Consider the following 142,363-nt stretch of genomic DNA (forward strand, 5'->3'; position numbering starts at 1 on the left):
TAAATATATATTTTTGCATGTATGTATGTGTGTGTTATTATATATTTATGTTATGTATAACGAAATTTTAAAAGCTATGCATGTATATGTGTGTGAGTGTGCACCCGTGTTTGTGCACGTGAGTGCAAGTGCCTTGTAAGGTCAGAGGAGGGCTTCCCTTGCAGCTAAAGTTACAGGCTCTTAATGAGCCTGTCAGTGGGTGTTGGAAACTGAACTCTGGTCCTCAGCAAGGGCAGTACACACTCATAACTGTTTAGCCATCTCTCCAGCCTCCTCAATTAAGATCTTGAGTAAAGTTGCAATTTTCTTTGTCTTTCTTTCTGTTTAAATTCTGAGTCAGGGTTTCAGTTTTTGTTTTGTTAGGCTGGTCTTGAACTCGTGGTCTTGCTGCCTCTGCTTTGTAATCACTGGGATTGTAGGAGTGCACTGGTACATCCAGTTTACTTTGGCCGTTTGGAACTATATTGCAATGATCTGTAGGCTGGAAAGGTCCATGAGCGCCATAAGAAACAACAGGGATTCTGTTCTCTCTGTGTTCCCAGTGATAGCCCTTTAATTTGTTTTTATGACTTATATTTAAAAATTGTGTCACAGTCAGTGGTGGTGGTGTACAACTTTAATCCCAGCACTTGGAGGCACAGGCAGGCAGATCTCTGAGTTGGAGGCCACCCTACAGATGGAATTTCAGGACAGCCAGGGATACACAGAGAACCCCTTTCTCAAAAGAAACAAAACCAACCAAGCAACTAAACAAAAAATTAAATAGCTGGACCTGGCGGTACATTCCCTGGTTCCATCACTGGGAGTCAAAGACAGCTGAATCTCTGCAAGTTTAAAGCCAGCCTGCTTGGCATAGAAAATTCTAGCCAAAGGCTACAGAGTGAAAACTTTGACTTGCCTGCCTGCCTGCCTGTCTATGTTCATTTATGAATATGTATGTGTGTATATGTATATATGTATTAGTTTCTGCTCTCTCTCCTCTTCCCTAGAATATTTAATGATTTGCTAAGCAGGGTCTATTGATGTTTACTGATGTATACAGACAGCACACCACACTTGCTTCCTGTTTACTTACAAAGCTACTTTGCTGTCCTCCTCCCTGGCAGACTGAGGCAGGAAAGAGTTAACAGAACAGCATTAATGCAGAGAAATTGTGCCCTGGGCAAGGCCCAACATGCTGAGGACTTTCACACCTCAGCATGAAATGTTCTGAACCAGTTCACAGACACTCCCAGGGTATTCCTATGCCTTCACTAAATGGAAAATTCCAGAAACAAAACAGTTTATAAGTCTTAAGAATCTTATGTTACAGCATATCACTATTATTATTAGTTACTGCTATGTGCCTGTGTAAGGTTATTTTTCTGGTAGGCACGTATGTACGGTATAGGGCTCAGCATCGCCCCAGCTTTGAGGCCTCCAAGAACACCTGGGATGTATCTGGATCCCAACATGGGATCCTGCTGTACTTCAAACTCATTCTCTCTCTCCCAGAGCCTAAAGTGACTCCCTTCTTGGGCCAAGAGTGACACCCATAAGCTTCCTGTGACCAGAAGGGCAGAACAGGACACAGTAACACACTCAAGACTCCTCCCTGTGGTGCATTGACACAGGGCCCTGAGGTGGGACCGGAGGCAAAGAGGGCTTGCAGACATAGGGCCAGGGACTGGGAGGCCACTTAGACACTCAAATGCTCTTTTTCTTCCTTGTGACTGTGAGACAAAAAGGGCAACAGGCATACAGGCAGAGGGATGCTGCTTTCTTATTCGACTTCTTCTTAAGCATACAGGTGCACAGTTGTGTGGCCCACACAACAGAAAGCATGTGTACTTTGTATTGGTAGGAGTGGTGGAGCGCCTCATGGAACCTGCTCCATCTGTTGAGGGATTTAGGTGGATTGTAATAGGGAAATCGAGGTTTTAAACTTATCATTGACTACCTAATGCTCTACAAAGCTCTCAAATGACCTGTGGATTGATGGGACAAAAGCATGAAGGGCTGTCCTAGGAGGAGCCCAGGCTAGGCAAGATGGTTGCTACCCAGGCTCCTGTCCCCAGGAACAGCAGCAGCAGCAGCAGCAGCAAAGTCCTCCTCTTCCTGACCTACATGGCCACTCTTGTGACTCTCTCTGGCTGCTCTTGTGAGCCCCCTCAGGAGAATTTAGTGTGCTTCCTTCTCTTGGAGAATGCCTAGTGTGGGGGTGGGTTTAGGAGGTGGACAATGGGGGATTAGTGTATGGTGTAGGCATGGCTAGCATGCTTCTTGAATATGAAATCAAGAGATTAAGTGTGTGTGTGTGTGTGTGTGTGTGTGTGTGTGGTCTCTTCTCTTGTAGTCCAAGTTAGCTTTCAACTTACTACATAGCCAAGAATGAGGATGATCTTGAACTTCCGATCCTCCTCTTTCCATCTACTGAAAGATGGGATTACAGGTGTGTGTCATGATCCTTCTTGGCTTTATTCAGTGCTGGGAACTGAATCCAAGGCTTCGTGGATACCAGGCAAGCAAAGCAACTGAGCTACATTGTCAGCCCCAACTTAAATCTCAAAATCAGTTTCTTAGGCGTAATAATGGAGGTCGCTGTGCCTTCCTGAAGGAGCCAGGAGGAATAACGAACTCCCCGAGGTGAACTTAGTGTCCCACATATGGCCAGTTGAACGTAAGTGTACCATATATCACAAGGCCTCAAGCAGTGGCAGCTGCTTTAAACCTAGGGGGGGGAAAGAGTTGAAAGTTAAAGGTAAGTGGATACTTTAAAAGACTCAACTACTATAAACCAGCTTAGCACTCAGACCGAGTTTGCAAACTGCTTGGTAGGCCTGCTGTAATGGCTTCCAGCTTAGTTCCACTTTTCCATTTGATACAGCTTGAGTCTGCAAAGGCCAAAACCATGTCACATGGTAGATAATATTTATAAAGTTATTGCCTATTTGTGGCCACTGGGTTAAAAATAACCAAAGCCTGTTTCCATTCCGTGTCAAAAAGGAACACAAACCATATCTAATAACAAGACATTATTCCTTTCTGTTTTATTAAAATACTAACATATTTCCTAAAATCATTGAACATAGAAATCCAATTTTCCTGGCTATTTCATCTTTTCTGGAGGTGGAGCAGCTTTTGCTTTTGCTTTTGAGACAAGATCTCACTGTGTGGCCTGTGTTGAGCTGTGACCCTCTTGCCCTCACTCAGAGCATGCTAGGATTACAGGTGTACACCACCCCATCTGACCATAACATCTCCCTTTTCAGAAATTGCCATAATATTTACAAATGTTTTTTTCCACTGAACAGTATGTGAACTTATTACTGGACTACATTAATATGAGAAGAAAGTCCAAGTCACATCCTTCTAGAAGCAGGAAAATGACTCCTTTTTAAAAAATTCTTTTGGATTAGCTTTTGTGTGTGTGTGCGCATCTGCACAGGCCAGCAGGAGGTATGGAATCCCCTGGAACTGGCGTTACAAGTGGTTGTAAGCTGCCGGTCATGTGTGCTAAGAACTGAGCTCAGGTCTTCTAGAAGAGCAGCAAGTGCTCTTAAGCCACTGAGTCATCTCTTCAGCTTCTCCATCTTAGTTCTAAAGTGATAAAAGGTCCTAAAATTTAGAGTCACATGACAATTATTTTAATGTGATATGTATACAGGTTTTGTGTGTATATAGACTATGTATATGTATATGCACATGTATGTGAAGGCTAGAACCCAACATTGAGTATCTTTGTCAGTCATTCTCTACTTTTTCTTTTGAAAAGATTATGTATTTTTGTATATAGATGGGTGCTTTGTCTGCATGCATTATCTGTACACCAGAAGAGGTCACTGGATCTCATTACAGATGGTTGTGAGATGCCACGGGGTGGCTGGGAAATTAACTCAGAACCCCTGGAAGAGTAGCCAGTGCTCTTATTGATGGAGCCATCTCTGCAGGCCCTCTACCTTACTTTCTCAGACAAGGTCTCTCCCCGAGCCAGTAGCTCACCAATTTGGCTAGACTGGCTGGCCAGTTAGTCCCAGGGATCCTCTCCCTATCCCTCCCTAACCCTGGGGTCAGAGACAAGCTGAGCCAGTTACAGCCTGGTTACAGCCAGTTTTTATCTGAACTTCAGTCCTCGTGCAGGGAGCACAGCTGTCTCCCCAGCCCCACATTATTTTAAACTACACTCAGATGGGGCTAAACTCTTCACCCAGATGAAAGCAGCAGAGGTTGATATCTGAGTCCTGGATGAAGGGGAGTATTAGCCAGTTATTTCATACTATATTAAGATACCGGAGGTAATGACTCAAGAAAGAAGATTGATCTGGGTTCTTGGTTTTGGAGACTCCAGACCATGGTCAGGGAGATAGATCCATTGCTTCAGCCACAGGTGGGGTGCCGGGTGAAAATGGCATGGAGCAAAAATGGTCATCTCATGACCACGAAGCCAAAAGGAAGGGAGAGAGAGGCCAGGGTTCCATAGTTCCCTATAAGAGCACACCCCCTGTGACTTAAGGACCTCCAGCCCAGTCTCAGATCCTAAAGATTTCAGTGCCTCCATGCAGTGCCACTCTGGGGAACAAGCCTTAAGCACATGGGACTTTGGGAGGACACCACACACACACACACACACACACACACACACACACACACACCTGTGGGTGGGCATGCATGTGATATGTGTCTGCATGCATGTACCCAAGCATGTTCAAAGAGTCACTGAATCCACAAGAGAGCTGTAGTAAAAGTGACTGTGAGCCAGCTGATTCGGTCACTGGGAACCACACCTGGGTCCCCTAGGAGTCCATGCTCTTTACCCTGAAGACATCTCTCCAGTCCCTGTCAGCACTGTTTTGAATGTCTTAATGTCAGGCTGTATTAGGTGGAATCCAGGGCAAGGCTTTCATATAAGACCAGTGAAGAATACTACACAGTTAATTTTAAAAACTGCACGTGTGCTACCATTGTCACTTCAGATGGTCCAATCACAGCGTGGGGTGGAGGCAGAGTCAGAATCATATTGTGTGTGGAACAGATGAAGCAAGACCTACCAAACCAGTAGGACACGCCTGGATGACATGCACTTCTGAGAAGTCATCTAACCTCTTTTCACGATCTGAGCATGTTTATCCCCTGCCAGGCCTTTCTTCCCTTCAGTCCTGGGTGACTTCAGAGGTCTCTGTCAGGGCTGTGTCTCAGCCCCCCTCACAAGCTATCCATTCTGGAGTCCAAAAGACGTGGTTTAACTCTTTCAGAGCTCCAGGTCATATCCATGCTCCACAGGGTTCTCACCTTGAGTATCCTCCATCAGTCTAGAAAGTCTCCCTTCTACCTCCAGCATACCTCTTGGAACCCAGGTCCGGCTCTCTTTTCTCTCTGCACATGTCCTCAGGCTTTTGTTTTCAACTTCTGCCTCTACTCCCATCCTCCATGAGCCCTTGAAGCCCCATGTTGTCTCAATTCATGTCCTAAACCAAAAGTCTCCCAGTGTTAGCACCCAAAGGAGAGGAGGTCTGGCATTTCCAGTGCCCAAATCACCCTTGTGTACATGCTTTACTTAGTTCTAATAGTATTCTTTTGCTAATAATACAATGACACATAACAGGTGTGTGTGTATGTATGTATATATATATATATATATATATATATATATATATATATATATGGTTTTGTTTTGGCTCAGAGTTTGGTCCAAGGGTGAGGGCCACATCAGAGGATGCTGACCTTCTGGAGTGTCCTAGAGTGGCACCAGTCATTGTTGGAAAGAGACAGACAACACATAATTCTGTCTCTGCTGGCCTCTCTCCTTCTATGAAGCCTTCAGGATTCAATCATGGGACTCTATCCTGATGACCTCTCAAAGGCTGCACTTTATATATTGAATGTCTGCAGAAGCGAAGGGGACACACATATTTTTGATCTCCAGGATTCTGTAATCTGTTAAGCAAGGGATGATAAACAGATGACATGGTGGCAAACAGTGATAAAGGATGAATTGGGACAAGGATGTCATTTCAGATGAGGTGGTCAGGCAAGGCCTGATCTAAGGAGGGGACATCTGAGCAGTAAGCCAGTGTGTGTGTGTGTGTGTGTGTGTGTGTGTGTGTGTGTGTACAGCTAGTGCAAAGGCCTCAAGACAAGAACAAGATGAGCCTCCAGGGTGGACCGCTGGAGGTCAACATGCTGAAATAGAGTCTGTAGCTGGAAGTGGTAACTACTGAGTTGTGCAAGATCAGAGTAAGGTCAAGATAGCTTAGGTAGGGTCATTCTGGTACCCTAAGGACTTGGGAATGTAAGTGTGACTGGAATCCGTTGTAGCTGTGGAGTTTGGTGGGACAGGGTATGACTCAGCTTTGAAAAGATCACCCGGCTCACCGTGGCTGCTGAGGAGAGAATATGGAGTGAAAGTAGACGGAGCAGCAAGGGCAGTGTCTTGCTACTGGTAACCCTGACTTGAATGCTGTCAGAGCAATCTCCTGAGGGAGATTAAAAAATGCCTACCCCTCCTCCTAAGGTCCCAGTGACAAACCAAGGTGGGGACCTATGAGTTTACTAGGCTTACTTACAGAGCAATAGGCAAGGGGTTACCAGAAGGAGCATGGGTGACATTAAAACAGCCACATTGGACAGACACCTTGCATTCAGCATGGATGATGACTCCACACATCTGTGTAGACCGAGGTCCCTCTTCTATTCTGTTACCACCTATATATTCTCTAATCTTTCCCAAAGACCCCAAGGCTGCATTCAATCAGGGTAGAATTGTATCCAATAGGGCAGGGAAGGCTATATACATAGGTAAGGGTTTTATGACTACCCCAATACCCATTCTTTCTATGAGGAAACATCAGCAGTCAACAAGCCCAGCTATGCTGATCTTTCTCTAGCAAGCACAGCCAAATTCCTGAAGGCAGCTAAAGTTCAGGAAAGCTGGGTGTTGGTAGTGCATGCCTTTAATCCCAGCACTTGGTAGGCAGAGGCAGGTGGATCTCTGTGAGTTTGAGGCCAGTCTGGTCTACAGAGCTAGTTCCAGGACAAGTCTCCAAAGCAATGCAGAGAAACCCTGTCTTGAAAATAACCAAGTTATGTACAATACTTTTAAATTATATTTATTTATTTATTACCATTATTATTATTATTGGTTTTTTGACACAAGGTTTCTCTGTATAGCCCTGGCTGTCCTAGAACAGGTCTGTAGACTAGCTTGGCCTCGAACTCACAGACATCTGCCTGCCTGCCTCTGCTTCCTGATTGCTGATAAGGTTTAAAGGCATGTACTACCAAGGTCTGGCTATACTTTTTTTAAAATCAATAATCTTATTAATCATTGTGTGTATATGCATGCGCACACACACACATCATAGCACACACATGGAGGTCAGTCCTCTCCTGCAATGGAAGTTAAGGGATTGAAGTTAAGTCATCAGACATCAGACTTAGTGGCTTGCATCCTTAGCCACTGGGCTATCTTGCCAGCCCTAGCCTTCTTTTGAAAAACATCAACAAAAGTCCCTCTTATCTCCTTTGTGGTTAGCAGGGACTGCTATGTTACAGGGGGCTGAGAAGGACTATGTGCACGCTCCTGTGATATGGGCTTGGGAGAAGGAGACTGGAGGATCAGAAGTTCAGTCAAGGTCATCCTCTCTTAGAGAGTGAGTTGGATGCCAGACTGGACTAGATGAGACCCTATCTCACAAAACCAAACCAGGGGCTGAGAAGATGGCTCAGCAAATAAAAGTGCTTGCTGTCCTTCCAGAGGACTTGTGTTCTGTTCCTGACACTCATATAGGATGGCTCATAACCACCTGTCACCAACAGGGGCTGCCATCTTCTGATCTCTGAGGGTGTAGATTCTCAAGGGGCATATACCCACACCCATACATATAAAAAAAATTAAAGAAAACCAAACCAACCAGAAAACACCTCCACCACCAACAAAACTATAACAGAATCCACACAGATTATATACACACGCTAATACCTTTAAATAGGACATAAGTAATAAATAGAAATGAATATCAAAGTAGAGGGCATCTATATCACATAGAGCATTTCTAGGAAGTATCTTTCTTAGGACTTTATGAATGTCTTCAGGTTACACAGTCCTTCGTAGTGTTAACTGCTGTCCCCTTTGCAGACAGGCATAGAGAAGGTATTTGTCCCTGGTCCCACAGGTAGTAAATGGCAGAGCCAAGAGTCAGCTCCCACCTCTGTCTTTCAAACCAAGATGCTCACACCAGACACTGAGCCAGCTTCCTGGCCTCTGACACAGGACACTGAACACACCTAACTGCTGCTGATGCCAGCACCTGCCCAGTAGGTGCTCCTGCCGTGGCTCTTGCTCTGTCAGGGCTGGCACCACACCCACTCTTTCTCGAACACTTCTTGGCCAGCCGTCAGCAGTTCTCATCTGTTCTTTGTCTGGACCCTGCTCAGGCTGTTGCCGGCCCTGGAGCACTTTGTCCTTTCTACTAATGTCCTGAGGTCAACTTTGCCTCCTCTCATTGACACACACACACACACACACACACACACACACACACACACACACACACACACAGAGGCCTTTTTTGGTGTAGGGCTCTCTCCACGAGCCGGGCCTCACTGCCATTTGTTACGAGTTGCTTTGAACGCTCTGGAGTGTCATATTTTCCACGCTTATGTTGAAGCAGGCCACGTGTCTCTTCAGCTGAGAGATGAAGGCCAGGGGTGAACATGACAGACAGCAGTAGCCTGATCTTTCCAGAAACATGGAGCCAGAGGGCAAGTGTCCCTGCCCCTTTGGCATTGACTCCTTCCTCCCAGTACTAAGTGGGTACGAAGTGACAGGTGGTGGATATCCATTCATTCAGTTAGTTGAGTGCCTACTATCTCCTAGTAGCCTGTGGTGAATGCTGCGGATATGGTGGAAAATCAAAGGCTCACTGGATCACCACCACCGTTAGGGCTTTCCATGCATCTAGGTCTGAGTGCCCTCAGCATCCAGCCGGCCCAGACACAGTGAAGACCTGGAGAAGCTCAGTGGCCAGGAACCGAAGCAGAGGACAGGAGGCAGGAGTGGCAGCCAGCCGCAGTACACACACCTCAGGAAAACCAGCCTCTACAGCCAGTTCGAGGACCCGGTTCTGGGTGAAGTCAACCATGCCACATGGGGCACAGGCATGGAGTGGAGCTTGCACAGCCAGACTTGACTTGGGATTGGACTAGGCACACTTACAGTCAGAACTCTAGGGATTCAGGACTGAGATCCCAGGACTGTTGTTTATGTGTGCTACTTTGAGCAAGTTCCCTAACCTTCCTGGAGCTCCCTTTCTTCATCAGTGAAATGGGTTTCTAACAACCCCAGAGACAAGTGCCTGGAAAGCTTCCCCAGCGCAGTTCCAGCATAGATAGAATAACACTCTGAAGAGGAGGCAGTGATCCACGCTGCTTACACTTCGTGGGGTCCACCAGCGTCCCCGGGGTCCCGGCGTCCGCCCATCGTTCCCAAGGGACCCGGTCCTAGTCCATTAAGGGTGCGCCCCGCTTTGATATATTTATTTGCTTGTTTGGGCGGGGCTTGGAGCACAACAAGGAGGAGGCGGCGGCGACGGAGGCGGAGGCGGAGAGCTCAGAGAAAGGGAAGCCACCCGGGGGCATCAGGCTAGCCAGGCGGGGCAGGGGAGGAGTCAAGCCGGGTTCCAGGGGCCGGGCGCAGCGCTGAACGAGAGCCTCGGGCGGCGGAGACAGGGGCGGGGGCGACGCTTGTTGGCCAATGGCGCGCGGCGCTACCGCAAGGGCGGTGCAGGAACCCCGGCCGCTGACAGTCAAAGTCTCCAACTCCGCCCTAGTACCCGCGGGATCCCTGAGCCCGAGCCCGAGCGGGGCCGAGGCCGCCCAAGGCGCGCTGCGAGAGAGCGAATATGGCAGCAGAATGAGGAGCCTGGCGCCGGGTGGTGGCCGCTGCTGCGGGGCTGCAGCTTGCGATTGGCGCCTGGCACACCGCGATCCACATTCTTAGTTGGCCTCCGGGTTATTTCACTCGGCACCAAGGACCGCGGGGAAAAGGAGATCCGCAGCCCAGAGAGGGTGGCGAAAAGGGAGCGCGGACCCGGGAGAGAGATTCTGCGGGGATGAGCCTGGCATGGGGCGGCCTCGGCGGGGCGCACGGAGCCGGCCGGCGCTGCAGCGGGAGCGCTGCATGAACCCGGGCTCCACCGGACTTCGGGGCCTCGTGCGTCCTGGAGGAGTCCCTGCCTCTGTGTCCGGGAAGGACACGATACCTGCGTGGCGGGCACTGCAGCGGTCACGGCGCTGAGACTCTCGGAGCCTACAGGGTCTGCGGTTCGGTGCGCTGTCACGCCGCCGCACGCGGGCGCCTTGCCCGGAGCTCGCAGCCGGGGACTGGCCGGGGAGAGGCGTGCGCCCGAGTGTTCGACTGGAGATCCCGGCAGAAGCCGATCCGGGCGGACTTGAGCAGCCATGCTTCCCGGGGTGGGCGTGTTCGGCACCAGCCTCACGGCCCGTGTCATCATCCCACTGCTGAAAGATGAGGGTTTCGCGGTGAAGGCGCTGTGGGGCCGCACGCAGGAAGAAGCCGAGGAGCTGGCTAAGGAGATGAGTGTCCCTTTCTATACTAGCCGCATCGACGAGGTGCTGCTGCACCAGGATGTAGACTTGGTGTGCATCAACCTGCCGCCGCCGCTCACCAGGCAGATCGCTGTCAAAACCCTGGGTGAGCGACCCCCTCCCCCAGCCCTCTCTTCTTTAGCTTGAATCTTCGCTTCGCGCGCCCTCTCCAATTGCAGAAGCGTACACCCCAGGGATTCCCAAACCATGCATGCTACTCCTGGCTTTCCCATTCCCAGTCCGTGGCCTTTCCCACCTCCACGCTTCGCTCCTTGCACCACCTGGAAGCTCATCCCCACGTGTGTGGTGCGGAGGCTGGGAAAGGCTTGGGTTCCAGGTGTAGGAACCAGGTGGGTCAGATGTAGGGATCTGAAGATGGGCTGCTGTTCGGGACAGGAAACTGTATGTGTTAGTGCTCCTATGTGGGTGCATGCGCGTCTGGGAGAGGCGAGCGCACGGCCAGGAACCCTTGAATAAAGGGCCGCACACGTGGCAAGGGTTTTCCCCCAGTGTACCTGTTGTCTGCAGCTGTGGCACCCTTTTTGGGTCGTTTATTTCCACTGTAAGTGAGGTTAGTGTGAGATTAGAGAAGAGACAGCTGTCTGGAAGCTAGCAAGGAATGACGGTGGAAGTGAGAGTGGGCGGGTCTATTAGAACATTCTCGGATGTGACAGAGGTTAGTAGAGATTGTAATTTAACCTTTGGGCATAGTCTCCCAGGAGTAGGCTTCTACTCCAGTTGGGAATATCATACCTTATATTCTTAGGAGATGAGCATTGTGGTTTCAGAGGCAAGGGTGCTTTGTGTGGAAAAAGGCCAGACGCTGCAATTTCCTTTGGAAACGTGCGATGGCACCTCAGTATTTTGCCTCCGGAATATTCCCAGACGCTGTGTTTACAAGCAGGCTGGGACTCTGCTGTGCTCAGTGGAATGAATGTCTTGAGCAAGTCTGTCCATCAACAGCTCTCTCCCATACCTAAAACAACCCTACCCTGCTACTCCCAGTGGTTAACTCCCTTGGTTGTCAGAGTCTTAATTGGTGAAGAAAGAGAAACAGCTGAACTGGGAGTGTTGCACTATGGTAGGGCACCTGCCTGGTGTGCACAAGGTGTTAGGTTTCATCTCTCAGCACTGGAGAAATGCATACAAGTTTTATTGACAAGACCGACATGAGTTACCTCTCCGGAATGAAGCATCAGAGGTGCTATTAACTGATATACTCTGCAACAGGGGGATAGCCAGGAATTCATGCTTTCTTGACGGCTGCAAGCTTTCTTCTTTTCCTTTCTAAGTGTGTTTGCCAGTGGTTTGGGGTAGTCTGTACTGATGGAAAATATACACATGGCTGCACAGGAGTTAGCTTCCCTGGAAGCCCTATGGGGGTCCTCTTGCTTGTACCTTTGAGGCTGCTCTTGACTGGCTTCACAGTCATGGTTTGTACATACACAACACAGGAAGTGGAAAACCCCACACAGTGCTCAGTCTGACCTTGGCTGTGCCGTTGGAGGGTTTGTACATATTTGTGTTTACCCGCACTTGAAATGAGCCACCCTCCATTGAGTCCTGGTGAATTGTCTTTCTTTTTCCACCCCAGCAAGAGTGATAGACCCGTGCCTCAGTCCATGACATGGCCTGATAAGGAGAGGGCACCAGACAAGTGAGATTAATGGGATCGTGCACATCCTCTTTTGAGTTCCAGAAACTTCTGTAAAGCTCTACCATTACCAGACTTCATGTCACACGTGGTGCTCCAGCAAGCCAGGTTCAACCCCATGTTCTCCATAAGTCAACTAAAACACCCAAATTAGTAATAGAAAAGGAGAGCTATTTAACATTGGGAAGAGGGACAAGAGAGACCCCTCCAAGTCAATTTACAAGGTCTTGAAGTGAGGTTGAGGTTTAGATAAAGGGACAGAATTACACATGGCTTAGCAGTTCCTGCCCAGTTGCAATCTACCCATCATTGTTTTGGCTCCACCCTCCCACCAGGTGGACTGACAAGTTGCAAATCTCTTCCCTTGAGAAAAGTTTTCTGGCTGATCCAGGCTTTATGCTTTCTCTTCTCCCAGCATGGGATTCCTAGGGGGAATTGCAGTTTCTTGGGGGTCCATTGTTTTAATAGTCTGATAGCCAAAATGAGAGCTGTCTCTTTAGAATATCTTGATTCTTTTCAGGCCAGTTACACTGCCTCAGTGGCATAGCTGCTGTAGAGGTATTTCTGCTACACACCACTTGTACATCACTTAGGGCTGCCTATAACTGAGAACCTCTTGTGGGCCAGCCCATGTGGTAAATTGTTGTGTATAAAGCATTTTACTGTGATGAAAACAAGTATGTAAGGTAGACACCTGGCTAATTTTTACAAATGAGGTTACCCAGATTCAGAGAGCTGAGTTTGAGCTACCCATGGCCATAGCTAGGGAGCTGTACCCAGCAGCCAGCCTCTCTAGTTCTTTCTTAAGCCTGCTTCATTACCACAATTCCTTCTGTCAGAAGGACCTTCTGGGGAGGTCCTGTGTTGTTTTCTACCCCAACGCTGGAATTGGTTCCCCACATAGTGTCAGTATCATCTCCTGAATCTTTCTGTCTTTGTTACCCTTTTTGCCCAGTTGCTTCCCACCACAGACACCAAGGTCCTCACCTAATTTCTGACCTTTTCAGCTGCTCCCTGCTGGTTCATCCTTCACAGTGCTTCAAGTAATAGCTCAGAAATGCAGATACTGCTCCGTTGTCCTTGCTTTTAGGAAAAGCCTTAGCTTGATGACATGACAAACAAGAACTGGCCTCTGATGAGCCTGGCCAGCCTTATGCCCTCCCTGCAAGCCATTCAAGAATCCTGTGAGCTTGGGCCATTGAGATGGCTCATTGGGTAGAGGTGTTTGCTATGCAAACCTAGAGACCTGAGTTTGATCCTTGGAAGCCATAAAGAGGTGGAGACAGCGGATTTCATGAGATTGCCCTCTGACTATCATATATGCACTGTAGCATGAGTCTACACACACACACCCACACCCACCCACACACACACCCACCACGTTTAGGGTTATTTGATCACACTGTGACACTCTGAGACTGTGTTAATGAAGTTTAATGTGGATCAGGGGGGCAGAGCCAGCAACCAGTTGACAAGAATTGACCATAGAGATTTTGGAAGATGCAGGATATGATAGAGAGGCACGGGAAGGAATAGGGAGGGGCTTGAAAAGTCCATTTTGATTTGGGAAGTATGGAGAGAAGATCAGCTGGTCGCTCCTCTGCTGCTGTTTGACCTATCACATTCTCAGCCTAATATCTGACCCTTGAGTCATAACGGTAATAGAACAACTTAGATAAACACAACACATAACACACAACACACACACACAAACTCCATGACCCACAGTTGAGCTACTAGTGGGGGTTTCTTGGAGAGACTCTTGGGTCATATGCTCAAGGTTCTGTCCTGTCAGATGCATTACTGTCCCTGCAGTTGGCTTAAGAATTGCAGCCATCAAAACTGATCATCATTGGCACCTTCTGAATTCCGGTTTCTGCTTCTCAACCTCTTCCCCTGGGTACCCATCTAGGCTCTCAGTACCATGAACCTTTGTACTTCCTGGAACCAATTTGAATGTGTTTGTTTAAGATTCAAATTGTATTCAGTTAGTTTAAATAGGTTATATGTTTACATGGTACAAATTTCAAATACTATAAATGTACACAACACAGAGTAAGTGTACCCCATTCTGAGGCAACCAACATCACTACTTTTTTTCAGTGTCTTCTATTCAGTTGGCCCTCCATGTTTGTTCTGCATTTGTGAATTCAACCAACCATGAGTCAAAAATACTCAAAAACCAAAAGAAAGTGTACCTGTCCTGAATAAATACATTAAAAAAAATCATTCACTCCCTAAACAACATAGCAAGACCACTACATGCTATATTTCTATTCTATTATCTACTCTAGGCAGTCTAGAGATGGTGAAAAGCAGGGAAGACTCATGTAGATTACACACAAATGCTAAGCTGTTCTAAGTAAGGGACTTGAACAGCTGTGAACCTTTGTGTACCCATGGGAATTCTGACCCACATACCTGCAGATAAGGGTAATTGAATGCATATGTATGTACATGTAATATATTTATGTTATACACAAATATATATAGTCCATGCACACACATACATATATTTAGAATATGAGTGTATCCTTAGCCATGTCTTGTTGATATAAATTTTCTAGTCTGGCAGGGCCTCACCACCCTGGAGCCCCAAACAAAACACACAGACACTATATTAGTTATAAAACTGTTGGTTGGTGTCTAGAGCTTATTGGCTAGCTCGGTCTTACTTATTAACCTATTTCTATTAATCTATGTATTTCCACATGATCTTGACTTACTGGAGAATGCCTAACATGCCCCCTCTTCCTGGGCTCACATAGAGACTCCACCTGCCTACATTTCCCAGAATTCTCATCTCCTAGTCCTGCCTATCTTCCTGCCTGGCCAATCAGTGTTTTATTTATCAACCAATGAGAGAAACATATATATAAAGGAACATCCCTATCAATGTATTGGGCTATATAGGATTTTATTGTATGGGTGAAATAAAAGTGCGTTTGACCCGTTCCCCATTATTCAATATTTAGGTCGTTTTCTATCTTACACAAACATGGAATGAGTCATCTTGAGGCACTGCCATTTTGTACACACTAATGTATTTGTAGCATAAGTGCACAAACTGAGAGCGGATCAGGGAGCATATTTTCATTTCCTTTGACATGGAGACTGCCAGATGAGCTGGCACCTGACACACTGCATTTTGTCAGTTTCCTTCCCAGCCCTCCTAGCAAGGCCCTGGACTACGGGCGGGCGCCTGCAGGTTTGGTTTCACACTCTTTAGTCCAGACAGGCTAGCAGGTCAGGCCAGTACCACTTCCTAGCTAGCCCTGGGTCATTCAGAACCTGCCAAATCATGATCCTCTTGCAGCAACCCTCTCTCCGTAGGTAGGTAATGTAGCAAGCTGTCTGGCTGCCTGCGTAGGCCCAGTGGATTTTCTGTACCGTGGGAGAGGTGAAGGTGTAGGAGTTTGTACATACATGACACCTGGAAGTGGCATCTCTCATGGTGGTTCTCATGGAAGCTGGACTAACACTCATGCTTAGGAGGTCCTTGGATTCAAGTTGTCCTGCCTTCACTCTGCGTCTTACTGTTTGAGCAATTGGCCTCAATCTTGGATGTCCCACCCGCCAGTACCAAGGCCTCTGTTATGTGTCTGGAATTCACCAGGCAATTATCTGACTCTTTGGGTCTTTGCATTGGTTTTGGGTGGTTTTCTAGATGGCTTCTCCCTTGCCTTTGGATGGATAGCTCTCCCCCCTTCTCTTTGAATGGTTAACACTGTCTATATTTTGAAGGAGTGACTTTTCTGGCCTCCCCTTTCCATCAAAAGTTTCTGAGTCCATTTCTGTTGTCCTTTTCTGTTCTTGGTGACACTCTCATAGCTGGTAAGCCTCATGGGTGGGTGTCATCTTAACTGCCCTTTGTCCCTCTGCTGGAAGGCAACTCTTTGAGGGCAGAGCTTTTGTCTGTCTTGCTCCTGCATAACTCTACTGCCTATATAGCACCAGACACGCAGTCGTCTAGCAGACAGGCTGTGAATACCTGTTGAATGACCAGTGAAGGAAGAGTACCTTTTTGCTGTTTGATTAGGAACAGGATGCATCCATCAACACAGCAATTTGTGTGTGTGTGTGTGTGTGTGTGTGTGTGTGTGTGTGCCCTGTATGCTATTCTGTCCCCTTATAACTTTACTGTTCAGTGGCATTATCTGGGAGCTCTTCACAATTCAGATTCCTGCGTGGTAGCTGAGATGAACAATTTCCATCTAGCTCATGGTTGCAATACTGGACCAACTAGACACTGGAGTTATTAAAGCACTCCACCTTTGGAAACACAGGGGAGCCTCCCTCCAAGAGTAATTGTCATCGGCGACTGTGCCAAAAATACCTGCTGCCTTGTGTGGAATGCAATGGGTGACACTTGCTGTCATGCTCCCTGTCCTCATGGTTGGAGATGGCTGTGAATGGAAGGCTTCCCTGGGGCGGTGAGTAAAGCTGGAGCTTTCCTTGAGCTCTGATCTTCCTGTGCCTGACTCTTGCCTCAACTCGTTTGGCATTTGGCATCATTAGCTAAGGACCTGGAGCAGTCCATTGTTTCCTGGCAGTGGTGGTTGCTTTAGTACTGAGGAAGGCTGCTGGGATAGTGGAGAACTGATGGTCTCAGGTCATTGCTGCCACACCATGATCATATGGGCTGCAGATAATGACAAGGTCAGACTTGGACATGAGGGCTTCCTTTCTGATATTCTAGTAGCCCCTGAATTTCCAGTTCTTCCCTGGAGTTTCTTTTGGCTTTCTTCCTATCTTAACACTGCAAAAAAGAAGTGATTGTATTCTCTGGGTTCCTGCCCCTGTGTGCACAGCAGGAAGTGATTTTTAGTCTAGCAGTTTGGTGGAGAGTTGAGGAAGCCCATGGCATAATGTAAATGAGGGAAATTACTCTGTTTATGTTTAGGAAAACCCAAACATAACCAAGCTCCTTGCCTCTGACTGATACTAGATGCATTGGAAAGATACTTGGCTGGGTGTGTCGGAGATGAACAATTCTGTAGTTTATCTTGGAGGGAGAAAGTAAAAGAAGTTGTTGCCAATTTTGATACCTGAACTGGGACAATGACATGAAAGAGGAAATGAGGAAGCAAGCTTAATATGCAGGCATATTATGACACATGTGCTAGCTGTAACCTAGGAAGGCGCCTGCTCATATAAAATGTTGTATGTGGTTAAAGTAACTAGTTGCAGGCCACTCCCGTGTGACTGTGGGGGAGGTATTCATTTTAAAAATTATTTTTAAATTATTACTAAAAATTCAAAAATATATTGTCTGAGGGCAACTTTGAGTTGGTCCCCCTTTCTATTTATTGAGTGGCTTCTGGGGGTTGAACTCAGGTTCCTAGGCTTATGCACTTACACTCACAGAGCCATCTCACCAGCCCTTTTGAAATTATCATTGTGTGTGGGTTTGCATGTGTTATGGCAATCTGTGTCAGTCAGAGGACAACTGTTGGGGGTTGGGTCTCTACTTCCCACCTTGAATTGTAAGGATCCAACTCATAAGTAATTTTATCTGCTGGGCCTTCTCACCAGCCCCGCCCAATACCCATTATTCTTGAACCTCAGTTAGTCTCACCAGTGTAATGGAGCAAATGATACTACCATGTGGAACATTTAAAATGAGAAGGATTATGTCAAGATCTGGCCTGTTGGCCCCCACTTTGTTCTATGTATGGGCTCAATAAACATTCCTTTCTGTTTGTCTCTTATATGCTCAATCCTCTAGCTGGCGTATATATATGATGCTTTTTCATGGGGAGGGGTAGGTGTTGAGACAGTGTCTCACTATATAGTCCAGGCTGGACTTGAACTTGGGGCAATCCCCCTGCTTCAGTCTCCTGGGTACTGGGATTACAGGTATTAGTCACCATCCATGCCTAGATTAAATGGTTCTTATCTTCAATTAAAAACATTTCCTTTTGAGACCTCATCTTGTACATCCCAGGTTGGATTTGAACTCGCTATGTAGCTGCGGATGAACTTCTGCTCTCTTATCTCTACTTCCTGTGTTAGGATTGCAGACATGTAGTACCATGCCTGGTTTTGTGTAGTGCAGGGGATGGAACACAGGTCTTTGTGCATGCCAGGCAAGTATTCCGCAAGCCTTTGAAATGGTTTTCATGTTTTCTGCTAGATCCAGAAAATAACATTTATGTTTTCCCCCTCCCTCTCTCCCTCCCTCCCTCCCTCCCTCCCATTCCTCCCTCCATCCCTCTCATTCCTCCCCCCTCTGTTCCTCCCTCCCTCTCCTTCCCTCCCTCCCTCCTTCCTTCCCTCCCTCCCTTCCTTCCTCTCTCCTTCCCTTCCTCCGTCCCTCTCTCCCTCCCTTCATTCCTTCCTTCCCCAAAGAGAAGGTATGTAAGCTAAGCTTTTCATCTTGTATTTGCTACAAACTCAGTACAGCCAGCATTCAAGGTCTATGGATTCTACATGCTCAGATCAATAAATTACAGGTGGAAATTATTCATAAAAAGAAGCTGCATCTATACCAAACACACACAAACCTTTTCTTGTCACTATCCCCCAGCCAATGCAGTTTATACAGTGCTTACATTTAGATGGGATTTAGTGCACAGGTAATACATGTCGTTCTGTGCAAACAATGTTCATTTTTACAAAAGGGGTTTGAGCACCCAAAGATTTTGGTATTTTCCAGGATAGTAAACCTGTGCTGAAGATACTGAGAGACCACCATAGTAGCTTCACAGGTGTGTGATGAGCAGAAGGCATGGAGGTTATCAAGTCCTTATATCGACCATCACTTGTGACAGGGATGTGGGGCGTCTCATAGAACCCAAGAGCTGATCTTGGGTACCTGGACTGTGTATTCCTAGAATTAATTTTGCTTCTCTGTGTGTGTCAACATTGTTATCCATCTCTCCTCACACCAGCCTCCTCTGCTTCCAATGTGGTAGACACAAGCTGTCTGTAGCTTCTAGCTACACACATTACAGGTTCAGCCATCTGGAAAGTACAGCCCCTCTCCACTTCCCAGTTCTCTTTGCTTATGTCTGGTGCTGTCTCCTGGCTGTCATTTCTATCTATAGTGTTTGGATAGAGTAGTGGCTCTCAACCTTTATTTACTTTATGAACTACATCGTTGCATCGTTTTGCTAATTGATTACAGCAAAACAATCAAAAGAAATAATGTATGTGAGGTCCAGTGAGACCAATTATTATTAATATAAGGTCATATATATGGTTTTATATATGCACACATATAACACAGACACATACAAATATCTTGTGCTAAGGATGAAACCCAGGGCTTTAAGCACACAAAGCAAGTTCTCTAGTGTAATTGTCCTGGGGGTAATAATCTAAAGGAAGACACTTACAATGACCCTCAAAGAATTAGAACTTCTCCAGGAATTCATGTTCAGAGAAGGAAAAGGCTGCTTGCTGTCTAGTGCCAGCCAGAGTGGGAACTCGGTTCCCAAGAAGAGATTTCACAGTTGTGGAAACCTGTCCGACCACCTTGCAAGAGAAGCTGGAGCCAGACAATGGTGTGTTAGTGATGGGCATGACCACACCTGGCCAGGACTGCTTAGTTATGCATGTCTCTTGCTTTGTAAACCTAAACCTCACATCAGAACCTTGAAGATGGACTTGCAGAGATTGGTGGCTGTCACTAGACTTCCTTTTGTCCCTCTTCCTAGTGTGGCTACATTAATAGATCTCTCTCTTGGTTTACTTTATTATATGTGTATGAGGATGTGCCTACATGTATGTGTGCATATTAAGTGTGTGCTTGGTACTCACAGAAGTCAAAAGAGGGAGTCGGAGCCCCTAAAACTGGAGATACCAGGTGGTTGTGAACCCCCATGTCAGTGGTGGGAATCGAACCCTTTGTATGGGCAGTTGGTACTCTTACCCACTGATCTCTCTCCAGCCCCTGGACCTCCTTTCTCTGCTTTCCACTACTGCCTATCTCTTGCATTGAAGTATAGAGTGTGGATGGCTGAGCCTAGCTTGTTAGGGCTTGGGGTGAGTTGGGGCTTCCACTGGACTAGGAAGGGAGAGCAGGACTTAAATAATTTAAAAGAAAGGTGTGAATTGGGCCCAGTGATGCCTGTTTGTCATTCTAGGATTTGGGAGGCTGAGGCAAGAGCGTCAAAGCCATCCTGGTCTACAACAGTTGTTTTCAACTACCCTGATGCTGTGACCCTTTAGTACAGCTCCTTGTGCTGGTGACTCCCAGTCATAAAATTATTTCATTGTTATGCCATATCTGTAATTTTGCTACTGTTATGAATTGTAATGTAAATATGTTTGTTTTGATGGTCTTAGATGACCCCTATGCAAGTGCCATTTGTCCTTCCCCCAAAGGGGTCACAATCTGTAGGTTGAGAACCATTTGTGTACATGCTGAGACCCCATCTCTAAATAAACTAATAAATATACATTTGAGAGGCTGCATAGATGGTTCCGCAGTTAAGAGTTCTAGCTTTTCTTTCAGAAGATCTAGTTCCAAGCACCTACCTGGCAGCTCCCATCTACCTGTACCTCCTCCTCCAGGATATCTGACGCTTTCCGGCCTTGCAGGCACTGTATACACATGTTACACATACATACAGATACATGCTCATATGCATTTAAAAAATTCAAAATGAAAAAATGATGAGAACACACAAATACATTTTAAGGAAAAAAGCCCTCTGAGTTGAGTAACTGTTCAATTCTACTGAGCTCTCTATGCAGGGTTCCCAGCACCCAGGACATAGTGGACTGAAAATGTCCAGCTTGGTCAAAATGATCAGAAGTGAAGAGGTTGAAGGTTCCCTACATGCAGAATAGATATGAGTTGAAGAATAGAAATACTGATTACCCTGATTTGATCATCACGTGTAGACCTGTGTTAAATTACTACTCCGTGTCTTGTTAGTATGCGTGCCATTTGCTAATCACAAAATTTTAAGGATGTCCAAAATAAAAAAAAAAAATAAAAAATAAATTTTTTTGAGCTACTGTTGATGCTACTTGCACCATTCTCTCTCCTCGGGTTCCAATTAGTGATGGTAGCAAGTGATAGGTCTCTGAGGTCAGCGAGGGAGACAGTTTGCAAGAGTGTTGGAAGGACCCCGGGTTCAGAGGAGCCAAATGACTGCCTTACTGAAAAGCCCTGTGGAAATGAATTCACCCTGAAGCACTTCCATGTGGACCGGGTAGGGGTGGAGAGTGGGGTCAATGAGATGCTGTGGAGGGGCTCAGTCTGGCCTGTGCTGCCAAGCCAAGCTTTGCTGCTGGAGTTCAGCGTCTTCTTGGGAACTCATGTTGAAATTTAATCTCCATAATAAGAATATAAGAAGAGGGAGCACATGGGACCCTTAAGAGACAACCGTGTCCCTGCCTTTATGCAAGATTAATCCATTCATGAGTGTTTTACTTCCTCCGAGGAATGGGGTGGTAGGGAGTGTACACACTGGGGTGTTGGTGTCTCAGAACTAATTAGTAGAGGCTTCACAAGGTCTAGGCTCAGCCCTCTCAGTTTATTAGCAAGGACTCTATTATTAATCAGAAGGAAATGTGTTATGGAGAATTTCCTAAATACGCTGAGACATTGGGAATGAATACAAAAATAGAATCCTCCACCCTCCCTGAGCTCCACAGGACTTTAGGTAGCGATGGCACCCAAGGAAGGCTGCCATGTTGGGAATCCTTAGCAAACTTGCAAGGCCTGGGGTTTCTAGTTATGGTAGAGAGAGAAGCAGAGAAACAAAGGGACTTCACACGCAGGAGGGCAGGTACCAGCCCCAGCCCACCTCCAGGGTGCCTGTGGAGGTCAGAGCTCAACTTTCATGCTCTTGTTCACCTTGAGTTTTTTGAGGCAGGGTCTCTCACTTGACCTGGTACTCTAAGCAGGTAGGGTGGCTCAGTGGCCAGTGGGCTCCAGAGATCTGCCTGTCTCTATCTCCCCAGTGATGGGATTACAAGTGCACCATGGTTTGTGGCTGTTTAAGTGGGTTCTGGGGATCAAACTTTGGTCCTCATGCTTGTGCAGCAAGTGCCTCCCTTAGTTATCTGCCCAGCTCATTGCCAGGCCTCTTTTAGTGGTGGTGCTGGTGAGTTTTGGTTTTTGTTTTTTTTTTTGGTGATGGGGTTTCTCTGTGTGTAGCCTTGGCTGCCCTGGACCTCACTCTGTAGACCAGAGATTGGCCTGCCTCTGTCTCCTGAGTGCTGGGAATACAGGTGTGTTCTACCACCACCCAGCTAGTGCTAGGCCTTTTGACCCTGACAGGACCTGGGCTGAGAGAAACTGGACTACACAGTAACCTCATTCCTACCTCCCGCCAGCACACTGGAAGACTCCAGCAAAAGCGTGGCTTCTGTCTTCATTCTTTCTCTCTCTTTCCATTACCCCTTCCCTTCATCTGAGGGGAGAGGTTTAACAGTCTAGGGCACAAAGCCTCAACTGGAGGGTCATCACGATTTTGCTGATCGTTATGACTTAATTTACCCCCTCTTTGAGTCCTGTTCATGGCTAGGACGGCACTATCCATCGGTGTGAACATTTCTTAGGGAACCTAGGCTGCTGCATCCCAGCTTGTCAGAGCTTGGAGGGGATGGGAGGGAAGAGCAGAGAGGCAGGAGCGAGCCCGTGGGGTGCAGGATTAGTGGGGGTAGTGGAGGAGAGAAATGTGCACCCGAGAGTGTGAACACACACGTGCTGGAGTCGGGTGTCTGCAGAGCGGCTGTCCACTGGAGCCAAGTTCACAGCAGTCAGCTTGGATTGCTGATTATTTGGAGGAATCCCAGGGAACTCTGCTCATCTACACGAATATGAGTAACTGGGTGGATGACAATGAGCTGTGCTCTTCTGCTCTGCTTCCTCTTTTTCCTTAGAGCTAGGGCATCAGGGAGAAAAGAGCAGTAGCCATACAAAATAGAGAAGGGAGGTTCTGGAGGTTTGTTTGCAAATGCTGTTGTTTCCTGCAGCTCCAGGGAGAGGGACAGTTGCTTACACCTCATAATGATCTTGCTCTCAGAGAGTCCCCAGAGACAAGTTTGGAGCCCGTGGGGATGCGCTTGTCTGATTTAATATGCAGGGCTATTCATGTCCAGAGTACAGAAAGCCTGGCTTTCTCCTCTAAGGGCCCTGGGTACCACAATGCTATGTTTGTCTTTGGAAGTGAGAGTTAGCCACTCCTTCCTGACCAAACGCAGCTGCCTCCATCTACAGCTCAGGGCATGGGGGATTCCAGAGTCCTGTGTATCTGGAGCCCGCTCTGGCCTCTGGTGGGATTAGACTGGATCCTTCAGGTCCTCAGGGGACCTGCATTAGATTTCCTAGTTCCTGGCTTCGGTGCTTGTTAGTTTTTGGACTTGTTGATTTTTTTATTTTTAATTGTGTGTGTGCATGTGTATGTGTTTATATAAGTGTGTGCAGGTCCATAGAGGCAAGAAGAGGGCGTTGGATCTCCTGGAGCTGGAGTTATAGACAGTTGTGAGCCGAGCGTGTGGGTGCTGGGAACTGAACTCAGTCCCCCTTTTAAAGAGGACCACAGTGGGACCCAGAGCTATGGGGCACTGGGCCATGAGAAGACACACAGGCACACGTTGAGTTCTGGGAAGTTCCCAAGTAAAGGCCTGGATGTGTTTGTTATTGCCACAGTGCCCTGTGGCTATCTCTTACAGACATGGAAATTTGTGAAACTCCAGAGCTGACCTGGGTTAAGGGATGCTGTAGGAGGAGGAGCAGCCGATTCCACCAAGGTTGGCTTGATTTGCAGGTCCATGTTACATTAGCATAGCCCTTCAGTGAGCTTTGACTTCAGTCATTTTCCCAGACAGCTGATATGAAAACCAAAGAAGGGAGATTGGATCTGAGATCTGGTGCCTCAGACAGGAGACCCTGAGGAATAGTGGAGAGAGAATCCTGCTAGCAGTCAGATAACCTCAGACAGGTCCTGGGGGTTGGGGAAGCGGTACTGTTATACCTGTCTCCTAACTAAAGCCTCAGGAATCCAAGTCTCAGAGGAGTTGAGTGGCTTGTCAGTGTTCTTAGACCTAATCACTAACAGTCACATCAGAACCAAACCCAAGTCCCCTGAGAGGAGTCTCATGTGCTGTGGGATTAGTTTGTCGGTTGGCACGTGTGTTTCTCTAACAAGGAGGAAAAGGAGGAGCTGACTTCTAGGAAGCTCTTCTAAGGAAATGAAGTAACAGTAACAAAAGACATCTCCCCACACAGCACTTCAGCGACATCTCTATAGTTAGTAAATCTCTAGAAACTTAGTGTTCCATGGTGGCGACACTAATTTAAACACAGGAAATGCACTGATTATATGCTACATGTAGCCACTGGAATTCTATATTGGGGAGATGGTAGGAAAAGTGAACAACTTTATAATTATGGAAAAAAGAAAAAGGATACAGAACTTTGTATGTGTTGATGATTGTGTAAACAACTGACTTGCTCACACCATGGTATTGTTAAGGGGAAGGTTTGTTTTGTTTTGTTTTTGTAGATGTGAAAGAGAGGAGAGCCAGAGGCATCTGAAAGAGACCAGCACAGAGAAAGTAGTAGTGGGCTGAATACGGCCGGCCAGCTGACTGGACCTGGCCAGGGGAGAAGTAGGAGCAGAGAGAAAGAAGTATATAGAGAAGGAGAGCATTGGAGAGCACAGAGGGGTGTTGAGAAATAGCAGGGTTATAAGGAGAACGAGTAGCTGGGGGTCGAGGGAAGCTCCAGAGCTGGGACCTCGGGTGTTTAGGTGAGTGATGTGTGTCTGGCCCTCACTCTGGGAGAAGCCTATGCTCCTGCTGAAGAGTGACTATTTATAACCCTAACTTTGTGAGGCCCAAACCCAAACACAGCTGGAGGCAGCTGCCCCGTTTTCATCCTTCCCTTTGCTGCTTGAACTTGAACTTGTATGAAAAGTGAAGGTTTTGCTAGCTCCTACCCTGAAAGGATATAGGCACGAGAGGGTGGCACGTGTACCCCTGTAGTCTCAACGCTGAGGAGGTGGAGACAACATCAGGAGATGAAGGCCATCCTCAGCTACGTTGCAAATTCAGTGTCAGCCTGGGCAATATGAGACATGGACAAGAGACAGCAGGTGGTTAATTGCCAGGACTGGGCTGTCACATTTCCACCATTGGTGGGGAATGGGCTCACCAGGCCCTATTTGTCCCAGGGGGACGATTAGCAGTTAGTGGCTGTGAAGGGAGGGATGCCATTTTCTTCAATGATGTAGCCACAGCCAAATGGCTCTTGATTCACTAAATCACCTGCTATCCACCCTTGGGCAAGTCCTCTTACTGGACTCGGTGGACCACACACAAAAGGAAGACATGAGAGTAGGAATCAAGAGGAAAAATTCCAGTGGGAGAAGCTGGGGAGTGAGAGAGGAGAACGAGGTGAAAATGACGCAAACTTAATCTATAAATGCACGAGACCATCAAACAATCGAAACAAAACAACAATAAAACAAACAAACAAGCAAGCAAACAAGCAAAACAACCCATGTAATGAGAACCTCGTGCCAAGACAATCCTGTGTAACAAGCCGGGGGGCCAAAAGGGTGTTGTCATGGGAGGCTGGACAGGTGGTTGGTGTCTCAGTCTCACAACTGATTAGCTGTAGACCTTGGGCTGGGGTCCTTCCTTCCACTAAGCATTTTTCTTGTAGCAGGCAGGTGCTCACTTAGATTTTAAAATCATTTCTCTAGTTCCCACTTTGAATATCAATTTGAATAACTTGCACCAATGGATCACATAATTTGGTTTTGTAGCTATTTTTAGGGTTAGTGTCATTGCCATTTCTGTCATGTAGTTGATGAGTTTAGCTTCTTCTTCTTCTTTTTTAATCCTTTATATAAACAGAACAGTTCTGCTCCGTACCAGGAAGAGACCTTCCCTCTCTCTGTGAAGGAGGAGATGAGTTCCTAGGGCAAGGTCACGGGTTGCTGAGTGTTAGTGGAAAGGCTGCTTGCTAATGTGTGTGTGAGTGCGTGCGTGCGTGCGTGTGTGTGTGTGTGTGTGTGTGTGTGTGTGTAAGTGTGTGTAATCTGTGTGTGCACATGTGCCTGTGTGTGCATATGCATACATGTGTACACACACGTGCACCAGCCCATGTGTGTTGTGCCCTTGATAGTTTTTTTTTTTAGAATTTCTTTAAGCACACTGCTGAGAACACATCAGTGTGGGTAGCTGCTCCCACCAACTGTCAAGCCAGCAGTTCAGTGGGGGTTGGTTCTGTATAGTTTCTGGGCACAGATTTACCATCCCGGTGGGTGTTGGGAATGTGTTAGTATCTTCTGTTAGATCCTTACTAAGCATGGGCTCTACTAGACTGAGGAACAATGTGCTCTTGACAAATCCTGGGCAGGTCAAGGGTTATTATTTACAGCAAAGGCCGGGTCAGACAGTCGATAGAAACTGCTGTCGGGGAGTTGTTGGAGAGCACCGCCCTGTTTCATGGTTGCAGCCAGCAGGTGCTGGTGCTGCATCTTTTGCTGCAACTGGCTCTCAGGGATGCCCTGGGTGTTCTAAAAGCCAGAGGACATTCTCTCACCTCTGGGGACGAGAAATCTGTGCTATTGATTCAGACACCTCCAGAGGAATCACTCAGTTAACCTGAAGGGGAAGAAATCAGGTCTATTTCTCTTGGTTTTTCTTTTTTCTTTTTCCTTCTGCCTTCTCCTTGCTGAGATGAAAACCCAGGCCATATGGCCACCCACAGAAGGCACAGTATTGCCTCGTAGCTTCCAAAAACGTTATATAACAGTGAGTCATGAGGCTCAGCAGAGAGCCAAAGAAGCAATGGAGGCTCATCCGCTGCCACACAGGTCACATTCGGGTCACCCTACATCAGGGGTGGCACACATCTTTCCCAGGACTCATTTTACACACTTGTTTCCATGTTTGATGGTTTTAATATATGACTAGACGTCCTACAATCCAACCTAAGTGAGTCATTCTTTTTTATGTTAGCGAACCCTGATGGTTCTTCTTGATCTATCAGATACTTGGTTTGTTGTTAGTATCCTATCCCACCTAGGTGTTGGGTGAAACTGGGGGTTCTGTGTTCGAGTGTGTGTGTGTGTGTGAGACCTCTTGGTATTTGAACTCAGGGCCATTTACACGTTCGACAGGCTTTCTAACCCTAACATTGAGTAATAGCCTAAGACCTCCCCCTCCCCCCATGCCGTTTTATTTTGAGATAGCCTCTTACTAAGTTTCTCAAGTTGGCCTTAGGCTCGTGGTTCTAGTTGTCATTTTAACTGGGTCTTTCTCTCATCCCTGAAAGCATTTTAGGAAGTTGGTAGGAATGGCTTTTCTTCTGATCCCTTGTGACCTCCTAGAGATCCTAACCTCTGACCTCCGTTCCTTTTATAAAACAAGTGGTTCTTTTATAATGGTTCTCAAGCTGGCTGCCCAGTAGGAATATCTGGGAAGGTTTCAGACATGCTGGCCCCCCAACCCCCGCTATTTCAGTTTTTCAGGGCTGCAAGTATGGATTTTTTTTTTTTAAATTTCTCAGAGAGAAGAACCACTCACTTGCAAGTGGTATGTGTCATACTTCTCAAAGTTTACAAAGTATAACATATAAAGGCGCCCCTGTAGATTCTAGCTCTGTAGGTTTGGGATGGCCGGAGAATCTGCATCTCTAGTCTGTATCACGGAGATGCAGGGCCTGGGTTCAACACCAGCCTCATACATGCACATATGTGCACCTACAAGCATACAGGTATGTCCATCATACATGCACATGAGCGGGCATGTACACATTAGCATGCAGGTATGGATTCACAGAACTAACGTAAGCAATCTACTACCAGAATAGCCCCAGGAGAAAGAACACTTATTTCTGGTCGAGGAAATCAGAGGTGGTCCCCAAGAGGAGGAGACATTTGAGAGAGCATTGAATGATGAAGAAGGAAGTCAAGGAAACCTGGGTTCTCCAGGGAAGTAAGGTCAAAGTGGGGAAGGGAGAGGAGAGAGAGAACTGGGGGAAAGATTACCAGTCAGTGGGCTCTGGAGTGGAATGGGCCACTCTAGCCCCAGGGAAGAATTGTTCCGCTGGTCCATAAGCTGTCTGCTGTCTAGTTCACAGCTCATCCTTTAAAATGTTTTCAGGTAAGGATTAGACCAGGCCCACCCATTGGGTTCAGAGAATTTGTTTTACTCAAGACTACTGATTTAAGCAAGAATCACACATTTAAAAAAAAAAAAATCAGCACAACACTTAGAAATAGATTTGACGATATGCTTGAGTTTGGTGGCCTGTCCACAAAGACACAGAATGAGCTATCATAACTGGCAGGGAAGATCTGTGGTCCAGGGAAGCAAGACTGGTTTCTGGGCACCTCCTGGCCTTTGCTGTGGATGCTATGGTCAGCCTTTGTTCTGCTCTTACAGAACCTGACTTCACATACCGCAGAATGGGCATGGGCTCAGCCGTGTGTGTGTGTGTGTGTGTGTGTGTGTGTCCACCTCCCATCTGTGGACACAGGAGCCCTGATGGGTATATGAAGCTGTCTAGTAGACCAGTCTATGACCAGAAGAAATGGATTCTAGGGGAAGTTCACATATGGAGAACTCATCTGTTCCCGATCAGTCATATGGAAAGGAGAAAGTGAGTAAGCATGAGATCAGCCAGACACCAGGGCACAGGCAGCCGGCTGCTGTGAGGGTGAGTTTGTTATACACACATGCATGTGATCTATAGGACACATATATCTAATAGATAAATAAGGAGGAATCTAGGTTTTGTGATGTGACACCCTTCTTCCACTGACATGTGATATCCTATGGAATGTTCTAGTTTTTCCATTTTGCTAGAAAAGAATAGTGACTGGCCATTGTTTGACCTGTTACACAATTTTCACAGTGCCAAGTGGATGGATACCTGCTGAGAAATAAGAGACCCCAGTCCTGAGATAGGGCCGTGGTAACCAGAACAGCAATGTCCAGTGGATGCTTCTGTGATGATGGACAGCTCTTCTCTCCAGAGAAGAAGCCCTGCCCCCTTGGTCCCCCAATTGTAGTTAGTGCAAATGATGGACCGGATTTAAGTTTTAGTTCATTTAAATGTGAAGTTTAGCTCATTTAAATTATATAAATTTAAATTTTTCTTTACTTAAACTAGTCTGTGGCTCCTGTGATGGAGAGGCAAGATCAGGGTACTTATTGCCTAGCAAAATGGCAATAGTGCCCAAGTCTATACAAATTCTCTAGGCAAAACTCTCTGCAGGGTCTTCCTTTCTGCATTCTGGGGTCTGGAAAGCCCTTGCTGGAGATGCCTCTGCTGGGATACAGTTAATGAAGCATTCTGGGCTGTGTTGCAGATAACCGTGCTTCGCATCTTTAAATGCTCCTAAACCTTTTCCTTCTTCCATTTGTGGTGGTTGATTGCTCGATTGTGATACTGTGCTTAAAAAGCCTGGTGCACTTCACCTAATGACATCTTGGCAGCTCCTGTGTGCTGGCTTGCTGAGCTCTGAGATGGCATTTGTAAGGATCAGGAGATGTCTTGCTCTGATTGGCTGCTCCTTTTATGGCTTCATACTCACTACGTAGCTGAGAATGGCTTTGAACTTCTGATTCTCCTGCTTTTGCTTCCTGAGTTCTGGGACTACAGGTGTGTGTCTGTGTGTGCGGTTTCACCTGGTTTATGTGTTTCCTGGCAAGCCTTAGCTTCCTCTCACTAGACAAGCACTCTACCCACAGAGCCACATCTCCAGCAGCCATCAGTTGCTTCTTGATCTAGAGGAGCAAACCCAGATCCATCCTAAAGGAAGATGAGGGTGGGAACTGGAGGCCTGTGCCAAGCTACCTGTTTGTTAGTATCCTGTGAAGTTTGTAAGCCAGTGGCTCAGTTTAAATTTGAGTTTGTTGCCAGGCATTGGTGGCGCACGCCTTTAATCCCAGCACTCAGAAGGCAGAGGCAAGCGGATCTCTGTGAGTTCGAGTCCAGCCTGGTCTACAGGGCTAGTTCCAGGACAGGCTCCAAAGCAATACAGAGAAACCCTGTCTCCAAAACAAAACAAACACAAATGGAACAAGCCTGATTTCCCATTGAGTCTGGAAGGACTCCTTCTGGGGAAATGAAGTGACTCAGGGGTGGGAGGGTCGTCCCCATTTTACAGAATGCTCTCGTGTACCATGGCTTGGGCTTGGCGGAGCTCGCAGTTTGGTTGACTTTTCAGAGCTTGTGCTCTGTTTCCATTCCTCATATTTGACCTGACTGGAGGTGAATTAGCAAGTGGTGTGAAGCCACAATATTCCGCAAGGCCCGAAGTGATGTGAGATGCTACACTAGGCTCTTACAGAGACTGTCACATCTCTCCTCTGCTCATGAGGAAGGGTGGTGTTTCTGAACCTCACTTCTTGTGCAATCGCCTGGGCGATGTCTCTGCACATGTTAACGAAGCCGTCTGTTCTTTCTCAGACTAGCTAATCTACCATTGTCACTTTGTTAAGCAGACTGGAACCTTGGGGGGGGGGTGAGAAGTTAATTGCTTTGGGGGGCAGGTGTGCTGGGGAGACACTGGCCTCTAGAGGTTTGCTTTCAGTGTTTAGGTTTTTGTTACCCATTTACAAACTAGAGTCACCTGGGAGGATAGAACCTCATTTGAAAAATCGTCTCTATCAAATTGGCCTGTAGGCATTCTTTTTTTCTTTTTTCTTTTTTTTTGTTATTTTGTTTTGTTCAGACAGGGGTTCTCTGTGTAGCTTTGGCTGTCCTGGTACTTGCTCTCTAGACCAGGCTGGCCTCAAACTCACAGAGACATAGCTGCCTCCTCCTCCCAAATCCTGGATTAAAGGTGTGCACCACCACCACCCAGTTCTTAGGCATTCTTGATCAGAGCACCCAGCTCACTGTGGGTGGTGCCGTTCCTAGGCACATGGTCATGGGAGAGTTAGAAACAGCCAAAAAGCATGGGGTTTCTGCTTGAGTTCCTTCCCTGACTTCCTCAGAGGTGGACCGTGGTATGGCGACATAACTAACCCTTTTCTTCCCTCCAAGCTGCTTTTGGTCAGTGTGTTACTTGTACACCTGGTGTTCTAGACACTGGGGCGGCTAGAATTCAAACCTGTTTGTTGAGGGTTTTGAAATGTCATCTTGACTCTTTGAGGCCTAGCCTAGAGCGCTATTGAAGACTCACTGATTCACTGTCCCTGTTACATACCCATGGGACAGTGTGACAGTCCCATTCATTCTGAGGGGTGGGATGCTGGCCTTGTGAGCTGTGGCTTGCTTGACAAAGGCTGAGCCTGGCTTGTGTGCTTTCTGGGGAGAGCTGAGCGTGGAGTGAGGCTGAGGGCTGAAAGAGTATCAGCCCACAGAGGATAGTTCTTGTGTGAGCTGCCCAACAGAATTTCAGCATGAGCCCTAGGATACTAAGTCAGAGTTTAAGGAAAGACTGTAATAGTTTGGTGTGGGAGTTAAGAGAAAGAAGTGCTCAGGGAGAGGATGAGAAGCATCCAGAGCTGAGCTTCACCGTCTTTCTAAGTAAATGATTGAGGACACTTAGAACCAAGCCAGTGGAAGCTCCCCAGGTCCAGCTCTCCCCAACTTGTGGAGAGCATCATCCATGGGGTTGTGCATGCACAGAGGGTCAGCTGCTTGCTCTGAGTGTGTTGGTTTGAGATGGCTGTGAAGCCCGTGCTCCATCGATAATCAGTCCTGTTTATGGCTACAAGAAGAGACACCAAGCATTATCCTGGCTAGGTCTCCCTCACAATCAGGCATGTCTCAAAGTGCACCCAGAGCCACCTCACGAGGCCTCAGGCTGAGGGGGCAGTGGTGACTCTCCATCCCTCCACCAGGATATCAAGGACCACTGGCCATTGAGCAGTCAAGCCTTCTCATTGGCTTGTTGTTCATGAAAAGGTCAATTTATCTTCTCCCACCAGTAGCTCCTAAGCACCTGCTATCTGCAGAATATAGTTCTGGGTGTTATGGGTCTTTCTGGCTGGCCTTCACCCTTCCATTTTAGGCCATGGAAAATTCCAGGTCATGGCTCAGATCCCTGGCAAGTGCCCATTTGCTCCTGGCAGAGTCTGAGTCAGGATGCACGGTGGGGAATGTGACTGGGAAGGTTGTGCCATCCTTGCCATCTTCTCTACTTCCTCAGCCACTCATGAGCTTGGGCTCTGCAGAGCTGTGGGCAGAGCAGCCCTGGCCATGTACTTCTTATTTCTGACAGAAAAGCTCCATCTTGCTTTTCCCATGCCTGCCAACCTACCTGTTAGTTAATGGCAGTGGGGAGGGGCTGCACTGTCCCCATATTTCACCAGGGTTGTCTGGATGGGCTCCCCACTTCCCTGCCCTTGGATCCCTGAGTGGGACAGGACATAGCTCAGCTTCCTGCAGGGTTAGCCTTGTGTTTTCTAAGTCTCCTGATTTTATCTGCAAACGGGGTTTTGTTTTTTGTTTTTTTCTCTCAATAGTCCCTGGGGGAACTGAATGGGACAGTTTTTACCTGGGAGTCTGTCCTGCCTGAGGCTTCTGAGGTCTCATCATGAGTCTGTGAGAGGGTTATCCCAGTCCACAAACCCCTGACTTTGAGGTTATTTATAAGTCAAGAGCCAACACCTGCTCAGCATTAACAATCTGTAATAAAAGAGCAATCAAATTCCACCTATATATGTATTTGCAATTCTTGCTTCAGTAAAGAGTTAACCTGTATCCACTGAGCAAAAAAAGAAAAGAAAAAAAAAAAAAAAGTAAAGAAAAGTGGAACAAGACTACCTCTGTATCCATGGCAATACTGATAAACAAAAATTTGATGGAAGAGTGGGTAGGGAGCAAGACAGGGCGTCTCTTTCTCTTTCTCCCTCCCCGCCTGTGTGTGTGTGTGTGTGTGTGTGTGTGTGTGTGTGTGTGTGTTTAAAGATTAGAGCATTGTATAAAAGCTCCATTTCCCTTTCTTCCTTTCTTCCTTCCTTCCTTCTTTCCTTCCTTCCTTCCTTTCTTCCTTCCTTCCTTCCTCCCTCCCTCCCTCCCTCTCTCTCTCTCTCTCTCTCTCTCTCTCTCTCTCTTTCTTTCTTTCTTTCTTTCTTTCTTTCTTTCTTTCTTTCTTTTTTAAACAGAACAGGTTGGTATCAAACTCAGAGACCCACCTGCCTTTGCCTCCTGAGTGCTGCTATTAAAGAAGTTCGCACGCCACCACTCCCAGCTAAAATCTCCACTTTCTTTTGCAGTACGAGGGTTAGAGCCTTGTGCATGCTAGTCAAGCGAACAACCACTGAACTACACTCTAGCCCAGAAACCTCACATCACTTTTACCCTGTGGGCTCTTACTGCAAGGGGGAGCCGCTGCTGTTTGTATTACCCCGTACCCCACATTTATATGGGGGCAGTCAGTGTTGAGCTGAGGGCTGCTTTGAGTTGAAGCTGGGCTGAATGTGCAGAGAGTTTCCAGGCCTGAGCCGTTGGGCCCCAATCGCATCGTGTCCAGGAATCCAAACAGCAGTCAAGCTAGAGGAGTCATTGAGCCAAGTACTGTCTTGTGTGGAAGTACTACTGAAGGAGGCCACCGTAGTGGAGATCATAGATACCTGATATCCCTTCCTTTTTCTGGCAGGCATCCTAAAATCCTTAGAAACTCAGTGCGGAGTAGCTTTTGAAGGCTAATGAATGGACTGAAGGCTGGCAGCCCCTGAACAGCTTCAGACTGAGGACCTTCATAGGAAAGACTGGCAGGGCTAGAGAGGTGAGGCTCTCAGCTCAAGCTGCTGCCTCCGGGAAGAGAGAAAGGATGCAGGTCAAGGTGATCATCTACGGCTTTTGCCACCAAGTGTTTGTAACGAAGTGCCCGTAGACCCCCATTCTTCTGGGGAGCACACGTTGAGGGAGTGGCAATTTCAGACAGGGATGGAGGAGCTCCAAGCACCCCCACCCCAGAGGGTTAGTGCCCTTGGTAATTTCTTTTTGTGTGCGTGATGGGAATTGAATTTAGGGCTTCATTCACATGCAGCAAGTGCTTGTCACACAGCCTTACAATCCTTTCTGATCAAACCAGGAGATGTATTTCCCAGGGTTCTGTGAACTGTACAAGCAAATTAATTGAACCAGAAGAAGGGTGACAGGAACCTTGATTTAATTAATTAACTCACCCTGATTTAAATAATTCATTTAATCTGGAGCCACACTTTCCCTATACAGCTCAGGCTGGCCTTAAACATACAATCCTGCTGTCTGTACCCCTCCCCCCAAATGCTTGGATTTATCCATGTGTACTGTCACACTTGGATATAGAATCAGGAATCATTCATTTGGTTTTGTTTGCTTTTTAAATGGTGCTGGGGAGGGGGGGAGGGGTTGAACTCAGAACTGTTTGTGTGCCCTACCATTAAGCTATTTCATAGCCTATTTATTTTATTGTGACTATTTTTAATAGAGCCCTAGTTTAAAGCAGGCAGGTCAGAGGCAGGCAGATTGGCCTGGGCTTGCAATTAACATCTAAAGCTTGTGTGTCTGTGTGTGCAGGCAGTCCTGGGGCTCGGCCCCAGGGACCTTTGGGACCTGCCACGAATTCCAGGCTCATCCTGTCAAAATGAAATTATGGTAGAGGACACCCAGCCGGCCTGTGCTGCCCGCAGCTGTGACTTGCTTATGGGTGGGGGAAACCCCACACAAGCCTGACAGGAGAAGTCTGTAGTTAGAGAGTGAGAAATTGAATCTCTTCCTGTGGCCTCCAAAGGGCTGACCATGCAGTGGTGACTGGCTGGGAATGTAGGAGGTGATGGTTGGAGTAGGTTCTAGTGTGTGGGTGTGGGGACAGGTGGTGTAGGCACGGGGCGTCATGATCTGACCTCTGAGCATCTCATATCTAGCCCTGTGTGTGGGTGTCTATGATTAATTTGCAGAGCTGTTTGTTTCTTCTCTGAATGGGTTTCCTGCACTCAGCAGCGAGGACATCAGGTGCTGGGATGACAGTTGACAGGCAGTGGCGGGGGACTTGGGGTTTGCAGTGGTTGTGGCTTAATGATAACCCTTCCTGTACCTCTGTCATGCCTGTCAAACTGTCACAGCACTGGTGGGCTAGGGCAGGGTTTCCTCTTTAAAATGACACATGCTCTGGTCCTCCATGCCGGCAAAGCTGTGACAAGGTTGCTTTCCTACTCACAGGGAGCTTCTGAGTTTCTCTGAGCCTGGGGTTGGCTTCCCCTCTCAGGTAACCAAACCCGAGAAGGGCAAAGGGCGGCGTCTGGAATTACTGAGGTGACTCAGTGATAGGGACTTCTGAGAGAAGCAATTGTAGGTGTGCCCTCAGATCAACTGGGTCAGAAACCTGACCATCTCCGCCCCCCCCCCACACCCCTCGACACTCATCCACTCACTGCCAAACTTCCAGAATTGTTCCGGAGGCACATGCTTCTGCTAGATGCTTGCCAGGACAAGAGCCGGGGACCATGAGCACCCGTGTTATACAAAGCTTGTGCAGAGGGATCTAGGTCTGAGGGCCTCAGGTGACTAAATCCCTAACTCCCGGGAGAGCCACAGAGACAGACAGCAGAAAAATCTTACCTAAACTGTGTATTTCAGAGTTTTTATATCAGCACAAGCAGAGCTTTTATGTCAGTGGCCGCTAGAGGTGAGGCCAAGGCCCCAGGGTCGGAAGAGCTTCCTTGGTTCCTTCCCTAGAGTCCCTAGTAGAGCTACTGTCCCTGTCCTCTGCTCCTTTGCAGCCTACAAAGGGCTGGGGAGTGTTGATATCCATTCCTGGCAGTCAGCTGTCCCCCTGGGTGGAGAACACGGTTATCGGACTTGTGGAGAGTGGGAAGTGTTTGCTCTGTAGGTGACATGTGAGTGTGGGGACTGTGTGATCACAGATGGGAAGGGCTGTACTCCTCATTCAGAGGAACTGGTGGGTAGTGTTAGCAGTTAATTTTTAAATGTTGTTTTTCTTCTCTTGCTTTCATTTATGAGGTACTGGGGATTGACTGAACCTAAGGCCCCATGCACGAGGCATGTGCTCTACCACAGAGCTCTCTGTTTTTACTGTTTTCATTTTAAGACAGGGTCTCTCACGAAGTCGTTCAAAGCTGGCCTTGAATGTGTAATCCTCCTGTCTCAGCTTCCTAAATTGGCTAAGATCTGTAGGTGCCTGCTCAGCAGTGGTGGGATTTTTGTTTGTTTGTTTTTGTCTAAAAGAGGTGTCACTGAAAGGCTGGGGAGTAGGATGAGGTGGGGACAGGGGTGGGCCTGTTAGTGTCCATCTTTTCTCTCTTTAGGGCTACAGAGTGCAAGTATTACCCTCTGCCTGTGTTGTCTGTGAGATTATGCATCACTCTTGGAGGTTTTAGCCATTTGATGGGCTGATGTAACAAACTATAGAGGGACTGGCTTGTGCTTGACTGGGGTTTATTCTAAGTTTGCAAGGCAGGAGCCAGGGAGTTCCAGGTGCTTTGGGGAAGGGAGTTGGTCCTTTCCAGGACTGAGAGGGTCTGTGGGGGATTTTGGTGCACAGCAGCATCCCCTTATTTTTTTTTTTTTATTTTGTTTATTGACTCTCTCTCTCTCTCTCTCTCTCTCTCTCCTTCCCTCCCTCCCTCCCTCCCTCCCTCCCTCCTCCTCCTTCATTTTTTGAGACAGGGCTTCACTGTGTAGCTCTGGCTGACCTGGAACTCACTAGGTAAGACCAGGTTGGTTCTAACTCATAGATATGCCTGCCTGCCTCTGCCTCTGAGTGTTGGGATTCTACCACCCGGCTCTATTTTAATTTTAAATGGTGGTTGCCTGTCTGTGTGAGTATTTCTGTCTCTAAATTTCCCCTTTTATGAGAACAGCAGTCATTTTGGCTGGGGCCCACCTTAAAGACTTAATTGGAGCTAATTTCACCTGTGACAACCCTTTGTTTTCCTTTTGATTATGTTCTTCAAGGAGCATACCAAGTAGCAGGTTTTATTATGGAGTTTTTACATACGCTTGGTTTTTATTTGTCTTCCTTGTCAACAGTCCTGTTCCCCTGCCCAGCCCCCACCCCCTCCCCCCTAACCCTACGTCTACTTCCGTGTCACAGGTATTCCATTCCCTCCTGCCCCTAGACTCCTGTTTCCAGGATCAGCTACTTCCTCCTGGGTTATAGTCTCCTTTTCAGTTTCATGACCTTTCCCATACGTATGCATGTGCACACATGCTCACACATTTAAGGAAAAAAAAAATCTAGGATCTGCATGTGTGAGAATACACGCAGTATTTACCCAAGTCTGGCTTAATTTACTTAACATATGATTTTTAGTACCATGCCATCCATTTTCCAGCAAATGCCATGACTTCATTTTTCCTTGTACATGTCTAAAACAAATTAGATGTCTGTTACATTTCTTTATGCATTTATCTGTTTGATCAGGGTGGTTTATTAATAAAGAAGACTTTGATCCATGTCCTGAGTATGGTGACTAGAACAGCCATAAACATGTGCACCCAAGTATCTCTCTGGTGGGTTGACTTAGAGTCCTCTGGGTGTATACCCAGGAGTGGTGAGGCTGGGCCATGCAGTGATTTTGGTTTGAATTTTTGAGGAATCCCTTTGCTGGTTTCCATAGTGACTGTATCAGTTTGCCCTCCCAACCACACTGAGTATGGCTTTCTCATTCTCCACAGCCTCACCGTCACATGCTGTCATTTATTATCCTGATGTCAGCCTTTCTGGCTGGGACAACTTCATTTTCAAACAAGGCAGCTTTCACAGGTGTCAGGGGCTAGGGTACCGGTAGCTTCTGTCCAGGCTATAGTGAGGACAGATGGAGTTTGAGGCTCTCCTTATGTGAGAAGGCCATGGGAATGTACGTTGTAGGTTCTGATGGTCAGGGATGGATGGTCATCACTGTCAGACTGTATGTCTCTGTGCAGTGTGCCTGCCATGTGTTCATATCAGCAAACTGGCAGATTAAAAAGAGACTGACAGCTTCAGATAATTGTGCATGTATGTGGGAGGGGTGGTCTCACTGTATCTGTATATAATTATTCTTTAACATTTGGCTGAGTGTAGCTCTTACTGCCTTATTTTTACTCTTTGGTATATGGGGTAGTGTGGTTCCCACCCTTCCTAATGCCGCAACTCTTTAACACAGTTCCTCATGCTGTGGTGACCTCCCCCAACCATACAGTTATTTTTGTTGCAACTTCATGACTGTAATTTTGCTATTGTTAGGAATAGTAATGTAAATGTCTGTGTTCTCCCATGGTCTTAGGCAACCCCTATAGAAAGGGTGCTTGCCCCCAAAAGGGGTGGAGACCCACAGGTTGATAACCATTGTTATAGGGTCTCGATGTGGCTCTTAGGCTGGCCTTCAAATTCATGATCCTCCTGCTGGAGATGGCATGTGCCACAGTACCTGGCTTCCTGTTGTGATTTCCATCCCTGCTAGTCCGATTGTTTGTCTGAAGTTATGAAAACACACTACTGTTGAGGAAACCTTAAGAAATGGTGATTTGGAAGAAGGTAGGGTGCTGCTGCCTGTGTGTCTAGAGCTAGACATCTTCAAATGATTCAATAATTGTCCCTGCAGGGAATCTGCAAGGGCCCATTGTATTTTGGATATTGAACAAAATTGCCTTTTGTTGCTTTCTCCATTCACCTAATAAATTTGTATTCAAGCTTTGCTGTGCACAGACCACTTTGGTCAATGCTGAGGTGACTACAAAACAGCAAAGATAATGTCTCTGGGTTTGGGATGCCTGTGGCTGAGTGACAGCAGACATAACACCAGGGGCAACGCTGTCTGCACCCTGTGGCTCTGGATAAATCCAGGCAGTCTTTGAAATGCCCTCATGGAGGGCAATACAGTCCCTTCTCCTCAACCTGCATTTTCAAAACGGAACAGAGAGTCACCCCGAAACGGGAATTCTCACAAGACTGTCGGTGAACGCTGGTGGGAGGCAGTGTGTTGTTTTATTGTTTCCCACATGACATGGAATGTGCGGGAAGTTCTCTGCAGTGAAATTGCACTGACATGCGCCCGTTTCTCTCATTTAAGAGGGTGGAATGGAGATTCTGGGTGTGGCCCAGTGGATAGAACATACAACATGGGCCTCTATGTCAGCATAGGAAGTATCCTTGCTCCAAGCATGAATGTAACCTGTGGACCTTAGCCTGTGTCCAGATCTTTGGAGTGAACATCCCTGCCCTTGGGTTTCACTGCTCAGTCTGATGCCTTTGGTTCGTTCCATTGTTGATCTTGCACCATCGTCCCGTGAAATGGCAGTTGTCTCAGTTAAGGTTTTATTGCTGTGAAGAGACACCATTATTATCATGGCAACTCTTATAAAGAAAACATTGAATTGGGGTAGTTTACTTACAATTTCAGAGGTATAATCCATAACCATCTTGGTGGGGAGCGTGGCTGCGTGCAGGCAGACATGGTCCTGGAGAGGTAGCAGAGAGTCCTACATCTTGCAGGCAGCAGGAAGTCGACTGAAACACTGGGCGGTACCCTGAGCATATGAAACCTCAGAACCCGCCCCCACAGTGACACACTTCCTCCAACAAGGCCATGCCCATGCCCACTCCAACAAAGCCACACTTCCTAATAGTGTCACTCCCTGTGAGATTATGGGAGCCAATTTCACTCACACTTCCACAGCAGTGAAGATGGTGCATCATATAGTCCTCCAGGCTGCTATGGTTAGCTAGTGACGAACTCCAGCCTCTGACCTCCAGACATGCTTTATTTGTACAAGTAAGATATTATCACACCTAGGTCCAAGGCAAGCAAGTTTGGCCTTTGGTTGTCTTCTTCCCTTAAGTGTCTGGTAGGTCTTCTCACGTCAAGTCCCAAGCCACCTCCTGGGGCTCTTAAGTTTGTCACGATGGACTGACCTTGACAGAACCTCTGTTCTTTCTGGCCTCTTGTTCCTTATGGCTAAACTCCCAGCCCTTCTCCCTCATCTCACCAGGCCCAGTTAGTTGCACAGCCAGGCTATCGCCTCAATCAGGCCTCTATACTATGTGTCCGTTCCCTTCCTCCTAGATGTTTGGATCATGTTAAGGGTTATAGTCTGGCCAGGATTGCCAGAGGTGGTCCCTAGATGAGCATCACAGCATTGAATCAGATTGGACCAGCTACAGGTGAGAGCCTTGCTAATGGCAAGATGATCAAAGGCCTGGGGTTCAGGCTCATCCACCGGGCTCATCATCTAGGCCTAAGACACTGTGCTTGGAAGGGCCTGCTTATAGGCATGAGACCTGGATACTGGTGCACAGTTCCCTTGGCTAGACAATAGGCACAGCTCCCTGTGCCTACCCCCTGTAAGCTTCTGCTGGACACTCACTTTTCCATCTGGGAGTCTGGAATCCAGGGATGGTACAAGCAGAACACACACACGATAACAACCCTTGGGACTGAGTCTGTGATAAGAGAATTGAGTTTGTGACAAGCAGGCCAGGTCGACAGTCCTCTACACTCCTGGTCACGTCCAGGTGCTGGGAGAGCTAAGCCATCCTGTGTGTGTGCCTGTTCTGATAGGAACTTCAGCCTTGTTAAAGAGTGTGTAATTGCGTGGCTGGAGATGCAGCTCGATTGGTAGAGCCCTTGCCAAGAATGCACGGAGCTCTGGGTTCAATCCCCAGCACTCCTCAAAACTGGGTGAGAAAACATGGGTAGGGAATCATGGCCCAGCTGGACACTCTAGACCATGGAGAGATGGAGGTGTCTGGGTCAGAAATGGGTGGGGTGTAGTGGTGGTAGGTGGTGTGTATGGTGTGTGTGCGCGCGCGTGTGTATGCCCTCTCGTCTGCCTTTTTTCTTCCTTCACTCTGGTGGTAGCTTTTGAGTCACCCCGGGATTATTTAGCAGCTCAGTGGCTGTACACACGCCAGAACTAGCCTTGTGTAAGTCAGGAAGTGTTATTGCTGGAAAATCAAGTGGGGGCAAGGGTGGGGTCTCCATTAATCATGCATGAGGCAGCGGCCATGACTTTTGACTAAATCACATACCTGTTCCTCGTGCTCTAGGTTCCTGTGAGAGTGCTGTGGGGGAAGGCTAAGGTTTGTGCCTAGAGTGACAAGAACTGTGGAGAACCAAACTCTTGTATTTGTCTGCTTTATCTTTGGACTACAAGAAACCAGGTCTCAGTACAGGCAGATGGCCTGACTTAATGGTTCCACTTAATGATTTTTTTTTTTTTTTGGACTTTACTATGGTGGGAAAGCAGTGCACATTTAGTAAGAATCGTACTTAGAATTCTGGTTTAGGGTCTTTCCCAGGCAGCAATAAGCACTTCAGGTCTCTGCCGTGATGCTGGGTGGTAGTAGCCAATAAGGCTCTTGGGTAGCCCCACAGTCACGATGCTGCCGGATCATCTTCTGAGGGTCTAAGCTAGAATGTTCCATAGGCTGGGTACATTAAATGGTGCATTTTTGGTTTACAATGATGTTATGGGGCAGGACATAAGCAAGCTATAAGCCGAGGAATGTCTGCTTGATTCTTCAGGCAATCCCTTTTTTTGCTTACAGTTGGTCCAAGTTGTCCCAGGTTGCCCTGATGTCTGACTCCAAGGTCAGAAGCAATCATTCCAGCAGCCTTTGTATTCCAGCATTTAAAATTAGCCCTGCTGTAGAGAACTTTTGGCTCAGTCTCCACAGGCGGGGTTAGCTGTCAGCTTTAACCACAGAGCCTATCAGAAGGACAGCCAGGCTCTCACCCCTAACCCCAGGTAGAGATGTTTCCCTCCAAGGTTGCAGTGGGAGTTTGTAGATTCCAGGATGGTCTAGTAGCAGAAGTGGCTGGCTTATAAATGTTCTGAGGAAGTGTTAAGTCACAAGAGCGACTATGAGCAACATACAGGAGGGCAGCAGAGACTGCCCCCCTTGGCATTTGTGAGGAGGGCTGCATGTTGCTATGGCATTTGAAAACTTCCATTTCCTTTTTAGAATTGTTCTCAATATCCTTATTTGGTGGAAGACCAGTGAGAGCAAAATCATCGAGGGGGTGGGGACTTGAGGCACCCCTTTCCTACAAGTGACTAACAGGTGCAGGTGGCAAAGGCGGCGTGGATATGCTGGACAAAGGTGTGACTCACATCCTGGGTGGGATGGTGTGAGATTTCATTGCAGCCCACAATTTAAAACTCACACAAAGTGTTTATTTCTGGAATTTTCCATATAATATCTTTGACTGTGGTTAGCCATGAATGCTGAAACTGCAGAAACCAAGTTCAGATAAGGTATACAGATACGTGTTTCTGTACCTATCTTCTCAAGGTGCAACTCACACATCCCCTGGCCTCAGGTCCTCTGTGCTTCTTCTGCTAGCTGGCCCTGGCCCCTCCCTCCCCACTGACCTTGTCAGCTGCCATCATGGGGCAGTATATATAGCTTGTGACATTGCCTCAAATGCATGCTGTTGCATGCCCCTGTCCCCCCCCCCCCCCACACACACACCTATTTCCTTTCTTTCTAGCGACTTTGCCTGGAAAACTCAGAAATACTGGCTAGAATGTATTCAGCCATAAAGAAGAATAGAGTTTTGTCCTGTGTGGTGACATGGACAGCAGGCATGACAGTAGGGCCAATGAAATAAGCCAGGCATAGAAAGACATGTACCACACGGTCTAATGTGTGAAAAGTAGGAAAGCTGATTTGGGCTGGGGGTGTGGCTTAGTGGTAAAGGGCTTGCCCAGCCTACACAAAGTCCTGGATTCCATTCCACAAGGAAAAAGGGGGGGGGGGGGAAGGGGAGAAAGTGAAAAACCTTCCAGAAGCTCGGGAGAGACGTGGGGCAGATTTCCTCTCAGATCTCTCAGGAGGAATCTGATGGGCCTACACTTCTAGCATCTCCAGGTTCTAGCACTGTGAGACTGTGGTATTTTGTTCCAGCAGCCCTTTTCAGCTAACATGCCTTCCACCTCGAATCTTCTGTCATCTTTTGTAATGGTGGAAAAACCAGTAAAGTGCTTACTTTAGCATCTAGGCTTAAAGTTTTATCACACAGGGTCCAAAAGTCTTTCTTTCAGATGAGCAAGTGTTGGCCACCGTCTTTGCCATCCAAGGCTGGATAGCTCCAGAATTCTGGGAGTTGCTTCAGATTTGGGCAGCTAGAATGTGGGCAGAGAAGTCTGGTGAGGATAGGGGATGTGGCAGTGGCCTGGCATGCACATGGTAGTTTCTGAAATCCTTTACCCGATTGGCAAGGCAGACAAGTGACAGCTTGTCAGACATCTCCTGTTTCTTAGGATCCCGTTTCCTTGATCTGGCTTGAGTTTGAAATGCCCCCAACAGGCTCATGTTTTGAGCGATTGTTCCCCCAGCTGGGGGCACTATTTTAGGAGGCTGTGATAGTTGGGGGTGGGTAGGATCTGGATAGCGGAAGCCGGTCACTGGGGGTATGCCTTTGAAGATCGTACCCTTGCACTTGGTGCTGTCATGATCCTTGCCTCCTGGTTAGTTATGATCTGAGCAGCTTCCATTACATACTGTGCCATGCTACATGATGCCACAGGCCCCAGCCTTTCTGCTGTGTTCTCCCTATCATGATGGATGGAAACCCCCAAAGCCATGAACCCAAATCAATCCTCCGGAGAGTTAATGCTGTATGTAAGGTGTTTGAGTTAGAACAAAAGGGACTTCACACGCTCACATAGGTGTGCATTTTCAGAGTAGATGGAATTTGATTGACCATGGCAGGGGTGTGTCTAACAGATAGCACTGCTTAAGTAGGTCACTGTGACAGGCTGGGGAGATGCCTCAGTTGTGAAGTGCTTGTCAAAGAATCATGAGGACCCATGTTTGAGCCCCAGGACCCAGGTAAAGCTAGGCATGGTGCCACACACACTTGTAAAGCCCAATGCCAGGGGAGGCTGGCTAGCCTAGCCCACTGAGTGAAATCCAGGCCAGTGAGAGTCCTAGTCTCAAAGGCAAGGATGAACACTGCCTGAAGACTGTCACCAAAGCTTGTCCCCTGGCCTCCATGTGCATGTACATATACACGCACATGCACCTTTATACATACATGTGTCCACATACATGCATGCTCACATGAAGGCCACTGTGAGACTCAGATGGGCACAGCCAGCCTGGTGTGACCCTTGGCTACTGTTCTCCCTGCTTCCTGGCCTGGTCTGGCTGTATCTGTATCTGTACCCCAGGCTCTTCCTGGGCTGGGTGGCTTTCTCAGAAGGCCCTCCTCCCTGTACTGCACCTGCTTCAGGTTTAAAGCCCAGGAACACTGTATGATCCAGTCAGCTTCCCACCTGGCCCCAAGCTAACACTTCACGTCTGTGTGTGCATTGTTCTGGTCCTGCATGGGCAGCCAGCATGTTAGGTCTAGGGCATAGTTTTAGAAGCCATAGAAAACAGACTCATGTTTGAGCTATTTATTATCTGAGGGACAAGGTGTGGCTATGTTGTTCTGGCTGGTCTTAAACTTTCTATGTAATTTAGACTGATCTGGAAGTCACAGAGATCCACTTGGCTTTTCCTCCTGAGTGCTGGAATTAACGGTGTGTGCCATCACTTGGCCTGTGTTTGAGCATTTTGAATATAATTTGAAATAGATTCCATCTAGTAATTCAGGTCTTTGACAGGCCTGTCCCTGCTAGACTGGAGTCAGGCTTGGGTACCATTAGTCTCTGGGGCCCCAGATGGGGCCAGGAACACAGCTGGGCTTGTCAGCAAAGTGGAAAATACTACAGGAGGCCAACTCCAGCATGGTGGCTTCGAGTCCCTCTTCCTTTGTCTGTCCTATGTCCTTACTCCCATAATTTTCTGCTTTGTGCAGTTGAACAGATACCCAGCCTTCCTTCTGCCACTTAGCCCTCCTTCCTTTCCTCCTCCTCTTCCAGAGAGGTCTCAAGTAACACATGCTGGCTTTGAACTCATTATATAGTTGAGGCTGACTTTGAACTCCTATTCCTCTTGCTTCTACCTCCTGGCTGGCACACATCTTCTCACCATGGCTTCTATACCCTGCCACTCTCAAGGGATGCTGTCTTGAGAGATCTGATTCACACAGTGGTGCCATGCTCCAGAGGTTCAGATGGTCTGCTGTGGGACATATGGACAAAACTTTGCCCCATGTGGCCTAACATTGCTGGTCCCTTTAAACTTAGACATGTGTCTGGGGTGTTGTCCAGAGGCATGAGGATTCTTTGTTGTAGACTGAACCTCTTGATTCTGCAAAAATAAGGATGATGCTGTTTATTTTGAAGCAGGCTTGCCAGCAGGAATCCAGACCCAGCTCACCCTCCTTCCCGCGGCTTGGCTGTAAGAGCCTTTTCTTTATTTCAGAGCCATTGCTTTGAGAAGACAGGAGCCAATATATTGCCAAAGGACAAGGAGATGCATGCTCTAGGCTCTGGGAAGTCTGCCACATCAGCAACCTTAGATTGCTTTAATTCTATGGCTATTTAGATATAGGGATGCGTCATGCAGGATCTTGGTCACTTTTGATGATGGGCACAGTACAAGGGCAGAATGTTTCTGCTACAACTGTGGGAAGATCATAGCCAGGGTGGCCTGGAGATCTCATTTAGATGCATATTTTATTTCCTCTTCGCCCAGCTATAGGTAGAAGTACTCAAGAGCATCAGGGAGTCTGGCCCCCAAGGAAGATGGGATCTGCTGAGTGTCTGTAAGTCAGGAATACTGCCAGCCAGGGACTCTGGAATGCTAACCGTTACCCTGTCTTACTCATCCATACCACCTGTGTGTGGCAACTACTAGCCTATTGCTTTGTGTTTCGTCTCAGCTTACGGATACAGGTGTCCCTGTGTCACCCTGTTACTGACATCTGTGTTGTCATAGCAGGATTGATATTTGTATTATAGCCAAGTTTCACATACATACATACATACATACATACATACATATATATTATACATCATAACACCTCTTCCTCCTGACAACATTATTTCTGAGATGATAACTCTTTTGCTGTTGTGGGCTACAATGCAATGTTTTGATCTTTGCATACAGAATAGAAAAAGTCCGTCAGTCTTTTCTTAAACAGTATCCTCCTCCAGCCTAGACAGAACTTTGCTTTCTTTGAGCATCCTCTCCCCTTTGCTTCACCCCTCCTCGTGTGATTCCCCACCCCCACTTCTGGAAACAGCTTTTCTACAAGACTGACTTGTTCAAACCCCACCTGTAAGTATGGTACCTGTCTTTGGGGGTTTGGCTTGTACAACTTTCTTCATGTTCCTAAGTTTGTCTACTCATATTGTCTTGAGTATCGAAAGGTCCTTAAAAAAAAGATTTATTTTAAAAAATTATATGTATATGTGTCTTGTAGGGTGTATGTGCATAATACGTGTGTGTGTGTGTGTGTGTGTGTGTGTGTGTGTGTGTGTGTGTGAATGCAGATGCCCGTGGAGGGCAATCCATTCTCTTGTAGCTAGTGTTACAGGTGGTTATGAACCTGTAGTGGATAGTGGGAACTAAACTTGGGTCCTCTACAAGAACATTAGGTACTCTTATCTGCTGAGCAATCTCTCCAGTCCCACCAAATTGTCCATTTAAAAGGCTATATGGCCAGATGTCATGGCATGTGCTTTTAATCCCAGCACATGGGAGGCAGAAGCAGGTGAATATCTGTGTGTCTGAGAATAGTCTGGTCTATACAGTAAGTTCCAGGACAGCCAGAGCTACATTGTGAGACTCTGTCTCAAAACAAAACAGCAGCAGCAACAACAAAATAAAATAAAAAGCCCTACAAAATATCCACCATCACGGCAACAACAAACTAACCTTCATCCCCAAAAGCAAGAAATCAAGCTATATGTCATTCTGTTCTCTCATTTTGTATATTCACTAACCCACAGTGATTCCGTCTTGACTTTGAAGAATGCTGACATGAAATGGAGAGTTCAGATGTCTCCAACCAGATGGCGGAGATTCTTTTGCATGTGACTAGAAATGGGGGTTGCTGGGCCACACTGTATTGCTTTGAAATATGCATCCATTGTGGAACACATGTACTCTACCTCACTGCTCTCTCCCACCCGTGTGTGTGTGTGTGTGTGTGTGTGTGTGTGTGTGTGTGTGAAGAACTCTTAGCACTTTTCACATTTTCATAAAATAGCATACTTTTTCTATATACAGCATGAAATCAGAAAGAACTCTAAACTCAGATATTTCCTTCATTTCTACAGGACAGATGTTTATCTGTCGGGCAGGTCAGTAATGTGTGCTTCATGTCACTGGGATGAGGTCTGTCATTTGCAAGAACATCAGATTTCTTGCTCCCATGGGACATTTTCACCCCAAATCTCACCAGCTCAGAAACAAGGAAGGCCCGGACCTCCAGGTCTGTAGAGATGGCATGGCTGCAGAGGATGGATTGCTAACATCATAATGGATCTTGTAGAGCTTCAGAGCTAATGGTGGGAATGTATTTGAGTCCATATGGAAATGAGGTTCCTACTGTGGTGGCCACTGGGCCAGCCTATGAATGGAGGTCTTCAGAAGAACTTAGCAGTAGATGTTAGTGATGCCATGAAATCAGCCCAAGCGGGTATGGACTGAAGATGGTTCCTGCCATTGAACTATGTTCAGCAGCTGAGCTGTCTCAGGTCCAGCTTTTCTTTTTCTTCCCTGTCCATCAATAATTGCCTGGGTTCCTGCCTGCCCATGGGGAGGATCAGGAGGCTGGAGAACATGTCAAGCACAGGACTGACGCATACCAGGGCAAATGGAGAGTTCAGATGTCTCCAACAGCAGAAGCATCTATTCTGAAGTGTTTCTGGGACTCTGCATGTCTTGAAATGAACCAGTGATGCTTGGATAGAAACCCAAGCACTGTTTACATTGAAAACTGTTCTCTGATTTAATAGGAAACATGTCTGGTTTTGACTTCTGAAAATGTGTTAGCAAAATTGCTTCCAGCAGACCAAGCTAGCCCTGGAGATAGTCTGAACTCATGGTCTTCTTGGAGATGAGGAGAGCTGGTCAGAGGGCTCTATGGGCATCCAAGTAGCACTGCTGTGATGATCCAGGACCATCCCAGATCTGTGAAGTGAAGTGATGGTTCAGGAGGAGGGTGCTCTAAAAGTAAAGGACTTATGGTAATTGTGGTATGGCTATGGCTTCAACTACACAAGAGTATCGGGTAACCTGGGGTGTTGGAGTTGGTCTTACCTTCCCTGGAACAATTTTTGTTGATTTCTAGAACCTAGAGTTTTCCAATTCAGCGTGGAGGGCAATGTCTGGCAAGCAGTGATGGTCTTGGATTGGGACTAGAGAGACCTGGGTACAGACAGTACTGCCTGCATAGGTTTGGTCCTGTGGAGTAGCTCTCTCAGCCTTTGTTTGCATTGAGATGTTGGGGATGGAATCCAGGGCCTTGCATATGCTAGGTGAGCAAGAGTTTATTCAGACTGAGGGATTCTCGTGGGTTGGTGGGGAAAATTCACCTTTAAGACCACAGTAGAAAGAAAATAAGCTTATTTGGTACAAATACTTCTGGAAAGCCTTAGGCATGTGACAGTGGGCAGGGCAGGGAGGCGTCCACTTTGGAAGAGTCCATGTTGATTTGGTTAGAAGAGCCACTTTGCATTAATTTTCCAGCAGCGATTCCCACTGTGTAAGCGAAGGCAGCCCTTTTCGGTTGCAGTTCGGTCCTTGGCAGTTGTTAGGGTAAGCACTGCGCATGTGTTTTCTCAGTGAGCAGTTCTTGCCTTGCAGATGAGGGCAGCTGTGTGGTGCATCAGAGTTGTGGCTTCTTTTCTTTGGCCTCCCCATTTTGTTGCTCTACTGTTTGGGTGGAACCCAGCCCTGTTTGGTGGGTTTTTTGTTTGTTTGTTTTGTTTTCTGTTTGGGGGATACTTTCTGAGCCAGTCTGGGAACCTTTTCTGGTTGCTTAGTCATAGCTCCTCTCCCCAAACATTGATTAACTTGAGTCACCCTGGGAACTCCTGCACTCATGACTGACTGCCCAGTTTGCATCCAGGACTATAGGAACCTCTGGAGGTGAGGCTGATGCCTTGAGAAGCCCTGGTTATGTTAGACAATAACATTTCAGAGCGCAGTGCTCACTGGAAAGAGGGAATCTGTTGTCTAATGAAGACTGGTGAGACAGTACATTTGTGGTGCTTCATCACCGCCAAGGTCATGGGAAATGCCAGGTAAAGCCCAATCTTCATCACTAGCTCAGAACCTAAGTTCAAATGCAAACAGGGTGTCTCTCATATCTACTAAAGGGAAGGCGTGCAGGTTTATTTGAGACAGACAAACAGACTCTATGCCTGCAGTACTGTTGCAGAGAAGTTGAGTGAGAGAGCTGGATTTTTGAGTATGTATGGACTTGGCCTCCCCAGGACAGCCTCCCGCTGCTGCCAGGCTCCCTCAGGCTCCCTCAGGCTCCCTCAGGCTCCCTCAGGCCTCCCAGGCTCCCCCAGGTCCCCCAGGCTCCCCAGGTTCCTTAGGCTCCTTCAGGCTCCCCCAGACTCCCTCAGGCCCCCCCAGGCTCTCCCAGGCCTCCCCAGACTCCCTCAGGCCTGCAGGCACACAGCCAGTCTATTTGAAATGGTAGATGATCTTTATTCACTCTGTTCGTTAGTTCATTCCTTTCTCCCTTCTTTTTTAATCTCTCTGTGTATGACTTGTGTACTTTTATGATTTGTGGTGTATGTGTGTGTGTGTGTGTGTGTGTGTGTGTGTGTGCGTGCACATGTGCATGCATACATGCATATTTCATGAAGCACACGCATAGGTCAGAGGACAGCTTCAAGTGTGCCTCCTTGCCTTCTGCCATGTTGAAGGTGGGGGTGGGTGGGAGTATGTGTGTCTCCTTGCTGTTCCCACTAAGGATTCCGTCCTTGCTGGCTCTCGAGCTTTCAGTCTGGCTTTTTAATGTAGGTTCTGGGATTTGAACTCAGGTCCTTATGCTTGCACAGCAAACCTTTTACCTACTTAGCCAGTCCTCTTCTCCTCCCACCCCCCCCCCCACCCCCGCAGTCTTTCTTTCACTTTCAATTTTTTGTTCTCGGATTCTCCGCCTGTTCTGCCAGGATATTGAGATAAGAATTAAAACATGACCCTATTCTGGTGGGGATGTGGCTCGGTGGTAGTGTGCTCGCTTAGCACGAGGAAGGCACTGGGTTTAATGCCTATCATCAATAAATAAATACAAACTTGAAAAGTAAAATAGATCCTGGCTCTGGAGCTAGTTCAGTTGATAAAATGTTTGTCTTACCAGCACGAGGACCTGAGTTTGGTTCCCAGCCCCACATAAATCACAAGGGGTGGTATGTGCCCATAAACCCAGTGGAGGCCGGGGTCAGCATTTGAAGAGTATCCTGGGGTCTGGGAACGAGATCAAGTCACCAAATAAAGGGTGCGGTTGCTAATTGAGTTCTACATTGAGATACCTTGACGTATATGGACTGAAAAGTCACCTACACTCTAGGAATCAGTAAAATTGCTCTGCCCAACAGGAACTGCTAGCCAAGATCACTATGTAAATTCCAAGTAGAATTTACTCTCGACCTCATTCCAAGTAGTGGCCCTCTTAGGATTCAGTGGTCACGTGGGCTGGAGGCTCCCATGTGGGGCATAAGGATAGATGGGTGTGTCCTGCATGCCAGTCTCCTGCATACATGTGTCAAGTAGAATCCAGTACAGGGGAGAGGAGAGAGCAGCAGAGATCTGGGACAAGCTTGGGACCTGGAGGTAGACTCTTGACCTACCCTCAGTACATGACCTTCACCTGACTTTGGGGTGGCCTCGTTCCTCTTCTCATCATCATCTCATGGCAACACTGGTTTTCACTGAAAGTGGCTGGAAGGGTTTACAAGCCCTACATGCCCTGAGCTCCTGAGACTGAGGGACCAGCAGTCTTCCCTTGGGCCTGCCGTCTGTGTGAGCTAACCCAGGCTCTTGAGTTGGGGTTTTGAACTAACACAATGTCTTTGACACAGTGTCCCAAAGGGATGTCTTCCTCCTATTTCTTAGGCTCACCAGACATTTATAGGGGTAACTGGAGAGCCGGTCAATACTTTCCCTCATTTACAAACGGAGAAAATAAAGCCACAGAATAATGAAGTAGGTGCCTGGCAAAGTGGGCAGTAGCTGTCAGAGCTGAAAATCACACCGCCCTTCACCACTGCAAATCCACTTCTGGGAATTTACTAAGCTGCCTGAGCACAGCTGTTTATTGCAACATTGGTTATGATATTGAATAATTGAAGTAGTTATCCCTCTGTGCCTATGTGTAGGAGAGCGGGTTAAATGAACTGTGTCTCAGTAGTATAATATTACAAAGGCCAGAAAACCATAATTGAGATTTGCATATCCTGGCCTGGAAAGCTGTCTGTGGTGGCTCATATGGTTGCGTGTTTGGTCCCCAGGTTGGTGGAACTGTTTGGGAAGGATTAGGCGGTGTGGCCTTGTTGGAGGAGGTGTGTCACTGGGGGTGGGCTGTGAGGGTTTAAAAGCCCACACTCTTCCCAATTCTCTCTGCCTTGCGCTTTGTGGATCAAGATGTGAGCTCTTAGCTCCCGTTTCAGTACCATGCCTGCCTCCACCATGATGATCATGGACTCCAACCCTCTGGAACCATGAGTCCCAAATTAACTCTTTCTATTATACGTTGCTTTGGCCATGGTGTTTTGGTCATGGCAACAGAAAAGTAGCCAAGACAACATCTAAGGCATATTAAAGTGAAAGCTTAAGATCCAAAATTTCAAATAGGTAGATGGTGCTAACCTTCCTTTCCTGGAATTGAACCTCATACATTCTAGATGACACTTTACTATTGGCCACTGAGCTATATGCCCAGTCCTATTTTACTTTTCTTTTTTGGTTTTAAAACAGGGTTTCTTTTATTTCTAGGACCGTCTTGGCTCTGAATTAGCTGTGTAGATGAGACTGGGACAGAGATCTGCCTGCCTCTGCCTCCTAAGTGCTGGAATTAAAGGCAGGCACTACCACCTTGCCCCCTATTTTTCTTTTTGAGACAAAATCTCACTAAATTGTACAGGATTATAAGGCCTTGATATCAGGCAGGCCTTAAAGTTGTGATCCTTGTAGCTGGGATGACAGACCTGTGCCACCAGGCTTGGGCATTCGAGTCATTTACTCATCAGTGTGTTTGTGGTGTACGTGTGTTCATGGGTGTGCAGCAGCGTATCCCTGCGTGTACCCATGAGGCCAGAGGTCAGCACTGGGCTCTTCCCCTATTATTCTGCATATTATTATTTTATTTGTTTGTTTGTTTGTTTTTATTTTAGATAGAGTCTCTTCACTGGACTCGGAGCTTGCTGTATCAGCTAGGCTGCTTGCTAGGCTGCTTGTGTAGCCAGCAAGCTTTGGGAGGATCTGCCTGTCTACCTTTCTGGCTAGGATTATTCCCCCATCAGAAGGTACTCTCCTCCTGCTGTGTGGCTCTTGGAATCAAGCTGTCAGGCTTAGCCAAGAGTAAGAATCACTGGCTGTCCTCTGACCTCCATGCGTGCCACAGCACACATGACCACACATGTATGTATGCACACAATATTAAAACAAAATGTTAGGATAAAAGAGAAAAGGCAGTTGTCGGAAGCTGCAGACTCAAATCACTTTTCTTATGAGGAGCTAAATGTGGGGAGGTCTTGAATGGGGCACAGCACGTGCTTAGAGGTACCCAATCAAAGAAGGCTCTTGGAAGAAGCAGCTCTGGCCCAGCAGTGGTGACACTTTTAATTCCAGCACTCAGGAGGCAGAGGCAGGTGGGTGATGGGAGATGCCATTATGTATATATGTTTCTCATACTGGTTAATAAATAAAGCACTGTTGGCCAGTAGGAAAGGAAGATAGGAGGGACTAGGAGACAAGGAGGAAATAGGAAGTAGTAAGGAGGAGCCAAGATGGAGAGTCGGGAGAAAGCAGTATGCCGGCCGGCTCCCTGGTAAGAGAAATACATAGATCAGCAGAAATGGGTTAATACTTAAGACAGAGCTAGCCAATAAGAAAATAGTAACTGGCCAACAGGATTATATCAAATACAGAGTCTCTGTGTGTTAATTGGGGCTGGTGCGGCGGCGGGGCAAAACCAGGCGGCGGGCAGAAAAACCATACGCCTTACAGGTGGGTCTCTGAGTTTGAGGCCATCCTGGTCTACAGATTGAATTCCAGGACAGTGGGAGCTGCACAGAGAAACACAGGGGTTTGAACCTGTGCCCTGTGGCTATGTGAGCCTGTGCAATAACCGGTGATCTGCTGCAACAGATGCTTTGTTGAGGTGAGCTGGGCACCAGCTGAGTGTGTGCCAATTCCATGAGTCAGGATTGTATTCTAGGGTTCCAAACTCACCAAGGAGCCCAGGATGACCTTGAACTCTTGATTCTCCTGCCTCTGCCCCTGCCTCCCAAGTGTTGGGGTGACAGGTGTGAACCCCACAGCAAGTTTATGTGGTGCTGGGAATTGAAGCTCTGCTTCACACATCCAGGCAAGCCCTCCACCAGCTGAGCCACCTCCCAGGCTTTCCCATCACATCCCGTCTTGACATTTGTTTGGCTGGTCTGTTGCCTCCTGGGTGCTTGTCCGGCTGCTTGGAGAACACTCTAAGCTTCCTTTAACCTATTTCATGGAATGCCCACCCTATTCCATTTCCTCCCTGCTTCCCGGTGGTCTTTTACGATCTGGTCGGACACCTGCTTTTCTTCCTGAGTCTTCCTCCTCTTCCTTTGTACCAAGAATCTGGAGCTTACCCTCAGTGGTTCCCATGATGCCTTGCGCTCAGCTTCTGTACTCCCATGCACTCTGCACTAGGCTGTGACGCTGTCTGTAACTATTGTTCTCCTTGGCTCTGGAGCTTTGCACGGAGGCACTTACTTCATCTTGGTATTCATGCAAGAAGAAAAGGGGTCGATTCTGCTGCCGTTTGATAAAGTTGATGACTCAGGAGACATGGTAACAGGAGGCGAAAGCTTAGAATAGCCTCAGCTTGTAAACCAGCCTCTGTGCTCCATAGTCAGGCTGTGCCAGATGTTGGGAAAGTGGGAGAGGGACTTCCTAATAAAGAGGGAAGGACATTCTCCAACCCTTCTTGCAAACAGGCAGAGTTCTCCCCAAATTCAAGTACTACCTTTTTACAATCTGTTTATCTGCATGGTGGTTGGCACGTATCATTAGCTCAATGGCTAGGTCTGAGACAAGCACGATGTGAAGACAGATTGTGGGCCTTTTCATCGTGTTCTACTCACCCTGTTGGACATCCACTGGTCTGCGGCCTCTAATCCCTGAGAAGCAACCCAGGCAAGGATCATCCTCCTGGCCACACAGCAGGGCTGCTATCTACTGCTAATGGGAGAACAGCGATGTCGAATCCATGTCGACAGGGCTTTGTGTGGAGTGTTTCTAGCCAAGGTGTACCTGAGTGTGACTGACGACAGTCTACATGGAGCATTTTATAACCAGACACAAGGAGAGGAAGTGGGTGGGGGCAGAGCTGCTGTTTTGTTTGTGCTGTCTGCCTTCTCACCCCAGGGGCCTCACTTTGGTGGAAGATGTGGTCAGAGTGTGTGAGAAGATGCTAGATGGCAGAGCAGGGGGGGGGGGGCAGGCTTTAGTCTCCTGTTGCTATCCCTCCAGCAACAGCCATTGGTGTGATGGGATGTGATGGGCTGGGGACTTAAGGGAGACCTCAGGATGGAAGGGATGCTGATGAGGGGAAGGTGGGGGGAGACCTCAGGATGGAAGGGATGCTGATGAGGGGAAGGTGGGGGGAGACCTCAGGATGGAAGGGATGCTGATGAGGGGAAGGAGGGGGGAGACCTCAGGATGGAAGGGTTGATTAAAGGTAGAAGATTACTCCTCTCTCTCTCTCTGTCTCTTTCTCTCTCTCCCCCTCTCCCTTCTCTGAAATATTACATTAGCAGAAGTGTCACCATCGGCTTACGTGGAAATGGGTCTTTTGTCCTGCCCTCTTTTCTGTTTTATTCCAAAGTCACTCACCTCTGTAGGACACCATGTAACCAGGGTTAAGATCAAGTGACAGATCAGGCAATGATGGCTGCTTTGTGTCTCTAGACAGATTAGTCGGTTCACCTGTGGCTCATTGTTTTGACTTTTGGCCATCCAGATGTGTGATGGTTCAGAAACCACCTTGCAGTGCCAGCCAGGCTAGGAATAAGTGACTTAGAAGACAGGAGCTCCTCCTGCACCTCCATGAAGAGAGAGTCAGGATGCTACCAGGGGAATGGCCTTGCTTAGTTGTTTTGAATGTTACAGTGGGGGAGTTGCTTTTTTAAATGGAATGTGTCCTTATGCTTCAGACACTGAGCAAGCAGCTATTTCTGTCTAGCTTTAGATTTGGAAGGGAAGTGGGAGAATTTGGAGGGAGGAGTTTAATCAGTGGTTCTCAGCTGGTGATGTTTCATACCGAGGACAGACCAGGAGCCAACTGCAAATGATCATTCAAGTTGTATTGAGGTGTGAGATTATTACTTTGGGGCTTTTCCCCCATAATTAATGAAACACATGATTCATAAAATGCAGTTTGCGGGGGCCAGGAGATTGTTCAGTTGAACCTGGGTTCCATACCAAAACTCATGTTTAAAAAAAAAAAAAAAAAAAAAAAAAAGCTGGGCACAGTGTCATGTGTTTGTAATTCCAGCTCTGGCTAGATAGAGGCAGCCAGGACTCGGGCTTGCTGGGCCCAGGCCACTGTGGGACCCCCATCTCTAGAAATAAAGTGGGTATCTGGGTGTATCGGTGTACACCTTAAATCCCAGCACCTGAGTGGGAGAGGCAGGAGATCTTTTTGAGTTCAAAGTTATCCTGATCTACATAGCAAGTTCCAGACCAGCCAGGGCTACACAGGGGACCCTTATGTATTTTAGGTAAGCTTCTAAAATAGTTTCCCTATAGATTTTTAAACATCCTTAGTGTTATTTATCTCTCCTCCCTCTCTCCCTCTCCATTTTCCCACTTAAAAGCCCATCCACGGTTTTCCCTTCCTTCTTCATAGCTGCAACGCTATTTTAGCTCCATTTCTAGAGCTTCCTCCACCTCAGCCCCCACTGTCCCATCCTTTCTACTTTCCTGGCTTTTGCAGTTACTTGGATTTTCTATACAAACCCAACAGTTTGGAGCTGGGGCCCACAAACAAGAGAGAATATGCAGCTTTGTTTATCTGGGCCTGTGATCATCTCTCTCAAAGCATCTTCCAGCTCCATCTGTTTATTTGCAAGTTTTACGATTTCAGTTTTGTTTAGGTAATTATTCCTGGCAGTACTGGTGTGTAAGTTGTACCACCAGCTAGGACTTAGGGCAGTGGTCCTCAATCTGTGGGTCGAGACCCCTCCCCTGGTGACCATGTGGTTCTAAGCAGGTTTTATCTGTTGGTGGCTCTTGATCATCTCCATCCTTTCTGCTCTGGAGGGAGGACCAACAGGAACCCTTGCTGATGACAGCAGGCTGTGAAATTCAGAGAGAGATGGGTGAATTGTGCTGCAGAAGTGTCGGTCATAGAATACATTATTTGAAGCGTAAGTGCTTAATGAACCCAAGATATAATGAATGCAGACTGGGGTGATGGCTCAGTTGTATGCTGTGCAGGCAGGAGGACCAGGGTTTGATCCCCCAGAGCCTACACAGGTATGTCAGGCACAGTGGCATGGGCTTATAATCCGGTACTGGGAGGTGGCTCCAGGTGCATCCCTGGGGCTTGCTGTGCAGTCAGCCTAGGCTACTTGATAAGTACCAGGCCAACGAGAGACTTGTCTCCAAAAACAAGGTTGTAGTCATCTGACAGCTGAGGTTGTTCACAAATACACGTGCACATATATGAACAGTCACACGAAGAGTGACAGGATAACCATAAGAAAAAACAAAGATGGTAAATGAGATACTGCATGTAAGTGGAAAAGAATTTTTTAAGAATGAGAACTCAGTACTCCACCACCACCCGTAGGCCAGGTGACCTCTGGGGATTCCTGAGAGAGTTGCTATGTGCTGGCTTCATGGTTTAAGACTTTAGCTTGATGCCCTCATTAGCAGTCTAGGTGTGAAAGATGCTGGAAATGAACAGCTAGCATGCACTCACACTGATGCCCGAGATCAGCTGTTAGGAAAATGTAAATGTCAAGTTTGTGTTTCCCCTGCTGGCCACAAGGGCCTTGGCTATGAATCTCCTCATTTCTTCCCCAGCTCCCCCTCCCCCTGTCTTCACTGGGCATTGTGCCTAGGACGAGAGCAGAGGACAGTCAGTATGAGCCCAAGAGGTACAGTTGGCTTCCTAATGACTACTTGAGACTAGAGTGGAGTGACCATCCTTTCTTTTCCTTTCTGATTCCAAGAAGTTGTTTTCAGAACTCAAACATGGCTAGTAGGAAAAAGTTGCTTTGGGGGCTGGGGATGCAGCTCTGAGGTAGTGTCTGCAAGGCATTAAAAAAAAATGCAAAAGGCCACATTTCCATCAGCATTGTGTATCACCAAGGTTTGCAGTCTGCCTGAGGTTTCTATTGCTCTGGTAAAATACCGTGATCAAAAGCCTCTTGGGGAGGAAAAGGTTTATTTCACTTACACATCCAGATAAGTCCGTCATTTAGTGAAGCCAGGGCAGAAACTTAAGGCAGGAACTGAAGTAGGGCCATGGAGGCATGTTGCTTACTGGATTGCTCAGCCTGCTTTCTTGTGCAATCCAGGACTGCCCACAGTGAGCTGGGTCCTCTCTTGTCAATCAATAACCAAGACAACAGCCCACAGACTTGCCTATAGGTCAGTACTATGGAGGCACTTCCATTGGGATTCCCTCTTCCAGCATGTCTAGGTTTGTGTCAAATTGACAAAACCAACCAGTACACAGCCCTACCAGACTTTAGATGTTGCTTGTGTGCAAAGAGCTCAGGGAGCTCTCAGGCCTCAGTTCTTAGCCAAGGTGTAACAGCCTTTGGACAGGGTGCAATGAATAGCTTCCTGTCAGGACTGATTGTTCTTCTGTTTTGGTCGAGTTGATCTCAAAGCAGAGTCCCCTGACCCACACTGAGTGGACACAGTGTGATGAGGTTCATCCTGGTGTCTTCCGGCCTGTTCAAGGGTCCTTGGAGTCTAGAGAGGTATCAGCTAGGGACACCTGGAGTCTGGATGCACAAGTCCAAGGAAGCCCCAGACCTGGCAGAGAGTGGAGTCAGGCTGTTATTAGCCCACAAGGTGTGACATTCATGAATGTAGCTCTAAAATGCAAATGGAGTTCAGAAAGACACAAGAGAAGCTTGCTACAGTGCTAGTTTCAGTTTGTTTGTTTTTTTTTTAATCATCATCCTTTAAACTCTTCTGGTTCTTTCCCATCATCTCACTTGCCCCTCCTACTTGTCAAATATTTACAAAGGTGTTAAGTTTTCTGAAAGCCAAGCCCTTCTGCCAGCATGTCCTCTCTCAGAGGCTTGGGGTAAACATGTTGTGGCTTCTGGGAAGTGTGTGGCCTTGAAAGTGTGACTTTGAGATGATTAAGCCAACTTCAAGGACTGGCTGATTATCGACCTCTGTCACCTCCGTTGTGTCCAGTGGGTCGTCAGGACACATCGTGGTGTTGTTGACTTCCTCCTGGTTTACGAAAAGATGTCATGCGTTTGCTTATCACAACTTTGAAATAGACAGTGCTTTCCAGAGGCAAAAGTGGGGGAACAGAGAAAGGACATGTCCGAGGACACGGATAATGAGTAAGAGCTTGTCTGCTGCCACTAGGGCAACACGCTCCTCCCAACGGACACAGCCAGCCTTTGCCAGAGCAAAAGAAATCTGAGGAAAATCTGAAGCATCTGGCACAGGGTTCTCTCTGTCTCCATTCTGTCTGTAAGTTCTGTGCCTAGCTCAAGGGTTTGCCTCCTCCAGTGACCCAGAGCTCTGTTTCTGGGTTCTCAGAGAGATTTCTTCTTTCTGCTGTAACCCCGTCCATCTTTGGGGGTCACCAGAGATACCACCCTATCAAGTTCCAACTTAGTCCACAACATAACAGCTGTGATCTACAGAGTTCTCCTTGAGAACCTTGCATTCACCCATCCACCCACCCACCCACCCATCCATCCACCCATCCATTCATCCTTCCATCCTCCAAGTCATAAAGTCATAAAGATGGGTAGAAACTGGGATCCTTCCAGGTTGCCCAAGGATGAAGGAGATGCCACCATCATTGGGAGAAACAGGCCAGTCCTGAGTCCTAGTCCTAGTCCTGTGGTAGTCTACATGACATAGGAAGAGCTTCACTAGGATCAATCAGGTGTTGAGTTGGGGACACCAATCCCCACTGATGGCTATGACTTCCTGGCATTTGCTTCCCTGAATGAAGGTCAAGCCTGTGATCTACCTGGCTGTGTATGTAGCCTTGGATAGTGGCTTTCTTTATCCAGAACTTTATCCTAGAGGCCTCACTAAACCAAAAAGAAGGGAAGAGAGCAGGAGAGACTGCCTCACCCTGCCTCACTGACTTCAGGAAGTTCTTTCCTGTGTCCTGCCGATTTGAGATGGGGCCAAATAATAGGGGCCCAAACCTCAGCAGTGGTCCTTGGGTTGTGCCTACTGTATGTGAGTCAGATGGCCCAAGTCCTTTTCCTCCTTCAGGGAACAACTGGTGAACACACTGTCACCTTAATTTTAATTTCTATGAGGGTCACATGGAGGTCACCTGCACTGGGTTTTCTGGTGAGATCAGTAGGGACTGGGGCAGAGGAAGTTTGGTAATATTGGACCAATAAAAGTGGTGTGGAATGGAGGTCTTGAAGCTTTCGGGTCTGAATGAGGGCTGCTGGCTTTGCTTTCTCTCTCAAGCAGCTCCAGAAAGAACTTGAACAAACTCCTAACTTCCAGATGGGGTCTGGATCCATTTCCTGCCCTTCTGACCTCCATCCGTTTTAGCTCAGCCCCAGGGAAAATAATCCCTAATCAGTAGCTGCAAACATGGCCTCTTTTGTCCAGACTGGCCAGGTTTGGGTCTTCCCTCTGGTCAGTTTTAGGGCCTTGGGGAAACGACCTTTTCTGCCTCCTGTGTTCTCCATCTCAGCTCAGTGATGGAGTGTTGACTCTCTGAGCCCATTGCCACTCAGGACAGCATGAATGGCCATCTGCTGGAGATGGTTTTACTTTGGGTAGCAGGTAGGTCTCAAAAGAAAGGAGATTCTTTATGAAGCTCCTTCACGGGAGATGTTTCAAGATTTGGGGAAGAGGATATATTCCAGACCATCATGGAGTCGGCCTCAGCTCTGTTCTTACTTTCTGGGGATCCATGGCTTGGTACCTGGGCACTCTTTGATGTGCTCCCCTGTGTGGTGGAATGGGTCTGAGCACATCCTCAGGGTGGCATTCACATGATGGGAGGTGGCTAGCCACCTGCATGTCTTTGCATCTGCCTCCTCAGTGTTCAATACACAGATCAACTATTCTGTTCCCCAGGCATGCCCATGTCTGTGTAATTATGAGTTTCTGCAGTCAATAGGACTCCAGTCTCAATGCTGGAGTGGAAGGTTCTGGGGTTTTGTTTGCTTGTTGAAGTGCTGGGGACCCTGGGGCTTGTGCATGCTAAGCAAGTACTCCTTGTAGGGCCATGCACCCAGCTCCTCCATGGTGGGTTCTAGGCAAGTTCTCTACCATTGAGCCACACCTCCCAGCCTTTCTCTGGATTCTAGACCAGTGTTCTACCACTGAGCTATATCCTGGCCCTAGTATTTGCATGTTATTTTCTCCATACCAGGTTCTATGTCTAACACCTTTTTAATCTCAGATATGGTACCACATGGGGTTCCTTTCCATCATTTATCTTGTAAGGAAAACAGACTTTCATTTTCCCGTGATTAAGCTGCAGGGTATCTCTGATACCCTTGGGCGTGTGGCACTTTTCTGTATCCCATGTTCATTGCTGACTGTACTTCCGCCCTGAGGATCCGTACCTAAAATGACATGGGCTGTAGAAGAAATGTCAGTTAAAGTGTGTGGGGTTGAAAGTGCTGTCTCTGATGTACCTTCCATCACACACATTCACACGAAACTCCCCCAAGGCCCCTAACTTCTAGCATCGCCAAACCAGGCTAAGGCATCCCACCAGGCTCCTCCTCCTCACTAAAGAAACTTTGTGCCCAGAAGTCCTGCCCCCTGGTTCCTGTAGCCTTGGGGAGGGGGGATGTGTGTGGTGGTGGTGGTGGAGAAGTCTGTTGTTTAACAAAGAAACCAGCCCCTGGTGTCTGGGTTCTCACAGGCTCCCCACCCAGATGGAAACGATCTGAGTCCAAAAGAACACAGACCTCTTTTCTCCTTCATTCCGTCTTCCTTCTTATCCGCTTCAAAGTGCTAGTGACTGGCTTGCAAAGAGCTGTGGTGGAGAAACACACACACACACCCCTCTACTATTGGGGAATGCCTGCGCCTGGGCTCTCAAGGCATTACGTGAACTAATTTATAAGCAGGTAGGGAAGTGAAATAGCCAGGGAAGGGTTGAGCGGCACTGTGGATGTGCAGGGAACGCAGGTGCCTACGTAGCAGCTTGGGGACACTAAACGTTGCTTAATGAACCTCAGTTTGCTCCTTGCCAGGGTGTGTGGTCGCTTGTCCCTTCCAGCTGTGTCATTCTGCGCCTTCAGGGTTAGCTTCTTGTTCTCTCTTTCTCTTTCTCCCTCTCTCTCTCAATGTTTTGAAACAGGTCTCATTGTGTAGCCCTGGGCTAGCCCTGAGCTTGTTATATAGAGCAGGCTGGACTCACCCTTAGAGAGATTTACCCATCTTTGTCTTCCCAGTGCTTATTTTAAAGGTGCCTGGCTCATCTTATCTCTTAAAAGGCTAGCCTGGTAACTTGTGCACCATGGACCTCTTGATAGTTTGGGAATGTTTACCTTACCATCAGAGAGAGCTTCTTGTTCATTTATTGCCACCAAATGGCTGCCTAAATTAAAGAAAGGCATGATGAAAGCGGATGGGGACATACGTGCATGTGTTTATGCATGTACATCTATATATCAATGGTGCAGTGTGTGTGTGCGTGTGCGTGCTAATACTAGTTTTCTATTGATTTCTTTTCCTCCTTCACTGGACATATTTCTCCTTAAAGGAACTATGGTTCCTGGTTTCATGTTTGAACTTGCTGTGCCTCCTATGGGAGAAACTGTCTCTTGTCTTTTCCACTACAGATTGAGATGTGCTTGATTGACAGCTCTGGAAGAAAGCCATCTTTTCCCAGAAAACCCCTTCGCACCGCCTCCTCCATTGAGGAACCTCTGTAAACGGATCTGGCTTCCAGCCCAATAGCCCAAGAAGTTGCTTCTGTTAATGTTTATCTTTGCAGAATACTGTAGATGAGCTAGGATGAGCTCAGCTGTATGCTTAGAAGCCCTGGGTTCTGTATGTTTGATCCCAGGGTTGAGCCCTAGTATGCAGAAGTCTTGGGCATGACCTCCAGCACTTTGTAAACTGGACATATAACATATTAGCACATACACACTAAGGAGTAGAGGCAGGAGGATCAGAAGGGTTTTTTTTGTTATTGTTGTTGGTTTTGTTTTGTTTTGTTTGTTTTTCAAGATAGGGTTTCTTTGTGTAACAGTCCTGACTGTCATAGAACTCGTTTTGTAGACCAGGCTGGCCTTGGAACTCACTGAGATTCCCCTGCCTCTGCCTCCCAAGTGCTGGGATTAAAGGTGTGAGCCACCACTACCCATCAAGGATCAGAAATTTAAGGCTATACATACATACATACATACATACATACATACATACATGCCTACATACATATACACATACTCCACGATGGTGAATGATAATAATAACAAAAAAAATGCCAGTTAAATTAGGGATTTCCCCCCCCCCCATGGATAGGTGGAGAGAAAGGGGACCTTCTGAAAATGGAGGTAGAGTTTGTGGTAAAAATGTCCTTTGTGATTCAAAATGCAAATGTGATATTTAGCCAGGCATTGGGCTAAGATTTTTACATATGTCATCATCCCTATTTTTATATACTTAGGTTGGTTTCTTTCTTTCTTTTTTTTTCCTGGTTTAAGTAGTACATAGATGAATATCTTTTCATATAATTGTGTGATTTACAGCATCCTGTTTAGAGTCGATTCTTTCAAGCACAATTTACTGGGCATGGAATTTTCAAACATCCCAAAACTTGAAATGAATTGCAGACTTGCTTCAGTGAGACATTACAGTCCTACTCAAAAGAGCACACACCCATGCCTACTTCCTCTCAAAGACTTAGAAAAACCAGCCCTTTGTTGACACTGAGCCATCAGCCAGCTGTATGACTCAACGTCTTGATAATTTAAGCCCAAAACCCAGCTGCATTTATTCTAGAGCCATGGTTCTCAACCTTCCTAATGTTGCCGTCCTTTAATACAGTTCCTCATGTTGTGGTGACCCCAGCCATAAAGTTATTTTTGCTGCTAATTCATAACTGTAATTTTTCTACTGTTATGAATCATAATGTTGATATTTGTGTTTTCCAATGGTCTTGGGCAACTCCTAAGACCGGGTCAAATCAACTCCAAAGGGGTTGCGACCCCAAGGTTGAGAATCACTGCTCTAAGGACTTAGGAAAAGATGGAGTTGCTCTTTGACTGGATTCTTTTCAGCTGCAAGTTCAAGGTATTGCAGGGGAAAGAGGAAGTGCATCCCTTCAAGTCCATTCATGCCTCTCTTCTGCTCTTCTCTCTACCTCCAACTCCTGGAACGTTCCTCTTTAAGGTAGCTGTATTTAGAAAGTCCAGGATATGGGTTCTTCTAGACAATTCTTAAGGTTTGATGGCAGGATTCCCCTAACCTTCCAACACCCACAAAACCCCAAAGCAAATGGCTACTTCCATGTTCTCAGGCCCCTGGCAGCCTCCTCTGCAGTGCACCCCAGGCCTTTGAAAGGTGGGAGGGTGTGCATTCAGACCCAAAGCTGTATATACAAAGAAGTTTGGGGCCTGTTGGCCTGGGTTTCCCCTGGATGTGACTTTCTCTTCAGCAAATCCAGTTTAAAAGCATGAAAGGGGTTCCACACATGCCAGTAAGCATTCTCTGAGCCAGACTCTGTACCCAAAAACAAACAGGTCACGCCTTGCCCACATGATGCTTACATACCTTCTGGAAGGATAAAGAGAGGCTAAAGAGGCTTGTCTCCCTCTGCTGAAGCTACACTTGTTGATCAAAGGTCATGAAGTTAAGGGAGGATGTAGAGAACACTGGGGTTGAGGTGATGGGGGCTACACTGCCAGGTGGAAATGGGAAGGGGGCTGGGGAATGAGGCATGTGAGTGTTTGGGGTCAGCAGGTTCCAGATGGAAGCAGCTCAAAGGCCATCTGAGTACAGTTGGATGTCCCATCCTAGCAAGGAGGCTACAAGGAGAAGGAAGGTGAGTCGGTGACAAGGAACTGCGGGTAAAACCCTGAGAAGTCATTATGACAACTTGGGGTTCTCATTATACTGACTCAGAAGGTTATCAGAAAGGAAGGGGCCGGAGGTAGGCCCTGTTTGAAGAGGTTGGGGCTGGCTCTGGTTTAATAGTAGGCAGAGGTGGCAACACGGGGCCATTGGTCTACACGGGGCCCTGTAGACGAGAGAGGCAGTGGTAGCTGTGGGGTGTGCCAAGTGGCCCACTCAGGACACGCTGCAGGCCTCTCAGTACTCCGTGAGAGAGTTCTAGCTAGGAGTAGGCATGGCAGCCTTCTCTGGCATCCCTTCCTCTCCCAGAGAGGAGTAATGGCTTGAGTCTGCTTTCTCCTTAGAATCTTGACCCCAAGTCTCCATCGGTTTTCAGCAACTCTTACACCCATCTTAGCCATTCTGGAGAAAAATTCACTGTTTCAAATGAACGCATGCCTCTCTTACCAAGTTCTTTCTTCGTGAGCAAATGCAATGCCTCCAACATGGTAGCCAGGGCTTGCTTGTCCTCCATGCCAAGCCTTCTGTTGGACAGGAACTTAGAAAAGTCACAAAGCCAGGAACCACCTGCAAGGACCTCCACACTGAAGATTCCAGCCAGGAAACACGAAACACTTTTCATAAACTGCCTTGGCCATGGTGTATTGTCATGGCAACAGAAAAGTAACTGAGACAGGGATGTTTCCCAAGGTGACAGGAGCCCTTACTAGAGCCTGGCTCAGGAGACTGGCTTCCCATTGCTGTCCTGCTAGTTGGCCATGTGTGTGGTTGGGAACACGGATCCCTTCTGAGACTTCATCTACAACTTGAACATGAGTCCCATCCAGCTAGATTTCTAAGATGCTTCCAGCTTTAACATCTTATAATTTTAAGTGACAAGTATGAATAAGAAATAAGGAACAGAGGCGGCAGATGAAACCAACACGTCCCCTTGGGAGATTCCGGGCAGTGGTGGCCCAGGCCTGGGTTCTGAGCAGCTGGCTCCTTGGTACCCATTATCCTTCACATTCGTCCCTTTTTTGATCAGTTCTGTACAACTGAATACATTCTGTTGAGAAGATGAGCAAACCCACAGCTGGGGAAAGGGAGTGAGGCTCCATGAAAGGGACTCGTTCCTCGTGGCTGTATGTGCTGCAGAGGATGCTAGTCTTGCCAGTTACGGTGTCTGAGTTGCTGTTTCACATTTGAGGGGAATGATTGATTAATGAAAATGGGATGATTAGCCCCACCCGCTCAGCCTCCACCCCAACAGGTCTGCTCCCTCCAGCTCCAGCCTTCAGGATTGAACTTTTGGTCCACTCCTCATCCTGGATGTTGGGCTTTTTTGTCCCCTGGAGACACTTTGATGTATAAGGTTTCAGTAGGATAACGGCTAGCTTCCAAAATGACAACTGCAGTCCAGTCTGGGGCTAACTCCAGGTCGGATAAGCCAGATACCTTTCATCTTACCAGGAAGCTAACACCTTCCTCCTAGGTCTAGCAGGAGGGGAGATCCGGGAATTCAGTTTTGGGTCACTTTCTTCCCTCACTTTGCTTTGGCCTCCTACTATGACAAATATTGCTGTGTTAAAGGGACAATGTTTTCCAGAATTTATTCTTACCAAAGTGTGTGTGTGTGTGTGTGTGTGTGTGTGTGTGTGTGTGTGTGTGTTCTACACTGAGGTGTGTTATTCTTTTTTAGCCTAATCTTTTCCTAGCAGGCTCTGAATCCAGATGTCTATTGTTGTCTGAACAATGATGTGACAACTAACATTGCCATTCATGCCATGGCTGAAAGAACTGTGTTCCGGCAATTCTTTTCCTGCTGTGTAATTATGAGAAGTGTCCCTGGCTTGGTTCCTGTTTGGAGCCCAACATCATCCTGGGTCTTTGTGTGACAGGTGTGTGGAGCAGTGAGCACCCAGGCACCTTCGGGGTCTGCTGTCTGTACAAATGCACCATTGCAGTTGGAGAACAACGCTAGTACTTGTGTCTGGAGCTGCTCTCTGGGTTTTGTCCTCAGAGCCAAGTTCAATCCATTGAACCACTGAGCAGCTGTCACCTTTAAGAAAAGTTTTGCTTGGCTCAGCCAATAGAAGTGAGTAAGAAATCTCCAAGCATAGAGTACTGGAGAACTCTCCAGAACCATAGTCCCTTCACTCCCAACCCCTGAATCTAGACTTTTAATTATTTGCAGTCAGCTGCAGTCCAAAAATATTGCATGGAAAATTCCAGGGATAAACAGTTTGTGTCTTAAATGGTGTTCCATTTTGAGTGATGGGATGAAATCTCATACTGTCTGTGTACCACTCTGGGTGTGACATGTCCTTAGTCCCATCTATCCATCCCATATGACACCTAATTTATGAATTAATTTTCATATTGGATATGATAGATATGAAAAAGGAAGGAATGAGTAGGGTTTAGTGCTATCTTTGTCTCGGCATCCCCTGGGGGCCTCAAGGAAGGGGTTCAGTAGAACTGGCTTTAAGCGGATGTGAGAGCATTTTGTTTTGTTTTTTTTTTTTTGTTTGTTTGTTTGTTTTTCAGGACAGTGTTTCTCTCTGTAGCCCTGGTTTTGCTGGAATACACTCTGTCCATGTTGGCCTAGAACTCAGAGATCTGCTTGCCAAGTGCTGGGATTAAAGGGTGTGTGTGTGTGTGTGTGTGTGTGTGTGTGTGTGTGTGTGTGTGTGTGTATACACACGTGCATTTGTGTGGGGGTGGAGGTAGGTTGCTTACACACATGCATGGATGCATAAACACACATGTACTAGTCCCTAGACGTACTTTCATGTCACTTAGCCAGGCTTGGAAATGGACTGGATTACTCTGAAGTGCCAGCTTTGTCCTGGTAGATGAAAGCCTGCCTGGAGAGAGTCTGGTAGAGCAAGCTCTTATCTCTTTTGAGAACAGATGAGGTTGCTTTGGCAACTGTACAGCAGACGGAAAGCATCAACCTGGTTTCTGTAAATTGCAGGGGCCTGACCATCGTGTGCAGTTTATGTTGCCCCTTTTCTAGCAGGCATCTTTGTGCTATATAATATCTGTTGGCCCTGTTACTCCGTGCAAAGGACAGCACTAGACAGAGCTGCACAAATGATCCTGGTTTGCTTGCTAAAAACCCCCAGGGAGTTGTGTCACATCTGCCAGGTTGTTGCTTTGTACACAGGCTTGTCTGACACAGCAGCCCGGGCTTTCTGGCGCCCCCGGAGCTAGTAGTGGGTGCAGCCATGGAGGGAACGGTCAGGGCAAATGTAGGGGCTTCTTTCCCTGTTTTGATAAGGAATACCCGGTCCTTTCTGCCTGCATCACCCTTGACCTGCCTTACTGGAGGGGAGTAAAGGGCTGAACCACACCCAGTGGGAGAGCCATCTTTGTCCTGCTGGAGCCAATAGCACTATGGGTACTATCCCTTAGCAAGGATTTTTATTGGCTTTTCCTAGATCAGACCTTGTCTTTTGATTACCCTTTGGGGTACATATGCTTATGGCTTGTCTTCATGGGTGCCAGCTCTGGCTGTGCTCAAGTACTGTGTGGCACGAGAGAAAACTTGAGGTCAGAACAGGCAGTTGGTACCTAGTCCATGGTATCTGTCCCTAGGCAGATGTTTAAGATGAACAGGCTCCCTTTATTCTTTTTTTCCTGCTCTCCCCAAACCCATGAAGGTTTGGAACACTGTGGGCAGATGCTCTACCAAATACTGTAACTAGTAATTTGCCAAAGGAGGGGGACTACCAGGCATGAAAGGCTTGGCCAGAGCCCCTTGGTGAGAAGGGCATCTTGAGCTGCCTTTCCACGCTGATACCCGATTCCTGTTGTAGACTCAGACAACACCTCTGTGAGGTCAGTAATCATGAAAGGAGTCTTTCTGATGATGTGACAACTACAGCTGGGTGAGGATGTCCATGATGTGTCCATTGATCATCCCACGGAGGAGTCAGGCCCAGCCACCACGGGTGGATCCTGTCAGGATTAGAGTTGGCTCCTTTGCCTGGGACTTCTGCCTTTTCTCTGTGCTTCTGTCGGGGTACGTTGTTCTGGGAAGCAGTGACACGAGCTTAAAAAAAAAAAAAAACATGCTAGGCTGTTGGAGCATCATGGCTTCTTCACCTGAAATCGTGTCAGGGTTCCTCATGATGCTGAGATTTCCCACCATGTTCTTGAGTCTTGCTTTGCTCTCACAGCCAATGGACATGGGGAAGTTGTGAGGAGTGAGTCTCTGCCCTGCCTTCCTCTCCTCCTTTTGCTTCTCTTCTCCCTCCCAAACTGACCAGTGCACTCTGGTCTATGCCCAGAGTCTGGTGAAGCTGACCCGAGCTTATAAAGCATTCTCTACTTCCTTCCTGCCAGCCTACGAGGTGACCGATGGGCTTTTCTTTCCAACTGTTGTTGTTGTGAGGATTTCCTAAATATGAGAGGTACACTCTTTCCTGAGAAAGTCAGATAAGCTAATCAAACGCAGAGGGTGAGCCCGTTGCATTGTTGGAGCTGAGCACTGCATTGTTGGAGTGTAGATTCCAACACAGCTTGTGACGTTTATGTGAAGTTCAGGCGGCTCCCTAGAGTGCCAAGGAAAATATTTTCAAACTACTGTGGCTTGGGGATTTCATTTCTCCTGTTACCAGCCTTTCTGATGACCTCAGTTGGCTGTGACCTTTACCCTGCAGCCTTCAGAGTCTTGTCAGTTCAGACAAAGCTACAAGTCTCAGGGTAGGGTTGGGGATGGTTGTTGAACCTCTTGATGTTGTGACATGGTGTCGCCATCACCATGTGATGGGCCGCATTCACAGCTCTCCTGGGATCCACTGGTTGGACATGTCTCTCTCCACAAGGGTGCAGAAATCCTGCCGTTCCTTCTGTCAGTTTCTTACCTAAGTTCCAATAACAGACTTCTTTATTACAGAAAAAAAAAAAGTAGTATACTCTTTTTAAAATCGCTTCTGCCTATGAACCTCTCCATCTTCCTAGATGTCTGTGGAAGAAGTAATAACTGAAATTACAGTTTAAGGAAACTAATGCTATGCTGGAGAGATGGATCAATGGTTAAGAGACCTAATGTTAGGTCCTTGATTAGGTGCTGGGATCTGGGACTATTTTAATTTTCTTCAAATTTGCTTGCATTGCTCAATGAAAAGGAAAGAAAAATAATGTGTCTTTTCTCTAAAAACAATCAAGTTGTTCAAGATAAATTTAGAAGCAAATAACTAGAATGGCCCAAGAGCAAGTCAGCCATAAAGTCCCTGAGGACAGAGTCCTGAGGGCTCCGCTGGGCATCAGATTAGCGCCTGTGCTATTAGATCTTTTGTTCTTCTGCTTGGGTTTTATTTCGACCCACTGGCCTACTTTCCTTTGGGGTCTGAGTGGTTCCCCTCAGTTCCTTTACAGGATTGTTCTCTCTCTTTGTCAGGCCACTGGGAGTCCTTACAGGCCACCTGGGGGGTCCTTACAGGTCAACACAAATGTTTAGAGGCAAGAGAAAAAAAATGTTCTGCTTGAAATTAATGTTGGTTTAGAGGTCAAATGTGCCATCATCTCACTTGCACTTGGCATCACAGGAAGACCGGGGAGTGAGGGGGAGAGCCTTTGGCCTCCCCACCCAAGTCAAAGCACTTGCTGTGTTGTGCAGCAAATTTAATTAGTCAAAACAAAACAATGGGAACTGGATCCTGCCCTCAGATGGAAGGGACATTAACCTCTGCCCACCACAGTCTGGTCCAAGGTTGCATTCAGTTGTATCCTGATCAGGCAGCTATTTCCGGAGCTGCGAGAGAGAACTTGTCATTTCATACAGCCCTCTCCACGTGGAGGACAAATGCCACTTGACAGGGCTGCAGGCCACTCTCTTCTGCCATGTTCAGTGGGGAAGGGACCATTTCTCACATACCTTTGGCAGCCTCAGCATTTTTTTTTTTTTTCTTTTTTCTGGGAGCCGAGCCAAACATTCCTACCCTTTGGGAGGTGGCCCAAGAGGAGATTCTGTGAACTTCTGCTCATTGGTTGAGCAATCTCCAAAAGTCAGTTGGGTGAGCTTGGCGAGAGGAGTGGTGGGCTGGAGTCACCCTGCTTACTTCATCACCACCTACATTAAACAAAGGGCTTGTGTTTGCAGTTCTCTGCTGACGAAACCCAGTGACTCAGACAAAGGCATCAGATGAGTCCTGTTGTGCCCATTTGATCTCGGTTTCTTCCCATTCTTACTCTAACATCAGAGATGCTCAGAAAGTGGCATTTGGACAAGAAACCCAGTCTTGGCTCTGAGGGTTTGGATGCCAAGATAAGCTCTTGTGGTCTGGGTCAAAATTAAAAATTGGGTGCCTCAAAGACAGGTCAAAGAGACATCGACACAGGGCTTCATTTTTAACACGAGCCTTTACTAAAAGCCAGAGCTGGTCTGGTCAAAGAGCAATGTTCTCATCCCCTGAAGAGCTCCAGGAAAGGTGGGGAATGAAGAAGGGCCACGAAATTGATAAGAATCTCTGCAGTTCAGGAGTTAGGAAAGGTAAGACTCTTCATTGTGGATGGAAGGAGCAAGAACTAGATGCTGGCTGGAGGGGGAAGGCCAAATGGTGGGGTCATCTACTTCAAGAGCATCCTCCCTTAGCAGGCAAAAATCCAAGGTTACAATTTCAGCTCCCCAAATCCAGGCCCAATCCCACTTCCTCTTGTACATTGCTGTTCCTCTGTAAGCAGTATGGCAGGCGGCTCTATAGCATCGGTGATCAGGGTTCGGCCTTGTTACCCCACCCCACCACTCTGCTGTGTTAGCCTGCCTTCTGGAGTTCAATGTGGCCTTACTCCTGGTGGAATTCATAGTAGGAAAAGGGGAGATGGAGAGTTGCCCCATGGGACAATTACATGGCACCCTTGCCACTTCCTATTGGCCAGAATTTAGTCACATGGTCATTCTTTATTGCAAGGGAAACTGGGAAATGTAGTTCCTATTTGGGGCAGCTTAAAAAAAAAAAAGAACAGTTTGTTACTGGAAAAGGAAGTGGCTTATTGGAGATGGGCTCGTGTCTTCATTGGCCACCACTTTTTGTGGGGAGACCTAAAACAGGGCAATCAACTGGAACAGAGCTGTCCACGAAGTCTTTCCTGTAGGTTTTGTGTTTTTTGTTTGTTTTGTTGGTTGGTTGGTTGGTTGGTTGGTTGGTTGGTTGGTTGGTTTTCAAGAAAAAGTTTCTCTATGTAACAGTCCTGGCTATCCTGGAACGCACTTTTGTAGACTAGGTTGGCCTCGAACTCACAGAGATCCACTTGCCTCTGCCTTCCGAGTGGCTCTGTGACCATACTATTAAGCCCAGCACCAATACATTTTCTTGAACCTCAATTCCAGCTATTTCTGTTATTTGCCCTTTTACCGGGCAGCCAAACTGGAGGAGGACAGTCGGTAAACCTCTTTTTGTCTTTGTGTTCAACATCAGATGAGAACAGACAAAATACTCCTGGAAGCATGCATTTAAAACAAAGAGAGGTCTTTGCCTCCCCTTCTTCCCTTGGCATCCACATAGATTAGGGTGGAGTTCGACAGTCCTTGGAGGCTGGAGTGTGCCCTTCTGGAGTCCTGTTCTCCTTAAGGGCTTTGGATAAGAGAGGGGTGGCGGCAGTTGGGGGGGGGGAGAACAGATGCCGAGAGCCCTTATGTAAGGAGGTAAATCAGCGCAGGGGCGGTTCATTTTCCATTAGCTGGAGAGGCATTTTATTTCCACTAGAAATGGAGGCAGACAGGAAAGCAATTAGTGTTAGTGGGTTTATAGCGCTGTCCCTGGAGCCAGCAAATCCAAGCACCAGATGTCTGTGCGAGAACATTCGGGGGTTCTTTCCACCCCTGCCCATCCCCACCTCCTGCCAAAAGGACCCAAAATAACACAGTTGGGAGAACAGAGTATGCTGTGAATAGCAGAACAGGAGGCCTGTTCTTTGGAGATAGAGGATGCTCCCTCAGAAGGGGATGGGGGGGGGGAGTGACAGGAAGCAGCCTTCCCAGGCCTCCTGGACTCCTTCCTTCTGGCTCAGGATCCCTCAGGCTGCTGCCGATGGGGCTTGAAGTGAAGGGAGATTGGGAATGGCTAGCACGAGCCCTGCCATCTACGTCCTTTGTCTTCGGCCTTGCCCTCTGCACTAAAAACACAACGCCCCCCTTCCCTGTGGTCATATATTGTTTATAACTTACTAAATAAAGCCATTGGAGATCAAAATAGCGAAGCAGCCACTCTAGTTAGCTATAGAGGTCAGGCAGTGGTGGCACACACCTTTAATCCCAGGACTCAGGATTAAGAGGTAGACAGATCTCTGCTAGTTGAAGACTACACAAAATTGACCCAGTCCTAAAAGAAACAGAACACAAATGTGATCTCAGCACCTGGAATCACATGCCTTTAATCCCAGCGCTAGAGGGGTATAAAGGATAGGAGCAGGGTCTTCAGGAGTCAGTATCAGGATTCATTCTCCAGCCACCCCGAGGAGAGGCAGCAGTCTGAGAGCAGGTGGAGATAGGATCAGCCCTTTCAGCCTGAGGTAGAGGTAAGAGGTAGTGGCTTGGCTGCTTTGCCTTTCTGATGGGTCTCTTATTTTTCATGCTACACTTCCCTGCTGCCCACTTCTGGAGTAGTGAGATACAGTTCCCTCGTTGCCACAGAGATGGCATGTGAACAACTTCTGGTATGATGTTCTTTTTCCTGAACCACTCTATCTCCTCCTTCGAGGCCACATAGCATATGCCTGTGTCCTCGTCTGTGGTAGGCCATTTGGGAGCCACTAGCCACCTGTGGCTACTGAGCACCTGAGTGGCCCACCTTCACACACACAATAAGCAATAAGTGTAAAATAGGCACCAGATTTCCGAGAGATAGTTTGAGTGACACACATACATCTCAAATACTTATGTGGTTACGTGTTCATAAAAATTGGGGATATATTGGCATAAAGATAGTGTGTCCTCAGAAGAAATCTAACTGGCTACTCGTTGGGGCTCAGGAAATCAAACCTTGTGCAGGAAATCAAACCTTGTATTTGATCATTGCAAGAAAGTAGAACAGGACTGAGGCTACATATTTTAGATGCCACAGCCCTAACCACAAGGATTTGAAAAACTTTATCGTTCACTCTCTCACGGGATTTTTACAAATGCCCTTGTGAAAGGCAGGAGGCTCTGGCAAGTCCCTCTGTCTCACTGTCTGTCTGCCTGTCTGTGATTTCCCTCCATTGCAAGAAGGGGACAGACTTACACGCTTGCTGAAGGGCTATCCTGGTGTGGTGCTGCACACCGGTTGCCCCAGCATTTGGGAGGCTGAGTTAGGAGGATGGTGACTTCGAAGCCAACCTGGGCTTCATAGCCCCGTGTCCACACGCTCCACCCCCAAAAAGAAAGTTGCACCTGGGAGAGATTCTTCCCCTAGGAGCCCCTCAACTTGTTTATTCAGTACCTCACAAAGCGCTCCCCCGAGCGTTAGATGGTAGCCAGCATTTCTGACTCCATAGGAGTTTATTTCAGCTTTCATTTAGAAATAGATTTTGATTTCCAACAATTTTGTTTAGCAGCTTAAAAGAATTGTGAAAACGTGGGGCCTGGAGAGATGGCTCAGTAGTTAAGAGAACTAAGTACCCTTCCAGAGGACCAGGGTTTAGTCCTCACCACCCACATGGGCACACACAAATATTCACGACTCCAGTTTCAGAGTATCCAACACCCTCTTCTGGCCTCTGTGGGCACTGCACACACATGGTGCACAGACATACACACAAGCAAAACACCCATAAAATAAAAATAGATCTTAAAAAATGTGAATTTCAAACATTTGCTGTATGTGTTTTAACTTTATCTTCTAGCTTCCCACTTTTCCAATCTATGCCCTCCCAATCAGTTTTCAGTTTACAACCATCACTATAATTAACTTTAGAATATTTCATTCTCCCCCTTACATTTATTATCAATTGCTTTCTTGGCTTCCCTCTATTGAAATCCTAGGAAACCCTTAGTGTTTTTCTGTTTCTACAGGTTTGCTGACTCTGGAAAATTCACATAAATGAAATCATACCACATGTGGGTTTTTGAGTGTGTGTGGCTTTGTACATGTCATAACATTTCCAAAATTTATCCATAGTATAGCATGCATTGGAACTTCATTCCTTCCTATGGTTGACTGAATTCCACCGTGTAGATAAACTCTGCTTTGTTTATACATTCCTTGGCTGATAGACACTGGGGTCGTTTCAAAAGCTGGCCACGATAAATAGTGTGGCTATGAACAGTTATGTGCAAGTATGTGTCAGCATGCAGCCTTCGGTTCTTTTTATATAAATACCCAGGAATGTGATTAATGCATCACAGTATGATTAAACTTTGGAGAGACTGTTAGAATGTTTTCTGAAGTGGGTACACCATCATCCGTTCCTGTCAGCAGTGTTTGGGTGCTCTAGTTATAGCCAAGCCAACACTTGTTATTTTGGTTGTTGTTTTGGTCATCTTAGTCACTATGAGCTGATACCGCATTGTGTTTTGAGTTTCATTCTCCTAATGACTAGTAGGGTTGAGTTTCTTTTCACAAATGTACCCATTATTTTTAGATGTTTCTTGGAGCTGTCTATTCGGGTCTTTTGTTTACTTAGTTTATCTTACTATTAATAAATTATAAAATGATTTATATATTATGGACACTATTTCCTTTTCAGATATATAAGTTGTGACTGTTTTTTCCCATTGCTTTATGTTAATTTGATGATGGTCTTCAAAGGACAAACTTTTTATTTTGAGAAAGTCCAGCGTTCCCTCTCTCTCTCCATTTCCTTTCTCTCTTCATTCTCTTTCTATCTTTGCTTCTTTGTATTTGGTGCCATGTCTGAAAAGGGTTTCCCAACCCATGGCTTCAAATTTTATTACTATGTTTTCCTCCGACTCTGAGAGTCCAGAGCATCAACCCTTATGTAGAGTCTGTGGATCCATCTTAAGCACTTTTCTGTGTATGGTGTGAGGAAGGAACCCAGGTCATGCCTCTACACACGGTATCCAGGTTTCCTGGCACTATAGAAAGGACTAATCTTTTTCCACTGAGTTTTCTTGGCACCGTCCTTAAAATTCAGTTTTTGGGTGCTGAGAGATGGCTCAATTGGGAAAGGCCTGATGACCTGAGTTTTATTTCCAGACCCTACTCACATGATGGAAAGAGAGAGCTGGCCTTTACACACACACACACACACACACACACACACACACACACACACACACACACGATGGCTTGTGTTTACCCACATGAATATACACACAAAGTGTTAAAAGAAAGGGGGGAGGATAAAAGCTAGGATTCATTCATAGACTTAATTCTCTTCCATGGATCTGTTATTTGTCTTTGTGGCTGCAGCTCTGTAGTGAGTTATGAAATCACAAAACACAGGTCTTCTTAATTTATTCTCCATCAAGATTATTTTTGCTATCCTATGTCTTTTGTATTTTCATATTAATTTTAGTGTCATTTAAATCAGGTTCTGCATGAAGCAAGTTGGTTGGAACCATAGTGAATGAGTTTGGGGAGTGCTACCACCTTAACGACATTAAGTCTTCTGATTCACTGACACAGAAGACCATGATAGTTGTTCGTTATGCATCCCAGTTATCACTATTAATTTCTTTCAACAAGTTTTCAAGAGCATAGAGTTTGTGCCTTTTCTTTATCTCTCCTCACCCACTACACAGTTCAGTTCTCATTTCTGATTTGTGCTGAAGATGTAGTGTGCGTATGGCTGTTTTTCCCCCCAGTCAAGATGGAAACTAGCCCATGTCTTATACTCCAGAGCAATGCTGTTCAAGTCATCTCCATTTTCTGGTATTTTTTCTTCTCTTTCTTTGTTGTGCTTTGAGTATTTAAATGCCTATTATTTGGGCATAGTGGGCCTGTGTGTTCACATAGCCTAACCATTATAGTCTGATGATCTTGGCCAGATTTTCTCTCCCAGAACTTGGCTACTTACGTGGATGGTGCTGTGATTGACACCCTACCACCTCAATGCCTGCTGAGGAAACAGAGTACTTCCTGAAGGTGTTGGATGGGATTCTATTGTCTCTCCTTCCCCAGCCTCAGTACTTGAGAGTCAATAGGAATTGTTACACAGAGTGATGGAGAGAGAGAGAGACCTCAATCCTCTCATGTTTTTTAATTGGGTGCTCATGGGGGTATTGAGAACCATACTCCCCACCCACTCTGCCTTATGGAAAGAGTTGTTCATTCAGGGCCTCAATGCCCATGCTTTCTGTTTCCTCTAACTCCAGACACTGCCCTTCCCTGGTCCCCCAAGAACTCTTTCCTCCAATGAAAACTGTAAACTGAGAGACACTAGTCTGCAGTCAAGATCAAAGCAGGGCTCAGAAATAGAGAAACCGAAGAGTTTGCTTCCTACTTTTATAGTTACTTTTCCTCGTTAATATCATGTCATTTTGGAAAAAAAAAATGTGTACTCTCTTGATCACTGTCTGCCTGTGGGTTAATCCTAAACTACGTTGTTCTGTGGGCAAAGGGGCATCCAAATGTTTCCTCATCTGGTATGGCCAAGCCCGAGCCCACCAGAGCTGCAGAGGGTTTGGAATCAATTCTGCGAGGGATGAACTGTTGGGAGTGGGGAGGCCTCCTGGATGTGGGGGAAAGTGAACAGTTTCAGGGCAGCGTCAGTTTACCGACTGATAAACACGTATTTTTGTTTTCCTATCTCTGGTGACTACCACTAGGCTGGCTGAGCATGCTCAGTGTGCATGTCTTAATGTGAACTCATCTCTATTCCCTAAAGTCTCTGTTCTTCCAGTGGATCAGGAGACCATGGGCTCTTTCTTCTTCTGTTCTAAAAAAAAAAAAAAAAAAAAAAAAAAGATGTGGGAGTCTGTGTGAGGTTAAAGGCATATGAGTGTAGTGCCTGCAAAGGCCAAGAGGGGGCATTGGATGCCCCAGAACTAGAGTTACATCAGTTGGGAGCTGACTTTGGTGCTAAGAACTGAACTTGTGTTCTCTGCAATAGCAGCATGTACTCTTTCTTAACTGCTGAGCCATCTCTCCAGCCCCAGGGGCTGCTCCTTTAAAAAACAATCACTATTCCTGTGATTTCATAGATGGAACTCAGTCCTTTGGTGAAAAAGTAGGCATTTGGAAGATAGGAGAAAGAGAAAATCCTTACTGGCCTCTCGGATAGAGCAACCATTAAAGATGTCAGCCAGCCCCTTCATAATTTCTTCTTCTTATATAAATTTATGCCTTTGCTTCCCCCCCCAGGACATTTTTGCATGTGACATGAGGGGTTCAGCTTCATTCTTTGCATGTTTGGGTTATTGTATGCATTGTATGTAATTTCCATCAGTGAATTTCTGGGAGTGAAATTGTTGAGCTTTTGGCTAGATAACTTGGTATTCCTGGTGGAAACTGCATCTCGTTGTCAAAGTGGTTGTACAGCCTATCTCTTAATTCTATCTTTGCTTTATTATTTGTGTGTATGTTCACATGTGTGTGCTGTTGAAGTGCGTGGAGACCTGAAGTTGATGTCAGGTGTTCTCGTCCATTGCCCTTCCCTCTGTTCTATTGAGTCAGGGTCTCACACTGACACTGGAGTTCACCAATTCTGGTTGTTCTGCTTGCCCGGGGACCTACCGTCTCTATCCCCAGTGCTGAGATAACAGGTGGCTATGATGCCCATCCAGTTTTTATGTGGACCTAAACTCTGGTTCCCAGGCTTGTGTGGCAAGCGCTTTATTCACTGGACCATTTGCCCAGCCCTGCTTTATTTTTATTTATTTATTTTTGGGAAGATAGGTTCTCATACTCTATCCTGCCTGATGTGGTACTCACTAAGTAGGCTAGGCTGACCTTCAATCCTCATAGCAACTCTCCTACCTCAGGTTCTTGAATGCCGGGATCACAGATGTGTAACCACCACACCTGGCTAGCACATCGCTTTCAAATGTACAGGGTTCCTGAGACTAACTCTCCTGTCTTGTATGCTAGGAATAGAGCCGAGTGGATTTAGTCACATTCATGCACATACATACAGCCCTGCTTCTGGTTCCTACCTGGGTGTTACTCTTTGTGGTGACCAATGAAGAGGAGAGGAGAGAATCTGTTGCCTGTGCTTGCACGCATGTATACATGCATGTGTGTATGTGTGTACATGCATGTGTATGTGTTCCTGTGTGTGTATATGGGTGTGTATGTGTACATGTGTATGTATACATGTCTGTATATGTGTGTATGTGTGCACATGCGTTTATGTGTGTGTGTGTGTGTGTATGTATGTGTGTGTGTGTGAGAGAGAGAGAGACGGAGAGAGAGAGAGTCACCATATCTGGGCTGATTGCTCTACAGAGCTTTGCTCTGCCTCTAGGCACAGAGATTCTAAATGACTTCCTTTATGAGTTCAGGGAAGCCCATTAATCAAAAGTTGACACCTGGTGCAAACTCCTTGGATGCTGACAGTGACAGGGAACGTTCTGTACTAAACATGCAAAGTGCATGTTTGAGAGTAAAGAATCATTAAAATAATTTTATTGAGGCAAATTTATGTGCAGGGAAACACAAGGTAGCAAGTGTGAAGTGTAAGGATTTTTATAAATATACGTTCAAATAACAACTCCAGTCAGAATTTGAACAGATCTGTAGCTGGACATAGTGACTGGTATTTGTAATCTCAGTATTTGGGAGTCGGAGGCAGCAAGATTTGCTGTTTTGAGTTCCAAGCAGCCCTTGTCTCAAAAACAAACAAACAAACAAACAAGCAAACAAACGGGATATTATATGTCAAAGGAATAAATCTGAAAAGGATGCCATATGTAGATTTCCAGGGCCAGGCATTTTCCTGATTCCTACCTAACCAGTCCAGGATTGAAAGGGGAAGCAAGTCTGTGACAGGTCTGATTCAGGTGTAAGTTAATACCAGAAACATAGTAACAACTGTCTAGTAAAGGTGGGTCTCAGGGATTCTTGGGTTCTGCTCTAGGAAGTGCAATAAAGTAGATATGTATGACCATAAAGCAAGTTACATAGTGGAGTGACTTCGTTGGTGGTGGTTGCTTATTTGTTTTTTCTTCCTAGAACTTACAAACATTACATTTATAGCCTATTGCAGTCTGTTAGGCAATAGCCTGATGTCATTACCAAATGAACATGCTGGGGGGGGGGGGATGACTATGTCCATTAGTGCTTGCTCTGCCATACAAGCATGGGGACCTGAGTTCAATCCCTAGCACCTACTTAAAAAGCCAGATGTGGCAACACATGCTTGTAATCCCATCAATAGAGAGACAAGACAAGGGTTTCCCTGGAGCTTGTTGGCCAGGCAGCCAAGCCTAACCAGGGAGCCCAAGGTCCTAGTGAGAGAGACTATTTCAGGAGAAAGAGGGGGGAGAGCAGAAGAGGGAGGGAGAGGCAGAGGGAGGAGACAACTTCTGAGGAATGTCACCTGAGGTCAGTTAGCCTCTGGCCTGTGAGCACACAGATTGATGTGGACACGAACGGACACCGATGGGCATGCATTCATGCACACATGCATCATACACAAAGAAGAAGGGACATCGTGATCAGCAGAATTTAAAAACCTGTTCATACCTTAACTTAAAAGTATTTTATCGCATAAAAAGAAAGGGAGAGAGAAAGGATGCTACCAAGGGCTGGAGAGATGGCTCAGAAGCTTACAGGCACTTTGCCACCAATGTGGTGATTTGTGTTTGATTCCTAGTATACTTGTGACGGCAGGATAGAAACCACCCCTTTCAGGTGTCCTCTGACCTCCATTCATGCTATGGCATGTATATACACAGACACAGGTATAAACACACACACACACTAAGTAAATATAATTTTTTAAAAAATGTCATTGCTGCTGACTATGTGAGGTATTGGGAAAATGCCAGGCATAGGTTCATTCAACTTAGAGTTGCCACAAACCTCCAACTTGATGGAAACCAAAGTGCCTATGAGCAGCGTGAGGCACACTTCACTTGATCCCACTTAGTGCTCGGACAAGCCCTGTGAGGTCAGGTTCCGCTCCTCCTCTGCGCAAACTGGAAAGGTGAACGGTACAGGCACAGAGCAGTAGCCAGCGAGACAACCAGAGCTTGTCTTCTGTGGAGCCTGCACTTGAGCCTGGCCTGCACTCCAGCTTCTGCGCTTTGTCCCATCAATCCAGCTGCTTTGCATTGTCTTCTGCATTGTTGTTAAGGAAAAAGCAAAGGGAATGTGTCCTTTGGAGGACCAAGAGTATCTGAGAGTGTGACTTAGATTCTTCTCTCTCTCTCTCTCTCTCTCTCTCTCTCTCTCTCTCTCTCTCTCTCTCTCTGTGTGTGTGTGTGTGTGTGTGTGTGTCCAACCAAAGAACTTGTGGGGCTTTTTTAAAATGATTGCTTTTTATTTTATGTGCATAGGTAGTTTGCCTGTGTGTGTCTGTGTAAAGGTATCAGGTCCCCAGGCACTGGAGTTACAGACAGTTGTGAGCTGCCATGTGGGTATTGGGAACTGAACCTGGGTCCTCTGGTAACTACTGAGCTATTCTGCAGCCCCCAAACATTTCTTGTTTTTAAATTTTAATGCAGGGTTTAATGAAGGGCTTATTGTGCAAGCATAAAACTCAATCCCAGCACCCCCACAAAGAACCAGGTGTCATGGTCTGGGCATTCAATTCTAGGGTCAGACAGGCAGAGGTGGTATCTGCTGTCCAGCCAATCTAGCCTAGCTTGTGAGCTCCATTCAATTGAGAGACTTTGTCTCAAAAAACAAGATGCTGGGACTAAGAGGCGATTCAGCGGTTAAGAGCACTTACTGCCTAATCGTGAAGATTGGAGTGAAGATTCCGGCACCTAAGTAACAGGCTGGCATCCCACAAGGGCTTGTGTATGCTCCAGTTCTGAGGGATCCAGTTGTCCTCTTCTGACCTCCATGTGTGTATGTGTGTCCACACATACAAATGAACAAATCATCAAAAGTAAAAGGGCGGGCCTGTGATATGGCTCAGTGGGTAAGAGTGCCTGCGGCTGATCCTAACAGCCAGAGTTCGATCCCCAGCATCCACATGATGGATGGAGGGAACCAGGTCCTATAGGCTGCCTTCTCACCTCTACACATGTGCTGTGTGGTGTCTTCTCACCTGCCCATTCTAAATAAATGAGTGTAATTAAACGACAAGATGGAGAGTGATGGAGGAAGACATTGGACATCAACCTCTGACACACACACACACACCTGCACACACACCTGCACACACACAGAACACATACATACATAATAAAAATGAGATTAATTTAATGTAAATCACAGTATTCAGGAGACTGAGGCAGGAAGATGGCTGTGAGTTTGAAATCAATTTAAGCTATACACTAGGACCTGTCTCACTCCCACTACCACGCTGCTGAAAATATAATTAATGCAACAGGTATCACAAGCCTGTAATCCTAGCACCTAAGAGTCTGAGGCAGGGGGATTAGATTTGCATGCCAGACTGGGCTGCATAGCAGGTTCCAGAGCAACCCCGAGGAACATAATGGGACTCTGTCTCAAAAACCCAAAAGTAATAATTAATGCAGAGTTTGGATTTAGTTCCAAGTGCATTTGTCTTCTTTTTGTATGAAATACATTGTATTTTAAAAAAAACCCAAACAAACAAACAAGACAAAAGAAAACAAAACAAAAACCACTCTCCTGAAACTCACCAAACCCACCAAAAGGCACTCTGGAGGGAGAATGCCAGTGGCCATACGTCCTTCCTGCCCCCTCTATTGCAGGATACCATTTCATGTTCCTGAGCCTTTGCTGGCCTTTGGCCAGATGTATTTCCCGTTCTCACCCCGCCCCCTTATTCTAGCCAAGAACCAGACGAGGCAGATGTTTGCCCACCAGTTGGTAACAGGGCCTCAGGCCTTCCCCACAGCTGTCTCAGATTTATGATTTGATATGGCTTCCAGCCTTTCAGGATATGGCCAAGGGCTGGAAGTGAAAGAGGAGCCAAAAAGTCACCTGGGAAGTTCAGGGTGGTTTCTTACAGCAGCTCACTGTCCTCGGATGCACAGACCCTGGTCCCAAAGCTTGTCCCTGGCCTGTTTCTAGCCACTGATCTAAGCCCCGTTAAGTGCCTGTCTTAGATGGTAAGACGTCTAGGTTTAGCATGGTGGCAGACTGGGCTTGCTCTGGAAGCTTCTAACAGCTGCCTGTACATTTTGGCTTGTGACTTCTGCGTGAGTTCATCCCAGCCTCTTGTTCTACAACCTGTGATTACCAGTGCTGGTCTCTCACCTCCTTGGGGAGATGGCCACGATTACAATGGGCTACCTGGGTATCCTGGGTGTGTCACTTTCACATGACCCTTGGCTTAGTACACCAGCAAAGTCCCCCTTTTCCCTTCACACAAGGGAGCGCTCACAGTTCTGGGGATTAGATTATTGACACTCTGAAACGTGCACTACCTCAAGACTTTAGGGACAAAAAGAATTGTCTGAAGGATTGTTAGAATAAACTGTCAGAGAGAGAAAAAAGGAGATATAGATGACACACAAATGTTTTACGTGCATGGGGCAGGGTAGAAGGTTAATTGTTTTTAGTCCAAAATCACTTGGAAAACTATATACCTTTTCCTGTAGGGGAGAGAGAGGGTGGGAAATGTCAACAACTTTTAGGAGAGCAATAAGTCATTTTTCAGGAAATTCAATGGACTCCATCCGGTGACCGGACAGTGTGTTGGTCCTGCTGAAGAGGAAATGAGGGTGTTAGCGTGTGACAAAAGTCTGTGCAGGTGTGTGGATGAGTCTGTTTTCTGCTGATGGGTCTTCTATGTTCACTAGCCTTCTAAGAAGCCTGCAACCATTGCTTTCTCTCTTGGTGGATCCTGTCTCTAGGCAGATAAAGGGAACCTTGCAGGAAGCTGATTCCTGTCCCAGAAACAGTGTGTGTGTGTGTGTGTGTGTGTGTGTGTGTGTGTGCGCGCGCGCGTGCGCACGCACACATTTGTGTGGTAGGGAAACCAAGGGAAGATGCAAGATGAGAAGGCCTTGGATTCTGAGGTAGCCATAGTGCCAGCCCTCCTGTCTGAGAGGTATCTTTTTCTCACCCTCAATAATACTTAGAATATTTGGCACCAGCTCCTGGGAACAGATCTCTATCCCTGCAGGTGATGGTGCTACTATGTTATTACCACCCCCAGGACCTGACCCCATTGCTCAGACCCAAGTTCAAATTCTGACCTGGCTGCTGTAGTTCTGTGATGTGGCACAGGCTAAATATATGACCTCTGAGCTTCGGTTTCCTCATCTATAAAATGGAGGCAGTAATCTAACTACAGGGACCACCAAAGAGGATGTGGCTGGCAGACAGCACTCGGTAAATAGCAGGTGTGATTGCTTATTTTCCCCTTGGTTTGTACGTGGGACAGGACATTTATGCCAAGGAAGGAAATTTCTTTGATGGGAAGAAAGGTGAATAAGGTCACGAGCTCTGCAAACCATGTACTTCTAGATTCCTTTGTTCAAGTGAGAAGGGGCTACTGTCTGTTTATCAGTGTTAGGCAAATCATCTTTGCTAATCAGGGTGTTACTATCTACACTCATCTAGGAGGAAGCCAGAAGCTGAAGAAGGGACTGACTTCCTCATCTGCCTTCCCAGGGGCAAGTGTGGCTTCTCTACTATCTGAATGCCAGACTAATCCACAAACCTCTTGTTATGTCACAAGAAAGGAAAAATGAGATACCCCTGTAGGAGACAAATGTCACTGGGGATGGGGGAGGGCTCTTATCAGACAAGAACAAGTATAGAAAAGATTAATCCGAGAAAATGTATTAAAGGAACTGTACTGCTTGGAGAGGCAGAGCGAGGGCCGGTGGGCAGAGAGGGACAGTGTGGGGCTCATTGAGTCTGGGAAGGAACAGGACTTCTTTTGTCATAGTTAGGAGAAAGTACTTGATCTCATCTCAAGAGCCAATTCTGTGGGGTCCATATCTGTATAATTAAGAGTCATCTCACTATCTTGTCAAGTAGTTGATTTTGCAGCAGAGTGGGGTGAAGGCTGTGGGTCTTTAGGAGCTAGGTTCTAAAGAGTTGTGTAAACATCACGAGTCATTGAGGCCAGGCTGCAAGTAGTCAGGGTCTGGTTTCTAAGGGGTAGGAGCTTCTGCCTTTAGTTTTGCTCCTTTTTGTCTACCACAAAGCAGTGATAATTTATGGAGGTTTCATTGCAAGGCCAGTGTTTGAGGACGGTGCTGAAGGCTGTGCTTGTCATCCTGATATCTCCTTCTCCTGTTTAATCCATTCTGACAATTCCTTCTAATAACACAGGCCCAATCTTGGTTCATTTTGCGTTGCTATACCACAATACCTGGGGCTAGGCAGTGTATACCTTTTGGCTTATGAGATGGGGCCCAGTCTTTGGGACATATGCTCTTGAGGGGGATGATGGGAGAGACTCCAGGCCCTTCCTCTCCCTGATTCTTTTGCTTCCCAGCCATGAGATTAGCAGCCTTACATTGCCATGTGGCCCTGGCATCATGTGCTGCACAGGCTTAGAGAATGGGGCCAGTTGATAGAGCTGAAATCTTCAGTATGGAGCCAAAGCAAACATTTCTCTTTGTATGTAAGTCATTCATCTCAGCCCTTTGTTATGGAAACAGACTGCTGCCAGCCCGGTGCCATTCTTAGGGGCTGCTTGCTTTCATTCTTCTCTGAAACAGTGCTTCGACTTTCAGCGAGTGTTCCTTCGGATTATGTTTATTTTATTTTGGTGGGAGAGGCTTGAGACAGAGTCTCATGTAACCCAGGCTAGCCTTGAGCTCCCCTTGTAGCTGAGGATGACCTTCAACTTCTCATCTGGCTCCCAAGTGCTGGGATTACAGTGGATCCCATCACACCCAAATTTGTTTTTTAGGATTTAAGCACTAGATGTGGGGATGAGGGTGGTTGGGGGATGGGGTGAAGATGTTGGGTTGCCTTTGTTTCAGCTACTTTGTCTTGCCTGCACCATACCTCACCTACAGCACTGTTTAATACTTGTGGGGTTTATGCCTGCACATAGCAAGCACGCGGCTACCCAGTGAACTAGAAGGATGATTCAGCCGGTTCTCAAAAAACATCGGATAAAAGCAGAACAATGCTGCTCCTCTCTAAACTCAAGTGCAGGGCAAGAGTCTTCCATGGGCTCCATGTTCCCAACTTTGTAGTCCCAGCTGCAGGAGGATACAAACCATTCCATCATGATGGTGGAATGGTCTTTAAGGGCGTTTCCCATCACTGCCCACTCTCCAGTTGTGAAGGACAGTTCCAAGGCTTACAGTTTCCAGCGGCACCCTCAGCTCGCCAATGTCTTCTACCGTTGGTTAAGGAGAAAGCCCATGGGAGCAGGTGCCTGTATGCAATGTCTCTTGACTGTCCTATCTTGAGATAACACATGCCTGACATTAGACTATTAATGGTACATCCAACATTCACCTTCTCTGCTGTCCTGCGGCATTGGGTTGCAGCAGTTGCTAAGCAACTGCTTATCTGTAGAAGTGCCTGGTTGGTCAGCAGATTCGAAAGACAGACCAACTCCACAGTTCCTATTGGAGCGAGATACCCAGCTGTGAGATACCCAGGAGATGGAATTTGAACTCTGCTGCCTCTAAGCGCATCTGACTGAGCTCCACATCCTAGGGGCTTCTTCCTGGGGCTTGGGTCTGCCTTTTGACATCAGGAGAAAAAATATCTTGAGTTATGAAATGATAGATTTAGACTTAAGCCACATGGGCCAAGAAGTTTACTAATTCTAGAGGAGTTCAAGATGACTTGTAACAAAATTCTCTATCTTCCTTTATATTTAAAACCCACCTAAGAGGCAGCTGATTATTTTACTTGGTACCAGAGAGCTCAGGAAACGTTATTTTGGAGGTCAAGAAGGCACTAACCCCATCAGACTCCCACTTCAGGGGTCCAATGCGTTACAAGTCCTTGTTCTCTTTCTGTCTCCCACCTCACTGGAGCTCTGCTCATCGCTAAGGTCCTCTCATAGCCAAGCTCTGTGTCTTATTATAAATTACCAGAAAGAATTAAACAGCCTCTGCAGAACTTAAACATTATGGTAGGGGTACACCGAAATACTGATCACTATGTAATGACCTCCCTTCTAAAGAATCTATTATTGTGGCTGGGGTGGTAGCGGTATGTACGGAGAATGTTCTAGAACACAGGTTCCTAGTCTCTATTTACTGTGCCCTTTAATATGCCAATGATTTTCTGTTTAAATGGTGCTCCTAGGCCAAAAGAAAGATTCACCAACTCCATTTAAGAAGAAATTAAGTCCAAATAACAAAGTATTTGTTTCCTAACCACTTGGCACATGCTTAAAAGATAACACATACATATCAAAAGAGTAAAAAGGTCTTAAATTTTATTCTTAAATCATTGGGATGATGTCTAAACAGGATGTGTGCCTACTAGATACTGCTCAAGTTCTCAGACTTGGAACCAAACAGGACACCACCATCCTTTTTTTTTTTTTTTTTTTTTTCATCTTGTTTTTTGCTGTGCACGTGTGTGTGTGTGTGTGTGTGTGTGTGTGTGTGTATACATGCACTCAAGTGCCTTTTGTTACTAATCATAGCAACTGCTAGAAACTCAGCTTCATAGACAAAGGCAGACAAGGTCTCCCAGTGTAGTCAGAGTTGGAACGGTGTCCTTTGTGTCAGTCATTCTGATGGACTCCAGTACGTGTTGAATATTACATTTCCCTCCAAATATTAAAATTCAGTCCTGTGACACTTAGATGGGGATAAGTTCCTATATTTGCATTGTTTGGTGATTTGGTCCTTAAAGACCAAAGAATCCACAGTGAACCCACAGAAACTAGGACGTCTAGATCAGTCCCTCAATTATGTAATCAAGAGATGTGGAGCATGAGTGACAGGGAGGGGAGTGGGGGCCACCCTCCCTACCTCCCTAACTGAGGGACAGAGCACACCAAGCCAGCGTTTCCTCATCAGAACCATCTATGCCTGGCACTTCCTTAGGGACATCTGTTGGTCTAAGACAGTAGTCTTGTTCCCATGGGCTTTGCCCAAGCCCTTGGCAAGTCTGATGAGAGACTCGTTTTCCAGCATCCCCAGGCAGCCTTCTCCAGGGCTGTGTGCCCACAGAGCCTCTGAATCATGAGTCCTTCCCATGGAGGCAGGATTAGATATGCAGGAGAGCATTACAGCCCTGGTGGGACTGTTTCCAGGGACGAAGCCTTTCTTTTTCTCACCCTGACCTGTTTTGTAAGGGCCTCACAGCATCATAGGGATGAAAAAGTATTAAAATGACATTCCAGGCCAGGTGTGGTAACATATGCCTTTACTCCCAGCACTCCAGAGGCAGAGGTAGGAGGACCTCTGTGAATTCCAGGCCAGCCTTGTCTACAGAGTGTGTTCTAAGACATCCAGGGATATGTAAGGAGAGCCTGTCGCAACAAACAAATATCATTTCAGAGCCTGCAAGCCGGCTGCCAGCAAGTCTGAGGATTTGTGTCCCATTTCCAGAACCCAGAAGGTGGCAGGGTAGAACCAACCCTACGAGGTGTCCTCTGACTTTCATGTGTGTGCCATGGCATGCATTTATGTACACACACGTGTAACACGCACACACTCACGCTGGTTTAAAAGTCTACTCCTACCCCACTTCCTCAGCCGCAGGTAGGGTCCTTCCCACCTGACACTGCCATGAAGGCCACAGGTTGCCCTAGCTCTGAAGGAGACTTGCTGGGACTGTGTAAGCCCAGGTGCTTGCAAATTATTACAATCCGGCCTCTCTCCAGCCAACGCCATGGGCAGTGAGATTAGTCTCCATTCTCCCAGGGGGCTGTGCCTTCACTTTGGATGATTAGGCTTACCCAAACCCTCACCTCAGGTGGACAATTGAGTGCTGACCCTTTAAGAGATAAAGGCTACAGGAGAGAAGAAATTGGCTGGCTTCAGGGAACCTTGGATTTTGGATCAGGAGTCAAGTGTTTTGTGAAAAACCCTCTTTTCAATTCATTCCTCACCTGCAGTGTTTAAGGGTCCCAAGCTCTTTTGTCAGGATATAATTATTGCCCATGGAATATGGTAGCATGCACCTACCAAAACTTCAGCCAGGCTGGAGATGTGGCTCAGCCTGTAGAGTGGCCCATCTAGCATGTAACAAGCCCTGAGTTTGAACCCCAATTCCAGCACAGTATAAACACGGTTTGTGGGTGTGTCCCTATAATCCCAGCACTTAGGAGGTGGAAGCAGAAGGATCAGAAGGTCATCCTTAGTTAATGGCTCCCTGCACAGGGAGTTCAAGGCCAGCCTGTGTTGTTTAAGACCCCATCTCACTCAAAACAGATTAAATCATGAGCAGCAAGCTAAGTTGAGTTTTGTGGTTTAGCCAGAGAATTCTAATGGACAGCCTCTCATAGCTAGCCAAGCCTTCTTTATTTACTAGAAGCAGCTAATGGACAAACTTTGCCCTACATTTGTCCAGCCTGGTCTCCCTGTGGCCACTCCAGACAGACGGTAATGCTGTCACAGTCTCTGCCTGGGCCACGTGTGGCACACAGTGAACTTGGCATTGGTTACCATGTGTGATTCTTGTGCATGGCTCCCTTCACCCTCTTAGGCCTCTTGGGAGCTTGCAGGCCACCTGTTATTGCCTTTGCACCAAGGCAGGCCTACCCCGCCTCCCGCTACATTGCCACACACGTAACACTCAGCCAGTGACTTGTTTTGAATTCCAGCAGTAAGGGCTGACTTGTGTAGCTTTATTTGCATCTGTTATTAACCTCAGCAGGCCATTCTGAGCATTTTTGTGCCTTGGGTCGGTTGCTCTCACTCTGTACTCATAGTGGTCCTTAGACATGGGTGTAATGACTTTAACTTTATACATATAGGAACCAAGCAAGCTTCCTCTGTGTCCAGTGGCTACACTACAGCATTTGTTAACGGGATCAGGATCACGTGACCCCCATTCTTCTCTACTTTGTCTGCTGCAAGTTGGGTTCTTTTTTGTTTGTTTTTTTTTTTTTCAAGGCAGGGTTTCTCTTTGTAGCTTTGGAGTCTGTTCTGGAACTCACTTTGTAGACCAGGCTGGCCTCAAACTCAGAGATTCACCTGCCTCTGCCTCCTGAGTGCTGGGATTAAAGGTGTGTGACACCACCACCCAGGATGCATGTTGGGTTCCTGGGTTCTTAATAGGTATGCAGTGCTTTCTCCATCTAATCCCAGTAGGGGGCTAAAAAGCTAGGGAACAGATGGTATTTGAGGAGCATTTCACTTGCCCACACAGGGGCCAGAGGGCTGGTTTTTTAGTGTTCTTTTACAGACATCTACAGGAGGCAGGGGAAAGTAGATGGCTAGAATGGCAGTCCCCAATCCACCAAGGACCCCAACCAGTATGGACGGATGTTGTGTCATGGAGTGGGCATCTGGGGGAGTCTAGGTCAGAGAGGAAAGAAAGCAGATCAGATTGGACATGGCCAGGGTGGCGGGAGAGAATAATGGAGAGAGAAAAATAGCAAGAGATAATGGAGCATGGTGAGAGAGAAACTGGAGGGGGGAGAGAGAGAGAATAGCAAGAGACTGAACGGGAAGACAGAGAGTGTGGGGTGGACAACTCATATGGATTATGGGAGGAAGGGTAGCTGTGAGAGGCTGAAGGGCCAGGATGGTATGGTCAGCTTTGAAATGGATAACAGGTACTTGTGATACCGAGGGAGCTCAGGGAACCCACAGGCCCACATAGGATTTGGTATATACTGTTAAGTGCCACAGATACATGTCATATGTCGCCTTTGCCATAGGTAAGGGAACGGACTCCTTTTGGGGGACAGAAAACCTGTTCCACAAACTTCTAAGGAATGCTGGCTTTTATCCAAGACAGAAACCCTTCCATAGTCCAGCTTGAGCTCATTTCTGGGTATTTGGACCACCTGTGAGACCTACCATACTGAAACTGGTCGTCCTACCAAGACTCTTAGGTGGGGTACATTCCAACAGGAAGAAGACAGAGGGACTGGGCAGACTCCCCAGACGGTTGTTCCTGGGTCTCCAAACATTTACACCTACCCTTTGGGTTACTCATCAGTTTCCAGGTAGAGTGACCACCACTGCCCAGATTGGACAGCAGTGTGGTGACAATATAGGTGAATGTGCTCTAGGAAATGGCTTGTTGATAATTGTCCCCAGCTGTTATGGGTGGAGCAGGATCTGGTTTGCCTGGGGCTGAGGTTGGGGGTGGGTGGTGACTAGCTACACTCCTCTCTGGGTTAGAGGCTAGAAGACCAGCAGGGTCCTCTCGGCGTGTGTCATCTGTCTCCCCTGACTGAGGAATGAGGATGGTGGCTCTTTGCTCCCTTGGGTAGGATTCGGCCACCTGAGGTGCTATGGCTCTTTCAAGGGCCTGCAATACTATGAGTCTCGGTACCCTAGGTGTCGTGAGCATAGCCCAACAATGTTTTTCCCATTGTGCCCTGCCTTCGGGTAAAGTCCTGGGCAAGTACGCAACCACGCAGCACCGTCGGCCAAGATGGCCAGTGCTGGCTTGTAGAGGGCAGAGCCTTTGTTTGTGTGTGGTTGTGGAACCCTGTCACCACTGTGGCCAGTTTCCTCAGCCAGCCTCCTCCCTGATAGTAATCTTTCAGTTGATATGGCTGGTTTATTGCCTCAGATATGGAGTAATCAGACAGTTGACCTCAAGAAGAGAGAGCAACGGCCCTCTTGCCCTGTGGGCAACCTCTGTCCCTTCTCACTTTCCCATCACCGCTCTTCAAATACTAGGCACTGCCACCTGCTCAGCCCTTCACCCACATCTCATGAGCTCCCAGGCCTGGGAACTTCCTGAATGCTTCTGGTAGCGCTGAGGCTTGGGCATTGACTACAGATCCTTCCCCATGTAGCCGTTGTCTAGCAGGAGAATGGGAGGCATTGGGGGTGGTGAGATGGCTCAGTAGGTAAACATGCCTGCCACCGTGCCTGACAACCTGAGTTGACTCATGCAGCAAGAGGAGAGAAACAACTCCCTCTAGTAATCCTCTGACCTCCATAAGTGTGACATGGTACATGCCCCCCCCCAGTAAGTGGTAATTGTAAATAAAATTATTTTTTAATGAGAAGCATGGAGCCCAGAGATCATAGCCCTGCCATGCAGCATGGACCTGGTGTGTATCTTTGGTCTTAGCCGTAACTGCTAAGCCTCAACTCCCCTCTTCCCTTATGCTGCCATAAATGGGCCACACAGCAGCAGGCACTAGAGTGGTACTTTGTGGGCACAGAATGGTTTGAGTTATCTTTTCCTTCCCACTGCCGGCCGCCCCACCCAGCACCTGCTTGTGCTGCACGGAGAGAGCCCAAGTGGGGACATAGTCACCTTGGCAACAAGGAGACTAATAATAGGTTAATAATAGGTTCTTTTTAAAGCCCTGGAGTACTTCACTGAGTCTCTCTCTCTCACACAACAACTGTTGAAAGAGCTAGCATCATTGGGAAAGGCATGCAGACAGACATGTGGGGGGGGGCACTGTGCTGGCAGATGCTCAAGGCTCCTTGGCTCCTCTGACTGCTGCCTCAGAGCTCCTGGAAGGTGGTGCAAATGACAGACTGCTGAGAGTCACTGGCAGGCAGGGCCCTAGGATGACCTTTGCCCCTTGGTAATACTCCCTTGAGTAGCTCAGTGGCAGAAGGGAAAGCATGGGTGGTGGTCGTATCTGATTGAAACCAGAATGTTCTAACTAGCCCGTGCTCCAGGAGGAAGTCAGATGGCCAGCGGGAGGGGGAGTTGGCCTTCAGAATCTGTGTGTGGCAGGTAGATGTGGGCATGGATCCAGATGAAGCTGCACCGTGGGTAAGAAAATGGGAAGTTCCACCACTGTAAGGAACCGAGTTTAGTCAAGAGCTAAATGTGCTTGGAGGCAGATCCCCCCCATGGCCTTGGGGACCCCTATGGGGGACCCAGTTAGCCCACTTGAGCTTCTGATCTAGAGAAATGAGAGTTAGCAAAGGAGCAGCGTGCCAAGCAGACAGCAATAAGAGAAGCCAATGCGGTCATTCAGGGGTACTGGTGGGAACCGCGCCTCTGACATGTTATGGCAGAGGCTCGGGACAATGTCCCCAGATCTTTGCACATTTAAAGACAGGCCAGAAACTTGGGCTCTTATTTTTAAAACAACAACAAAATCAAACACCTTCGGGGTAAATATGCTCAGATCCCCCACTTTAAGCACACTCCTTCGTAGAAGGTTGCTGTTGTCTCCTCTTTTTTCCTCTTCTTCGATGATCATTTTGTGAGACATTCTCAACTCTGTAGGCCAGGTTGACCTCAGATTTGTGATGATCCTGCTTCCTGAGTGCTGGGGTTATGATTATGAGCCGCCTGCCACTCCCGGGCTTATTTTCTCCTCCTCTTCTATCGTTTTATAGTTTCAGTCCTGGGGATGGAGCGAAGGCCCAGCCACACCCCAGCCTCCCTTTTTGGAGAGTCTGTGGTCTTCCTTACCTACAGGGAGGATAGTGTTTCTCTTGACAACACTGGCTTCCCGCAGCAGGTAGTAGAGTTACGTTAGTTAAAGACTATGAGGGAGACAGCAGGAGTTGTGGTAAGAATTCACACTCCATACTTCTGCTTTCCTCTGCAGCTGGGCTAATGGCTGTTCCATTTTCTTTCCTACTGACTCTGATGGGCTACTGGTCCAGCATTCTGCCTTTTACCTCTCCTCCCACCACCAAGTGGCTGCTGTGATGGAGGTAATTATGGCTGCTATCGCTTTTCTTCTCTCTACTCCAGTATCCATTGGTGCCTTGGACGGGATTGGTGACCACTCAAGCACAGGGGGCATCAGCGGGCTCTTTAGCAGGACTCGACTGCTGCCCTCCTCCATCTTGTCCTTCCTTTCTGACCCTCACATGTAACCTGATGGTGTGGCTCCCACACACTCCATGCCCCTCTTTCACCGTTCCTTTCCCTTCTGTGTGTAGTTACTTCTCTTTGCTGTCACGCAGTCCCTGATAGGAGCCACGCAGGGGAGGAGACGTTTATCTTGCATAGCAGTTTGAGGGGCTCTGTCCATTAAGGAAAGGAAGACACAGCAGCTGGAAGCATGCAGGTGGACTCCAAGAAACAGGGAACAGAGACGGGACAGGAAGTAGAGGTGCAATATAAACCTCAAGGCCTTCCCTGGTCCACTTCCTCTAGCTAGGTCCCACTTCCCAAAAGTTCCAGAACCTTCCAAGCAAACGCCGTGAGCCCATGGAGGAGGGGGAAGCATATCACATCTAAAACAAAACATCTGGGAATGTTCAGGCTGGGAGGAGCTGGCTGGCAACCTTCCCACAGCGCATCTTCGATGTTACTGGAGGCTCATGGAGATGTCTGGTGTTTGGGGTGTGATGCTTGCTATTCATTCTGTTAGAGTAATGCTCATGAAACAGCACAGGAAATTTCTGTTTCTCTCCATGTCTCCATTTAGAGGCCCCAGCTTTGGCAAAGCCAGGTCCTTGGTTTTGTTAAAGAAATTCAGGATGAGCCAGTAAGAATCCCAGCTAGACTTAATATTAAAAGGCGTTTTTTATCAAACGCAAGAAGCAAAGTCAATGAGAAGGAGTTACCGAACGAAGGTGACTTACGGAGGCGTGGGCTTCTGGAAGATGCCCATTTTACTGTCTTTATAACAGTTATATGTAGGACTTAGGTAATTTCTGGTTAGGATCTTCAAGGGCTTGCTAAGGAGTTTAAAGAAGATCATAGAGGTGTCTGAGGAGCACCTGACCTGGCTATAATAAAGTGAACTCTGGATCATAGGGACACAGGAAGCTAGGACACCTCCATTGTAATATAAGGCGTGAGGGCTTACCTCAGGTTATATCCATTCAGGCCTTGAGCCAGGGTTTATTACTATTTTAACATTCTAATTCATCACTATTTCTACGTAAGAAATGTTCTTTGTGTGCAGGCAGGGGCTAGTGAGGGGCTCCAAGCAGACTTTGGAGTAGAAGGCCCCTTGCCCTTCCCGTGTCCCTATAACTTTCCATCATCTTTCTGTTCTGCCTCCCTGGGGGAGGTCTGTAAAGGAGATGGCAGGGCACATGCTGGACTTGGGGTGAGTCCAGCGTAGAAAAGTCTACATGGCTCAAATTCAGGCCTCATCACTATCAGCCATGCTCATTTCCTTTCCTTAGTGGTGACCCTCTTTCTGACAGCACCCGGGGCTGTGACAAAGGAGCTGAATATGGGTCACCCTGACCCATTTCCATCTCAAGTTCAGAATTAGGGTGGAAGCTTAATCAAGTTGCTCTGAGACTTGCAATGCCACCCAGCTCTGCATGAGGCTCCCCAGCCCCCTCTGCCCTGATTTCTGGCACTCACTCACCACAGTCGCACGCTATCTTCCCAGACTCCTTTGGGGCTGCCTGCTGCAGACATGGCCCGTGTGCACAGGCCCCTGTAAACCAGCAATAATGAGGGACACGCAGCAGGATGCACACATATGCAAAGAACCAGCACACCAGCCGTAAGCTAGGGTGCCCAGGGACAGTGTACAAGACCAGATGGGCTCCAGTTCAAGTCCCAGATCTGACTGGTGACCTCCCAGAGGCTCAGGTTCCACATCGTGTCTGCCTCCCCAGATTGGTACAGACTGAACAGTACAACAGTGCACAGCCAGCCTCCTCTGGCAGAAAGAGAGTGCTTAACTCAAGGCTAGAGTCTCTGTTTTAAAAATATTTGAAACTATGTGCAGGGCGTGGGGTATGTGCACATGAATGCAGGTGCCTGCAGAGACCTCAGAGTCCCTGCAGTTAGTTACAGGCACTTGTGAGCTGCACCACCTAGGTGCTAGGGACGGAACTCACTCAGGTCCCTTGCAAGAGTGGTATGTGCTCTTAGCCGCTGAGCCATCTCTCTCTCCCGTCCCTTGTACTTACCATTTGAAGGGGCATCGTTTCTCTTTCCCCATCATCAGATGAGTCTTGTGAATTGGGAAGTTGCCTGTGTCAGATGCTTGGGCAGATGAAGAGTGGGGTTTGTTTCTTTAGGGGAGTTTGTATGGGGCCAGGTGGAGGGGGATTGGATAGGTCATCCATGCTGTTACTTTTCAAAGTATGTGTATGTGGGGGGGTGGGATTGGAGGGTTGGGGGGTGTGGAGCAGGGGCTGGGAAGAGTTGGGGGAGAGAGAAGAGTGGGTGGAGAGAGGGTTAGACTAAATGGGAGCTGCTGTAAGTGGAGCTGGCTGCATGCTCTACATTTGGGTGGCCGGACAGCGAGATGACAGTGTCTGCTGTATCCAGGACTTTGGTTCCCACTCCTGTTTATCCTCCACTTGGTTCTGCTTAACCTTTAAACAACAACACAAAATATTTTATTTTAAAATTAGTGCTGGGCTACATAGTAAGACCCTATCTTAAAAAATAAATAACAAAAATTTTATGTATACGAACGAGTATGTGTGGAAACCAGAGGTGTCAAATCTCCTGGAGCTGGAGTCACAGGCTGTTGTGAGCCACCTGCTGTGGGTGCTGGGAACCGAACTCGGGTCCTCTGGAAGACTTGTTCTTAAACACTGAACAATTTCTCTAGACCCCCCCCCCAGCTTTTTTTTTTTTTTTTTTTTTTTTTTTTGAATGATAGGTTCTTTTACGGTTGCACTTTACAGTAGACACAGTGTCTTTGTACTTTGTAAACAGTCTGGACTCAGTGGCTGCTAGGAACTCAAGTCCCTTTGTTTTAGATAGTTTTCTAAAAGGGACATCATCTGATGGTTGAATAGGCAAATTCCTACACGGCACATGCTTCTGAACCTGGCTAAAATGTTACCTCTTGCACAGAGCTTTCTCACTTGCCCAGAGCAGTTGGGCAGCCCATCTTTCATGCTGTATTGCCCTGCTTGCCTCTATCTCGGATGACCCGCGTCCTGTAATCACTCATTGCCTGATTGAATTGGGAGCGCCCATTCTTCACTTGTTGGTCCCAGGGTCTGGGAGTGTTGCAGATTCAACTATAAATTAAGATAAGGAGTTACCTGCAGAAAAGACCTCTCTTTACCTTCCCACAAGGAAAGGAAGCCCTATCTGATGGAATGTCTTTTGGGGGTTTTGCCAGTCTGCTGGGACAGCTGCCCGGGGCTTCCAGAAGATAAGCAACTGTCAGCACAAGTGGAATGATCAGGAGGAAGTGTGGGAACCTGGCATCGGTGTTGAAGATTCCACCCTGATTAGATAAGGGAGTGTAGTTGGAAATGTGTGTATGTTGGGGGGGGGGCAAGTATACTTTGAAGATCCCAGCTGCTGATTCCTGGATGGCTCTGATTCCTGGGTGGCCACCACCCTCTGACTGCTCCATGGGAGATCAGAGAGTGGGAGTCTTTCCCCAGAGTGTCCATGGGAAACTCCTTACCTACGTTCCCAGGATGTGGACACAATATTTGTGTGGAGGTTCAGCCCACAGACGTTCTGGTCTCTTGGAGGTCAAGACCTGAGTCGGGACTCAGTCACAACTTGGAGACCTGAGCGTGGAAGAGGTGAAGGAAACAGCTGCTTATAGGTGGTTTTAGTGTCTCACAGTTGGAAATGTCTTCCCTCTGTAGCTTTGATTCCTTGTGAAGGCCATGGGCATTTAGCCCAGGGACAGAAAACATACTGGGCAGGCTGGAAGAAGCCATGGCCTCAGAAGCGCATCAGCTTCTGCTTCTGATGAAGAGGCCCCCGACCCCTGCAAAGGGTAGTAGCTTTACCCTTGTGTCTCTCAGCTTCAGTTGCATACCTACATGGGGGAGGTTCCCATCTTTCCTCTCAATAACCAAGTGGCCCTCACTTGGTCCTAAACATGAAGTAAGATTAGATATAGAGTCTCCAAAGACCTGGCTTAAGATCTATGTCATTCTACAAAGGACTAGAAGTCCATGAGAAGGACAGTTAAGAAGTCTTCCCCAAGATGTGTTCTTGGTCACACAGGGCCACGTGGACAGATGTGGCAGTATCTTAGATATTTATTTCTGGGCACAGGGACAGGTCCATCAGTGAGCCAGCTGAGCTGTGGGGTGACAGTTCCCAGTCACTGGGGTGAAGTCATAGGGTGGCTAGTATTGGTCACAGCTGCAGTGTGTGCAAAGAATGCCTTCCTGATCCCATTGCTGACAACAGCAAAGGGCTTTGATGGAACTCTCCCAGTGTTTGGGGCTTGCAAAAATACAAATGCTTTCTCTCTGTCACTTCCTTTGCCTTTCGTCTGCTTTGCCCTTCCTGTGTGTGTGGAGAGATGGAGCCCATGTGTTCCAAGGGCCTTTGTTGAGTTTACTGCAGTATGAATATTCCGGGAGATGGTTGGAAGTTCCCATGGTTGGGGTGCGCTCCACCACCCCTGATGTGGTATATAGCCACAAGGGTATGGGGTGGTGGCAATGGCCCTCCCATCCTTTCCTTAGAGAGGACACAGTCTCTCTCCTGAGACTGAACATGACGAGTCCAAAGCAGCTTTTCCTCTGGTAATGCAGCTCTCTGATCCCAGCTACATGGGAAGTTGAGGCAGGAGGATTACGGTTTCCAGTTCAGTTGTTACCTGCTCGTAACAACTTGGGGGTATTTAAGTTCTGCCTGGATAACTTAGCTAAACCCTGCCTCAAAAAAAGAAGGCCAGGCAGTGGGCCACTGGCAAAGGTCTTGCCTAGCGTGCAACAGGACTTTTATTTCATCCCCCAGCACCACCTGCAAAGACATTTTAACAGCCCGAGCCTCTGAAACTTAAGAGTTCTAGGAGTCCAAGCGAGATAAGGGACCTTTCCCATCACAGAGTAGAGTCTCCCGTCTCCTGCAAGTGTAGAGAGCCAAACCACTAAAGCAACCTGGGATTTTTTTTTTTTTCTGATCATAGCAGGCTATGAATAACATACACACAAATCTTGGGAGGACTTTAGCTCGGTGAGAGAGTATCCACTACGACTGTGTCAGGCTTTCATTCAGTCTGTAGACTGCAAAAGAGAGAGATCAACCCCAACTCTAGTGACCAGAATTAAGAGTAAACCACTGTAAACGTTGTGAGGTTTCCTTTCCAGCATGTGTTTCTGTCTCCTTAAAGAGCGACGAAGTTATAACATGTTCATACACGATGAAGTTATAACATGTTCATACACGATGAAGTTATAACATGTTCATACACCACTGCATCATAGTCACCTCTTGTCATTGAACAGTCGTTGTGGGCGCCATCTCCTGTGATAGCTCACTGTTCTGTTGTAAGGCTACTCTGCAGTTTCTTTACCCATTCTTGGTCACCTACACAGTTCAAGTTTTTGCTTTATAAATAATATGTATAAAGCACCTCTGGGGCAGGCACTGTTTGTGTTTTGGATTTTTTTCCTTTGATTTCTAGAAGTTGCTTATGATGACCAGGGATAGAGTATATATAAAGTTTACCAAAAGCCATGTGCAAAACATGGCTGTCACAGATTGTGGGCCAAGGACTGGAGCTGGGTGATGATGTGTGCAAAACATTGTGGCTATGGGCATAACACTGAGCACATCTAGTTTATATCCTTGAGTCATTTAGTGGGTGTGGGGATCCACAGCATGCATCAGTAGCCCAAAGGGAGAGATGCTGTACCCACGAGGGTCTAGCCATGGGTTTTGGGATGTGTGTGTGTGTTCATCTACACAGCTGCCAGGGTCTACTCTTTCACACCTCGTTTGGGTTGTATGTGGTGGGATGGATTGTTTTTTTCTTTCACAGTTTTCATAATAGAAAAAATTTCAAGAAGTGTCATTCACATGTCCCATAGAGATGGTTTGGGGGAATTTGAGGTAGGATATAGTGTTGGCTAGAGTCCATACTCCACAGGTGTAATACAGATGTTGGCAGTATTTGTCACCCCCCCCCTCCTTGTAGGGATAATCTGTTTACATGAGTGAGCATCTGTCCTTGGCAACATGAACCTGTTTTCAGAACACTGTGTGATACATCATCATTACCTCATCCGCCTGCCAGAACCTCCATCCTCACCTAGGTTCTAGGAGTTTAAAAGGCTTCTTATTGTGCATGTGTCAGAAGGGACAGCTAAAGTGGCCTGTGGAACTGGCAAGCAGACTCAGGCACACTGTGTACTTAATGCTGTCACTGAGGGCTGCTATGTGCAGGTGTGGGGGACCATGGGTAGCTCTTGCGTGCCTTCTACTTTGTGCCAATGATTTCTGATTGGCTAGCTTGTCCAGTGGGGAAATGAAGGGCCCCTGTGCCATGCTGTTACCTTGTCCTGGCAACCCCTTATTCAGACATCTATAATTACAGGGCTTCCACAAACTCAGCTTGTTTGAAGAGTTCAAAGCTTTTGTCGAACCCATAGTCTGGACAAGTGAGTTTGGGCTTGTGATTCATCAGCTCCCTTCCCCTGGGCTCTCTGCTTCCGCAGCTTGAGTGACCAAGTCTCCATCCGAAGGCCTGTGTACATCAGGCCATGCTTTGAGTCTATGGCTCCCCTACTGTATCTTACCTGGCTGGCTAACAAATCTGTGTGCTTAAGCTCCAGTTGTTGTTTCTCCAGATCCAGCAGAGTTGCCTTTCTCCCTCACAGACCCCTGGTTTTCTACAGAAAAGACTGCTTCTCTGTCTCTGTGGTTCTCTTCCTTTGATCAGTTGTTTGCTCCAGACCCAGAAGTAATGTCTATAAAGGGCTCAGAGGGGCATCTTGCAGCGCCCTGTAATTTTTACAGCCATTACTGACATTCTTATTTGACCAAAAGCAATAAGCCCAATCAGGGACAGATGGGGATGGAAGAGGAAGCAGGCACTACCCACCCCTAAAATGTAATGAACACAGAGCACTTTATGGCACGAGAGAAATATTCAACTAAGCATTGCCAGTGACCACTTCCAACAGAATGCAAATTAAACTCCGAATATAATCCTGGGGCTGGGAAGGAACAGCCAGGAAACTTTCAGAGTGTCATTAAGACATGTTTGGTTAAGCATGGAGGCTCGTGCCTGTAATCTCAGAATCAGGGGTTGAAGCAGGAAGATTGCTGTAGGTTCCAGGCCAGGCTGGGCTACAGTGTAGACTCCTTTTTTTAGCCCTTTCTCCTCCAAAGGAAGTACTTCCTCATGGTGGGACTTGCCTTAGCTGGCTAGGATCTGAACTTACTGTGTTATTCTTCGTTCTCTCTAGAAGGGATATTTTTAATAATATAGCTTTATTAAAACTTCATGTAACCTATAAACTTAATTTTTATGTATGAAATAATTTTAGTGAAATATATTTTACACATAAAAGATACTATAAATATGTAAACTAATATGTAAATATCTCAAAAGCATTTTATAAGTAAATTATAACATGGGTAATATAAATGCAGTAACAGATATTGGGGCTCAAGCTGGAGATCAGAGAAGCAAAGCAGTCATGCCAGTAGCTCTTACCTCTACCAAGCTGAAATGGAGATCCTGTCTCAGAGGCAACAGCTCTGAACTCCATCTCCTTCTGCTCTATATTCCTTTCTCCAGCCATATCATCCCTGTCTCCACCTCCCTAGTGCTGGGATTAGAGGTGTGTGATCTTCAGTACTGAGATCTCCTTTGTATGAGCTGTTTCTCTTTTTAGACTGATTAATGTAGCCCTGGGTGGCCTTGAACTCATGGAGATCCATCTGCCTCTGTCTCCTGAGTCCTGGGATTAAAGGTGTGTGCTACCACTGCCTGGTCTCTATGGCCTATGGCTAGCTTTGCATTCTGAACCCCCAGGCAAGTTTTATTAAATCATAAATAATATATCGCCACAAGTAAATAATTTTTTTTTCAAGGCAGGGTTTCTCTGTGTAGCCCTGGCTGTCCTCGTACTCTCTCTCTGTAGACTGGGCTAACCCTCAAACTTGGTGATCTGCTTGCCTCTGCCTCCCAGATGCTGAGATTAAAGGTATACCCCACCACTGCCCAGCTGCAAATAAACATTTCTTATTCTTTCTTTACACATCTGTAAAGCCATCAAATAAAGCATTTTATGTATTTAGAAATTAAGTATATTTTTTTAATGCAGTCAGGCTATAGAGTATATATTAAGCATTACTCTTTAGATCAATTTCAATAGCTTAATGTTAAAAAATAACTCAAGGAATATTGAAATATGTAGGATGTACTTGTGTTGTGTGGTGTTGGTGACCGAACCCAGGGGCCTTGCACACACTAGGCTGTAGGATAAAGTGCTTTTTATATGTTAGGCAAGAGTGTGAAACCGGACACAGGGCGCTGTTCCTCTGGGGTTGGGGTTGTGCTCCCTCTTTACAGCATACTGATCTAGTGTTCTTGCTCTCCCCAGGCATAGGCAAGAACGTCATCTGTGACCGTACTGCCACACCACTAGATGCCTTCCGCATGATGTCAGCAGCCCACTATTACCCCAAGCTCATGAGCATCATGGGCAACGTGCTGCGCTTCCTGCCTGCCTTCGTGCGCATGAAGCAGCTGATTGAGGAGGGCTATGTGGGCGAGCTGCTGGTGTGTGAGGTGCAGGTGCACAGCGGCAGTCTGCTGGGCAAGAAATACAACTGGAGCTGTGACGACCTGATGGGCGGTGGCGGCCTGCACTCCGTGGGCACCTACATCATCGACCTGCTCACCTTCCTCACAGGCCAGAAGGCCGTTAAGGTTCACGGGCTGCTCAAGACCTTTGTAAAGCAGACAGACCACATCAAGGGTATCCGTCAGATCACCAGCGATGACTTCTGCACCTTCCAGATGGTGCTGGAGGGTGGAGTGTGCTGCACCGTTACCCTGAACTTCAATGTTCCTGGAGAGTTCAAGCAGGACGTGACTGTGGTGGGTTCTGCTGGGCGTCTCCTGGCAGTGGGCACTGACCTCTACGGGCAGCGCAATAGTGCCCCGGAGCAGGAGCTGCTACTGCAAGACACTACATCCGTGAGCAACTCCCTGCTGCCTGAGAAGGCATTCAGCGACATCCCCTCGCCCTATCTGCGGGGCACCATGAAGATGATGCAGGCAGTGCGCCAGGCCTTCCAGGATCAGGATGACCGGCGCACGTGGGACGGTCGGCCTCTTACCATGGCTGCCACCTTTGACGACTGCCTGTATGCTCTCTGCGTGGTAGACACCATCAAGAGGTCCAGCCAGACTGGAGAGTGGCAGAACATTGCCATCATGACAGAGGAGCCAGAGCTGAGCCCTGCCTATCTGATCAGTGAGGCCATGCGCAGAAGCAGAATGTCCCTCTACTGTTAGCACTGGGACCCAGCAGATTCGACCTGCTGCGCGGGGCCAGTTAGGGGGAAATGCACTGTGGAGGGTAGCCGTGGGTGGGGATTGTGGGAGGGGCAGCATGAATGCACAGCAGGCACGTAAGAAGGTGGTCCCCATCCTAGGCAGAGGGTCCCAATCAAAGGTGGTGGTGGGCCGATTTCATATTCAGGAGAGCGTGGCGTGCCAACCTACCTGGGTATCTGATGAAAGGAAGGAGGTTTAACTAGCACCTTTGTAGTCCATTACTGCGAGAAGCAAGGAGGGGTTGCCCCCTGCCCTACCTCATCCATCTACATACCTTGGCTTTCTTTGCAAGCTAAGGCTGTGTATCTGATGACAAGCTCAGTGGGAGCTAGGCTTTCTGTCAGCGCCCCCCACTGGCAGAAGAGGGCACTTTATCAAATGTCTGCAAAGGTTTTTAGGTTTTTGAGGGTTTTTTGTTGTTGTTGTTGGGAGGTAGAGGAGGAGGTGGGCGGGGCTGTTGAGAAAGTTGTAATTCCAGGAAGCCACTGTGCTTTACTTTAAGGATCTGAAGGAAAAGCACAGCCTCCTTGGTTGCTTTGTGTCCTAGGAAGCATGAGCGTGCATGAGGGCCTGTCTAACTGGCTCGTCGCTGTTCCCCTGGCACGGTGAACGTCTGTAGCGGAGAGTGAACAAGTCTGTAAGCTGTACCTCTGAGGTGACCGAGAGGACAGACAGGCTGCAAGGAGCCACTTCAGGAGCCCTCCTTCAGTGGGTGGTGGAACCCGGTGTGAGTGGCAATCAAGTTGTCCTGCCACAAGACTCTCTAGGCAGCACCGGCTTGATCATAGCTGCCTGCCTGGGTCAGGGCAGCTACAGTCCTGGGTGTGGCAGTATGAGCTCCCCAAATGAAGAACATGTAAACCCAACTGCCAAGCTGAAGAAAGACATTAGACGGTTGTGGGGTTAAACAGGAAGCTGCTCACTTCACTCCCATAGAATCCTTCTCCCTTAAAAGAGTAAAGACCCCTCCCTTTACCTTTGGCCTTGCCTTTCAGGGTTCTGACTACTGGAAACTTTTGAATAGGTATTCAGACAAAAAGCCAACGGGGAACAGTGTTTCTAAAATGGGGATTTAGATCCCCAAGAGGGGCACACATAGGTGGAAAAGATTCACATTGGGGGGAAAACACACATCTTTTACTTTCTCGCCTGGTCCCCTTGTCTTTTTACTCTCCCTGTGAAACTGGAGATGGCCAAGTACTGGCTTAGATATAGGTAGAAACCAAGCTGTTGCCACATAGACACACCTTTGTAAATGTTTGCTGTCCTCACTAAAACAGTCTTTAAAATTCAAGTCTGGTCTTGAAAGAAACGTCAAGTCGCATACACTGGGGAAATGGGGAGCTCTCTTTTTCTGGGTTGGTTTTGCTAACCGTGGCCTGGCAAGTAGCAGTTTTGAGCCTGGGGATATTTAGACCAGTCCCTTTATGGGGAGACAGTCAGTGCACCTCCCCGGAGCCCTGGTAATTCACAGGCACCCTTACCTGGAGCCCACACACCAGTGGGATGATGGTCAGCTGAAACCTCCCCAGGCTCTGATTGGCTGCCGCCTAGTGGCCAGCATTCCAGACCAAAACTGGCAATCTGTGCATGGGGGCCACATCATAGACTTTTGTTTCTGCTCTCATAAATTGCTCTCTAGGAAAGCAATTTTTCCCCTAGCTACCCTGAGAAGCTGTGATTAAGGATGGAATTGGGGGCATGGTAGATGGCTCCATGTTCGTTTTTCCAAGTCACTCACCTAAGAAGATATTCTCAAGAGTTTTTTTTTTTTTTTTGGTTTTTTTTTTTGTTTGTTTGTTTTTGTTTTTTGGTTTTTTTGTTTGTTTGGTTTGGTTTGGTTTGGTTCTCACTTCTACTTTCCCCCCATGGTATTTGCTGTTTTCCCTCTAGAGGTCTCTGGTCTCTGTGATAAACATGCCCTATCTAAAACAACCTCTCATTTAAGATTAGGGGCTATAGAAAGAATATGTGTTCTTTGAAAGAAGCATGAGAAAGTAGGAACTAAAGTTGTGTCTCCTGGAATGAATGCCATGTGGTAGAGATAGAGACAGGAGGGCGACACGGGCAGGCAGTTCTGATCATAAAACTGACAACAGATGGTTTCAGGGGCTTCTGCAGGGCTCCTTCAGCCCATGACGTCCCACGTGCAGAGTCTTGACTGGCAGCATCCATGTGAGGCTGGAATCCAAGTTTTCAACGACTTTGATCTAAGTCCTGGCAACAACCAGCCGCTTTCTAATTTGTTTTACATGATTTAAAGGCCTGGTAGAACAGAGGCTGCTTGGGGCCTTTTCATTCATTTTCCCCTCCCCCACCCCCCGGACTTTAAAGCAGGCATACGCAAGTGTTTGGAAATGTCCTGGGGTTTATCTGCAAAGTTGGGAGTCTAGAATGCCTCGGCAGCCACTGCCAGTACCTCTAAAACTTTCCTCCCTTAGTGGTAAAATTGCATCATGGGATTCCTTTAAAACTTCTTCATCTCCTTGGCAACACCTCCCAGTGTCAGGTCATGTCAGCATTCAAGGTCCAGTGTCACCTGGCTACCCACCTAATGCAAGAATATTGTAGGCATGCCATCTTATTGTCTATAAAAATAGTACTGGGTACTGCCCCATTCCCTCTGTGTATATATCAAGATGTAACATACCCAAAGCCACAGAGTGAGCAAACCACAATTTGCATTTTTGTCATTCTTGCCAGAACAAGCATTCCTCATGAAGCCCTGTAGAGGGCGTGCTCCCCTCCCAAGGAGCAACTGTAAGAGGAGTGGCTGAGATCCACAACACTCTCCTTGTGAGCAGGATGCAGAATTTGGTGTCCTGCCAGCAGCTTGGCAATTACAGCTGTAAACAGAAGTGGCTGGATTTTTCTTCCCCTTCCCAAATGGAAATTGTCACTCAGCTTCTTTTAAAATGGATTTCCTATTGTTGATTTTTAATTGTAAATGATTCAGCAACCCTCAGCACCGGGGACTTTCTAAGCATTGTTGGCTGTGATAGGTGGCCTTGGATTTTGTTGCTGGGGCCTGAGTGTAACATAGGCAGACATCCTTTTCCAGGAATGGGGGCTTTGGGTTTTGTTTGGGAACCCGGGTTTTAGCTGTGTGCATTGTTCCATCAATTGCTTTCTTCTTTCATCTTGTCCAGTGAGAGTAGCTATTGAACTCGACCTGTGGTTATGAATAGGTTTCTGAACTGGTCTTTTTTTTCCAGTGCCTACTGGAGAAAATAAGCTTTGTTAAGGATGCCCTGGAGAGAAAGTTAGGTCAATAGAACATGAGAGGACTTCAGAATGGCATCTATCAGATTCTTCCTTTGACATCCCGGAGAAGAATGTAACGGGCAAGGTCATCCACTTCGTTAGTGGTAGATCCAGGTTGGGAAGCCCATTTTCCTGATTCTCAGTTTCTCCCTGACTTAACTGCCCCTCCAGGACTATCACAGGGAAGGGAGCTCATCCAGGTGATAGAGAGGCCAGAATGAGAACACAGACCCTCGACGGACAGTATTCACTGAGCTGTGACAGGTAAATCCATTGCTTTACATACATGTTACACTGTGTGTTAGGACAGAACCCAAGGCTCTGTGCATGCCAGGCATGCTCTCTACCACTCAGCCACACCTCCAGCCTCAACTGTGTCTTGGAAGTATTCAGAAAACTTGTTTCTATAGCAGAAGCATTATCTCTAATTTGCACCCTTCTGGAGACTGGGGAATGTAGAGTCAGACGTTGGAGGACTTGAGGCCCACTCTACTATTGCCCGTTGTCCCAGTGCTGGATGCGAATCTTGACTCTCACTAGCCTATGACTCTTATTCCATCCACTGGTGAATTCCTTTGCCCACCAAACCCCTGAAGTTTTGCAGGACAGGGTGATGACCCTGGGGAACTTGTTGGGGGAAACAGACCCTGCTAGACTATCCTGCTTGTTTCCTTTGGGCTAGAGAGGGGTGTGAAGGGAACATTTCATGAGTCTGCAGTGTGGCTCCAGGGTCTTTGGTACTTTTGTTCCATTGGCCCACTCTGGTCAGTGTTGCCAGGTGGGTCATGCTCTGGGGCTTCCAGAACTTCTCTGCAGAGCTTCGAGAGAGAGAGAGGTTGCTGGTCTCCTTGGAGTTTGGTGATCTGAACGATTGCATCAGTAAAGAGAAGGTAGCCGACCCAACTGGCCTTTTCTCCCCTGCATCAGGGTTCTTATTTGCTGGAGCCCTTGGGAGGGGCAATGAAGCCCTGGCTCTCTCCCAGGCTGCTGACATGTTGCACTACTGAATACTCTCAAACCTGCTGCAGCCCTTTTGTTTACACCAGCAGAGAACAAAGTGATCAAAAGAACATTCTGGTTGAAATGCTTGATGCTTAGGGCAGCGATCAAAGTTTGCCTGGGCCAGCAGGTAGAGCAGGGGAGTCGTCGTGGCCATGGAGTCACCCTGTCAGTGTTATCTCCTGTGCCCTGTCCAGATCTCTGCTGTCCCCTGCAGCCACCACAAGGGCTAGGCTGTTCAATGAGCCCCATAGCTTCTAAGAAATGCAGTGGCTTATTTGTAGTACTAAGTGACATCCCAGGCGAAGAAGCAAAAGCCTATGGCTTGCCCTGCCCCTGTATTCTGCCCTGTCCCTGTCCCCTGTTTAGGGGAGGGAGAACTTTCTAGCAATTATGGCTTTGTTTGCTGCCTGGTGCTTTTATAGTACGTCATTTGTTTTCATTTCCTCTTTTAAAACCAAAATTGCATTGGTTTGGTTGTCACTGTCAAGCGTATATTTATTGTTTTACAAATGTGAGTATATATATGTATGTGTATGTATAAAACCAAACTTATATATATATATAAAGTCAAGGCATGTATACTAGATATTTTAAAGTTATTTATCAAAGGGAAAAGATGTATGTTATAAAGTAAAACAGAGTCTATATTTTATATATAATGTAGATAGCAAAAGATAGCTTATAAATTATAGAAGGTTTTACTTTTTGTTTTCTATTGTTAAACAAACAAACAAAAAAACCCCACAGAATTTTAAAAGGTATTTAAGAGATAAAGGAGAAAAAAATGCAACAGTACTCAGTGTCTTTGAGGCAAGCTGATAGGGAGTTGGGAGTTGGCCCATCCTCCCTCTGCAGTTCCAGGCTGAGTTGTGATAATCCCTGGTGCCTGTGTGATGCTCTGGGCCAGGGTAGGCATGCTCAGCCAGCTGTCTGGGCTGCTCCAACACTGCTTCCAGATGTTCATGAGTGGCGTTGATGGGATGAGCGTTGCTGGGAGAAAGGATGACAGTGGCAAATAAAGTCTTCAAAGAAGTGGTGATTCTGTTTTGGTCGTTTGTTTGTTTTTTTTTTTTTTTTTTTTTTTTTTTTCTAATCCCAGATGCTCTTGACTTGGAGGCTGCTCAGTGTGTGGGCTCTGAAGCAGAATGGGGATACATTTGAGGGAGGGGTTTTGGGGGTGAAGCTCTGTCAGCATCCATGAAGCTGAAAAGGTGAGACTCGTTGACTGTGTACTGGAGCAATCCGTTTCAAACCACTGTTATAACGGTGAGATAGGGAGGTCCTACTTAAGGCTTTGGACATGTATGCGGAGCTACATGCATGTGCGAGTGTGTGGAAAGGCTAGACCAGAGAAGAAGTAAAAGCACACTTTTACATGAGGGGACCAGAGTTTAGAATTTTCTCACTTAATGTCATAAAGCTGATTTAGTGAGTGGTACACACCTATAATCCCAGTGTTCCAGAAATAGAGACAGGAGAATCACAAGTTTGAGTCCATCGAGGGCTGCCTGAGATCCTGTCTCAATAAACCCCCAAACCAACAAGAAGGCACTTCCTGACAGGCTCTCTTAAGACCACTTTGTCTGCCCCGTGTTTCCCAGCATTTGAGAACAGCCAGTTTGGACTGAGCTCAACTTAGTGGGAAATTTGCATGACATGGAGTTACTCAGGATAGGCTTGTGCTTCCTTCTGCTGTGCCTTAACAGAAAGTGCATAATCATTTCTTCTGGTCTGCACCTTCCCTTTACTTGAACAACTCAAAAGATAATTAGCACCACAAAATCCAAAACCAACTTATTCACAGATACCAACATACACAGAACCCATCCTCTCAGAAGATTTTTTAAACAGCAAATTTCTGCATCCACACACATGAGAGTACATTACCCAGGACAATACCACACCTTTGGTCATCAGTTTGAATCAAGGCAACACAGGAAAGGAACCACCTGCCCAAATGGTGGTGCTTGTTGAGACTGCATCCTCTCCACTTTTCCAATGAGCTACCCTGGGAACTGACACTCAATGCAAATGGCAATCCCAAGTACTTATACGCATTTTCAGTTTAGGAACTAATTCTTCTTTCCCAGGTTGTGGGCTTCCTGAGTGATGCTGACTGCTCTCAAATTGGGATCATTTCTTGCTTTATAAATGAGAATCATATAGATTGAATATTCCTAACCTGAAAAAAAATCTAAAAGCCAAAAATGCTCTGAAATCGGAACCCTTTTGAGTGCCAACATGATGAACTTTGCAGCATTTCGGCTTTGGATTTTCCCATAAGGGATGCTCAACCAGTATTCCCATATTTCCAGGCCCTCAAACATCAACCAAAACTCCTCCAAAGCAACAAGGGAGCATGCCTGAGAATCTCAGCTACACTGGGGCCAAGCATGGATTAGGAATATGCCAGCTTCCTTGCTTCGTGCAAATTAGGACTGCTGCCAGATTGTAGACTACTGTCCTATGCAATGGCCAGAGTTTTCCAACACACCATCCAGGTTCCTCACTGGCCAAATGGGAACTCTGTGTGTCCGCCCATATCTGTCCATCAACCCCATCCCACCCCTACAAACAGCCCTACCCACCTTTTAGTTTCCCTTCCTTTTTTTTTTTTTTTTTTAAAGTAGGGTTTCTCCACATAGCCCTAGCTCTCCTGAAACTCACTATGTAGAACAGGCTTGCCTTGAACTTACCTGCTTCTGGCTCTTAAGTTCTGGGATTAACCTACTTTTTTATTATTGTTTATTTTATGATTTTATTATTGTTATTCTCATGTATTTCCATATTTATTATGACAAGTCTGGTTGGTTCCATTAAAAATGCAGTGCTGCCATATTTTATGGTGAGTTGAATGCATACAAAGTATGTAGGAAATCTGTTAAAATGGGAAAATCATTCATTTAAGCAATAAGGTTCCACTAACTGAGTCACATATGCCTTGTTCTTGCCTGAGTAGAAAAGGTCTCTTCACCTGGGTCTCCCCAGACTTTTTGTCCCACCCCCTGTTAAAAGGCTATTCAAGACATCTAGACGAGATGAAAAGGCAGGTCCTTCCACAGAGTCAGCACTAAGTCACTAACACAGCTTTGTGGCTCCCTGGAACCCAAAACCTGCTCGGAGAAAGCTGGTGCCGGTTAAAACCCTTCCTTCAAATGCTTCAGCCTGCTCCTTCAAGTCTGGCCTTCCTGTGACTCTTATCTCTGAGCCTGCATCTGCTGGGTGAATTCCTGAGGGGTGACTCGAGCTCTGACTGCCTTTGTGGCAAGGCTGAGGTCCAACCACAGGTCTGCGAGATAAACTACACGGAATCTAACTGGGTGCCTGGACTTCCTCTAAAATGTTGTACTAATTACAGAAATACCTTTATCTCCTAATTACATACAGATTCAGATTGCCTCAGAGCAAACCACAGCTATCTGTGAAAATAGAAGATTAAATAACTTAAAGGGAGGGTTTCTAGGACAATTACAGTTGTCCCTTAGTATCGTAGAGGGAATTGGTCCAGCTTCTCTACATATGCCCAAGCCCATGGGTGCTTAGGTCCTTCCTGTAAAATGTCATGGTGTTTCACAGAACCCACCCTATCCTCCCATTAAGTTTAACTCATCCCTGGGTTTCTTACACCAAACACAGGGGTGGGTGAGATGGCTCAGTGGGTAAAGGTGCTTACTGCTAAGCCTGGCAACCTGAGTTTGATCGGGTGGGGGGGTCGTGTGGACTGTAGAAGAGAATCAGCTTTCAAGAGTTGTCCTCTGACCTCCACACACACAGTGTGGTGCACAATCTATGTGCATGTTTACACATACACATGACAAGTGTTTTAAAATATCAAATACAATGTCAATGCTATGCAAATAGCTATTAGACTTATTGCTTAAGGAATAGCAGCAAGATATTCTGTAATGTTCAGTCTATATTTCGTGATGTTTTATCGAAACTCCAGCCAGCAACTCAAACTGTGATTTTTACAATCAGGAATTCTATTACAATCCAATCCAAAGATATACGATTTTGGTGTTTACTTGCTGAAGAATGATGGGAGGAGACATTAAAAGCTGCTTTTTCTGTAATTAAACTCTGTGTTTCTGTAAGAGCAGAAATGTTTGCACGGTGAAAACACTACAGTTTCCAACACCGAGAGTTTTGAACAGCATTCCTTAGTGGCATGTAGCATGATGACAGCATATAAAGTGCACATGTTGTATGTTCAGAACCAAGGCGGTAAAGCTACAAGATACTAAATGAGCAAGCACTGCTAACAACAGCTGGATTTGCTTTTGAACTAAGTTTTGGTGATAGCACATTCATAAGCCTTTACTGTTGCTAATGTTTTTGGTGACCAGCATATATAGTTATGTGACCCCATGCAGTGTCAATTCACAGTTTAACAAGCTGGTAGAGATGAATTCATGGTCATCAATGAGACACAGTCATAAAAACCACCATCTGTCTATACCACTGTCTTCATCCATTCCTTACTGGCCATCAGTGCCCTAAGGAACCCCAAATGACCCTGTGTGGATCAGCTGATGGGCAGAGCTTGTGTACGAAGTCAAGGCTCAGCCAAAACCACCCCTAAGCCACTAATTCTTAAAATGAAAGGGTCTCAATCAAGTCTAGGTTAGGGGAGGGCTCTTAGGAAAGGGTTAATCACTTCAGAGATCCCACCAGAAAGGACCAAGCACATGTATTATCTAGGTCACCCTGGGGAAGACAGTAAGCCTAGAGACCCCTGTGTTCTTGGGTTCCATCTGGGACAAGTTTGCCAACACATGAGTTGGCTCTTTTGTGTGCAAAGCTCAGGAATCTGGACTGGATACCCAGGTTTCTGGCACAAAATAGGAGACAGAACTAGCCCCAAATAGCAGCTGTGTAGGAATCCAGCTGTGTAGGAACATCGCTACTTAGATCATGGAAGAGGCCGTGTGTGGGAGGGGAGGTGGGGGGAGGGATGGCAATAACAGGATAGCAAGGGGGCAGAGGGCAGTAGCTAAATGATAGTAGCATGGCAAGGTAAAATTAGATGGGGAGGAAGAAAGCAGATGAAAGGCCAGAGAGCTAGGCATTCGAGATACGGAAGGCTATGAAGATAAGCAAATGCCACATGAGAGCTGTGGAATAAGAGCTCCTTGCAGAAGACGGGCCTTAATCTGTGCTCCAAGAACAGCTTGTATGAGGAGGGGGAGGAGGATGAGACGGAAAGACAGAAGAGTTTCTGCAGGAAGTTTATGAAATCTTGCAGTCCAAAGCTAGCAAGCTGTTGGCATTTGCAGAAAAAATGTTCAGTGTCTCCCACTGTGCTTTAAGTAAGTGACATCTATTGTGTCCCCCCTTTTGTTTTGCTTTTCCTATTTGCAAATTCCCCAAACCTGGCAAAGACACAAAAGCTGCCATTTCACCCTTTCCTGTCACCCTGTCCTGGGTCTTTTGACCCTTACCACTCAGTGACTGCCAGTTTTCTTTTGGCATTCACGGGGCTTCTTGGCTCTTCTCAGCTTTCGGAGAAACTGCCCACAAGCCTGTCACTCACTCTTCCTTCTCTTCCTACACTAGACATTCCTAGGGAAGTTCCCAGCACAGCAGGCCTGACCTGCAGAACTGGAAGCTCCTGGGGCAAGTCTCTGATTCTTAGACTCCCTAACTCGGCCCCTGGACCAGGTCTGGATCTCCTGTCCATCAAGACAGGAGATTTTCTGTGGCATCCAGGTTCTCCCTTATTTGCAAGAAGATTCTCTACTTGGTCATATTCATATTCATTCATCCAGGCATCTGGCATGTATCCAGTCGTCCACCTGATCAATCCAGCTATGTTTCTAATTCATCCAGCCATGTATCTTATCCATCCAACCATGTATCTTATCCAGCCATGCATGTATCCAGGTATGCAATCTAATCCATCCAGCCATGTATCCCGCCATGCATCTAATCCATCCAGCCATGTATCCAGCCATGCATCTAATCCAGCCATGCCATGTATCCAGATACACATCTAATCGACTCATCCATACAGATTCAGCTCATCTTAGTAAGTTACTTTTCTGTTTCCTGATCACCTGACACATTCTCATTTCATTTTACATGGAGAAACCAAGTCAAAAGCATCCTTCCCTCCTCTTGATGGACCTCCCTCCCAGCATGCTTTGGTTCCTCACTTTGCCTCTTTCCCTAGTCCCTGTCCCCTTAAACATGATTAGATCTACAAGAAGAGATAGATGCTAATGCCACTGTTGGAGACTTAAGCAGCTGCTTTCATCAATGAACTAATCCAAAATCCAAAATGAGCAGGGATTGGTGGCACATGCCTTTAATCCCAGCACTTGAGAGGCAGAGGCAGGTGGATCTCTGTGAGTTTGAGGCCAGCCTGGTCCACAGCGGGAGTTCCAGGACAGGCTCCAAAGCAATGCAGAGAAACCCTGTCTCAAAATACAAAAAGCAAAAATCCAAAATGATTAAATAAGTCAGCAAAGAACATCAGAGTTAAATTATACTACAGACTAAACACACATTTACAGAACATTGCATTCTGCTTCTTCTCAGTCTTTTCGTGAAGGTGAAGCATGGTACAGGGCATAACTTCTAACAGTTATGGAATATATATTATTCTCATTACACATGGCACACTGTCCAGGATAGACTGTACCTTAGGCCAAAAAACAAGTCTCAATGAATTTAAAAGATTAAAATCTAAGATGGACATGGTGGCACACACTTTTAGTCTCAACATTCAGAAGGCAAAGGCAGTCAGATCTCTTTGAGTTCAAGGACATTCTGGTCTATAAAGCAAGTTCTAGGATAACCAAGGCTGTTACACAGGGAAACCCTATCTTGAAAAAAACAGAAACAAAAACAAAACAAAAATTGAAATCTTATGACCAAAGTATGTTATTTTCATGTATGAAATATTAAAATTAAATGTGTAATTTTATAATATATAATTTGTATAATGTACAAATAATAATGTACTCATGAAAATATTTAGTGTATACCTTCTCTAGTAGTAATGGAATAATACTAGAAATTTAAACAAGAGGAACTTTAGAAACCTAAGCAGGGAAATAAGAAACTTAAAACATTTAAGATTTTTTTATATATATTTATTGGTATTTTGACTGCATGTGTGTCTGTGAACTCTTTGCCTGGTGCCTGCAGAGACAAGGAGAGGGTGTAGGAGCCCTTTGGCCTGGAATTACAGATGACTGTTATCCACTATGTAGGGACTGGGAATTGAACCTGGGTCCTCTGGGAAAACTTTAAACTGCTGAGTCATCTTCCAGCCCTGGGTGTGAACAACTTTTACAATGACAACTTAAAGACACTGCAAAAATTATTGAAGAGACTAAAATAACCTCACATGCCCATGGATTTGATAGAAATAATATTGTGAAAATTATATTTCCAAAGGTAATCTCCATGAAAATCCTAATCACATTATTCACAGAACTAAACAAAAAAAAAAAAAAAAACAAAAAACAAAAAACCTAAGGTTCATATGTAAGTAATCCTAAGTAAATGGAATAATGCTGGAGGTATCACAATACCTGATCTCAAATTATATTACAGAGCCATGGTGACAAAACACAGGGCTGGCATTAAGACAGATGTACAAATCAATAAAACAGAATAGAGTACCCAGAAATAAATTCACACCACTGCAGACGTCAAATTTTTTAGCATAGCTGTCAAAGCATTCATTGGAGGACCACCAGGCCTGACAACCTGAATGTGATCTCTGGGACACATGTGGTTGAAGGAGAGAACCAGTTCCCTTTCTCATGCATGTTGTTCTCCGACCCCCATATGCATGCTGTGTCATACACACCCACATGAATACACTCCTAAAATAAGTTAATAAATGTAAACATGTAGTGAGTGCATCTGGACTACAAACATCACCTTAAAACTGGTTTGAGACTGTTTTGCTTGAGACAACTCCTGATTAGCTAGCTGTTATGGTGCACGTACTTATTACACCCTGGCCAGAATTTCAGATAGAACTCCAGTCAAGCATTTCTGCCACACAGTGACTAGCTACACATGTCACAGCCAGTCCTGTCGAAATTTTGTTACTAAAAATTTTCTTCCTACAGGATCCCATGGAGCAATCATCCCAGTTCAGCAGGAAGTAATCTTAAGATAACAACTCCCCCTTTCCCTACTCTAGGCATTTAAGGATAATATTCATCTTCTTAGGGTTGGGTATAGAAGGTGATGCTTAGACTTAGGTTTTAGACAGGGATAGGGTATGGTTGAGAAAGGTATGGTCTATTTGGGATATGGGTAGATTAGCCTATCTTCTTGTGAATTATTTTAGTAATAGTGAGATATCAGTATCATACAGCTTACATGGTTATAGATTCTTATATGTGGTAGCCTATATAAAATTAAGTTTAGTCCCTTCCCAGAATTGTATATAAACTGTATATTTTGTCATATTGTGAAAATCTCTCCAGTTATGATGTTTTTGCACAATATCCTTACCACATTCTATGTATGTATACTTTTACTTATGTTCAAGTCAATTTTGTATATTGATACAATTTAGGATATTTTTATCATGCTGCACTTAATAGTTCTACCTCTGATCTAGACATTTCTATTCTACCTCTACTTTAGGAAATTACATGTATATATACATAGTTACATTTCTTAGGTATTTGTCCCTGTCCCTGCATTACTCAGGGAAGTTTCAATCAGTGTTATAGCTAGGTTCCTATGTTTCCTATACCTATGAAATTAGTCAGAAATAAGATACTTAATCTTCAAAGACGTCATAGACCTGCAGAACATGGCATTTAAATGTTTTAATATTAGTACTCAGTTGACATGAGACACTATCGCTCCTGACAGCACCATGCACCTTCCTGAAGAATGTTGGACACTGTTGTCTCTCCTTCTGGAGTCCATCCTTGCTTCAGCTATGGCCTCTTGGACAAAGAACTGCCCCCACCTCGACCACTGATTTGGACATGCAGTCCTATGTGCTTGCAGGAGACAAATAGAAGACTGCTGAACCCTGCCAAGTCAGGGTAAGACAGCCTTTCTACCTCCCTGCTGTTGTTGTGGACTGTCAGGTACTCTAGGCCTTAGCCAAAACTGGCTGTACCAATGTTGCTGTGAGACCTTGGGTGACTGTCCAGGTAGCATGCTGTTTCTGTCCTTGCTGCACCTTTTGGAAGTTGCCCATCCATACTTCCTGCCTACCCTAGTATTATTACTTTCCTTCTCAGGTCTTGATGAGGTTGAAGATTAAATTATCACAACTATTATTCTCTCTTCCTAGTTAGATATATTAGGTACTAGACTTAAGCTTTCCAGCTTAGGACAACTCTATTGTAAACCCCTGTTTCGACTTCACCCTAGGACTAGTTAGTTAGGTCTTAAGTTTGTATGTTCTCGATTTTCCTTTTCTTAGAGCACACTTGTTATTCACTATTTTGTATATAGTTTGTGTATCTAGCCCAAATCTTTTCTTTAGACTAAAAGGGGAATTGTAGTGAGGGATTCACCTTGTCCGCACCTGTGGCATAGACCACGCCCATTGGGGGTGGAGACAGGGCCGGACATGACCTGGGGGAACTAAGCCTGAGGAGGGGGCTCGGAGAGCTCTCTTGCTTGCAGCACAGAACAGGACCACATCGGGAGGCATCCTTGGGACCAGGAACCTGCTGCTGTTCATCTGTCTATGTTGTGAGTTATTTCTCCCTGAATAAATATCTATTTGGCCTATTTGTTTCTCCTGATCCTTATTAAACATCAATATAAACATTAAAGAAAAACAAAAACAAAAAGAGCCTCTTCAAAAAATGGTGCTGGGAGAATGGATAGTCCAACATCAAGGAATGAAACTAGACATGGATCTCTCACCTTGCACACAAATCTACTCACAAGTGACCAAGGGCCTTAATGTAAGACCCGACATTCTGAAACTGCTAGAATTTCCAATAAAATTGGAAAATATAAGATATAGGCATGGGTTGGGATTTTTTGAAAAGGTCTCTAATAGGAAACAGTGCCAAGAATTAACAAATGGTATTTTTTATTAAACTAAAAGGTTTTTACACAGTAGAGAAAACTTCCAGAAGAGACAGCCTACAAAGTAGGAGAAAATCTTTGCCAACAACACATCAGACAAGGAATTAATATCCAGTATACATAAAGAGCTGTAAAAGGTAAACATGAGAAAAGAGGAATCAGCTGGTCAATAAATGGACTAATGAGGACAGATCTCAAGAGAGGAACTAGACATGCTCAGGAAATAGATTTTTAAAAGTGTTCAACATCCTCAGGCATCAAGGAAATGAAAATTAAGACTGCCTTGGAGGTTCCATCTCACCACAGTCAGAATGGCTAAAATAGCAAATGCTGACGTGGACATGAGGGAAGAACCCTTACTCACTGCTGGTGGGATGTAAACCTGTGCAGCCATGACGGAAACAGGCATGGAGATTTCTCCAAAAGCTGAAACGGGACTACCATATGGCCTGCCTACACCATATTTGGGTATATACCCAGAGGACTCTAAGTCAGTACACCACAGAAATACTTGTACACCCATGTTAACTGCTGTACTACTTACAGTAGTCAGGAAATAGAACCAATCTGGATATCAGTCAAGAGATGACTGGATGATGATCATGGTACTTACATACAAAGGGATTATGTGTAGCCATAGAGAAAACTAATCACAGCAACTGCAGGAAAATGGGTGGAAATAGACATAATTATGTTAAGAGAAACAAGCCAAATTGAGAAAGACAGATGTGATGTTTTCTTTTCTACATAGAATTTAGATTTGTAATTACATGTGTTGGTATTTATGTGTGTGAGCATGAGAGAGAGAGAGAGAGAGAGAGAGAGAGAGAGAGAGAGAGAGAGAGAGAGAGAGAGAAGGTCACAAAACTACAAAGAAGATTATAAAATGGTAGAAAGGACCTTTTAAAATTTTTTTTGGGGGCGTGGATTTGAGATTTTCTATTTTTTATGTGTATGAGTGTCTTGCCTGCATGTCTGTCTGTGCCTGCAGAGGCCATAAGAGGATGGTGAATGCCCTGAGACTAGAGTTATAGAAGGTCATGTGTGAGCTATTTATTATGTGAGTGCTGGGAATCCAACCTGGGTCCTCTCAAAGAGGAGCCAGGCTCTTAACCACTTCAGCCATAAAAGTGGGGGTGGGAAATAAAGGGGTTAACAAAATACATGTAATAATTATGCAGGAGTAACTAATTGGTGGGGAGAAAGGAAAATCAGCTGGAGTGGGGAGAGGGACATGGGAGAAGGGGCCAAATTATAAGGAAACACAGATGTATGATGATGTTATGAGGGAACCCATGACACCATATTCTAACCTAAAAAATAGTAAAAAATAAAACATCCTCATGTTTACAAACTCTAGGCACCTTCTACCAAAATACCACAGAAATAACAAGGACATTCTTAGAGTTTGTGTGGAATGACGGAAGATTCAGTACAACCAAAGCAATTCTCAGCGAAAGGAACAAACCGTGAGGCATTGCAATGTCTGTCTTCAAAACACACTACAAGTCATGGCAACAAAGATTCGTGGTACCTCATACAAAGAGACCACAGACTGAAAGAACAGAACAGAATGCCGAAACACCTCTACACACTCACATCCATATTTTCTTTACCTGTAGAATATAACCTTGGTGGGTTTCTAGTTGACTCCACCTTATCTATTGCAAATGGCGCTGCCATGGGTGTAAGTGGAGTTGTCTCTTCAGCATACTCATATAATCAAAGACTTAAACAGAAGATGCGAAACTATGAAAGTAATAATACATGCAGAGGACGAGCTTCAGGACACTAGTTAGACTAATTCATGTTTGGTTGGTTTTGTTTTTTAAAATAGGAAAAGCACAGTCATTGAAAGCAAAAACCAACAGATAGAATTTCATCAAACTAAATTTCTAGAGAGCAAAAGAAACTATTAGCAGAGCGAGGAAACGACACCCAGAATGGGAGTGAGCATTTACAAACCACATCTCTCAAAGAGATTGTTAAAACTCTAAGAGCTCAACAGCAGAAAACAAAAACAACAAAAAACCCAGCGATCTGATTTTAAAAATGGACAAATAACCTCAATAGACATTTCTCAGCAAATTCGTATATAGAGCCAACAGATTCATGACAAAATGCTAAATACTGCTCATTATCAGGGCAATGCAAAACTCATTCTCTTATCTCCCTCCACTCAGAATGACTACAGATGGAGATGAGGATGAAAGTAAGCAGTCTTCTATTTCGTGGGGATGTAAATTAGTAAAGTTGATCTGCTATAATGTAGCTGTCTGCAAGTATGCAGTGGTTAAGAACTATGACAAAGAATCTCAGGCCAAGGCTGTTATCAAAGTATATTTCAAATGCAAGAAATTAACAACAACAAGCCTCGTTAAAATAAAGTTAACATAAAGTTCTGGAGATTTTTGAGTCATGGCTGCACAGTAACACACATTAGTAAATACAACTGAACTATACTCCTAAAAATAATTAAAATGCTAGCTTTCATTATGCATATTTTACTGCTTTAAGAGAAACACCCATATGAAAACTTCTCAGGTTATTGAACCACAGCGCCCCCTCCTGGCCCTGGCCAGGGCGGCCAGCCTAACGTTTTGAGAATGGATATTCTTATTTTGTCTCTTCTACCACCATTCTGAACCCTCTTATTTTGGAGAGCCTCAAAGCAAAAAAGCCAGCTGGTTTGGCTGTTAACTCAGGGGTAGTACGTGAAAGGCTCCTTCCGAACCTGGTAGAGGTCTGCAGATAGCTCGTTAGCACTGACAGCTAGAACTCCAGGGCAGAACACTTCCCAGCTCTGAACTACCTTTCATCCTCCACATTGAGAGTTGCAGAAATGAGGCCAGGGCTTGGGGAGCCATTCAAGGCTGGCCCCAGAGTGAGGCCAGAGTCTGCAGCAGCCGGGGCCTCGAGGAAACCTGTGCTCGCCTGTCTGTGAAGGCTTTGTGTACTTTAGCAGTGCTTCGGCATCCTTGACCCAGATAAAGGGCTTACAAAAAAAGCCCTTTCACAAGCGATGTGTTCAGATAAGTTAAATCCCCTGTGATACACTGCTCACATCTCTGTGCAGTTCATTGGAGCTCTGCTGACCCACAGACTCAGGAGCAGGTCAGGATGGGGGGCGCCGGAGGGGGGTGGGGAAGAAAAAACTGTTTCAGAACACGTCCCTGAAATCCACTCCCAGGCATGTCTTCTTGGCCCTAGGTCACCCAGACCACACAGGGAAGCACTGCAGGTATTGCCCAGGCTACAGGGCGAAAGGGGTCATTTGGCAGGGGGGCTTTAGTGACCTAGACAAGTCACTGCAACACCCAGATTTAGACCTGTTTGTCAAGGAGTCACTTAAGCACTGTGGGGTCAGTAGAGTCCTCCTGGTGAGGATTTGTTGGCCACCTGGAGTTTCCTCCGGTGTTTTGCCATTCTCCAGCGTGTCTACCATGCCTCTGCATACCCCGACATCTCAGTGTTTCGTGGAAGTATTTTGAGCTTTGTTGATAAGTGTCTCTGGGCTTATGATTTCACTTAACTTTCTCCTTCCTGTGTTCCAGCCCCTATACTAATAGCTGCTTCTGTGGATATACCACAGAATATTCTTAGTTTATTAGTTATGTGGATGGTCTTAGTTTATATACCATGTCTCAATACCAGCATTATCTGCCCACATTTGCATGAACTATATACACCATCTCCTCTACTAGACCTTTTTCTTTTCTCTTTTTCTCCCCCGCCCCTCTTGTGACAGCCTCATAAAGCACAGGCTAGACTCAAATTCGCCATATAGCAAAAGATGACCTTAACCTACCCATCCTCCTGCCTCTACCTCCTGAGTTGTTGGGATTACAGGCACATGCCATCACACTCAGTTGTGCAGTGCTGGGAATTGAACCTATGGCTCTGTGCATACGAGCCAGACACTGTGGACTGAGCTACATCTCTAGCCCCTCTCTAATTTGTCCATCTGTCAGCCATTCCTTTGAGCCATGTGGCCCTTCCTGGCCTAAGCAAAGTCTGTCCTGGTGTATGGTGACACCTGGTTGTGGTAGTCAGAGACTGTGTGGCTGCCACACGCCCCACCCTCTCATACCCCTGTTGCCTTTTGCTCTGAGATTAGGTTGCTATGAGACCTCTGCATCTGTGGTCCCAGCAACCACCCTAGGTAGGAGACAGTGTCCTGAGCCAAGCTCTTCAGAGGCAGAGGCAGCCCAAATCTCCTGATGGGTCTTTGGAGAGAAAGGTCTTGTTCCAGTTGCTGCTTGCCATGCAGCAGCTGATCATAGACCGTTTACAGCTGTTTCAGAGCTGTTTTCTAAAAGACCGATCAGTGTGTACAGGTGTGTGTCACCAACCTCGATGACCTGAGTTTGAGCCCCAGGACCCACATGGAAAAAGAACTGACTCCTAAAAATTGTCCTTTGACTCCTAGGTTCATGCTGCACCCTTTATCCATTCCCCCCAATGTATATATGCCCACACTAAATTAATAACAGTTCAAGTGTGTGTGAGTGCATGTGCGCGTACGTGTGTTTAAAGAACCTTTTACTTTCAACAAAGGAAACATCTACAATCCATGCCCAGTTATGGCTTTTATGTCCCTGGTCACAGGCTGGCCTCACCATTCTGCCACAGTAACTGAGACACAACACACCCTCCACAATGTGAGCTATGTGCTCCGTAACCATTTTGCTCAGACACCTGACCAGAAATACCCTCTGTTACACCTCCACACCCCAAGTAACCTTGTGGTACCAGACATCTTCAGGGACCAGACAAGTGTAATTTGACTTACCTTTAGGCTGGCAGTTGTCTATGTGGCTCCAGGAGCTGCAGAGGTGAACAGCATGGGGAGCTCGATGATGGATGAGCAAGTCCTCACCCCAGGGTCAGGGTGGGGCAAAAAGAGGCTGAGAGGTTGGGCAGGGACTTAGGAAGCCTCCAGGTGTGTCTAGGGCATGCTTGCTGCAGGCTCAGCTCCAGGTGAACCTTCACCCCATCTGTCCCTCATTAAGACTGTATGCCTTCTTCCTGATCCTAATTAAGAAGCCTCATTCCAGAGAGAGGCTCTCGAGTGGCTGCATGCCCTGCTCACCTGTTCTGGCTTGCCAAGCTCCAGTCACATTCAGATGGCTCTAATACCCAGACCCATCCGGAACGAACTCTTTGCAGTTTAACAGCTTTGACGGCATCAAGCAATATTTGACCCCTCTAATAACTCCTACCCTGTAAACTTATTAATCTTGATTTCTAGGGAAGCCTTTCTTTCCATCCTACTGTGCTATTATTCTTTCCTTGACCTTTGTGGAAATAATCCTGTTTCTTTTGGGGGGGGTCTCTCCCGTGGTGACCAAGTGGTTCTAGGCAGGTTTTATCTGTTGGCGGCTCCTGATCATCTCCGTCCTTCCTGAATCTCTCTGCTGAACCTCCCACATCAGTCAGGACCGAATCAGGAGACAGGTACTTCACAGTAATCTGAACAGGGACAGTTGGATGTAATTATTATGGGGAACTGGAGTGGTAGAGAGTTGGCTAGCTGTGGATAAACACTAATGAATAAAGGGATGGTGGATCCAGGGAGCAGCCCCCATCCTAGGGATGAGACAGACGGAGTAAGAAAGGAGGATACATATCTGGAAGCAGGTACCTCAATTCACATCCTAGGGCTGAGTTCCAGGCTCAGTTGAGGATGCAGCTGTAGTTCACAGGATGATGTCTGGGGGAGAACAGTCCCTTTGGGCACTGGGGTAAACTAGCCATTGGTTGATGCTTCCCTTAAGAGCTTGTACAAAATAACACAGAACATTTGAGAAAGCTACCCACAAGGGAGTGCCTGGTGCTGTGGGCTGTCGTCGTCCACAGGAACTGTGCATGGTAGACACTGTACTGCAGAGGTCTGCCATGTGACATTTATGGGAATACATTCCAGCTTGCTGTGTCTGTCCCTCCAATGCATTAGCTAAGAAACTAGCATATGCTAGAAGGCAAGTGAAAAGCTGTATAGTAGCCAGCTCTGTTACTGTAGGCAGACACTGAAGGTGGGCTTGCAATTGGAAGTAATTGGAAGTAACTAATTCATAAGTGATACTCCCCAGATTTATAGCCAACTACCTCCATAGACTCCATTTTGAACCAGTATTCAAACAAAAAAAAATCTCTAGGCAACCGTTCCCATTTTTCTAGTTGCCCAACACTAGATGTTGCTGACTCATATTTCTCTCATATTTCACATCAATATCAAGAGGAAACCCAGTTGACTTTACCTTAACAGTTATATCTAGGGGCTGGGGAGATGAGGGACTCATTTGATCCACAGCACTCATACAAAAGCAAAGCAGACACATACAGGCTTACTATCCCAGTGTTGGGAAGATTCCTGATACCTGCTGGCTACAGAATCCAGCTAAATCAGTGAACCCTAGGATCAGTGAGAGGGCCTGTCTCAAAAACTAAGATGGAGAGAGATGGAGGGAGATAGAACACCAACCTCTGGCCTACACACACACACACACACACACACACACACACACACACACACACACACGGATACACACAAGTGCACAGACATGTATGTGCACCCACATGTACATACACACGGAGAGAAGGATATCTATGATTTGACCTGATTTGACCTCTTGTCATTCTATACCTTGGTCCAAGTTATCATCATCCTTTGCTCAGCTGTCTAGGGTAGCCCGGTGTGCTTGTATCCAAGTACCCTTGAGTCTGTTCTCAGCATAACAACCAATGCAGTTCCTTGGGCACGAGAGTCAGCACTGGACAAGTCTCTGTCTGGAGTTTCTCATTTCACCAAGGAGTGCCACGTTTGCACCTGAACTAAACTGACCTGGCCCTGCCCATGAATTTTCAGATGACTCCTACGGCCCTGCTGTTCCTCTCTCTACCACAAGCATGCCATTTTCCTTGTCCTTTTTAAAAAATGATTCTCTTTATGAGTGTTTTGCCTGTATGTATGTATGTGTACCACATGCCTGTCTGGTGCCCATGTAGATCAGAAGAGGGTGTCTCATCGGATAGAAATGGAGTTATGGGTGTTTTTAAATCACCCTGTTGGTGATAGGAACCAAAGTAGGTGCTCTGGAAAAGCAACAAGTGCTCTGAACTGCTGAGCCATCTCCCCAGACCTCCTGTCCTTCTTTGTAAATAGATATGCAATGCTTAGTTAAAATCCTCCTTACCTGCCTTTTCTTCTTCCTGAAAAATAAACTTACTGATTCATTGTGTATCTTGTTTATTACCTGTTTGCTACAATGTATACCCCCTAGGCAAGAATATTTTATTTTATTTTTTATATAGCTACTTATTTAGACATACTCTGAGATAGTTAACTTTTATTGGCAGCTTGACTGAAGATCCACCCTTAACACGGGTGGCACCATTCCATGGGCTGAGAGCCCAGAATGAATAAAAAGTAAAAGGAGGAAGGAAGAAGCCAGTTGAACGCCAGTATCATCTCTTTATGTTCCCTGACGGGGAACTTAATGCGACCAGCTGCCTCAAACTCCCTCCACCGTGACTTCCCCAAGAGTGAAACCATGAGCCGAAAGAAACCCTCTCCACTTAAGTCGTTTTATGTCAGATACTTGGTCATAGCTGTGAGGAAAAGTCCCAAGAAGAGAGTGCGAGCCAAATAAACACTTGTTGATGAGTTGTGCACCCTTAGTGGAAGGTGTCTTGTGGCCATTTCCTGTCAGAGAGCAACTTGCTTCTTGTCGAAAACTTGTGCTTGAAGATTGAGATGTAGCTCAGTAGTTAGTAGAGCACTTGTTTCAAATATGAGACAGCCGAGGGTCAAATTCTTGACATACCACACACACCATGCACACACACACACACACACCTCCATAGGCTCATGTATTTGCATGCTTAGTCCTAGTCAATGGAGGCACCACACACACACACACACACACACACACACACACACACACACACACACACCTCCATAGGCTCACATATTTGCATGCTTAGTCCTAGTGAGTAAACTGTTTAGGAAGGATTAGGAGGTGTTGAAGAAAGTGTGTCACTGCTGGTGGGCTCTGCAGTTTCAAAAGCTCCTGCCAGGCCTTATCTCTGCCTGCTGCCTGCGGATCAGGATGGGAAAGCTCTCCGCTACTGCTCTAGCAGCCTGCCCTCTCTGCTCCCTTGCCATAATAATAGACTAATCCTTTAAACCCTACGAAACCTCCCATTTACATGCTTTCTCTTATAAGGGTTGCTTTGGTCATGTGTCTTTTCACAGCAACAGCACAGAAACTAAGCCTGCACCTCCCAAGTTTCCCCAAACCGTAAGGAGCAACTCTGTGGCCCCCATTTCTTTCTGAGCACCGTGCAGGTGTGCACATACTGACTCTTACTTCTAACCTCCCCTCGCTAAACCCTAAAATTCTTATGTATAGTTGCCAAAGCAGCCCTGGTCATGTAAGGGCTGGTGTAGATTGCTTTGGCAATGAAAGTAACCATAAGACTTTCATGTGTTTATTCTCTTCCGTCCCTACCATAAGCCATTGTAGTGTACAGTTCCCCAGACCCCCTTTCACAGAGGAGCTAAACGAGAAGTTCTTTGCCTGACTAGCAGCTTGAGAAGCCTCGATGCCTGTGCCTTGTTGCCTGAGACAGTTTTACATCAAAAGGTGACAATGAATGATTTGGAGACAGCTAAACCTGACTTGAACTTAAGTTTAAAATTGAGTTTGAGCTAAATCCCAGAGGGGTGGAAGTCAAAATGTAATTCTTCTAGAGGAAATTGCCCTTAACTGAGCGTAATAGGCGCTCGGGGGAACCAAATCAGAATGGCATGACATCATCCTAGGCTAAATGTTCATCACCCCAAGATCCATGTGCGGCAATCCCATGTCTATACCAGCAGGCTACCTCATGGCATTACCCTTCAGTGGCTTCCCGTTGCTCTTAGAACAGACACATGTACACAGCAGTAAATTAGTGGCTTTGTTTTCTGGGACCCCATCAGGGAGTCTCCTCCGACCTGATAGAACCACCTGTTACACTTGGTCCATTTTCTGTGGGGTATCTGGGTATCATGAACAGAGAACAAGGGAAGGTTGATTTGGCTCATGGTTCTGAAGCTTGGAAAGTTCACACGTGGGTAGAGGCTTCTAAGGAGGTACTTCCTTGTTGTTGGGAGCGCTGCACAGCTCTGAGGTGCTTTGGGCTCATGTGACTGAAAGGACTGTGAGTCCTTGCTCAGGCCTCCCTTCTACAAAGCCAGTCCCTCTACATCTGTACCCCACCTCTATGGCTTCATTTAACCTTAATTTCCTCCCCAAAGTCCCCTCTGTAAAAACCCCTTCGTTAATTCTCACCCTCACGGAAGTGATAAGATTTTAACAGGAATTTTCTGGGAACAGTCAAACCATAGCACCTAGGGTGTCTGTCAGCATGCTCTAAACTCCCAAGGGCAAGTAAGGGTATGCATCCCTATCTGGTCCCTAACACACACTGGGGACTCAAACACTGATCGAGGAAGTAATGGATATTTGTAGTCCCCTCCAGCCAAATCTGCTCTTCCCATCAAATCATGCTTTAGGGGAGGGGGAGGGGTGCTGATAGGCCCCTACAGATGACTGAGTACACTGCTATTTATTCCAGGGTCCCTTGATTTTTATTAGTGGAGAGAATCTTGTGTTAAAGAAATGGCATTGCATACAGATGAGGAGCAGAGCATTGGAACTGGAAAACACCACCTCCAGGCAAATGGTCTTGTGTGGCTGGGTACTAACTGCTCCCTTGAGAATCTAAGCAGGGCACCCACATCACAGCAGCTGTAACTTCCCAGCTGATTTCCCTGCCAGTAAATGGAGAACGGTGTACCTTTCCTCCTCCGTTCTAACTATGTTTCTCCTGCCAAAAATGTGCTCATGCCCACTTTATAAAGGCAGTATTTCTACACCTCCATCACATATCCCTAAATAACAACTTCTCTATAAAAATGAAAATAGTCTTACTTGGAACTCCCTATGTGGACAAGGCTGGTCTTCAATGTGTAGTGACTCTGTCACTTGCCTCCTGAGTGCGGATCTCCTCAGATTGCATTTGAAGTGTGATCTCGAGACTTAAGCAACTTTTCCATGTTTGTGAGGCTGTGTTGTAGATAGAGCTCTGTATGGAGCTCTTGGCTAGCATGCACCAGACCTTGGATTCCAACACTGAAAATCAATCAATCAATCAATCAGCCAACCAGCCAGCCAAACAACCAACCAACCAACCAACCAACCAACCAGCCAGCCAGCCAGCCAGCCAGCCAGCCAGCCAACCAACCAACAATCAATCAATCATGTTGGGTTTCATTTCCTTGTTTCTCTCTCTCTCTTGCTCTCTCTCTCTCATTCACTCTGTGTGTGTGTGTCTTTTATGAATTTTTACTTCTGTGATATACACTCCCTACAATAGGACTTTTTGACTGATTCTGTGACCAATGATGAGCCACAAATTACTAGAACGCTGAAATAATAAAGGGACATATAGAACATAAACTCTCAACTTTGGTTATAAGATTCAATAGATGTAACTGTCAAATTGCTGTAAAGGTCCTATATACTTGCTCTGAAAGGTCATGCTTGCCCCACAGATGTGTGCAGACAGACGATCACTTGCTCATGGGACACACTTTAAATACCACTGACCCCGTTCACCAGCAGTTGGACCGCATCATCTGTTTTTCTAAGAACAAGTAAGATATCCAGTGACATCTTGTTTTATTTTGTTTAGTACGTTCTATAAGAGTTTCCCAACTTCAAAACACCTACTGATGCATTCCTTGGCATGCACTCCAGTTAAACCACACAGGCTGTATCTTAATAGTATTTCTGTTTAAAAGAGAGATCTAACACCTATCTCTATCTACCCCACCTCGGATCTCAATAAAATACAAAAATCCACTTGCACAAAAGGCTCTAAGGCCTGAAAACCTCCCTTAAATCATACCACCAGCTGGGGAATACACATTCAATCACATGACCTTCTGGGGAACTTTTCACCTCAAACATTAACAGTATGTGGTGAATAGAGGTCCTTTTGCCTTGTTCAGGAACATCTACCTGCAAGGTATACACTGGGCACAGAAGTCTTGTCTTTCCCTCAGCATCTAGTTGCAGACAAAAATCTGTCTGCATTGGCAATGTTTTTCCCTTTAGCTGGCAAGATAAAGCCTATCCCAACTCATGCTGTTGCTGCCCTCTGCTGTTTCCATTGAGAATTACAGGGAGCTGGATTCCTGGGGCTGCCAGCAATGGTAAAATTTTACCTTTGTGGAGGGGTTCCCTGATGGGCACGCATTTTGCTCAAGATTTGATTAAGCATCCTAGGGTGGTGATATTTTGTTTATGATGCTGCAGTGGTGGCCTTTAATTCCAGCACTCGAGGCAGAGGCGGGAGATGACCCAGAGGCCATGATGGGGTCCTGCTGATAGGCTTGCTCCCCATTGCTTGTTCAGTCTGCTTCCTTATAGAACCCAGGGCCACTATTCCAGGGATATACCCACCCAAAATGTCCTGGACCCTCCTCTGTCAATCATCAATCCCCCTACAGTGGGATCTTACAGTGGCATTTTCTCAGTTGAGGGTCCTTCCTGTCAGATAACTCTAGCTTGTGTCAAGGTGACATAAAACTATCCAGCACAGCATGTGACCACACCTGAGCTGCCCTCCCTCACAGCCTTCACAATTCCTCATTATCCACTCCAAATACTTTCCCATCACTCAAGGAGACTGCGCCAACAATCAGGCTTGGTTCCTGGTCTTGCTGCTGTGATAAACATACCTGAAGGGAAGAAGAGCTTGTTATGGCTTACAATTCGAGGGCAGACATAGCCCATCGCGATAGAAGCACGGTAGCAGGAGGTGCTGGTCACATTGGATCCAGTCAAGAGTGGAGTGTAAACAGGAACTCAACGCTTTCCCCCAGTGACCCACACCCTCCAGCAACATTCCACATTTTAAAGCTTTCACAACCTTCCCAAATGGCAGCAAGAGGACCAAGTGTTCGAATTCAAGAAGTGATGGGGGCCATTTCACAGACCCATGGGATGGGCCACTTAGAGTTAGGAGAAGTCTTTCTGCTTCAGTTAACCTAATCTAGAAACTCCTACAGAGAGGGCCAGGGGTTCATCTTCTAGGTGATCCAGGCCCTGTCAAGTTGACAATATTAATCATCATGAGTCTAAAATCCAGTTTGGGTCAGGCATGCAGGATGGCAAGCACTTTGAGCAACAGACCCGTAGAGAATACCAGTTCCATGCCTAGAAGAATTTCCATATATACAGTGACAAGCTGGTTCTTGTTGTGGGATATCTGTACACTTTGCTGAGATATAGTGCTATGATTGGTGTAATAAAAAGCTGAATGGCCAATAGCTAGGCAGGAGAGTATAGATGGGACTTCTGGACACAGAGGGAACTATGGGAAGAAGAAAGGCAGGGTTGCCAGCCAGACTCAGAAGAAACAGGATGAGCAGCGTCGAGATGAGGTAAAGAGTCCAGTGGAAGAATGGAGATTTAAAAATATGGGTTAATTTAACTCATAAGAACTAGATGGGGGGAAGGTGCTGGGAGATGGCTCAGTGGTTAAGATCTTTGGCTGTTCTTCCAGAGGACCCAGGTTCAATCCCTAGCACCCACATGACAGCTCATGATTGTCTATAACTCCAGTTCTAGGGGATCCGACATCCTCATACAGACATATGTGTAGACCAAAAAACCAAAACATTCATGAATGCACATGAAATAAAAATGAATAAAAATTTTAAAAAAGAACTAGATAGCCTAAGGTAAGCCTTCATAATTAATAACAAGTCTCTATGTCGTTATTTTTGTGTCAGTGATATCATTATTTGTAGGCTGGAGGTCCCAACCAGAAAGTGTTGCTACAGCTTCTGCCTATTTGACTGGGTTAAACCAGATGCACAGATCCAGTTTTCTGGTAGACAATGAAAATGAAGTTGGAAAATGAGCTCCACCATGATGGGAGATGTCATTCTGTAAATATGTTTCTCATACTGGTTAATGAATAAAGCACTGTTGGCCAATAGGAAAGCAAGAGAGGAGGGACTAGGAGACAAGGAGGGAAGAGAAAGTAAGAAAGAGGAGTCAACATGGAGAGTCTGGAGAGAGCAGGACGCCAGTCGGCTCTCCAGTAAGATAAGACCACGTGGAAGTACTTATATTTAATAGAAATGGGTTAATAATCAAGACAGAGCTAGTGTTATTTGGGGCTGGCGCGTCGGCAGGACAAGACCAGGGGCAGGAGGAAAAACCTTACTCCTTACACCACCATTTGAAGACAGGGTTGGCTGTCTTCAGATGGTGGAGATGAGAATTGATGTGCAGATTATCTGAATTTACGTAATCACCAAGTGTGTTGGTGCAACTGTTAATGCCACAAGGACATGAGATACATGAACTTCTTGCAAAAGGAGAGACTTAGTTTAGCTTACAGTTTGGTTCAGTTGTCCTCAGCAACCTAAAACCTCCTGCTAGGCCCAGACTTTAAATGTTTCCAGCGCTTTTCAATAGCACCGAGTAGGGAACCAAACCTTTAACACATCAATCTACAGTGAACAGCCTTAATTTAAACTATTATAGCAATCCTCATGGTTTGATAACATTTTATTAATTATTAGTTGCTACTCAAAAAGTATCTTTTATTCCAATTAAATTATACTGTCTGCTTTACTTGCCCTGACATTAAATTTGTTTGTTCCTTTCACATGTCTAGTTCTACAGCTCCCCTAATGACATCTTAACCATAAACACAGGGTTAGATGAGGCAGAGGCAGGAGGATCTCTGTGAGTTCAAGGCCAGCCTGGCCTACAGAGCGAGTTTCAGGACAGCCGGAACTACACACAGAAACCCTGTCTCAAAACAAAACAAAAAACAAACAAAACCTCCCATAGGTATGGATGAAGTAAACACAGACCAAGTAACCCTTCAAGGGCTGCTTAAGCTTGTGTTGTAGGAGTAAGACGACTAGCAATGACTTTGAACAGCTCACGACCAAAATATATGCTAATAAAGAGGGACCTCCCATTCACTGTGTAGGATTCCTTTCAGTCACTGAATATCCACAGTAAGCATTTACAATATGCCAGCCACTGTTCACAGGATGTCGTCAGCAAAACACAGATTCCCGACTTTGTGTAACTGTTATTTTGAAGGGAAGATGAAGCCTAGTAAATTACATAAGGTCAGAAGATAATGAGAGCTGTGGAAGAAAAGTCAGACCAGGGTACAGGAGGATGGAGACTACAGGGTAAAGACGGCTGGTTTAGGGACTCGGACTCAGGGTGGGACAAACAAGATGGAGGCAGCTGGGTGTGGTTGCACGTGCCTTTAATCCCAGGCAGTCGAATATCTGTGTGTTCGAGGCTAGCCTGGCCTACAAATGGAGTTCCAGCACAGCCAGGGCTGTCACACAGAGAAATTCTGTCTCAGAAAACCAAAAAAAGGCTGAGGTGTTATGCTAGATCTTGGTTTTCTGGAATGGTCTGGGACAAGGGAACTATCTTGAGAAGGCCCTAAGGCAGGATGTCTAGAAACAAAAGGGATGGAGCCTAGAGGGAAAACCAGGAAAAGCTTCAGGTGCTACTGTGAGGGTTCCTGTGTTTGAGGAAAGGGTGGAGCAATGATACGAAACATTTTTGAAAGGTCATCTTGCAAAACCAGAAAACAACCTTGAAGTCCATCTCCTCTAGGAGCGCCCAAACACTCAGTTCATCAGCTCATCAAAGGTACAATTGGGAGTTAGAAGCCCTTATTTTGCTGCCATCACATACCACACATGCCCCATCTCTCACTAATCCTTCCAACACTTTTCTGGTGACTGCATCACTAATAGCTCTATGTCAGAGGTAAGAGAAAGGAGACTGCATATGTTATGACTTGCTCCAGGTTTTGCCCGGTGTCCATGAACGCTAAAGAGGGCACTCCATCCTCTGCAACTAAGAGTTACAGATGATTGTGAGTAGCAACGCGGGTACCAGGAATTGAATCAAGGAAGAGCATCTCTCCAACTCTTATTGCTATCAATAAACAAAGGCTTATCTCCGATTCTCCACCAGAGAAGAGGAAGAAACACTGCCTGAGAGATACCAGTCCCCACTGGACAGGACCCCGGCGGCCCGAGAAGGAAGAGCACCCTAAGCACGCATGGCGGGACAGAGAGAGAGTCGATCGCCAGAGCCCTCGGCATCAAGAGTAAATGCCTGAATGTGAAAGGGGCAGACGACGAAGCACAAGGGCGTCCAGAACCTTGACCCGCTCCGACAGCACAGCCCTTCCCGACTTCACCGCTTCAGTGCCCTGGTGTGGGTGGAGCTTCCCACAGATGCCCTCTGCGCACGCGCACTCGGTGTGAGGTCATATCCGGCGGCGAGACTTAGCAGCGGACCGGAAGGCCGGAGCCGGTATGGGTGTCCCGCGGCATCGCTCCCCTCGCTCGCTCCGCCTCGGCTCCTGTGGTTCCGCCTGCCTGCTTGTGGCTCAGCGCGCCCGGCCTGCTCTCCGCTGCCTGCCGGGATCTCTTAGTCTGAACCCGGGTGTGTTCGCACCACTAGAGGTGAAGCGTGCAAAGCCGGGAGAGCGGGGTCTGGGGCTTCACCGGGTACCGGCACCTTACCCGCAGGTGGAGGCACCTGGGCAGGAATTGGCAGCATGTCCTTTAGGGCGAAGACGCCTTTGCTATCACAGTGCAGTCTGAGAAAGGCTGTCCTGAAACAACAGGGACCACGAATGCCTTAAAAAACAAAAACAAAATCCAGATTTTTGCATTTTAATGCCTTGGATTTTTAAAAACAGCTATCAAGAGAGCACGGAAACTCTTTAAAGGCAATTCTAAATTGCTTTTTCAAAAGTGAATTTCAACCTTTCCTGTACCAGAATCTGTCCAGATGATACCTTCCCGACCCAAAGAAGATATTCATTCTCCTCTGGTCACCAGGGACGTCTCGGGGCATCTAGTGGCTGAGGACTTTATTCTTTGGAAGAGTGTTTGTATCTTTAGTGCCTGACTCACTAACCTAGTTCGATCTTTCTTGGTTTACCATCAGTATCACAAAGACTGTTCTGAAGGAATGATGGGCCTCTGAGATGATTTAAATGCTCACGCAGGGTTTTACCTGGTATTCTGCCTTCAATTGACTGTGGTGTCATTTGTTATCTGTCTGCATTCCTAACCGTCTATAGTGCTGTTTATCTATTGTTGATTTTGAATTTTGATAATTACATTTGGCAGAATTGTGTTTACAGATGAAGAAGAAAATAAAGGCAAGGGCAGGAAGGGCAGGATCCCTCCCCCCATTTCCCCAAATGCCCATTTTAGAAAGCACAGCTAAGCAAAACAAAGAAAATGAAAGTCACTAGACTCCTACCCGAACATAACTATTGCTCATATTTTGGATGTTCTCTCTCTCTGTCTCTCTCTCTCTCTCTCTCCCTCCCTCCCTCCCTCCCTCCCTCCCTCTCTCTCTCTGTCTCTCTCTCTTTCTTTCTTTCTTTCTTTTTTTTAATGCTTATCTTAGACCCAGGAGTAGTGCCTCACACCTGTTATCTCAGAACTCAGGAGGCACAGATCTCTGAGTTTGAGGCCAGCCTGGGTTACTTAGTGAAATCCTACGTGTCAAACTGGATACAGAATCAGAGTGCACGCCCTTTGGCTAGCCCCCTTTGTATAACATAACCTGCCTGCCTTCCCACTTATCTTTTCTAGTCTCAAGTTTATAATGGCTACATGATATTTCATTGTGCTAGGGGCTCTCATAAGTAAAGAATGAACCCCAGTGCCTATATTCTATGCCATCTGTGTTAGTAGCTTGGAAGACAGTTGACTCATATCTTGTTTTTGACCAAGATGCACAATAAAGGTTCGATTAGAGTTGTATGACTTCAGAGATTTAATGATCCTTGCTTAGGGGCAGCAATGTTTCATATTTGATTTATTGAAAAGGCAGAGACAATCACTTAATGTCTTCCCAATCTTCTTTCTTTGGTTTTAGGCACACTAAAAATAATCCCTCTAAGAATGAAATATGACTGATGACTCTCAGAGAAACTTTCGCTCAGTCTATTATGAGAAAGTTGGGTTTCGTGGAGTTGAAGAAAAGAAATCACTGGAAATCCTCCTGAAGGATGACCCTTTGGGTGAGTCTTGTCTGCTCAAGCTGATTGGTTCTCAGTCCTGCTGGGTGTTACAAGTAAATATTACCTTAATGGACTCAAAGAAGTACTGATTACTTGCTGTATTTTTTTGGTGAAGGGACATGTCAGTCAGAGTAGTCTAATTTGAGAAAAGTTGAAAAATTTCAAATCCACTGAGAAACAAAAGAAACTCAGCACTTGACACTGCTGAGTGTGGTGGCGCAGAACTTTGATTGCAGCATTCAAGAGGCAGAGGCAGGTGAATCTATAAGTCAAGTCCAAGGGCAGTCTGCTGTGCATGGAAAGTTCTAGGACAGCCAAGGGATACATAGTAAGACACCTCCACTTTTAAAAAGATGTCAATACTATATATTTTTAAAATTAAGCCTATATATTTCCTCTTGATTTCTAGCTGTACCACCATGGTTTCTAGGTAAGCTCTGCAGGAACTCCTGGTATGATTTTCTTTTGTGGAAGATAACCCTTCATTACGCTTTTATACTTAGTGTATCCTAAGCCAACAATAATAAAGTGTATTGTTACATACAGTAAAATAGACCCATAGTATAAAAAAACAAACTTGCCAAGTTGTGTAAAGTGCTTGTTATTGTCAGAGCTGGGAATGGAACCCAGGGTCTAGCACATGCTGAGACATGCTGTACCATTACTGTATCCCACCCAATTCTGTATTTAGTATGTACTGCTAATGTTAGAGGGAATGTTGTAATACATGCAAATACATTTCTATGCTGCAAAAGCACTGTAGATAGCTTAGTTGGTAGAAGTTGTGGGTTAGAAGTGAGACCACTATTTGCTGGTCATGCAGTGGATTCTTCTGAAGGCATATCTGTACTAGACTTTCAGTCTGAAGAAGTGAAACTGCATTTTCAGGTGCTGTGAGCCCACATGACATTTCTAATTGTTCTTTTCCTTTCTTTAGACATTGAGAAGCTTTGCACCTTCAGCCAGAGGTTCCCTCTCCCATCCATGTACCGTGCATTGGTATGGAAGGTGCTTCTAGGTATGAGACCCAGAAGTTGGGAGATTTAATTTCAAAAGAATGGGATCCTTTGTCATCTTACAGTCAGAAGAGGAGGGCTGGCTTAGATTCTTTGCTGACTTTTGGGTCTTCTCTGGGAGGGTCAGTTACTGCTCACTGTAAAAGCTTTTAGGATAGTGACTTCAGCAGAATTAGATTAACAATTACTCTTGGAGTGTCTTCTTATTAGTAGCAGTAGAGAAGATATTATTCATTCCTGAAATAAAGCCTCTGTCCACTTGGTGGGTATCTGTGGTCATTATCTGCCAAAGTGATGCTATTGGGCTGTGAGAAGAACTGGCCATCTTTGCCATTGTCTGGGTAACCAGGAGAAACACCATGGTGGGCTCCAGTTTTACATCTGTCCAGAGACATTCTTGAGCTAAATTACTTTTAGGTTTTACTTAAGAGTGCATTGTACCCTGAACTCTGGTGGTAGAGGTATGAGGGCCTGATGCTAAGGAACTGGTCAGGCTTAGTGGCAAGCCTGTGGGTCCCTAACCCTTAGAGAGTCTTTTAGAGCTTGAGTCCTGAACTGTGAGTCTCAGGAAAGCCTTAACTATAAAAGGGGACACCCCCGTCCATACAAGAGGAACCACATTGGCAAAGGATTGAAGAGTGTGATTCCTTTAAGTGCATCTGAGTGTAGAGAGTGAAATGGTCAAAGAGTAAGTATAGAACAGCTTCCTCACTGGTGTTCTGTTTCCATAGAATCAGGTGTTTATTCATCAATTAATTGAACCAGTCTCTTGCTGAGGTACATACATGCCCATTTATCCTTTGAAATAAAAATGACATGACAGATTTTTTTAAAGGAGAAATCAGAGGGTTTTTTTTTTTTTCTGCCTAATGGTGTGAGTGGATTCCAGAGCTGGATGGCCAAGTAAGAAGAACTGGCTCAGTGTCTACCATAGCAGCTCATTGAGCCCAGGTTTCCCCTCATTGCTAAGCCTGCTGGAGCATTTAACCATCATTAATTATCACCTTCCATTTCCTCCTTAAACAACTGAGGTTTACTGCGTGGTATGGGACTAAGGATGGAACTTTTTGAGGTATAGGGACTATTGCTGTTTATTGGGCATCAATGGGTTCCAACCATAAGTTAAATAGTTTATATAAGTTGTGTGCAGTAATTCTTGAATTCTGAGGGAAGTCTTAACTATTCTAGATGGATACAGTCCCCAGGAGCCTAAAATAAAGCCTTGCCTAAGGACTGTGACAGACAAAGAATCAAAAGATTATAGAGCACTCTTAAAGGCAGGAGTGGGGTGGGGTTGGGTAACAGACCACATGCTCCTTTTGGAGTGTATTTTGAGAGCCTGAGAAATCTGCAGTCCTCAGTCTGCAGGTCACAGGAATGCAAGCCATTCCAGAAAGCACTCCAGATGGCCTTTCGTTGAATATCTTGGCAGCTTTGGGGCACTCATTTGTGTCTGGTTGGGTATTCGCTGTGACCATCTACAGAATTCACGATAACTGTTTAAGGTTTCCTTAGAAAATTTTTTCCTTGAATTTTACATAAAGACTCTGTAGTCATCAAAATAATTTCCTTCTAGGGGTGCGTTTTAGGCAGTTATCATCTGTGTTCATTTCTTCTGGGATGCCCTGTGTGTCTTATTAATGGGAAATGTTATGTTGTGTCTGTGGCATTTCCCGTACGCCAAGGCCCAACTGGCTTTTCTTAACCTTGGTTTTTCTTACCTTTATCATCTAAGCCACTGTTGTTTTTCTGCTGTTGTTGGAACCACTGGAAATGCAGGGTTGGCACAGTATAAAGGGCTCTTTTTTGCCCAAGCTTGGTTGCTCTGGGCTCTGTGATTACTTCCTCCCTAGTACCATTGTAGGGAAATGTCAGAGGGCTTTGGGATGAACTCTTAGGCTCAGGTTGATACTTGACATTCTGCTGCCTATGGTAGGTTCAAATCTAGCTCTTTAGTCTGTATGGACCAGATGTGGAGGACACTGAGATGTGTTCCTTGACTTCTCTGAGGACCTGGCAAATAGCCCCGCAGACGCACCGAGTTTACATCAGGAAAGGACATTCAAGCGTGTTTTATGGCTGGATATTGTTGAGTTCGTCTAACTGCTATTTCCTGGGACATTCTTTAGAATAATTGGTCTGCGGGGCTTTGCATCAAAAGAGATCTGCAGTGGAATGAACTGCCTGACAGGCATGTGGCAGTTGCTCTTTTGGTTGCTTTATGAATTTGTCTCTGCATCACAACAGCTTGTACACTTAGGCAATATCATCTCTGATTTTCAGGTGGGGTCAAGATGAGGCACAGGAGACAGGGAATTGCTGAATATCTTTAGGTCAGTGAATTGTAGTTAGATAGAATGCAGATGTAGAAATCTTGATCCCACCTGACTCGGTACAGTCACATTACATTAATAGGACTGGAATAAATAAAGTGAAAAAATCGTTCTACCCAAACTGAGCCTTAACAATGCATCACTACCATTCTGCTAGTGCTTGGGGCTTTGATTCTTCAGGAGACATTTGGTGTTGGGTTTGTCTCTCCCACTTCCAGCCTCTGCTAGATGAGGACACAGATGCTCACATTTGTGATAGACTGAAACTCTGGCGACAGTCCTGGTATTAGCTGACCTGAGACTGGAGCCCAGCGTCACTGAAGACCTGGCCAGTAGTCTCCCATTGTTTTACTATGCCATCTGCATATATATTAATAACAAAGCAGACATTGATGAGATGACTCAGTGAGTGAAAGTGCTTGCTGCACAAGTTTGGCAGTCTGAATTCATTCTCTAGAACCTTCCATGTAAAGGTGGAAGGAGCAAACTGACTCCACAAAGTCGTCCTCTACACACACACACACACACACACACACACAGAGTTTCATTCTAAAGCCCAATGAACAGGTAGCATAGGTGAGTAATGACCGTAGAGTGTCGCAGAAATGCAATGTAAGATGACCTTATTGATGAAGACCATAGGCCTCTTTTGCCTCAGTGATAGGATATTCTGTGGATGTTTTATCTATTGAGGGAGAAAAGGATTAGACAAACTGTTCTTAGATGTAGGAAGCCAAGCGCCAGAAGTGAGGAGAGGCCCCAGGAGCTAAGGGTACCCTCAGCTGCTAGCCATGAACTGAGTTAAACTATTATTCCAATCAGTGTGGTTATTGTCTGAAATCAGGTCACATACTTGTACAAAGGCTTTTGTGGTACCATCTCATTTCTCTCTAATACCAATGATGCATCATTTAAGAGTTAGAGTGAGACTTTCTGAAAGGGACTCTCCATGCTCATTATTTGTGGACTGCTTCTCCTGGGATTCCTTTCACCGTGTGTGTGTGTGTGTGTGTGTGTGTGTGTGTGTGTGCGTGCGTGCGTGCGTGCGTGCGTGCGTGCGTGTGTGTATAGGTGTCTCATTATTTGCCCATTCCTGTCCCATCTCTCTGTGTAGGAATCTTGCCTCCACACCATGACTCTCATGCCCAGGTGATGGCCTATCGCAAAGATCAGTACTCTGATGTCCTTCATGCCCTGACAGTAGTCCACTTCATCAATGATGCCACCCCTCCTGTTGAAGTGTATCTTCGCATGCATCAGCTTGAGTCTGGGAAGTTGCCTCGAAGTCCCGCTTTCCCGCTGGTGAGTGGTCACTCTCCCTTGACATTTAACTCAACCCTTTTTCTAAAAATTACCTTTCTCTTTGTCTGTTAATGTGTTTGCAGATCTGTGGCTTGAACCTAGGTCCTCATGAATGCTAGGCAAGCACTCTACTAGTGAGCCACACTTTTAAGACTTTATTCTTGCTAGCTCCCATTGTATAATGTTTTGTCTTAGAAACTTCCTGTGGTTTCCTATTGTCAGTATAATGGAAAACGAAAGCAGTAGTTTTACCTGGGACCTATGGTCCTGAACGATCAATATCAGTTATTTTAAAAATTTGTTTTAGGCATAGTCACATGTTGCTTAATGATGGATGTATATTCTGAGAAATGTATCATTAGATGTTTGCTCATTTGCCAACATCATGTACTTATATTTGCTCAAACTCAGATAACTGTGACGTTACTAGGCAGTTTACTCATAGAGGATCGGTATCCTAGACTAGGCCCATGGCTGACTAAAACATTATTATGGGATGCATGACTATAATCTCAAACTTGAAGGGCACAAAAATATTACCAAGAATTTCTGTATCTTTTTACTGACATTTCCAGTTGTTAATATTTAATGACATCTGCTTTGCCACTCTTTCCTACTTGTGCACTTATTATCCCTCCCTCCCTCTCTCCTTCCCTCCCTTCTGACCTTTCTTATTTACAAATACTTTTTATTTTATGTGTATGGGTGTTTTGCCTATGTGTATGTCTGCATACCACTTGCATGCCATTGGATTTCCTGGAACTGGAGTTGCAAAGCGTTTTGAGCGACCGTGTGACTGCTGGGAACCAAGCCCTTGTCCGCTGGAAGAGCAGCCAGTGCCATCTATCTAACCCCCTTTTTCCTTCTTCTGAGACTAAGTCTCCCTCTGTATGCAGCACCGGCAAGCGTCCAACCCAGTGTCCTCCTGCCTCTGCCACCTGAGTGCTGAGATTATAGGTGTGCACCAGCATTTCTGGCTCTGCACACATACTTCTTTGTATAAGCCATGAGAGAGCAAGAGTTAGTCATAATGTTCTGGTCCTTCAGCGCCTTCAATATGTTCCTTGTAGAGAACAGGCAATCTATAGGTGAGCAGGCCACAGTTGTGAAGCTAGGGAGTCAGCACTGTAATCGCTCTCAGTCTGATCTACAGGATCCACTCTTACTTTCCCAGTTGTTCTAGGGATGCCCTTCATCACAAAGGGACAAAATGTCTAGTGGAAGATTCTGTTTTGGACTGTGGATTACACTGAGTTGCTCCGTTGCCGTGGATACCTTTGATTTCGGGCTGGTTCTCTGTCTTTCTCTTCTCTGCCCTTGACAGTTTGACAGGTGTTGGTCAGTAATTTTAGAGAAAGCCCCTCACTTCAGGTCTGCCGGTGCCCCTCCCTCCTGGTGTGATACAGGTTGTTCTCTTTGGCAGGGACACTCATGATGATGCATCCCCAGAATATTGTGTCAGGAGGCTCACTTGGTTTTGCCTCACGGAACATCCATTAACTTTGGTCTGTTGGTAAGGTAGTGCCTACTGGGTTTCTACTGGGAAGTTATTCTTTCTCCCTTTCTAATCACTGTTTCCCTTTGTGGGAGAGACATTTAAAACTGCTACCTAATTATCCTCTTTCTTATTAAAGTTTGGCTCATACATTTGAATATATATCTATATGTATGTATGTATGTATGTATTGTGTGATATATATGTATACATATACACACATACATATACATATATATATGTATATACACACATATATATCTATCTTTCATCTTTAAGTAATTTTGGACATAGAAAAAAGTTATAAAATAGTACACCACCCCCCATACACCTGCTCTTAGCATCCTCACATACTGGGTCTTCCAAAGATGAGAACTTTCAAATCAGCTTTGCCACCAGGCTAGGAGCTAAGCTCTACACATTTTTGAGATCTTTCTGCTTGTCTCCTGATGCCCCTCTGACTGTGGACCCAGTCCTGGATCAACATTGCCCTTTGTTGCCATTCTTGGTCCTAAACCTCTGGTCTTCAGGCTTCCTTGCTCTTCAGTGACCTTGACAGTCTTGAAGAGCAAGGATCTCTTAGGGATTTCTCCGTTTGCCTGATGTTTCCTGATAACTAGAACCTGGTTATGCTTTATTGGCAAGGATAGCAAGAGAAGTACTGGTAATGTTGATCACTTGGTACAGGTGCTGCCTGCCAGTCCCTCCCCTGTATGCTTACTCTTTGTAATTAGTGAGTAACTTGTGGAAAAGAACTTTGAGGCTTTTCAATCCTGTATGTATGTATGTATGTATGTATGTATGTGTATATGTATGTATGTATGGTGTGTGTATGTATATAAATGCACGATATATATATATATACACACATATAATACAAAATACACATATATACACATACATATATACACATACATACGTGTGTGTGTGTATATATATATAATTTTTTTTAAGGCAGAGTCTCACTGTGTAAGCTGTTCTGGTCTCAAACACACAGAGCTCCATCTGCCTCTGCCTCTTGAGTGTTGGGATTAAGATGTGTGCTATCTGTATGGAATTTGTGGGCTTGTAAATACCCTCCCTACCATCATCATCACCTAAAAAGGTTTTACTGCTCTGATTGCCAAATGATGATTCTCTAATTCCTGAATTCTTTCTGTGTCTTTTAGTTAGCTGCATCTGTAAGAGTTTATTTATTGATGTCATTGTGGATGTATGGAGTCCTTTTAACTTGATGGCCTATAATATTTTATTGCCATTTTTTCTTTTGATGTTCAAAATGCTCCAGCTTCAGCCTGTAGGAGCCCTTTCCATCTGATGCTTGTGTCTGTTTTGAATGTTCCCTGACATTTTGTCACAAAAATGTTTCAGGCTTTTATGTCCTGTGCTGCAGCACTGGCCTGAGTCTTTTCTTCTGTTCTCCTGGGCTGTTTGCTTTTAGTCTCATTGAGTAGACAGAAGTAGAAAATATATATAAGTATGCACATACATCCATACACATTCATATATGACAAATTGTTTCTTGTTATGTCTCTCTGCATATACATATATATATATATATATATATATATATATATATATGCATGCATATGTGAAAAGAAATAGCTATTGTGCTGCTGGGCATGGAGCCCAGAGCATATAGCTGCCAGACAAGTGCACTACTGCTGAGTTACACCCCAGCCTTTATAAATTAGTGTATGTCTCTGAATTATAATAAAAATCCTGGGCTCACAATGGTAAGTCCAATTCCAACCCAATATTACAGGTTCATTTTAGCCTTCCCTGTGACAGTTGCAGACATTAAAAACTTCCCATTACCCTGAGGTATTTGCTTCTGGCTCATTTTTTTTTCAGCCGCTCCTGGTTACTTCATTGCAGTTGTCTAGGTATTTTAATGAAGGCTTTATTTATTTGGCTAAAACAGAAGGAATTTTCAAGTAAGGATTTGCGCGCAAGCTTTGATTATTTGCAACATTTGCTTTTAATGAAGACTGGGCTGTGAACCAGGAGTGGCATCACCCACCTCTAACCCACTATGTAGAGGCTGAGAGAGGAGGAGCTTGAGTTGGATACCAGCTACATAGTGAGACTTTGTA

At 46.2% G+C, this 142,363-nt stretch overlaps 2 protein-coding genes across 3 annotated transcripts in view; both read left to right on the forward strand.

Annotated features, from left to right (window-relative positions):
* Nucleotides 1-10,400: 10,400 nt before the first annotated feature.
* On the forward strand, nucleotides 10,401-102,711 carry Gfod1 (glucose-fructose oxidoreductase domain containing 1). The gene is made up of 2 exons (XM_051194368.1): nucleotides 10,401-10,690; nucleotides 101,693-102,711. The coding sequence occupies exons 1-2, from the start codon at nucleotides 10,438-10,440 to the stop codon at nucleotides 102,610-102,612; spliced, it is 1,173 nt and encodes a 390-aa protein (XP_051050325.1). The 5' UTR covers nucleotides 10,401-10,437; the 3' UTR covers nucleotides 102,613-102,711.
* A 29,661-nt stretch (nucleotides 102,712-132,372) lies between these two features.
* The window catches only part of Tbc1d7 (TBC1 domain family member 7), a 19,253-nt gene continuing 9,262 nt past the window's right edge, over nucleotides 132,373-142,363 (forward strand). Inside the window, exons 1-4 of one of the 2 annotated variants that reach the window (XM_051194371.1) lie at nucleotides 132,373-132,541; nucleotides 133,977-134,121; nucleotides 135,059-135,139; nucleotides 138,585-138,772. In XM_051194371.1, coding sequence (XP_051050328.1) covers nucleotides 134,010-134,121; nucleotides 135,059-135,139; nucleotides 138,585-138,772 — 381 coding nt within the window. In that variant the 5' untranslated portion in view covers nucleotides 132,373-132,541; nucleotides 133,977-134,009. Of the gene's footprint in view, nucleotides 132,542-133,162; nucleotides 133,183-133,976; nucleotides 134,122-135,058; nucleotides 135,140-138,584; nucleotides 138,773-142,363 lie in introns of those variants that run through there. The other variant, XM_051194372.1, reaches the window with a different exon arrangement.

Source organism: Phodopus roborovskii, unplaced genomic scaffold, assembly GCF_943737965.1.
Source record: "Phodopus roborovskii unplaced genomic scaffold, PHOROB, whole genome shotgun sequence".
Lineage (NCBI taxonomy): Eukaryota > Metazoa > Chordata > Mammalia > Rodentia > Cricetidae > Phodopus > Phodopus roborovskii.

Bases quoted from the DNA above. Each gene is read 5' to 3' on its own strand.
- Gfod1 (XM_051194368.1), top strand. From the start codon at position 10,438: ATGCTTCCCGGGGTGGGCGTGTTCGGCACCAGCCTCACGGCCCGTGTC. The intron at 10,691-101,692 runs GTGAGCGACCCC...TGCTCTCCCCAG, and splicing joins GATCGCTGTCAAAACCCTGG to GCATAGGCAAGAACGTCATC.